Below are 121,896 nucleotides of genomic sequence, written 5' to 3' on the forward strand. Positions count from 1 at the left end.
TTTTTTTGTGACAGAGTCTCGCTCTGTCGCCCAGGCTGGAGTGCAGTGGCATGATCTCGGCTCACTGCAACCTCCGCCTCCCAGGTTCAAGCAATTCCCCTTCCTCAGCTTCTCAAGTAGCTGGAATTACAGGCGTGTGCCACCACGCCCGGCTAATTTTTGTATTTTTAGTAGAGACAAGGTTTCACCATATTGGCCAGGCTGGTCTTGAACTCCTGACCTCAGGTAATCCACCAGCCTTGGCCTCCCAAAGTGCTAGGATTATAGGCATGTGCCACCGCACCCAGCCCAGGATTGACTCTCATTAGCAATGCACTAGAGAATCAGAAGTGGATGCTGGTTTCACATCACAGTAGACCCATGAGCTGCTAAGGGTCTGCTTTTGAGGAAGTCACTATTCCATTTTCTTTTTATAATTTTGGTGCCTATCCCTTAGTTTAATTCCCTTAATATTTGTTGAGCTACCAGCATGCACATCTGTCCCAAGCACACTGCCACCATAGCACATAGCACTGTGTGTTGCCTTTGCTCTCAAGCTCTGTTATCTTCACTGGCCTGCTCACCTTGAGGGCAAACATGCTTCCTCCTCTTTATCCCGATGCCAGAGCTGTGCCCAGCACATAGTGGGCACCAAGGAAATCTTTGTTTAGATGACTGGGTGAATGATGGAATGAATATTTCTCAAACTTGTGTGTTCCAGCTTATTAATAGGCTCTTAATGGGTTATAAAATTAATTTTAGCAGAGGTAAAATTTTACAGGAGGTACCAACCATCGTTTTTATCTTAATGAAATAGAATAGAATTGAGTTTAAATGATCAGAGTGGTTACACATAGTAAAGGTAAATATTGTTTCTTAAATCATTGGGGGATGTGTGTGTGTGTGGTGATGTATTATGGTTAGACTATGTTTGTTTGTTTTTTAAGTTTGAAAGCCACTGCTGTAGCAGACCCAAAGATAAGTACAATAGCTTACAACTAACAGTTCTGTTTTGCACATTGTAGAATCCCTCGTGAACAGCACACAGCAGATCTCAATAAATATTTGTGAAATACATCAGTTCATGAGAGTGGGATGAAGTCATTTGTTGGAGGAATATGAAAGAAGAACTGGGCCTTGATGGATGAATGGAATTTCAACAGGTAGAGAGATGGAAGAGTTCCTTCCAGACCAAAGAAGAATCACATCAGCAAAGATGTGCAAGTTAGGAATGAGTGGAAAGTAGGATGGGCACAAAGCAGAATGGGTGAGAAGACAAAAGTGAGGACATTTTGAGGGGGGAGTGAAAGCCACCATGAAGTCTTTTTATACCATCAGTGAAGCAAATGTGTGCTGAGTTGTGTCTCCTCTAGCAGCAGTGGCCAACACCGGCTGCCCACGCTGGCAGGCTCTGAAGCCCTGTACGTGGATCCAAGTCTTGGCTCTGCCACTTACCAGATGAGTGACCTTAGGCAAGTTCCTTAATCTCTGTGTACTTCATTGTTTGTAAAATGGAAATAGTGTTACCATCTATCTGCATTAGGATTAGACTCCACTGCTAGTAACTGTGGGAGACCAAAATTTGAAGGATTGTTGAGCTGAAGACAGTTAAGAAGCCAGCCGGGCACGGATGGATCTTTGTGTGGATCTTTGCAAGGTCTTCCTAATGGCCTCTCTGTCCCTGCTAGTCTCTTTCTCCTCTAGTCTGGCCTCCACTGCCTCCATGCAAGCACTCTGATATAACTGCTTGCTCTGCTTAACATTCATCAGTGGCTCCCCACACCCACGCCCTTAGCAAGGCTGCTCACTGAAGGTCTGGCCCAGCCTGCCTTTCCAGCCCATCTTGCATTGCACCATTGCTTGCACTCTGCACAGCAGTCTACCTGGGCTCTCCAGTACACCCGTGCATTTACACTTTCAGGATGCTTTGCCTGGTGGGCCCTTTCCACCCAAGCCTCCAGTACCAAGTCTTTAATTTAGTTTCTTCCTCTGCAAAACTTCCTTGTTGTCTGCTTCACCACTCAGAGAGTCCCCTCTGTCAGTAAATTATAGACTTTTTAAAGAGTCAGGATCTCACTCTGTCACCCAGGTTGGAGTGCAGTGGTGTGATCACAGCTCACTTCAGCCTCTTACTCCTGAGCTCAAGTGATCCTCCTGCCCCAGCCTCCTGAGTCACTGGGATTTTAGGTGTGAGCCACTGCACAAGGCACAGACATTTTAATAGCTCTGAAACCAGGGGGCACCTTCACTTGGCAGTGTCTTAAAACTGCTCTTCACCTCTGCTGAAGTCAAGTACTTCCCAAGAGGACTGATGTGTGCTTTCCCCATCACCTGGGGCAGTACCAACCTGAGTCTCTGTGGCAGGCAGCTTCTAAGATGACCCTCACCTATCCCTCCCTCTTGCTATTTGTGCCCTTCTGTAATCCCCTCCCCTTGAGTGTGGGCTGGACCTGGTGACCTGTTTCCGATGCACAGAATACAGCAAAAGTGATGAGATGTTCCTTACAGGATTAGGTTACCAAAGGACTGCCCTTTTTTTTTCTTTTTTTTGAGACGGAGTCCCACTCTGTCGCCAGGCCGGAGTGCAGTGGCACGATTTCAGTTCACTGTAACCTCCGCCTCCCAGGTTCAAGCGATTGTCCTGCCTCAGCCTCCTGAGTAGCTGGGATTACAGGCACACGCCACTATGGCCGGCTAATTTTTGTATTTTTAGTAGAAATGAGGTTTCACCATGTTGGCCAGGATGGTCTCGATCTCCTGACCTTGTGATCTGCCCGCCTCAGCCTCCCAAAGTGCTGGGATTACAGGCATGAGCCATCATGCCCAGCCTTTTTTTTTTTTTTAATTGAGACGGAGTCTTGCTCTGTCAACCAGGCTAGGGTACAGTGGCATGATCTCAGCTCACTGCAACCTCTGCCTCCTGGATTCAAGTGATTCTCCTGCCTCAGCCTCCTGAGTAGCTGGGATTACAGGTGCCTGCCACCAGGCCAAGGTGATTTTTATATTTTTAGTAGAGATGGGGTTTCACCATGTTGGCCAGGCTGGTCTCAAATTCCTGACCTCAGGTAGTCCGCCCACCTCAGCATCCCAAAGTGCTGGGATTACAGTCGTGAGCAACAGTGCCCGGCCAAAACTCCCCATCTTCTTGCTGGTGAGTTGCCTACCTCTCTCTCTCCCTCTTTCCCTCTTCCTCTTTCTCTTTTCCTGAGCCTCATTTGGAAGAAACAAGCAAGTTTATGCATGAGTAAAGTTTTGCAAGTTTATCACAGGGTACATTCTAGCCAGTGGCATGCAAAATGGAAAGGTGCACATACTTTCAATTTTGACAGAAACTGCCCAGTTATCCTCCAGAAAGATTTATCAACTTACACAGTTGACCCCTATACAACATGGGGGGTTTAGGGGCACTGACTCCCCTACACAGTCAGAAATTTGTGTATAATTTTTGGCTTCCCCAAAACTTAACTATTACTAGCCCACTGTTGGCTGGAAGCCTTATCTAGAAGAGTTGATTAACATATATTTTGTATATTATGTATATTAAATTTACCATATATATATATATATATATATATATATTTTTTTTTTTTTTTGAGACAGAGTCTTGCTGTGTCGCCCAGGCTGGAGTGCAGTGTCACGATCTCAGCTCACTGCAAGCTCTGCCACCTGGGTTCACGCCATTCTCCTGCCTCAGCCTCCCGAGTAGCTGGGACTACAGGCGCCTGCCACTACACCCGGCTAATTTTTTGTATTTTTTAGTAGAGACGGGGTTTCACCATGTTAGCCAGGATGGTCTCGATCTCCTGACCTCGTGATCCACCCGCCTCAGCCTCTGAAAGTGCTGGGATTACAGATGTGAGCCACCGTGCCCGGCCTTAAATTTGCCATATTCTTACAATAAAGTAAGCTAGAGAAAAGAAAGTATTATTAAGAAAATCATAAGGAAGGCCAGGCATGGTGGCTCATACCTGTAATCCCAGCACTTTGGGAGGCCAAAGCAGGCGGATCACCTGAGGTCAGGAATTCAAGACCACCCTGGCCAACATGATGAAACCCCACTTCTACAAAAATACAAAAATTAGCCGGGCATGATAGCGGGTACCTGTAATCCCAGCTACTTGGGAGGCTGAGGCAGGAGAATCGCTTTAACCTGGGAGGCAGAGGTTGTAGTAAGTCGAGATCATGCCACTGCACTCCAGCCTGGGCGACAGAATGAGACTCTGTCTCAAAAAAAAAAGAAAAAAAAATCATAAGGAAGAGATAATATATTTACTGTTCATTAAGTGGAAGTGGATCACCATAAAGTTCTTCATCCTGATAGTCTTCATGCTGAGTAGGCTAAGGAGGAGGAAGAGGAGGGCTTGGTCTTACTGTCTCAGGGGTGGCAGAGGCAGAAGAGGTGGAGGAGGTAGAAGGGGAGGCAGGAGAGGCAGGCACACACTCAGTAACTTTTACTGAAAAAAATCTGCATATAAGTGGGCCCATGTTGTTCAAGGGTCAGTTAACTTTTGTCTAATGAGAATTCTTTTCCTCCTCCTCTTTAACCCTTCACCAGTATCAGCCATCTTTCAAACATTTGACAGTTTGATAGATTAAAAAATCAATATAATTTTTTTATAAATAAGATATTTATTGTTTTACTTTAGATTACTTTTATGAAGTCAGGTGAGCATCTAAAATTTTTTTGGCCATTTATTTTTCTGCCTATACATATCTCTGCCAATTTAAAACTAGGTGATTCATATTTTCTTATTCCTATGGATGAAATAATTTCTTATGTATCTGAATGTTCTTAATCATTTCTTTATAACGAAATCAACCTTTGGTAATAAATTAAAAAAAAAAAAAAACGTTTCCCAGCATAACAATCACCAAAGTCAATAATGCTGGAGCCGAGGATACTTGACCCTGTGTTTGGTGGAATCAAACGGGATTGAGCAACAAGTAAGTTGAGCATAATGGAAGCCAGATTTCTCATTATTAGAGAAGGGGGTTACAAATATGGAGTGAGTAAAGCTAGAATATGCCCTATTGGATTGGAATTGGAGGTGCTGGTATGAGCTCATTGTCATGTATAAGGATAGATAGCTACAGAAATGGATACTGTGGTCCACAACTTTTTTGAAACTTTCCCCTTCAAAAGGTATCATTTCCTTGCCCTTGAACATGGACCAGACTTAGTGACTTGCTTCTCACCAACCAGAACATGATGGAAGGGATGTATCTATATACATGTTCTTCTATACATATATATTTAATATATATATTAAATTGGGACACTGGTAAATTTTGAATGTGGACTGTAGATTAGATAGTGGTAATAGTGAATCGATCTTAACTGATGGTTGACCTGCAGTTATCTGGGAGAATGTTGCAGAATTTCAGAAATACGTGTTGAGGCAAATGATACATAATGTTTGCATCTTACTCTTAAATGCTGTAAAAATGTGAATATGTATATATGGAGAGAGAAAATGGTAAGACCATTGTGGTAAAATGTTAACTGAGGAATCTGAGTAAAGTTCTTTGCACTACTCTTACAGCCCTTCTATAAATCTGAAATTATTTCAGTGTAAAAGTTGTTTTAGGCCGGGCGCGGTGGCTCACGCCTGTAATCCCAGCACTTTGGGAGGCTGAGGCAGGCAGATCACGAGGTCAGGAGATCGAGACCATCCTGGCTAACAGGGTGAAACCCCGTCTCTACTAAAAATGCAAAAATTAGCCAGATGAGGTGGCGGGCGCCTGTAGTCCCAGCTACTCAGGAGGCTGAGGCAGGAGAACGGCGTGAACCTGGGAGGCGAAGCGTGCAGTGAGCTGAGACTGCGCCACTGCACTCCAGCCTGGGTGACAGAGTGAGACTCCTTCTCAAAAAAAAAAGTTGTTTTAAAAAATAGGCCTTCCTAGTTTATTGTTGGGGTTTGGACATATATATATATATATATATATATATATATATTTTTTTTTTTTTTCTGAACAACAAAAAAAAAATCTTTAAGTAGCCCAAGCTTTATCAAGCTTTTCCCTTTTGGCTTTTGGGTGATGTGTCCTGTTTGAGGCAGTCATTTGAAGAAAGTCCCTGGACCAACAGCTAATTAAAGAGGTAAAGTGGCAAGTTTGATCCCACCTTTGCAAGTGAAACACCAACAGGCATTGAGAAAAAACTGCTCAACTTTTCTCTGAAGCCATAGCTTAGGAGATAGACACATGGAGCCCTACAGCTTCACTGTCCGTGGAGCATCTTCAGTTGAATCTGTAGTCAGTACTTCAAATTTAACAGAGCTAAAAACCTGCCTAATCTTTTTTTTTTATTTTTTTTTTTTTGAGACAGAGTCTCGCCCTGTCGCCCAGGCTGGAGTGCAATGGCATGATCTCAGCTCACTGCAACCTCCACCTCCCAGGTTCAAGCAATTCTCCTGCCTCAGCCTCCCGAGTAGCTGGGATTACAGGCACGTGCCACCACGCCTGGCTAAATTTTTTTGTATCTTTAGTCGAGATGGGGTTTCAACATGTTGGCCAGGCTGGTCTCGAACTCCTGACCTCATGATCTGCCCACCTCGGCCTCCCAAAGTGTTAGGATTACAGGCGTGAGCCACCGTGCCCGGCCAACCTTCCTAATCTTTTTGCCCTAACTAGTTACTTCTCTGGACTCTCCTATTCCTGACTGTCTGGCAGGTATCCAAACTCAGGAGCCATCTTTGCGCCCTCCTCTCACTCCTCCCACATCTAACTAGGAAGTGATGTGCCTTAATCTTTCTTCATCTTCTCATTACTTTCTGCCACCTCCTATTCCAGGTCCACATCCTTCAAATCTGAATCATCACTGGAGCCATCTCCACCTACCAACTCCTAGTTGCTAATCCTCAGTAACTTACTCCTGGAGGAAAGCTCTCATGGACTTCTTCCATTATTGCCTAAGATTATGTATATTATAGTGTCACTTAAAAATATGTAGAAACGCAAAGACGGATATCAACTCCCTAACCTAAAAGCTTGCATCCAACTTTAAAACTAAAAGAAATTTACAGGCCGGGCGCGGTGGCTCATGCCTGTAATCCCAGCACTTTGGGAGGCCAAGGCGGACAGATCACGAGGTCAGGAGATCGAGACCATCCTGGCTAACACAGTGAAACCCCGTCTCTACTAAAAATACAAAACATTTGCTGGTCGTGGTGGCGGGTGCCTGTAGTCCCAGCTACTCAGGAGGCTGAGGCAGGAGAATGGTGTGAGCCCGGCAGGCGGAGCTTGCAGTGTGCTGAGATGGCGCCACTGCATCGCAGCCTGGGTGACAGCGAGACTCCGTCCCCCAAAAAAAAAGAAAAGAAATTTACAAATCAAATACAAACAAAAGCACAGAACCAATAAAAGTCAAATGGACGTTTAGTGCCAGATGCTGTTTGTTGACTGTGCTGCTGTTCATGTTACAGTCGTGATCTGGATGGCTTTCTGGAATTCCATGTGCCTATATGGTTATAGGTATTGATGGCCAATTTTCCCATCATTTTCCTCTATTGGAACTTCTACAAAACTGTGGTGAGAGTTGTACTGCAGTGTGAATGTACTTAAAACACTATTGAACTGTACACTTAAAAATGGCTAGGATGAAGCCAGGCATGGTGGCTCACACCTGTAATCCCAGCACTTTGGGAGGCCAAGGTGGGTGGATTTCTTGAGCTCAGGAGTTCGAGACCAGCCTGGGCAACATGGTGAAATCCCGTCTCAAGAAAAAATACAAAAGTTAGCTGGGCATGGTGGCATGTGCCTGTAGTCCCAGTTCCTCTGGTGGCTGAGGTGGGAGAATTGCTTAAGCCCCGGAGGTCATGGCTGCAATGAGCCCTGGTGCACGACTGCACTCCAGCCTGGGCAACAGAGTGAGACCCTGTCTCAAAAAATAAAATAAAATAAATGGTTAAGGTGGCAAGTTTTATGTTATATATCTTTTACCAAAATGAAAAATTTTTTAAATTTAGTATTATCATCAGGTGAAAGATAAAAAATTTAAAGAGACTCTGAATATATCCGCAGGCACCTTCCCCCAACAGTCCACATAGCTTGGATCCATTTCCCACTTTATACCCTTAGCCTGGGATCCTAAGTGAACCTCACTTTGACTTCTCACCACACTTCACTGTTGCCTCTCAACTCTCCTCTACACCCACCTTTAGTGACAGCCAACTCGTGTGAACCAAACCCAATACACATCCTTACCTCTTTGCCTTGACTCATGTTCTTCCCCAGCTGCTTGTCTTATCTATCTAATCCTTCCATTTGTCTAAGTCCCTTTTCCTCCTCACAGTGGGATGGTCCCAGGCCACAGCGACATGCCTCCCAGCAGAGGGTGTCAGTACACCCCATTTGGCAATAGTTCCACATTCTAAAATATTTTATCACTTATACTCCCAGTCATTCCACAGACATTTATGGAACATCCACATGACAATGGGCTAGGCCTCTGAATCAAAGGAATCTGCTTTTTCTCTCTCTCAGAGCCCCTTAGACATGTCAGAAATGTATACTGCAGCTGTGTGGATGACGTCATAGCAGTCTGTACTGTCATATTCCACACATGGACAGCAAGTTTTAAACCACTGAAATCAAGAATAGTATAATCTCAGGACTTGCCTAAAGTAATAGGATGTTTTGTTGTTGGTAGTAGTTTGTGTTTTTGTTTTTTGAGATGGAGTCTCCCTCTGTCACCCAGGCTGGAGTGCAGTAGCGCAATCTCAGCTCACTGCAACGTCTGCCTCCCAGGTTCAAGCAATTCCCCTGCCTCAGCCTCCTGAGTAGCTAGGATTACAGGAGTGCGCCACCACGCCCCACTAATTTTTTTGTGTTTTTAGTAGGGATGGGGTTTCACTATGTTGGCCAGGCTGGGTCTCGAACTCCTGGCCTCAGGTGATCTGCCCACCTCAGCCTCCCAAAGTGCTGGGATTACAGGTGTGAGCCACCACGTCTGGCCTGTTTTTCCCTAGTAGCTGGGACTAAAGGCATGCACCACCATGCCAGGCTTATTTTATTTTTATTTTTTGTCGAGACAGAGTTTCCCTATATTGCCCAGGCTGTTGTAGTTTGTTTTTTGTACCAATTTTTTTTTTGAGATGGGGTCTTGCTCTGTTGCCCAGGCTAGAGTGCAGTGGCACAATCTCGGCTTACTGCAGCCTCTGCCTCCCTGGTTCAAGCAATTCTCCCACCTCAGCCTCCCGAGTAGCTGGGATTACAGAGGCATGCCACCATGCCGGACTAATTTGTATATTTTTAGTAGAGACAGAGTTTCACCACGTTGGCCAGGCTGGTCTTGAACTCCTGACCTCAGGTGATCCACCCACCTCAGCCTTCCAAAGTGCTGGGATTACAGGCGTGAGACACCGCGCCTAGCCTGTACCAATTTTTAAAAAGCAGTGGTCAGTACAAGAAACGTTTCAGGACTGAGTTCAATGGGGATTATGTAGTAGAAGACGACAGTTATGGAAGCTTCCGTGGTGACAGCTGTAGTGTTATTTGGTCATGAATGCCTATGATCAGAGCATGCAGAACATGTATTATTTCAAAAAATCCCCCTTGAATATGATGTACCTAATAGGCATTTGTACAAACAACAATCACTTTATTCACATGCCAGAACAGTGTTTGAGTAGACAGTTTTAAGGGCAATACAATCAATTTCTTGCACTCAGATTTGAATTTTTAAAAAATTATATTCAAGCTCTAAGTATTTTACTTACAGAATTTTGCACGTGGCCCACTCCTTTCTGCACAAAGGTAAAATAATATCTTTATTTGCCTAATTCCCCATTGTTTTGTTGTTTCAACATGATTTTGTACCCTCAGTCATTTCAATGTTAGTCAAACGTTACATTTTCTTTCACTCTTACCCTTTTTTGAGCTTCATTTCCTCTCTTTATGTTCTCGAGTATAGCTTCGAGGTGTAGGGTATTCATTCCCAAGATCCACAACAATTACCTCCCTAGAAAATGTCACTCCTTTTAAAGGTCTTTTTTGGCTTTCAACAACTGAAGGAGTTCTAGTGACAGATATGTGTATTTTCTGCAAACCATCATCCTGCAAGAGAATGGGATAAACAATATAAACAAATAATCAATTTATGACAAGCCCTGCTTTTAAAATTACAGGTTATATGTACACTGTTAACGAGAAACAGAAAAAGCATTTCTAAATGATATAGGAAAGCAGCAATAATCCATCATGATCACATTTTCACATTTTTATGGTTATAAAAGCATACATTGACCTATTCAAATAACATTTGGTGACATGTAATTCTCTCCATGAAGCTGTCAAACCCAAGAGCCACCAGGACCATCATTCTGTCGTCGACCGGGCATGGCCATGGGGTGGGAGGATATGTGAGTTGTTCCTGTCAGGGAGTCCCAGACACAGAGCTCAAGAAGGCCCCAGCTGTGTTGTGTGCTGTTGTAGGACCCTGGAGCTAGCACAGGGGGCTGCGGTCTGGGCCTGAGCTTGGCCACAGTGGAGAGGTAAACAATTCATCTCGTTTTCTCATTGGAAACAGGAGAGGGATGGATCCCTAGATGATCTCTTAACAGCTCTAAGATTCTAGGATTTTGAGAAAAACAAACTGAAGGGGAATTATTAAGAAAAACACAAATGTAAGAATGAAGACTAAGCAAGTTTCTAGACTTGGCATATGTAATGGTTTAGTTAACATGAACTGATAAGCAAACAGAATGGCTTAAATGACTGTGGGCACTGGACTCATTCTACCTACAAACCTAAGTTACATGCAACTCCATCTCCTATTATTATTATTATTATTATTATTATTATTAATTTTTTTTTTTTTGAGACGGAGTCTTGCTCTGTCACCAGGCTGGAGTGCAGTGGCGATCCTGGCTCACTGAAACCTCTGACTCCCGGGTTCAAGCAATTCTCCTGCCTCAGCCTCCCGATTAGCTGGGATTACAGGCGGGTGCCACCACGCCCGGCTAATTTTTGTATTTTTAGTAGAGACGGGGTTTCACCGTCTTGGCCAGGCTGGTCTCGATCTCCTGCCCTCGTGATCCGCCCTCCTTGGCCTCCCAAAGTGCTGGGATTACAGGTGTGAGCCACCTGCCCGGCCCTCCATCCCCTATTATTATACCTAGCTGAGGAATGTACCTGCTTTTCAATCAAACAAATTCTAAACTGCTCTTTGAGAGTAGAAAAACACATCACCTCTTCTTGACTAGTTTCTCCAGCATTCTCAGGCTCTTGCTTCTCATTTATTTGGTTCTCCTCTTCTGCCTCCATGTCCCTTCTGTTTTCTAAGGGTGTGGCCAACACTTCCTTACTCTGTCGCTGCACAAGAATGCCAGGCCTCATCGGCACATTCAAGTTCATGACTTGCATTAAGATCCTAGAAAATTAATCGGTAGAGTTTTAAACATTCATGCATCCTCATCCCCACTATCACATACAAAATGGCCTCTGCCACATCCTGCACCACACTCGCCTTTCGTGGTCCTCTGGATTGCTTGTCGCCACTTTGGCAGCTGCACAGTCTACACCTCCGTTTGCATCTGTACAAGGCACTTTCTTTGTCTCTTTACCTTTCCTGCCTTGGAAACTGAAAACAAACAAGCCACAAATTCAGAAAAGGAAGAATGGCCCTGATTTTAAGGTGTGGTATAGAAACTTCACTTTTAAACAGGATATCAGCATTTCTAAAATGCTGAAATGGAAAAGTAGATAATTATGGTATCATAACTTGTTCTGTTTTAAATTGTTTTACATTATTTCTAGATACATTTGCTAATGTGACTTGAAATCTGATCCCAATTATCAGCATGGATTTATACCATTTATATAAAAAAACCACCAATAAAAGGAGGATGCAAATGAGGCAAATTAGAAGGATGATGAAGAAAGTGATTGCTGTGGTTTCAAAGCTCATAGGTTTAACTAGAAGACTCATCCACTCTCACAATCACAGATTGTCCAAATATTCTTTTCCAGCTCAATTTGAATGTAGTTCTCTTGTTCTTTAAGTTTTCTAGAAACAGAGGAATAAAAAGCTGTTTGTTGTTCGTCTTGTCAGTTCAGCTTCATGAAAGATGCTCTGCTTATTGCGGAGTTGACTCACACTGGCTAATTTCTCTCCATAACTGTGGTGGGGGCTGAGGTGGCCAGAGGGGAGACTGAGCTGGGGCACGTGTGATCACGCAGCTCACCTCCCTCACCCCCAAAACTATCAGGAACCAGAGGAGAGAGGAATCGGAACAGCTGGAGCTGAGCCCAGCTCCCCATTCTTCTCTCATCAGTGACATCATAGAATCATGGAGCCCTTGAGTTAGAAAGACCAGAGAGCCAGTCCAACCCAGTCCATCACCTGGAGGCTGGAGAACCACGAGGCTGTTGCCTGTTCGTCCCCTTCTTCTGAGAGGTCCAGGTTAGAGGCCATTTGAAATTGTCTTGACCATTCTTTGGGCAAGGATTTTCTCCCTACTCTCCAAACACCACCTTTCCTTTCCTAACCTGAGCCCGTTTCTTTTATTGCTTCTTTCACATACCATGAACAATTGGTCTACTTCCTTCTTATGAAATCCCTCTCTATAGCCCCGAGCTCAAGGCTTCACTGTGGAATTCTACCAAACATTTAACAGAGAACTAACACCAATCTTTCTCAAACCTTTCAAAAAATTGAAGAGGGAACACTTACTAGTCATTCTATGGAGCTGGCATTACCCTGATACCAAAGCCACTACAAAAAAAGAAAGCTATAGACCAATATCCTTTATGAATATTGATGCACAAGTCTTCAACAAAGTACTAGGATACCAAATTCAGCAACATATTAAAAGGATTACACACCATGACCAACTGGGACTTATTCCTGGAATGCAAAGATGGTTTAGTACACAAAAATCAACCAATGTAAAACATCACATTAACAGAATGAAGGTTAAAAATAAACATATTATCATCTCAACTGATGCAGAAAAAGCACTAGACAAAATTAACACACTTTCATGCTAAAACCACTCAACAAATGAGAAATAGAAGTAAACTACCTCAACATAATAAAAACCATATGTGAAAATCCTACAACTAACATCATATTCAATGGTGAGAAAATATTTGTAAATCACATAATCTGTTAATGGACTGATATCCAGAATACATAAAGAACTCCTACAACTCAACAACAACAAACCCGATTTTGAAACAGGCAAAGGATTTCAAGACATTTCTCCAAAGAAGATACACAAATGATCAATAAGCACATGAAAAAAATGATCAACATCACTAATCATTAGGGAAGTGTAAATCAAAACCACAATGTGTTACCACCTCATACCCAATATGGGGGTTATTACTTTAGAAAGAAAAAAAAGTATTGGTGAGGATATGGAGAAATTGGAACCCTTGTGCATTGTTGGTGGGAATGTAAAACGGTACAGTCACTGTAGAAAACAGTATAGCAGTTCCTCAGAAAATTAAGTAAAGAATCACTATATGATGCAGTAATTCCATTTCTGGGTGTATACACAAAGAATTGCAAGCAGGGACTCAAACAGGTATTTGTACACCCTTACTCATGGCAGAATTACTCAAAATAGCCAAAAGGTGGAAAAACCCAAAATGTCCATCGAAGGATGGATAGATAAAATGTGGTGGCCGGGCGTGGTGGCTCACGCCTGTAATCCCAGAACTTTGGGAGGCCAAGGTGGGTGGATCACCTGAGGTCAGGAGTTCAAGACCAGCCTGGTCTCTACTAAAAATACAAAAACTAGCTGGGCATGGTGGTGAGCGCCTGTAATCCTAGCTACTTGGGAGGCTGAGGCAGGAAAATCGCTTGAACCTGGGAGGCAGAGGTTGCAGTGAGCCGAGATCATGCCATTGCACTCCAGCCTGGGTGAGAGTGGGACTCCATCTCAAAAAAAAAAAAAAAAAAAAAAAAAAAGTGGTATATACACTCAATGGAATACTATTTAGCTTTAAAAGGAATGAAATTCTGGGCTGGGCGCAGTGGCTCATGCCTATTTAATCCCGGCACTTTGGGAGGCTGAGGCAGGTGGATCTCCTGAGGGGAGTTCTAGACCAGCCTGGCCAACATGGTGAAACCCCATCTCTACTAAAAATACAAAAATTAGCCAGGCGTGGGGGCAGGTGCCTGTAATCCCAGCTACTTGGGGGGACGAGGCAGGAGAATTGCTTGAACCCAGGAGGCGGAGGTCGCAGTGAGCCAAGATTGCACCATAGCACTCTCCAGCCTGGAGAACAAGAGCAGGACTTCGTCTCAAAAAAAAAAAAAAAAAAAAAGGAATGACATTCTGATACATGTTACAACATGGAAGAATTTTGAAGGCATTATGCTAAGTAAAGTAAGCCAGACACAATAGGTCACATGTTGTATGATTCCACTTATATGAGGTACCTGAAATAGTCAAATTCATAGACACAGAAAGCAGAATCATGGTTAGCAGGTGATGCAGGGAGGAAGAAATGGGAAATCAGTGTTTAATGGCTCTAGAGTTTCAATTTAGAATTATGAAAAAGTTCTGGAGGTGGACAGTGGTGATGGTAGCACAATAATGTGAACATACTTAATACCACTGAACTGCACGCTTAAAAATGGTTAAAATGGTAAATTTTATGTTATGTATATTTTATCACAATTTTAAAAATTATTTATGGAACAAAGAAAAGGGAATTTGTCTGTAAAGTGGCCAGGTATACAGCAGGCATTGCAAAACCCAAACCACCAGCACATACAGATTTGATTTCAATCTCCACCCTTTGTTCAATTTGTTTCCCCACTGTGAATGTTCTACCCCTACCTCAGCCCTTTACCTGTCCCACCTCTCAATCCTTTAAGACTTAGTTCTTGGCCGGGTGTGGTGGCTCATGCCTGTAATCCCAGCACTTTGGGAGGCCAAGGTGGGCGCATTTGAGGTCAGGAGTTTGACGAAACCATCATGGCGAAACCCCATCTCAACTAAAAATTCAAAAATTAGCCAGCGTGATGGTGCATACCTGTAATCCCAGCTACTTGAGAGGCTGAGGCAGGAGAATTGCTTGAACTGGGAAGGCAGAAGTTGCAGTGAGCTGAGATTGTGCCACTGCACTCCAGCCTAGGCAACAGAGCAAGACTCAATCTTAAAAAAAAAAAAAAAAAGGCTGGGTGCGGTGGCTCACGCTTGTAATCCCAGCACTTTGGGAGGCCGAGGTGGGAGGATCACGAGGTCAGGAGATTGAGGCCATCCTGGCTAACATGGTGAAACCCCATCTCTACTAAAAATACAAAAAATTAGCCGGGTGTGGTGGCACGTGTCTGTAGTCCCAGCTACTTGGGAGGCTGAGGCAGGAGAATTGCTTGAACCCAGGAGGTGGAGGTTGCGGTGAGCTGAGATTGCACCATGGCACTCCAGCCTGGCGACAGAGTGAGACCCCGTCTCAAAAAAAAAAACACTTGGTTCTTGGATTCTCTTCCATTATGCAATCACCATCCATTGGGCTTCCTTTTGAAATCAGCCCAATTGTTCTATAAAACTAATATGTATAGTTTGTTGAATAAACATAGAAATGGACTCTCCCCAGTCTTAAAACTTGAAACTTGAAACTATCTCATCAGAGTTTCTTCCTCAGGAAACTGACCCTCAGGCAAGGAACTGAAACCCATCAGATCACTACCTCCAGACAATGAGACACCAGACTCCCCATCCTGACTGCTTCCTTACCCCTCCCTACTTCCTGTTTTCCGCCTTCCCCACTGTGTAAATCCCTCAGTCTTAATAGACTGGGGAGACAGATTTGAGCCTTCATCTCCTGTTCACCTCAGCTGCACCACCAGATTAAAGCCTAAGCCTTCTTCCCTGGCAATACTCGTTGTCTCAGTGATTGGCTTTCTGAGCAGCCAGCAGCAAGACCTAGACAGAACCCCTGGTGTTTCAGTGACACTTCCAATCGTGCTTTCTCTGAGTTCTCACTTGATATAGAAAACACCTTGTCACTTACATATATCCCAACCCCTTGCCCTATCCAGCTCCAGTCCCAGGCATGCTGGGAAGTGACAGGGTCTTTCATAGTCTTTGTAATTTCTCACCTCCTACCCCCAAGGTCTTTCACAGTCTTTGTAATTTCTCACCTCCTACCCTACACTGATTTTTATTCCCTCTTGTTAACACAACCTGTTTTCTAACTCTTCACAACAAGAATGCCTGATGGTAACTCTCATGGGTATCTGGACCTTAGCGTGGGCCTAAGGTTAAAGTAAGACAGTCTGGGTAGAATTTCAGGCACTACCCAGAAGATGGGGGAGCAGGGGTTCTCTTTGGAGCAAGGGGGGCTTTTCTTGTGCTCCTGGCATCTGCCATGTTGGGGTCAGATATTGCCTCTTCCATACAGAATAAGCTGTCCTGCCCTACTGCCTACCTCCTGCCTGCAGACTTCTTTGCTATGGTGGCCAGAGGGTTGTGCAGACAGGGTCTGCAGCAACTTGGGCTCCAGATGGTCCAGGGCATATGTGAATCCCCAACCACCTCCCTAAGGCCTTGATCCATGTGATCTGTTGAAATCCTGTGACAAAAACATGATCCAGGAATTATAGGATGAGTGAGGACACTCAAAGGACTCCGTCACAGCTGCCTGAATTTGGAAACTAGGGGCAGCAGACACAGGACTCAGGCCTGGCTGATCAGGATAGTCCACAGTTCAAGGGTCAACATGTGATCTAAATCAGCTTAATTAACCTCAGTGTTAAGAGATTTGCAGGAACTTCCAGCATGGAAGAAAGCAGGGCTGAGAGTATGGAGAGAGACAGATTAAAAAGGGCCCTGCTTGATCTAGCTATGCCTGAAGGCTTGACTTACAGTGTGGACAGGAAGCTGGACTTTCAGCTGTGTGAGTCCATGCCTTTCCTCTTTGGCTTAAGCTGGTTAATTGGGGTTCATGGATGTTGCACCCCAAGATTCCTGACCAACACAGCATTGCAACGAGCATCACACTGCCTCCTTTTCTGAGCCTTGATACAAGAGGCATAGCACCCATCTGCCATTTCCTGATCTGACTTCTTGAGCATTAAATAGGTTCCCTCCAGGCCAGGCACAGTGGCTCACACCTGTTAATCCCAGCACTTTGGGAGGCTGAGGCAGGTGGATCACTTGAGTCCAGGAGTTCGAGACCAGCCTGGCCAACATGGTAAAACCCCATCTCTACTACAAATACAAAAATTAGCCAGGCGTGGTGGCGTGGGCCTGTAAACCCAGCTACTCGGGAGGCTGAGGCAGGAGACTCGCTTGAACCCGTGAGGCGGAGGGGAGGTTGCAGTGAGCCGAGATCGTGCCATGGCACTCCAGCCTGGGCGACAGAGTGAGACTTCATCTCAAATCAATTGATCAATCAATCAATCCATCAATCAAATATTTGAGGGATTTAGTCAACTGGTGCTACTCTGTGATCTATAGACTGGAGTAGTCCCTAAATAGTCATTGGTCTGCAACAAAATAGAGCAATGGAGACTAAATAACTAGAATCTTTTTGTTGTTGTGGTTGTTTTTGAGACAGGGTCTCACTTTGTCACCCAGGCTGTAGTGGCATGATCTTGGTTCATTGCAGCCTCCACCTCCTGGGCTCAAGCAGTCCTCCTGCCTTAGCTCCCCAAGCAGTTAGAATTACAGGTGCACGCCACCATGCCCACTAACTTTTTGTATTTGTAGAGACGAGGTCTCACCATGTTGCCCAAGCTGGTCTCAAACCCCTGAGTTCAAGCGATCTGCCCGCCTTGGCCTCTGAAAGTGCTAGGATTACAGGCATGAGCCACCACGCCCGGCCAATTATTTTCTTATTGTTGGACAACTTACTGCTTTTATTAATAGCATTGATGGACATATTTGTACATATACATGTGAGTACAACTCTGATATTAAAATATTAATGTTTTATTTTCAAAGTTTATTGGCCTCTGGCTCTTTTATCTTTTATTCTGAATCTCATCCATTTTGTTTCATTGTTATTTTTGGCTCCAAATAGCTTATGTTTTGATTTTTGTTTTCTTTTTTAAAAGAGACAGGGTTTTGCCATGTTGCCCAGGGTGGTCTTGAACTCCTGAGCTCAAGTGATCCACCTGCCTCAGCCTCCCAAAGTGCCAGGATTATAGGCATGAGTCACAGAACCCAGCTGATTATTTTAACTTCTATTCATTCCCTTTTCTTCAATATGTTTTTACTTAATTTCTTGAGACTGGGTCTTGCTCTGTTGCCTGGACTAGAGTGCAGTAGTGCAATCATAGCTCACTGCAGCCTTAACCTTCCAGGGTCAAGTGATCCTTCCACCTCAGCCTCCCGAGTAGCTGGAACTACAGGCACATGCCACCATGCCTGCCTAATTTTTAAATTTTTTTGTAGAGACACGGTCTGGTTATGTTGCCCTGGCTGGTCTCAAACTCCTGGGCTCAAGCAATCCTCCCACTTGGCCTCCTAAAGTGCTGGGATTACAAGCGTGAACCACCACGCCCGGCCTTATTTCTAATTCTTGAGATTCTGTCTCCTCTTAACCTTTAAGAAAAAAGCAATGTTCTGCTTTAGGTCTAAAAACTGTTAAAACAAACAAACAAACAAACAAAAAAACAACCTTGATTTCTGGGGCCGGGCACGGTGGCTCACGCCTGTAATCCCAGCATCTTGGGAGGCCGAGCCGCGTGGATGACGAGGTCAGGAGACTAAGACCATCCTGGCTAACATGGTGAAACCCATCTCTACTAAAAATACAAAAAATCAGCCAGGCGTGGTGGCGGGCACCTATACTCCCAGCTACTCGGGAGGCTGAGGCAGGAGAATGGCGTGAATGCAGGAGGCGGAGCTTGCAGTGAGCCGAGATCGCGCTGCTGCACTCCAGCCTGGGGGACAGAGCCAGACTCCATCTCAAAAACAAACAAACAAACAAAAAAAACCTTGATTTATTTATAATCCATCTCATTAGCTTGCAAAAGAGAGATAATATAATAAATCACATTCATTTGAAGAGCCCAACAACTATTCTGGCTTTTTGGGGGGATGTGGAGGTGAGGATTAAAAAAATCAAAAGAGAAAAAAAAATTCATTGGTGATGAGACTGAAATTGTTAAAATAGTAGAAACGTTTCATAAACAATTAATGGGAAATAAAGCATATTTTCGGACTCAATGCAATTTTCTCAAGCCTAGAAATTGGTTTCTCTTGTAGATGTCAAAGTCTTTCTTAATCACAGGAGGCTTTATTTCTCTTTGTTGAATTAAAAGAAACCCCTGAATCACAAATTTGTCATTTGAACAACTTATTTTTATTGGGAACTTGCTTAAATATGATTAGTCAAACACTTTAAACTTTTCTGTTTCTTTTTTCTTTTTTTTTTGAGACAGAGTCTCACCGTGTTGCCCAGGCTGGAGTGCAGTGGTGTGATCTCAGCTCACTGCAACCTCTGCCTCCCAGATTCAAGCGATTCTCCTGCCTCAGCCTCCCAAGTAGCTGGGATTACAGGCATGCACCACCACACCCAGCTAATTTTTGTATTATTATTATTTTTTTAGTAGAGATGGGGTTTCACCACATTGGTCAGACTGGTCTCGAACTCCTCACCTCAAGCGATCCGCCTACCTTGGCCTCCCAAAGTACTGGGATCATAGGCATGAGCCACCTAGCCTGGCCTTTTCTGTTTCTTTTTAAGCACACAGTAAAAATGTTCATGGCCCATGATTGGTAACCTAGGGCTCAAGATGTTTTCCTCTCTGTAAAGATTTTGGTAACTGTTGGGCAAAAGCAGACTTAAAACAATTTTTTAGGATGTTTTTGGATTTACAGGAAAGCTAGAAGACAGTACAGAGGGTTCTCATATACCTCACACCCAGTTTCCCCTATTGTTAATATCTTAAATCAGTGTGATCTATTTGTTATGATTTATGAACCAATACTGATAAATTATTATTAACTAAAGCCCATGGTTGATTCAGATCCTCTTAGTTTTTACCTAATGTCTTTTTTGGGTCCAGGACCCCATTCAGGACACTATATTACAATTAAATCACGTCTCCTTAGGCTCCTCTTGGCTGTGACAATTTCTCAAACTTTGTTTTTGATGACCTTGACAGCTTTGTAAAGCACTGATCAAGTATACTGTAGGATGATCCAATACTGGAATTTGAACTTTTGAATTCTAAATTTTTTTTTTTTTTTTTTTGAGACAGAATTTCGCTCTTGTCGCCCAGGCTGGAGTGCAATGGCATGATCTTGGCTCACTGCAACCTCCACCTCCCAGGTTCAAGCGATTCTCCTGCCTCAGCCTCCCGAGTGGATTACAGGCGCCCGCCACCACGCCCAGCTAATTTTTGTATTATTAGCAGAGACGGGACTTCACCATGTTAGCCAGGATGGTCTTGAACTCCTGACCTCAAGTGATCCACCAACCTCGGCCTCCTAAAGTGCTGGGATTACAGGAGTGAGCCACCGCGCTTAGCCAAATACTAAATTTTATCTGAAGTAAAGGAAGACATATATTTTCTTTCTTTCTTTTTTTGAGACGGAGTGTTGCTCTGTCACCCAGGCTGGAATGTAGTGGCACGATCTCAGCTCACTGCAACCTCTGCCTCCCAGGTTCAAGAGATTCTCCTGCCTCAGCCTCCTGAGTAGCTGGGATTACAGGTGTGCACCACCATACCCAGCTAATTTTTATATTTTTAGTGGAGACAGGGTTTCATCATGTTGGCCTGGCTGCTCTTGAACTCCTGACCTCGGGTGATCTGCCCTCCTCGGCCTCCCAAAGTGCTGAGATTACAGGCATGAGCCACCGCACCCAGTTTATACATTTTAAATTTCACATCTTTAGCCAGGTGCGGTGGTTCACACCTGTAATCCCAGCACTTTGGGAGGCAGAGGCGGGTGAATCATGAGGTCAGGAGATCGAGACCATCCTGGCTAACATGGTGAAACTCAGTCTCTACTAAAAATACAAAAAAAGTTAGCCAGGCGTGGTGGCGGGCGCCTGTAGTCCCAGCTACTCAGGAGGCTGAGGCAGGAGAATGGCATGAACCCGGGAGGAGGAGCTTGCAGTGAGCTGAGATCGCGCCACTGCACTCCAGCCTGGGTGACTGAGCGAGACTCCATCTCAAATAAATAAATAAATAAATTTCACATCTTTATCCTTCTACTATTGATTTACGGAAACATTTTAAATTGTCTTCCTCCTCTCTGTCTTCACTTCTATTTTCCCTTCATTTATAATGATGCTTGGTAATGTTTTTTTTTTTGGAGATGGAGTTTCGCTCTTGTTGCCCAGGCTGGAGTACAATGGCACAATCTTGGCTCACCGCAACCTCTGCCTCCCAGGTTCAAGCAATTCTCCTGCCTCAGCCTCCCGAGTAGCTGGGATTACAGGCATGCACCACCAAGCCCGGCTAATTTTGCATTTTTAGTAGAGATGGAGTTTCTCTGTGTTGAGGCTGGTCTCGAACTCCTGACCTCAGGTAATCCGCCCGCCTTGGCCTCCCACAGTACTGGGATTACAGGCGTGAGCCACCGCACCCAGCCTTTTTTTTATTTTATTTTTATTTTTTTTTTTTTATTTTTTGAGATGGAGTCTCGCTCTGTCGCCCAGGCTGGAGTGCAGTGGCACCATCTCAGCTCACTGCAAGCTCCGCCTCCCGGGCTTGCGCCATTCTCCTGCCTTAGCCTCCTGAGTAGCTGGGACTACAGGCACCCATCACCACGCCTGGCTAATTTTTTGTATTTTTAGTAGAGACGGGGTTTCACCATATTAGCCAGGATGGTCTCGATCTCCTGAACTCGTGATCTGCCCGCCTCAGCCTCCCAAAGTGCTGGGATTACAGGTGTGAGCCACCGCACCCGACATGCTTGGTAATGTTTAGTAAACAGCACAGTCAGGCTACCAGGTAGCTTTAAGGAGAGAGCCCACTTCACAAACCGGTGTTGGCAGGATCCCCATCCTGCATTTCCTAACCCACTCTTTGTTCTACCCCCAGCCTTTAAAGTACGGCCTTCTGAAAACCTGACCCTGGGAGACGTGGGAGCCTCAACTTTGTGCAGACTCCAAATGAGACTCACCATGATGCGCCAGAAATCTCACACCTCTAATCCACAAAAGGGAGAAGGTTCATGGTTTAAATACCATTGTCTCCAAGAGACTGAGATCACTGGATCTGCAGCAAACCAGGGCAGCGTGGCCTTTGCCACAATGTACCTAGACTGCATTTGTGGAGACCAATTTGGTGTTGGACTTTGTGATGGTTTTAATTATTTAATATTCCTCCCTTCCTTTGAGTGTGGACTGGATTTATAGTAGTAAATCTCTTCTAATGACTAAAATGAAGCAAAAGTGAGGGTCTGTGAGTTCCGATAGTGGGTCATAAAATGCATTGTGGCTTCCTCCTTGCATTTTCTCTCAGGTCACCTGCTCTGGGAGAAGCCAGTTGCCATGTTGTGAGGACACTCAAGCAGCCCATGGAATGACTCACATGCTGAAGAACTGAGCCCTCCCTCCTTCCAACAGCCAGGGAGGAACTAGGGCTTCTTGCCAATAACCATGTGAAGAAGCTTGGAAATGGATTGTTCCCCAAATGAGTCTTCAGATTACTGTAGACTAACATCTTGACTGCAACTCTAGAAAGACCCTGAGCCAGGATCACCAAGCTCACAGAAGCTAAGAGTTAATAAATGTTTGAATTAAGCTGCTAAGTTTTGGAGTCACTTATTATGCAGCAATAGGTATCTAGTATAGCCTGTATTTATATATTTTGATTTTCTGTATAATGTTTTGACATCTTTTTTTTTTTTTTTTTTTTCGAGATGGAGTCTTGCTCTGTCACCCAGGCTAGAGTACAGTGGTGCAATCTCAGCTCACTGCAACCTCCATCTCCTGGGTTCAAGTGATTCTCCTGCCTCAGCCTCCCAAGTAGCTGGGATTACAGGCACCTGCCATCACACCCAGCTAATTTTTGTATTTTTAGTAGAGACGGGGTTTAACCATCTTGGCCAGGCTGGCCTTGAACTCCTGACCTTGTAATCCTCCCGCCTCGGCCTCCCACAGTGCTGGGATTACAGGCGTGAGCCACTGCACCCAGGCTGTTTTGACATCTTAAAAACCTTTCTAGCTGAGGCTGCCCCTCCTGGGGCCAGCCAATTCTTAGTGAAAGCAAAGGGTGCAGCCTGTGGCATCCCTTTGATACAAAACTAACCAATCCAGAGCGAAGTCTCCTCCATCTGGCCAGCACACCCCAGGAGACAATATTCCTCTGCCTCCGGCATCCCCAGGCCAAGTAGAGCCCTGAAACTATTCAAAGTAGCCAATCCTGAGATGTTTACCTTGCCCTCCCTTGCCTTTTCCTCATAAACTCCAACAAAAGCGATGACCTATTCTCTCCTCTAGTTCTTGCCCCCTCTACCTCCTGCTCCATGCTGTGGGGCTTTCCTACCGGCCCTATGTGGCGTGCAGGGCCTCCTGTTTCTAGGGCCTGTGAGGACAGTTAGCTTTGTTTTCCTGAGCCTCTCATGTCTCCTCTTGTAGCTACATCTGACTGACTATATGTGGGCATAAAGGAACATGTGGAGGGGGACTGATGTGGATCTTACAGCAAGCCCCAAAGTGTCTCAGTGTTTCTGTCCAGGAGGCCCATTTTCCCTCTCAACATCACAGGATGATCCTCTTACTGCAGGACTCACTGTGGCTCTCACTCCTCTTATTATAAAGATCAAGAAGGTACCTTCAAGGGCTAGGCTTCCCATGAAGGGGAGTTTATATAGTAACGCCAGCTATACTCTTGCTAGAGGTGCTCTTAGTGTTAGGAGCAATCCTGGATAGCCAAGACCTCACTAGAATCTAAAAGAAAATGGAAGGCCAGGTGCACCTCCATCCCAGGAGTCCTAGATCCCTGGGGCACAGAACTTGGATCAGAGGAATGTGGCTGAGTTTTAGTTTACTGACTCTTGGCCTAAGGGAGAACCGAGATCTAACCCCAAAGGACAACTTCACCAACCCTCAGCACCTGGCCCTACAGAGAATATCCAGGACTTGCTATAGTATTCTTCCATCAACCATTCTAGGATCTTTGCAGACCCAGTATTATGCAACACGACCATAACACCTACCTAGTCCAGGGAAAGGCCATGTCCCGCGCAGGGACAAGAAGAACTAGACTAAGCCACTTCCTCTGTTGACTCAAATCTGCCTTCATGAAAACTACCTTTGAGATGCCTCTTTTGGGCTCCCCCATCAAGAAACCCAGTATCATCTAGGTGCGGTGGCTCATGCCTGTAATCCCAGCACTTTGGGAGGCCAAGGTGGGCAGATCGCCTGAGGTCAGGAGTTCGAGACCAGCCTGACCAACATGGAGAACTCCATCTTTACTTAAAAAATACAAAATTAGCCAGGCGTGGTGGCGCATGCCTGTAATCCCAGCTACTTGTGAGGCTGAGGCAGGAGAATCGCTTGAACCTGGGAGGCGGAGGTTGCGGTGAGCCAAGATCGTGCCACTGCGTTCCAGCCTGGGCAACAGAGCGAGACTGTCTCAAAAAAAAAAAAAAAAAAAAAAAGGCACCCAACATCTAGACATGGAACTTGGCCCAGAAAGTCCACAGCGTCCCTATTTTCAGTTGCACACTCTCTACCTTGGACCAGGACAGCCTTGCAAGCGCTGAGATACAGAGAAGGGCCAAAAGTTTTTCTGACTTTAGCTCTGGAATAAACCTTGATGTTGCACTTTTATAAACACCCTGGGCAGCTGTGGAATAGAACTAAGGTCTGCAGGAGACCTTATTACAGCATCCAGGACTATGAAGCTATAACAGGACACATCTATGGCCCTGAAACACCCTTCCTCCTACATATTGGTTAACTCCCACTCTGGAGAAAACCACACTCACTCTCCCAACTCTAATCCCCTGCAAAAAGTTATTCTTATTGAATAGAGATACACAAGCCATGCCTGAAGTCAGAGGGGAGATATTTTTTCGTCTCCATGGTTAGGCTTCATATCTGAAGCAATGCTTGTGAGCTTCAATGCCTTGAAGCTCATCTGCGCTCATGTTTGTACCAGGAGGTTAGACAGATTATGGAGGACTTCTTGTTTGTTTTGACGACCTTATTTCTCTAGAGTAGTTTTAGGTTCATAGCAAAATTTAGCAGAAGATAAAGAGTTTTCCCATAGACCTCCTGCCCTGACACAGGCATAGCCTCCCGATTATCAACATCCCGTCTCTACTGAAAATACAAAAATTAGCAGGGTGTGGTGGTGTGCACCTGTAATCCCAGATACTCAGGAGGCTGAGGCAGGAGAATTGCTTAAACCTGGAAGACGGAGGTTGCAGTGAGCCAAGATTGTGCCATTGCACTCCAGCCTGGGTGGCAGGGCAAGACTCCATCTCAAAAAAAAAAAAGAAAAGACAAGCTAAACACTATTCATATACAAAGGACATGTACTCAGAATATATAAAGAACTCTTGTAAATCAATAAACAATAGAAAATGGGCAAAAGACTTGAACAGGCACTTCACGCAAGAGGATATCCAAATGAGTAATAAACATTAGTGTCAGATTTTAAAATTAGTTAAAAAAAAAAACCATCCTCTATTTCCAAAACAAGTAAAACAATAAAAATAATTTCCTCTCTCTCTCCTCTCTCTCCTCTCCCTCTCTCTCTCTCTCTCCCTCTCTCTCTCTCTCGCCCGGGCTGGAGTACACACTCCCTGCCTCCAGCTCCCGTGATGCTCCTGCCTCAGCCTGCGGGCTGCCTGGGATTCCAGGCACGCGCCACCACCCCCGCCTGCTTTTGTCCTTTGGCTGGAGGCACGGTTTCGCCATGTTGGCCAGGCTGGTCTCCACCTCCTGACCTCGAGTGGTCTGCCCGCCTCGGCCTCCTGAGGTGCTGGGACTGCAGACGGAGTATCGCTCACTCGGTGCTCGGTGTTGCCCAGGCTGGAGTGCAGTGGCATGGTCTTGGCTCGCTGCAGCCTCCGCCTCCGCCTCCCAGCCACCTGCTTTGGCCTCCCAGGGTGCTGGGATTGCAGCCTCTGCCCTGACGGCCGCCGCCCCGTCTGGGAGGTGGGGAGCCTCTCTGCCTGGCCACCCATCATCTGGGATGTGAGGAGCGCCTCTGCCCAGCCGCCCCGTCTGGGAGGTCAGGAGCGCCTCTGCCCAGCCGCCACCCCGTCTAGGAAGTGAGGAGCACCTCTGCCCGGCCGCCCCGTCTGGGAAGTGAGGAGCGCCTCTGCCCGGCTGCCCCGTCTGGGAAGTGAGGAGCGCCTCTGCCCGGCCGCCCCATCTGGGAAGTGAGGAGCGCCTCTGCCCGGCCGCCCCGGGCGCCCCGTCTGGGAAGTGAGGAGCGCCTCTGCCCGGCCGCCCCGTCTGGGAAGTGAGGAGCGCCTCTGCCCGGCAGCCACCCCATCTGGGAAGTGAGGAGTGTCTCTGCCCGACCGCCCCGTCTGGGAAGTGAGGAGTGCCTCTGCCCGGCTGCCCCGTCTGGGATGTGGGGAGCGCCTCTGCCCAGCCGCCCCGTCTGGGAGGTCTACCATGGAGGCCAGATGCAATGTGGGGGCTGGACGTGGTGGCTCACGCCTGTAGTCCCAGCACTTTGGGAGACCGGGGCGGGTTGATCACTTGAGGCTAGGAGTTCGAGACCAGCCTGGCCAACATGGCGAAACATATGAAAAATACAACAGACAAACCAACCAACCCACCCAGCGACAACAAAACAGGTCTACCCTGGAGTCATACTCTAATTTTTTCTATTTTCCTCCCTTTCTGATTCTTTATCCCACTTTCTTTTTCTTCCTCTTCCTTCTCCTTCTTCTTTGTCAAATAGAGGATTGAGTTATTATCATTGATCCATACAAAGTCCCTCTCTCATTTATTTTCTTTAATTCCCACCCCCCATTTCTATTCCCCGTCTTCCCATGTGCAACCTTCCTAATATGTTTGATATGCAAAATAAATAAATAAATAAATAAATAAATAAATAAATAAATAAATAAAATAAAATAAAATAAAATAAAATATCCCTTTCCAGGCCAGGTGCAGTGGCTGATGCCTGTAATCCCAGCACTTTGGGAGGCTGAGGCAGGTAGATCACCTGAGGTCAGGATTTCGAGACCAGCCTGGCCAACATGGTGAAACCCCATCTCTATTAAAAATATAAAAATTTGCTGGGCTTGGTGGCAGGCACCTGTAATCCCAGCTATTCAGGAGGCTGAGGCAGGAGAACTGCTTGAAGCCAGGGGGCGGAGGTTGCAGTAAGCTGAGATGGCACCATTGCACTCCAGCTTGGGCAACAAGAGCAAAATTCCAACTAAAAAAAAAAAAAATTTATATATTTTTATATATTTTATATATATAAAATACATATATTTAAATACATATATATATATATTCCTTTCCAAAGTTCAAAACAAAACAGAAATTATGTTAAAAGGCAACCCACGCTGTAATCCCAGCACTTTGTGGGGCCAAGGCGGGAGCATCACCTGAGGTAAGGAGTTTGAGACCAGCCTGGGCAACATGGCGAAACCCCATCTCTACTAAAAATACAAAAAATTAGCCGGGCGTGGTGGCATGTGCCTGTAGTCCCAGCTACTCGGGAGGGTGAGGCAGGAGAACTGCTTGAACCCAGGAGGCGGAGGTTGCAGTGAGCCAAGATCACACTACTGCACTCCAGCCTGGGCGACAGAGCAAGACTCAGTCTCAAAACAAAAAAAAAAAAACAAAAAGGCAACCCACAGACTGGTAGAAAATATTTGCCACGCAAATAATGTTTAAAGGATCAACGTATAGAATACTTTTTAAACTCCTATAAAAAAGAGAAAGGCAAAATATAAAAAAGGTACTTTTCAAAGGACAAAGCATGAATGGGCAATAAATATAAGAGGCTCACCTCGCTAATAATCACAGAAATGCAAAGTGAAAACAAAATCAGGTGATATTTTATACAAGATTGACAAAAAATGTAGTCTGTCAATTCTAAGAACTGGTGAGGACATGCAGCAAGGGGAAGGTTTTCGATACGCAGATGGAAATGTAAATTGGTAAAACACTTTGGACGAACTCTTGTTATTCCAAGAAAACTCGTGTGTGTAAAAACATGTAAAATAATATTCTTGTCTGGGAACAGAGGCTCACCCCTGTAATCCCAACACTTTGGGAGGCCGACGCTGGCAGATCACTTGAGCCTGGGCAGTGAGTTGTGATCGCGCCATTGAGCAGTCTGGGCAACAGAGGAAACCTTGTCAAAAAAAAAAAAAGGGAAAGGAAAAATCTCCCATAATTTCACCTTTTTTTTCTTTCTCTTTTTTTGAGAGTCTTCCTCTGTCACCCAGGCTGGAGTGCAGTGGTAGGATCTCAGCTCACTGTAACCTCTGTCTCCTGGGCTCAACCGATCCCCCTACCTCAGCCTCCCAGGTAGTTGGGACTATAGGCGCCCGCCACCACTCCCATCTAATCTGGGGTTTTTTTGTTGTTGATGTTCTTTTTGTAGATGCGAGTTTTCACCATATTGCCCAGGTTGGTCTCAAACTCCTGTGCTAAGCAATCGTCCTGTCTCAGTCTTCCAAAGTGGTGGATTAGAGGTGTGAGCCACACACCCAGCCTCCAGTTTTTTTGTTTTTTGTTTTTTTTTTGAGACGAAGTCTTGCTCTGTCGCCAGGCTGGAGTGCAATGGCGCCATCTTGGTTCACTGCAACCTCCGACTCCCTGGTTCAAGCGATTCAATTCTCCTGCCTCAGCCTCCTGAGTAGCTGGGACCACAGGCATGCGCCACCACGCCAGTCTAATTTTTGTTTTTTTAGTAGAGACGGCGTTTCACCACATTGGCCACGACGGTCTCCATCTCTTGACCTCGTGATCTGCCTGTCTCGGCCTCCCAAAATGTTGGGATTACAAGCATGAGCCACCGCACCTGGCCCCTTTTTAAATATCATATGTTTCTAGCTTTTTTAAAAAAAGTTACTGTAGTGTTATTTTTGTTTTTAATGAACAGCATTCAGATAATTCAATATATTACAATGAGGAATACATTGAGAAGTCTCTCACCCTATCTCAGTCCTACCCTCCATCTCATAGGAAACCATGATTATTAGTTTCTTGAGTATATTGCCAGAATTTATGTGGAAATAAGGATCATATACTCTCGTTTATCCTTTTCTACACAAAAAGCATAATTTATACACTGTTTGGCACCTGGGCTTTTTTCACTTAGTAAGATATGCTAGAGATGGTTCCACATTAGTATGTTGGGAACTGATTCCTCACACTCTTTTTCATAGCTGCATAATGCTCCATTGTGTGTATGTACTATAGTTTATAATATCAGTCCTCTGATGGATACTCACATAGTTTACAATATTTTGCTATTACAATCAATAACCTCATACACATATTACTTTATATGTAAGCAAGTGTATTTGGAGGCAAAATTCCCCAAAGTGGGACTGTTGGATCAAAATACAAATATTATTCAGTGTGGTTTTGATAACCACTAAGGATTGCTGCATTCTGCTCCTACTACCACTGTTAACTCGGCACCTGTTTCCCTGACATCCTCCTATATTGAGAATATTACCAAACGTTTCAATGTTTACCAATCATGATGATTTGCATTTTTATTAAAACTGAAGCTGGCCTGTAATCCTAGCACTTGGTGAAACTGAGGTGGGAGGATTACTTGGGCTTGGGAAGTGGAGGCTGTAGTGAGCTGTGATCGTGCCACCTGTCTCAGAAAAAACAAAAACAAAAACAAAAAAGACAGTCCGGGCGTGGTGCCTCACGCCTGTAATCCCAGCACTTCGGGAGGCTGAGGCAGGCCGATAACCTGAGGTCAGGAGTTCGAGACCAGCCTGGCCAACATGGTGAACCCCATCTCTACTAAAAATGTAAAAATTAGCCTGGCGTGGTGGCACCTGCCTGTAATTCCAGCTACTCGGGAGGCTGAGGTGGGAGAATCACTTGAATCCGGGCAGCGGAGGTTGTAGTGAGCCGAGATTGCATTACTGCACTCCAGCTTGGGCAACACAGGACTCCATCTCAAAAAAATAAATAAAAAACACAAAAACATGCAGCTAAACATCTTTTCATATATTTGAAGTCTATTTTTAACTACTATTTTTCTGTGAACTTTGTACCCCAGTCCTTTGCCCATTTGTCTAATGCACTGCTGCCTGTTCTTAGATATTTTAAATGAATATTCAATATATTTATATTTGGAAAAACTTATCCAAGGACAAAAGATGACGCTAAAACCCCTGTTATAAAACGAACATACCAGCCTTTCCCCCACGAGCCTGGAATCCGGCCAGAGCAGGATTTTAAGACTCTCGGACGACGTCAACATGTCCTCGGACCTGACTGCGCAGGCTCCAAACAGCTCGCCCGAACCATAACATCTGTGTGCGCATTCTCGCTTGATTCCTAGCGGAAAGTTTGTATGCGCATGCTCCAAGGAGCCGCGCCCCATCGGCTTCCCTAACTGAAAATCCGCTGCGCTTGCTCATAAACCTGCTCTCCTAGGAGACCTGAAGGCTGCTTCCACTAACCCGGGCTGGCGCTGCTAACCTCACCCAAGGATCCCTGCTGTCGGAAAATGTCCAGAGACACCATCCCTGCTATGAAGAAGCAATGCCAGTACAGCAGCCACAAGGGGTCTTCCTGTGGCCCTCAAACAAAAAAATCACTGCATTACATCAGCAGGTATTCAGCACCTGGCTCCCTCCAAACGGTGTCTAAAGCGAGTTTTAAAAATTAATGTTAGGGGCGGGACGGCGAGGGTGGAAAAAAATAAAAAATTAAATTACATTAATTTTTTTCTCTTTTTTTTAGAGACGGATTCTCGCTCTGTCCCCCAGGCTGGAGTGCAGTGGCGTGATTTCGGCACACTGCACCTCCGCCTCCCGGATTCCAGCAATTCTCCTGCCTCAGCCTCCTGAGTAGATGAGATTACAGGCGCGCGCCACCACACCCGGCTAATTTTTTGTATTTTAGTAGAAACGGGGTTTCACCGTGTTGCCCAGGCTGGTCTCAAACTCCTGAGCTCAGGCAATCCACCTGCCTCGGCCTCCTAAAGTGCTAGAATTACAGCCGTGAGCCACCGCGCCCGGCCAAATTACATTAATATTTTATATTGAGGAGGAAGTTGGTTACAAAGGACTTTCAAAAGTGTCAGGGGTTAATAATCTACATATTTTAAAATATTCCACGCCGGACGCTGTGGCTCACGCCTGTAATCCCAGCACTGTGGGAGGCCGAGACGGGCGGATCGCGAGGTCAGGAGATCGAGACCATCCTGGCTAACACGGTGAAACCCCATCTCTACTAAAAATACAAACAAAATTAGCTGGGCGTGGTGGCGGGCGCCTGTAGTCCCAGCTACTCGGGAGGCTGAGGCAGGAGAATGGCTTGAACCTGGGAGGCGGAGCTTGCAGTGAGCCGAGATCGCGCCACTGCACTCCAGCCCGGGCGACAGAGCGAGACTCCGTCTCTCTCTCTCTATCTCTCTCTATATATTCCATAGACTGCATTGGAGAGAAAGGCGCCGGGACAGAAAAGCCTGAGATAAACCACCTGTCATTCTTGGAGAAAAGGATGCTCCGGCTTTCCCGATTTGGTTGATGAGATGGAAAATCAACCCTTACAGAAAGACATCACCAATTCCGGAAAAGATGCTGCCCCAGTCACGTTTCCGCACTTTGTGAGACGTTGAAATCTCCAGAAGTTGCCCAAGGTTTTCAAGCTGAACACGGGAGAAATGACTCTGGATCTCTGAGGACTGTTTTCCTCAATAAGGAGCTGCAATCTTGACTCCACTACCCTCCCTCCAAAACATCTCGTGTGTCTGGTATCTGGTTATATTGTGGTCTGACAGAGAAGTTTCTTTCGGGGCCAGTGAATTTTTTAAAAAATAAAAGAAAAATAGGTCCTACCAACACATTAATACTTTAATACTTTAAATTTCCCTCTTTATAGTAGGTTGAAATGTCAGTATCTCTTAAGAACAATGGCTGAACCAAATGTTTCCTCAAAACTCACAGTTTTTCCCACCATTTCAGAAGCTGCCTCAGACTAAGCTTTGATTTTTTTTTTTAATCTGGCCCAAATTCCTATCTAAGGGGCCTGAGAAGTCATGCCCTACATACCATAAATTCTCATCATATGAGTTTTATTTAACCCTATATATGGTGACTTGCTTTCCAGTCTGACTCTGGCATGACATGCGACAAAGAAGAAAGTCAAAATATTTTACCCCAAAACATGTTTCTTTGCCATATTTTGAAATGGTCCTGCAAAGCTGTGCTTTGTGGGGGAAAATACGCATCTGTCAAGAATCTCTATTAAAAAAAAAACAAAAACAAAACAAACAAAAAAAAAGAATATTAACACAGCTAGATCTTTTTCTTCCAGGCCCTCCCAATCCTGAAGAGATCGAGAGTCTACCATTGTTTTAAAGGTCTGAATAGGAAACATTTGTCATCTGTCATCTCTAAGGGCAGCCATTATAAGACTTCAAAAGAACCTTTTGAAGTCTTATAATCTTTTAACCTGAACATGTCCTTCCTATTGATCCCAGGTCTTCAGACAATTGTCAACTCAACCATTTGTCAATTAGAAAATATTTAAATTGGCTGAGTGCAGTGTCTCATGCCTCTAATCCCAGCACTTTGGAAGGCGGGGGCGGGCAGATTGCTTGACCTCAGGAGTTCGAGAGACCAGCCTGAGCAACATGGTGAAACCCCATCTCTACTAAAATACAAAAAATTAGCTGGGCGTAGTAGCATGCAGCCGTAGTCCCAGCTACTCAGGAAGCTGAGGAAGGAGAATTGCTTGAACCTGGTGGGCGGAGGTTGCAGTAAGCAGAGATCGCGCCCCTGCACTGCAGCTTGGGCAACAAAGTGAGACTCTCACAAAAAAAAAAAGAAAAAAAGAAAATGTTTCCATTTACCTATAGCCTGGAAGTCCCTGCTTTGAGTTGCGCCATCTTTCTGAACCAAACCAATGTGTTTCTTAAACGTATTTCATTGATGTCTCATGCCTCCCTAAAATGTATAAAACCAAGCTGTGCCCCGACCATCTTGGGCACATGTTCTCAGGACCTCCTGAGGGCTGTGTCACGGGCCATGGTCACTCACATTGGGCTCAGAATAAATCTCTTACAGAGTTGACTTTGTCAACATGCCCATACCTGATGAGATGCTTCATCAAAATTCTAGTGGACTGGCTAGTTCAGAAAATGGACCAGCCAGGTTTGCTTAAATGCACCCCTGCACAACTATCTCACTCCTGCTTGGAGCCGGCTAGATCAGGAGACCTGTCCCTAAACTAATGTACTCCATGTCTTAAGTCTTTCTGTTTTGTTTTTGTTTTTGAGAGAGTCTCAGTCTGTCACCCAGGCTGGAGTGCAGTGGCGTCATCTTGGCTCGCTGCAACCTCCGCCTCCCAGGTTCAAGCAATTCTCCTGTCTCGGCCTCCCAAGTAGCTGGGACAACAGGTGTGTACCACCACGCCCTGCTAATTTTTGTATTTTAATTAGAGATGGGGTCTCACCATGTTGGCCAGGCTGGTCTCAAACTCCTGAGGTCAGGCAATCTCCTCCTCCTTGTCTAACAATGGCACATTGCCCCAGGGTGTAAAAACGGCCAGGGGTGAAAGCAGAGACACAATTCAAAGCATTTGTATTAAGAGAGCAGTAACTCCATGCATTATTTTGCAAGTCACATTTTTTTGTTTTTGTTTGTTTTGAGACAGGGTCTCACTCTGTTGCCCAGCCTGGAGTGCAGTGGTACAATCTCTGCTCATTGCAGCCTTGACCTCCCTGTTTCAAGGGATCCTCCCCCGCCTCAGCCCCCCAAGTAGCTGAGACTACAGACATACAACACCACACCTGGCTAATTTTTGTATTTTTTGTAGAGACGGGATTTTGCCATGTTGCCTAGGCTGGTCTTGAACTCCTGAGTTAAGCTATCTGCCCACCTCGGCTTCCCAAGGTCCTGGGATTGCAGGCATGAGCCACCACACCTGGTTTGAATCTATAATTTCAAAGTTAAAATTTTTTTAAGTCAAAACTATGTAAAAAGTTATGCTTAGAAAAAGTCTAGCTTCCTCAGCTCTATCCCTTCCACCTATTCCTTCCTCTGTCCCCCAGAGATAACCTAGTTCATTATTTTTGGTACATCTCTGTTTCTTTTTTTTTTTCTTTTTTCTTTCTTTTTTTTTTTTAGATACAGTCTCACTCTGTCGCCTGGGTTGGAATGCAATGGAGTAATCTCAGCTCACTGCAACCTCTGCCTCCCAGGTTCAAGCGATTCTCCTGCCTCAACTTCCTGAGTAGCTGGGATTACAGTCACCCACCACTACGCCCAGCTAATTTTTTGTATTGTTAGTAGAGACGGGGTTTCACCATGTTGGCCAGGCTGGTCTCGAACTCCCAACCTCCTGATTCACCCACCTCGGCCTCCCAAAATGCTGGGATTACAGGTGTGAGCCATCATGCCCAGCTACATCTCTGTTTCTTTTTGCAAAAATAAATACATATATTTGTTTTTGGACTAATGTGGACATACTGTTAACTGAAATAGTAAATGTACTGTACTGTTAAAGAGAATCTATTAGATTCTTGTTTGCATTTCTTGAACAAAATTATCTTGCTCTATATACTTCTTTGTTTCCATATCAATTCACAGAAATCGTCATTGTACTTGTTTTTTTTTTTTTTTTTTTTTTGAGACAGGGTCTTGTTCTGTCACCCAGGTTGAGTGGCATGATCTCACCTCACTACAGCCTCAACCTCCTGGGCTCAAGCAGTCCTCCCACCTCAGCCTCCTGAGTAGCTGGGACCATAGGGTGTGCCACCATACCCAGGTAATTTTATTTTTTGTAGAGATGACGTGTCACTATGTTGCCCAGGCTGGACTTGAACTCCTGGGCTCAAGCCATCCTCCCACCTCAGCCTCCCAAAGTGCTGGGATGACAGGAGTGAGCCACTGCGCAAAGCCTGTCCTTGTTTTTTTAATAGCTGTGCAATACTCCAGTGTGCTGATGTCCTGTTATTCAACCCAGTCTCTTGCTGATGGACATTTGAGTTGTTTCCACATTATTGCTATTGTGTATAAATAACTCTACAATGAGTAGTCTTATGCTTGTATTGTTTTATATTTGTCAAGTTGTATCTTCATAGTAAATTCCTAGAAGTGGCATTACTGGGCCAAAAGATATATATATGAGCATTTGGCCGGGCACAGTAGCTCATGCCTGTAATCCCAGCACTTTGGGAGGTCGAGGCGGGTGGATCACGAGGTCAGAAGTTCGAGACCAGCCTGGCCAATGTGGTGAAATCCCGTCTCTACTAAAAATACAAAAATTAGCCGGGTGTGGTGACACGCATCTGTAGTCCCAGCTACTCGGGAGGCTGAGGCATGAGAATGGCGTGAACCCAGGAGGCAGTGCTTGCAGTGAGTGGAGATCACGCCACTGCACTCCAGCCTGAGCTACAGAGCGAGACTCCATCTCAAAAAAAAAAAAAAAAATATATATATATATATATATATATATGTATTTGCTAGACATTGCCAAATTTGCTAGGCTTTTTAATAAATAGCATTCGGACAACTGAATATTTGCTAGAGCATTTGCTAGACATTGCCGAATTCCCCTCCTTGGAGTAGTACCATTTTATACTTTTAGATTTTTGCCAACACAATACATGGGAATTGGTATTTCAGCATATTTTAAATTTGCATTTCTCTCATAATGAACATGTTGAGCAGTTCATTTAAGGGCCATTTATATGTCTTTTTCTGTGGACGGTCTGTTCATATCTTTTGTTCTTTTTCATAATAGGTTTGTATGTTTTTGTCTTTTTCATCCTGATTTTTTTTTTTTTTTTAAGACAGAGTCTCAGTCTGTCACCCAGTCTGGAGTGCAGTGGCGCAATCTTGGCTCACTGCAACCTCCATCTCCCGGGTTCAAGTGATTCTCCTGCCTCAGCCTCCTGAGTAGCTGGGATTACAGGCGTGAGCCTCCACATCCAGCTAATTTTTGTATTCTTTAGTAGAGACAGGGTTTCACCATGTTGGTCATGCTGGTCTTGAACTCCTGACCTTGTGATCCACCCACCTCGGCCTCCCAAAGTGCTGGGATTATAGGCGTGGGCCACCATGCCCAGCCTTTTCATCCTGATTTTTAAAGAACTTGTATATTAGCCTTGCAGTATTTTTTCCCAGTTTGCCATCTCTTCTTTGATTTTTTTTTCGCCATGAAGTTTTCTTTTTTAAGTAGTTAAGGTTATCAATCCTTCCTCTTATTTCTTTCTCCCACTCCTTGCTTATAAAGGAATTCATATTTTCTTCTAGTACTTTTATGATTTCTTTACATATAGCTCTCATTTGGATTTCATCCTTGTATTTGGTGCCAGGTATAATCCAAATCTGTATTTTTCAAAATATTCAGTTGTCCCAATGCTATTTATTAAAAAGCCTGTCTCCTCTAGTGATTTGAGATGCCGCTTTTGCTATATATTAAACTTCTTTATTTTCTTGAGCCTATTTCTAGACTTTCTATTATGTTACAGTGATCTGCCAACATATTCAGTTTTTATTGCAGAGGCTTTATATATAGTATACTCTTGTATCTGGTAGGACTAGTCTGTCTCTCTGAACCAAACTGCATTTTCTTTTAAAAGATTTTCCTAGCTCTTCTTTCGTATTTATTTTTTCATATGAACTTTATAATCAACTGATCTAGTTCGAGAATAAAAGGTATTTGTATTGGGGTTACATTAAATTTGTATATTAGTTGGGGAAAATGAACAACTTTATAATACTGATTTATCCTATCCATGAACAAAGACTAGCGTTCTATATGATCAAGTAAAAAGCAAACATTAATGAAATAGGAAACAAAAATACAACAGATAGAATTGTAGTTTAACAGGAAATGACTCGTCTACACTGGTGATTAGTCTGTAAGTAAAGGCTTCCTTTTTTTTTTGAGACAGAGTCTCGCCCTGTCACCCAGGCTGGAGTGCAGTGGTGAGATCTTGGCTCACTGCAGCCTCCACTTCCCGGGTTCAAGCAGTTCCCTGACTTAGCCTCCTGAGTAGCTAGGATTACAGGCGTCCGCCACCACACCTGGCTAATTTTTGTATTTTTAGTAGAGACAGGGTTTCACCATCTTGGCCAGGCTGGGCTGGAACTCCTGACCTCATGATCCACCCACCTCGGCCTCCCAAAGTCCTGGGATTACAGGCGTGAGCCACTGCACCTGACAGTAAAGGCTTCTTACTGTAGCATTAAGTATCACAGGAGATAGTCAATCCAGTTAAATCTACCTCTGTCTAGGCCCTCTGACTTCTGTCTGACTAATGCACAGTTGTATATATAACAATATGGGGTTCACAATGTCATATATTACTATATTACATAAGTTAGTGAAATGTTAAAGGATTTTCCAGTCCATACAATATTTCTTTAAGTAAAAAAAGGAGAAAGAGTATTTCAGCTTAATGGCTAGCTGAGCTTTGACAAGTATTTTTTTTTTTTTTTTTTTGAGACGGAGTCTCGCGCTGTCACCCAGGTTGGAGCGCAGTGGCGCAATCTCAGCTCACTGCAAGCTCCGCCTCCTGGGTTCATGCCATTCTCCTGCCTCAGCCTCCCAAGTAGCTGGGACTACAGGCACCCGCCACCACGCCCGGCTAATTTTTTGTATTTTTAGTAGAGACGGGGTTTCACTGTGGTCTCGATCTCCTGACCTCGTGATCCACCCGCCTCGGCCTCCCAAAGTGCTGGGATTACAAGCGTGAGCCACCGCGCCCGGCCTCTTTTTCTTTTTTTGAGACGGATCCTTGCACTGTCACCTAGGCTGGAGTGCAGTAGTGCGATCTCGGCTCACTGCAAGCTCCGCCTCCCGGGTTCACGCCATTCTCCTGCCTCAGCCTCCTGAGTAACTGGTAATACAGGCACACACCACCACGACCAGCTGATTTTTTGTATTTTTAGTAGAGATGGGGTTTCAACGTGTTAGCCAGGATGGTCTTGATCTCCTGACCTCATGAACCACCTACCTCGGCCTCCCAAAGTGCTGGGATTGCAGGCATGAGCCACTGCGCCTGGCCTTTTTTTTTTTTTTAGGAGTCCACAAGGATGTTTTGGCTCATAAAGGGCCAAAAGCCATCCTCTCTTCTTTTTATTTATTTATTTATTTATTTTTATTAATTTTTTTTTGCACACAAAACAATAAACATTTTCTAAAACTACATACAAACAAAAAGATGCATATCAAACATATTATGAAGGTTGCACATGGGAAGACAGGGAATAGAAATGGGGGGTGGGAATTAAAGAAAATAAATGAGAGAGGGACTTTGTATGGATCAATGATAATAACTCAATCCTCTATTTGACAAAGAAGAAGGAGAAGGAAGAGGAAGAAAAAGAAAGTGGGATAAAGGATCAGAAAGGGAGGAAAATAGAAAAAATTAGAGTATGACTCCAGGGTAGACCTGTTTTGTTGTCGCTGGGTTGGTTGGTTGGTTTGTCGTATTTTTCGTATGTTTTGCCATGTTGGCCAGGCTGGTCTTGAACTCCTAGCCTCAAGTGATCAACCCGCCTCGGCCTCCCAGAGTACTAGGACTACAGGCGTGAGCCACCCCGTCCAGCCCCCACATTGCTTCTGGCCTCTGTGGTAGACCTCCCAGACGGGGCGGCCGGGCAGAGGTGCTCCCCACATCCCAGATGGGGCGGCCGGGCAGAGGTGCTCCTCACTTCCCAGACGGGGCGGCCGGGCAGAGACGCTCCTCACTTCCCAGACGGGGCGGCCGGGCAGAGACGCTCCTCACTTCCTAGACAGGGTGGCAGCCAGGCAGAGGGGCTCCTCACTTCCCAGACGGGGCGGCCGGGCAGAGGGGCTCCTCACTTCCCAGACGGGGCGGCCGGGCAGAGGCGCTCCTCACATCCCAGACGATGGGCGGCCGGGCAGAGGCGCTCCTCACATCCCGGACGATGGGCGGCCGGGCAGAGGCGCTCTTCACTTCCCAGACGGGGCGGCCACTCAGAGGCGCTCCTCACTTCCCAGACAGGGCAGCCGGGCAGAGGCGCTCCTCACTTCCTAGACGGAGTGGCGGCCGGGCAGAGGCGCTCCTCACTTCTTCCCAGACGGGGCGGCCTGGCAGAGGCGCTCCTCCCTTCATCCCAGACGATGGGCGGCCGGGCAGAGGCGCTCCTCACTTCATCCCAGAGGATGGGCGGCCGGGCAGAGGCGCTCCTCATTTCCCGGGCAGGGCAGGGCGCTTTTTTTTTTTTTTTTGAGACAGAGTTTCACTGTTTTCACCCAGGCTGGAGTGCAATGGCGTGATCCTGGCTCAGTGCAACCTCTGCCTCCCGGTTCAAGTGATTCTCTTGCCTCAGCCTCCCGAGTAGCTGGGATTATAGGCACCTGCCACCACACCCAGCTAATTTTTGTATTTTTAGTAGATGGGGTTTCACCATGTTATCCAGGCTGGTCTTGAACTCCTGACCTCAGGTGATCCACCCACCTTGGCCTCCCAAAGTGCTGGGATTACAGGTGCAAGCCACCATGCCTGGCCTTAACAGGACTTTTTTTAAAAGTTATTTGAAAAACCTTAAAATATATTAGCCTTGGACAAGATTGATTATGGAAAAGAGAAGACAATAGGGAATACTAATTAGAAATTAAAAGGCTCCTTTGTTAGGTGCAGTGACTCATGCCTGTAATCCCTGCACTTTGGGAGGCTGAGGTGGGTGGATTGCTGGAGTTTAGGAATTCGAGACCAGCCTGGGCAACATGGCAAAACCCCATCTCTACAAAAAATGCAAAAATTAGCTGGGTGTGGTAGCACGTGCCTGTGGTCCCAGCTACTGGGGAGGCTAAAGTGGTAGGATTGCTTTTGAGCCTAAGAGGCAGAGGTTGTAGTAAGCCAAGATCACCCCAATGTACTTCAGCCTGGGTGACAGAGTGAGACCCTCTGTCTCAAAAAATAAATACATAAAGAAAATGTTCCTTAATGGGGAAATAGCAGATAGGTGTGGCCCCGTGAGTGAATTCAGGAAACTGAATGTGAGCAAAAGTGATGTATGCCACTACCAGCCTGTCCCACAAAAGTGCCTCAGAAGCAATACCCTGCTCTCTCTCTCTCTCTCTCTGTCCCCTGACTTGAGATAGATAACCATGGCTACCATGGAAGCCATGTTTTGAAGAGAGTGGAACCAGAAAATGAGAAGAACCTTGAATTACCAATTGAGAAAGCTGCCTGCCAATCAGGAACACATATGTGGATTTCATTCAAATGAGAGATAAACTTCTATTGTGTTGGAACCATTTTTTGCAGTTAGCATTACCTTAAACCAGAATTTAGTATGTAATAAATGCAGCATTTCAAACTAGTGGAAGAAAAAATTGTATTCAACAAGTGTGTTTATGGACACTGGAAATTGGATAGCCATCAGAAAGAAAAAAGAACTGGATGCCTATATCACACATTATACCATGTGAAAACTTTCGAGTGGATCAGATATTACATGGGAAAATAAAACCATGCAAGTTTTAGAAGAAAATATGAATTTCTTTATAGCCTTTAAGTGTGAAAGGTCTTTCTAAATGTGACTCAAATGTAAAGTTGTGAAAGACTAGATTGGTAAATTTGAGTAGCTAAAAAATTTTAAAAACCTTTCAGAATGGCCAAAAGACATAATTCACCAAGTAAAAAAAATGCAAATGAAAAATAGGAAATTATTTGTTATTCATATCAGGCAAAAAGCTAGTACCCATACTAAATAAAGAACCCTTAGAAATTGATAGGAAAACACTAAAAATCCAACATAAAAATGGGCAAAAGGGGCCGGGCACAGTGGCTCACGTCTGTAATCCCAGCACTCTGGGAGGCCGAGGCAGGCAGATCACGAGGTCAGGAGATCGAGACCATCCTGGCTAACACAGTGAAACCCCATCTCTACTAAAAATACAAAAAATTAGCCGGGCATGGTGGCGGGTGCCTGTAGTCCCAGCTACTCGGGAGGCTGAGGCAGGAGAATGGCCTGAACCCGGGAGGCAGAGCTTGCAGTGAGCCGAGATCGCACCACTGCACTCCAGCCTGGGTGACAGAGCGAGACTCCATCTCAAAAAAAAAAAAAAAAAAAGGTCAAAAGGGCTAGCTGTGGTGGCTCACACCTGTAATCCCAATACTTTGAGTGGCTGAGGTGAGCTGATCACTTGAACCCAGGAGTTTGAGACCAGCCTGGGCAACATTGCAAAACCTTACAAAAAAATGAAAAATAAAAAAATTAGTAATAATCAGCTGAATGTGGTGGTGTGCACCTGTAGTCCCAACTATTTGGGAGGCTGAGGTGGGAGGATCACCTGAGGCAGGTAAGACCAAGGCTGCAGTGAGCCATGATCACATCACTGCACTCCAGCCTGGGTGACAGAGTACTACTCTGTCAAAAATGAAAGAAAAGGAAAGGGAAAGGGAAAAGAAAAGGAAAGGGAAAGGAAGGGAAAGGAAAGTGAAAGAAAGAGAGGAAAGAAGAAAAGAAAGAAGAAGGAAAAAGAAAGAAAAAGAGAAAGAAAGAAAAAAGACAAAAAGAAACAGAGAAGGAAGGGAGGGAGGAGAGAGGGAAGGAAGGAAGGAAGGAAGGAAGGAAGGAGAGAGAAATAAGGAAGGAAGGAGGGAGAGAAAGAGAAAGAAAAAGGAAGGAAAGAAAGAAGGAAAGAAGGAAAAGGGCTCCATGCAGCATTTACCTAGCTTGCCTTTCCATCTTTTGCCCTGTGAGGACACAGCAAGAAGGCCCTCACCAGACCAAATGCCAGTTACTTGAGCTTAGACTTGCCAGCCTCCAGAGCTGTGAGAAATACATTTCTGTTCTTTATAAGTTACCCACTCTGGGGTATTCTGTTATAGCAGCATAAATGGACTAAGACAATGGGCAAAGGATATAAATGGGTAATTTTCAAAAGAGAAAACGTAAATGACCAACAAACTTAATGAATGTATGTTCAACCTCATTAATAATCAGGACATAAATAAAAATAGACTATTTCATACTCACTGCACTAGAAAAAGTATAGTTTATCAGTGCCTGCAGTCATCATTCACAGACATTCAGATCCTAAAGGTAGGAGTGGGAACTCTTTGAAGTTAGATGTGGTCACAAGACTTGTTAAAACAAGTGTGAGCCAACTAATTGTGAGCAGAATTGATAACGTCACTTGTGTGCAGAAATTGGGAATAGCCAAATTTGAGCCCTTTAGTCAGTTTTTTTCCCTACTTCATTGAAGCAAGTGTCAGGATGGAAGCTCCGTCAGCCTTGGTCCCTGAGTGACTATGATAACAGAACTTCATGAAGAAGAAATAGACTGTTGAATTAAGACACTGAGATTTTTGTGATTGTGTTACTGTAGCATAATTTAGTTATTCTGACTGATATAACCCCAATTGTTGGTGAGGAAACAGAACAAGTGGGACTTTCATATGCTGCTTGTGAGCCCAAGCTGGTACAACTCTGGAGAAAACTTTTTGCAAATGTTTAGTCAAGTTGACAACGTGTATACCCATGTAGGCACAAGAAAAATGAGCGAAAGTTTTTGCTACAACATTAAAGAAAAAACTGAAAATAACCTCAATGTCCATAGACAAGAAATATGTATTAGTAGATTAATAGAATACATTACTATTGAGTAGCTAAAATAAACTTAAGCTACCTGAATCAAAATATATAATTCTCAGAGTCTAAAAAATTGCATGAGGATATGTATAGTATGACGTCATTATATAAAGTATACATAGCATATTATGCTGTAGCTACATAAAATATGTAGTAAAAGTATAAACATGCATGGGCATAATAAGCATCAAATTCAGAGAAATGTTCACTTCTGGGAAAAGAAGAGGAGGATGCAGGATCCTCGGTGATAGGGTATTTGGAATGTTTTATGTCTTATTTCAAAACATCAAATGCTACTATGTAAAAATGCTGAGTGGTGGGTACCTGGATATTTGTTGTATTATCCTCTGTACTTTTCTGTCTACTTGAAATACTGAATAATAATTAAAAAGAAAATACAAGCAAGCAAAAAGAAAAAGAAAAAGCATCTATAAGTCTTCCTCTCCTGCTCCAACTCTGAAATCACCTTAATTAATATATTGATGTAAATCTGTCCAATGTTCTTCCATATCTTTGTGTCTCTGCCTCACCTGGATAGGAAGAAAAAGGGCGGTAGTTCTTCAGATAACTACAGTAAAGATAGTGTGCAGAGTTTAGCAGGCTATGTACTCTATACCTTAATTTACATATTTAGGAGATGTCGTTTTGCCAAGTTAAAAATATTTACTAAAAGGAGAAACATTTCATTATTATTATTATTATTATTTAGACAGGGTCTCGTTCTGTTGCCCAGACTGGAGATGGAGTACAGTGGCATGATTATCACTCACTACAGCCTTGACCTCTTGGGCTTAAGTGAGCCTCCCACCTCAGCCTCGTGAGTAGCTGGGACTACAGGCACGCACCACCATGCCCCGCTAATTTTTTTTTTTGTAGAAATGGAGTCTCACTATGTTTCCTAGGCTTGTCTCACATTCTCAAGCGCTCTTCCTACCTTGGTCTCCCAAAGTGCTGGGATTACAGGTGTGAGCCTCATTATTATTATTGTTGTTGTTGTTGTTGTTTTTGAGATAGTCTCATTCTGTCGCACAGGCTGGAGTGCAGTGGCGCAATCTCGGCTCACTGCAACCTCTGCCTCCCGGGTTCAAGTGATTCTCCTGCCTCAGACTCCTGAGTAGCTGGGATTACAGGCGCGTGCCACCATGCCCAACTAATTTTTGTATTTTTAGTAGAGACAGGGTTTCACCATGTTAGGCTGGTCTTGAACTTCTGACCTCGTGGTCCACCCGCCTCGGCCTCCCAAACTGCTAGGATTACAGGCGTGCGCCACTGCGCTTGGCTGCCATCACTTATATTGATTTGTTTAGATTCTTTTTTCTTGTGTGTGTTTTTTTTTTTTCCAGAAGAGTCTCGCTCTGTTGCCCAGACTGGAGTGCAGTGGTGCGATCTTGGCTCACTGCAACCTCCACCTTACAGGTTCAAGTGATTCTACTGCCATAGTCTCCCGAGTAGCTGGGACTACAGGCATGCGCCACCATGCCCAGCTAATTTTTGTAGTTTTGGTAGAGACGGGGTTTCACCATGTTGGCCAGGCTGGTCTCGAACTCCTGACCTCAGGTGATCTGCCCACCTCGGCCTCCCAAAGTGCTGGGATTACAGGCGTGAGGCAATGAGCCCAACCTTGATTTTTTAGACTCTTTAAACTTTTTTGCTTTCTCAATTTTCAGAACTATAAGAGACTTCTAAATGCTTAGAGAACCTGTGTTATTAATATACAAAAGCATGACTCTGAAAACAGGCAATTCTGGCACTGAAGAGCATCAGATTTAAACTTCATCTTGCAAGTGGTTTTCTTTGTTCTTTTTCTGCTTTCTTTCCCTTTTCATATTTGCTTTCTATAATTCCTTATGTATTTTAGCTATAATTTCTCTTATCAGCTATTTCCCAGTATTCTGTTTCCTTCTACAAATGATATACACGTGGGCTAAGGCAGGCCAAACTTAGCGCTTAATGTGGTTTTCTTGCACTTTTAGTGCCACCTAATGATAGTGCTCTGGTATAAAGAATCTATGCTTTCCTGATTTTTTTATGCTTCTGAACACATTTCTAGCTGTGGCTTACAGTGTTGGTCTTTTAACGATTATCATGTCACACAGCAGTATAGTTTTCAACCTGTCTGCACAACAGAGTCACCTGGTGACCTCTAAAAACTGCTGTCATTAGGCCTAAATCCAGAGCCACTGTCAGAGAGGCATTAACTCTTATTCATTGGACAAAACTAGATGTCATTTAAAAGTACTCAGTTCCATCACTTACTGGGAAGAGTCAGCTTTTTTCCCTTAGTATACAACTACATATATTCATGGTATTATATGACTAATTATGGCTAAGAATGAATACACTTGAGAGATCCCTTCAAGTACTTGTTCGTAATATATACTAATTCTGATAGTTGCCTACATTTCTTTCTCTTACTTTTTTTAAATTTGGGAAAATATATTAAACACATAAAAGTGCTGTGATTAAAACAACCAACAGTTATATCTGTCATTCAAAAATGAACTAAAGTCTGCAACCTCCGCCTTCCCGAGTTCAAGAGATTTTCGTGCTTCAGCTTCCTGAGTAGCTGAGATTACAGGTGTGTGCCACCACACCTAGCTAATTTTTGTATTATTAGTAGAGGTGGAGTTTCACCATGTTGGCCAGGCTGGTCTCGAACTCCTGACCTCAGGTGATCTGCCCACCTTCTCGGCCTCCCAAAGTGCTGGGATTACAGGCGTGAGCCACCGCTCCCAGCCAAAAAAATATTTATTTTTGACTCTCGCTCTGTTGCCAGGCTGGAGTGCAGTGGCGTGTTCTCGGCTCACTGCAACCTCCACCTCCCGGGTTCAAGCAATTCTCCTGCCTCAGCCTCCCAAGTAGCTGGGACTACAGGCACGCGCCACCACACCACCAGCTAATTTTCGTATTTTTAGTAGAGACGGGGGTTTCACCATGTTGGCCAGGATGGTCTCAATCCCCTGACCTCGTGATCCGCCCACCTTGGCCTCCCAAAGTGCTGGGACTACAGGCGTGAGCCACCGTGCCTGGCAACAAAATATTTCTAATAGAGCAGAAGAGCTGGTCACAGAATCAAGACCAATAACAACGAAACAATGAGAACATTCGACTGCTAAAGTGTGCCAATGTTGTGAGCACAATACCACACAGAAAGAAGAGGTCAGCAGCTTCATGAAGGAGGTGAGATTTGAGCAGGGCCTTGAACAGGGAACAATTTCAATAGGCAGCAAACAAAAGGAAACCATCTAGGTGGGGGAATAACGTGAGCCAAGCCAAAAATGGGAATAAGCACAATGAAGTTATTTCTAAAAGTCCTTCATGTGGTCTACTAACAATAGCTAACATTTTTGAGCACTTACTATATGTCAGGCAGTATTCCAAGTCCTTTCATGTATCAAGTTGTTTAACACAGCAGCACTGTCATCAAGAGCACACTGCTCAAAGCACTTTTTCTGTTGCTCTTAGACACGGTGCCGTCTCTGGGTCTCAGTTTGTCTGTAAAAAAGCAGATAATAATACTACCCTATGCATGATGGATATACACACCCAGGCAAACACAAGAAGAGATTAAACAAAATGATGTAGCTGTTAGGATAAATTGGTGAGATTATGGGTTATATTTCTATTACCCAAATGCAATTTAATGCAATATTGGCCTTTTTGAAACAGTTTTCTTGCAACATAATCCACATATCATACAATTCACCCATGTAAATGGTATAATCCAATGGTTTGAAGTATACTCTCAGAGTTATGCAACCATTACCACAATCAGTTTTGAACATTTTTATCACCTCAAAGAGAAACCCTGTAACCTTTAGCTATCATCCCAGGTGCCCGTATCATTCTTCTCTCTCCTTCCCTAAGCAACCGCTAATCTTGTCTGTCTCTATATATTTGACCATTCTGGACATTTTATAAAAATGGAATCATATGTGACTTTTTGTGATTGTCTTCTTTCACATAGCATGTTTTCAAGGTTTATCCACGTTGTAGCACATATCTACTTCATTCCTTTTTAAAATTTTTATTAATTTTTTTTGTAGAGATAGGGTCTCGGTATGTTGCCCAGGCTGGTCTTGAACTCCTGGGCTCAAGCAGTCCTCCTTCCTTGGCCTCCCGAAGTGCTGGGATTACAGGCGTGAGCCACCATGTCCAGCCTTCATTTTTTATTGCAAGTGAAATTCACATAAGAAAATTAACAAAAGTGTACAATTTAATGACATTTAGTGCATTCACAATGTTGTGCAACCACCACCTTCATCAAGCTCCAAAACATTTTCATTACCCCAAACAAAAACCACACATCCATTATGCACACATCCATTATGCAGTCACATTTTCTTCTCTCCAGTCCCAAACAATTTTTTTTTTTTGAGACAGAGTCTTGCTCTGTTGCCCAGGCTGGAGTGCAGTGCAGTAATGTGTTCTCAGCTCACTGCAACCTCCACCTCCTAGGTTCAAGCGATTCTCATGCCTCAGCCTCCCAAGTAACTGGGATTATAGGAATGCACCACCATGCCCAGCTAATGTTTGTACTTTTAGTAGAGACAGGGTTTCATCATGTTGACCAGGCTGGTCTCGAACTCCCGACCTCAAGTGATCCACCCGCCTTGGCCTCCCAAAGTGCTGGGATTACAGGCGTGAGCCACTGCACCTGGCCAGTCCCTAACAATTTATAATTTGCTTCCTGTTGCTATGGATTTACCCATTCTGGGTATTTTATATAAATAGAGTCATGCAGCGTGTGATCTCTTGTGTCTGGTTTCTTTCACTTAGCAAAATATTTACAAGGTTCACCCTTTTTGTGACTGATTAATATTCCGTTGTATAGATATACAACATTTTCTTTCTCCATTTATCAGTCAATAGACACTTGGGTTGTTTCCACATTTTGGCTATTGTGAATAGTTTTGCTATGAACATTTGTGTACAAGTATTTGTTTGAGTACCTGTTTTCAATTCTTTTGTGTATATATCTGAGTCATATGGTAACTCTATATGTTTAACTTTTTGAAGAACTGACAGGTGGCTTTTCAAAGTGGCTGCATTATTTTACATTCCCATCAGCAGTGTAGAGGGTTCCAATTTCTCCACATCCTTGGCAACATTTGTTGTTATGTAGCTTTTTGCTTATAGCCATTCTACTGAGCGTTACAGTGATACCTCACTGTGGTTTTGATTTGCATTTCCCTGATGGCCAATGATGTTGTGCAACTTTTCATGCGCTTACTGACCATTTGTATATCTTCTTTGGAAAAATGTCTATTCAAGTCTTTCACCATTTTAAAAATTGGGTTATTTTTCTTTTAAATGTTGAGCTGTAGGCATTCTTTATGCATTCTGGATACACGTTTCATTATCAGATACATACTTTGTAAACATTTTCTCACATTCTGTAAACTATCTTTTCACTTTCTTGATGTTCTTTGAAGCACGAAAGTTTTTAATTTTGGTGTCCAATTTATTTATTTGCTTGTTGCTTGTGCTTTTATTGTCTTATCTAAGAATCCTTGCCAAATCCAAGGTCATGATGATTTATCCCTATGCTTTCTTATAAGAGTTTTGCAGTTTTGACTCTTACATTTAGGTCTTTGATCCATTTTGGGTCAATTTTTACATATGGTGTGATGTAAGGATCCAACTTGATTATTTTGCATTAGCCTGTCTAGCTATCCCAGTGCCATTTGTAGAAAAGACTATTCTTTTTCATCCTTGATGAAAATCAGTTGACCATAGAAATGTGGGTTTATTTCTGGACTCCCAATTCTGTTCCATTGATCTGTATGTCTATCCTTATGTCAGTACTCCACTGTCTTGACTATTGCAGCTTTGTAGTAAGATTGGAAATGGGAAAGTGTAGATCTTCTAACTTTGTTGTTTTCCAAATTGTTTTGGCTATTCTGAGTCCCTTTAGTTTTCACATAAATTTTAGAATCAGCTTGTTAATTTCTACAGGGAAGAGAGTCTCTCACAAGTCTCTCTGCTAGAGACTGTGGTGAATCTGTAGATTAAGTTAAGGAATATTCCCATCTAAATAACATTAAGTCTTATGATCCATGAACATAGAATGTCTTTCCATTTATTTAGATGTTTAATTTCTTTCAGCAATATTTTATTTGAATATGTTTTCAGAATTTTTTTTCTTTTGTTAAATTTATCCTTAAGCTTTTAATTTTTTGATGTTAAAAGTTGTTTTCTTAATTTCAATTTTAGATTTTTCATTGCTACTATATAGAAATAAGTTGATTTTGTCATATTGATCCTATATCCTGAAGTATTACTGAACTCAATTCTCTGTTCAAATTTTTTTTAGTGATTTCATAGAATTTGCTGCATACAGGATCATGTCATCTCTAAATAGATACAGTTTTACTTCTTTTCCAATTTAGATGCATTTTATGTCATTTTTTGGGCCCGACTGCTCTGGCTAGATCCTCCAGTACAATGCTGAATAGAAATGTTGAGAATGGGCTTGTTTTGTTCCTGATCTTAGTGGGAAAGTATCCATTTCTTCACCATTAAGTGTAATGTTAGCTGTGGGGTTTTTGTAGATGACGTTTATCAAGTTGAGGAAGTTCCTTTCTATGTTGTTAATGTTTTTTTTTTCATGAAAGAATATTGGGCTTGTTGATTGCTTTTTATGCATCTATTGAGATGATTGTGAGAGTTTTTTTTTTTTTTTTTTTTTTTTTTGAGACAGTCTTGCTGTCACCCAGACTGGAGTGCAATGGTGTGATCTCGGCTCACTGCAACCTCCACTTCCCAAGTTCAAGCAATTCTTCTGAATAGCTGGGATTACAAGCATATGCCACCACTCCTAATTTTTGTATTTTTAGTACAGACAGGGTTTCACCATGTTGTTCAGGCTGGTGTCGAACTCCTGACCTCATGATCTGCCCGCCTCAGCCTCCCAAAGTGCTGGGATTACAGGCGTGAGCCACCACGCCCAGCTGATTGTGAAACTTAAAAAAAAATTATATTGATACAGTGTATTACATTAATTTTCAGAGATTAAGTCAACTTTCCATTCCTGGAATAAATCTCCCTTGGTCATAGGGTATAATTATTTTTGTATGTTGCCAGATTGTGCTAGCATATGTTGAAGATTTTTGCATCTATATTCGTAAGACATACTGGTCTGTAGTTTTCTTTTTCTTGTGATACCTTTGTCTAGTGATGTCTGGGCTTTTCTTCGTAGGTAGTGTTGGACAATTAGTTCAATGTCTTTAGTCGTTATAGAGCTATTCATATTTTCTCTCTTTCTGAGTCAGTTTCAGTAGTTTGTGTCCTTCTACTAATTTGCTCATTTAATCTCAGTTATCTAATTTATTGGCACACAATTGTTCACAGTACACCTTTATAAGTTTTGTTTATCTTCTTTATATCCCTTCTTTCTTTTCTGATTTTAGTAATTTGAGTCTTCCTTAGTTTAACTAAAAGATTTACCAATTTAAAAAATCTTTTCAAAACCTAGCTTTCGGTTTTGTTTTTCTCTATTGTGTTTCCCTTCTCTAGTTCATTTGCTTCCATCTTTATTATTTTCTTTTAGTGTGTTTTTAATTGCTATTCTTTTTCCAGTGTCTTAACGTGGAAGGTTAGGTGGTTGATTTGAAATCTTTCTTCTTGGCTTGGTGTGGTGGCTCATGCCTGTAATCCTAGCACTTTTGGAGGCTAAGGCAGGCAGATCACTTGAGGCTAGGAGTTCAAGATCAGCCTGGGCAACATGGCAAAACCTCAACTATACTAAAAATACAAAAATTAGCCGGGCATGGTGGCACATGCCTGTAATCCCAGCTACTTGGGAGGCTGAGGCACGAGAATCGTTTGTGCCCGGGAGGTGGAGGTTGCGGTGAGCTGAGATCACACCACTGCACTCCAGCCTGGGCGACAGAACGAGACTCTGTCTCAAAAAAAAAAAAAACCCAAAAAACTTTCCTTTTATAAAAAATTTTGTGTATATTTAAGGTATACAAGATGATATAACATACACATATACAGTAAAATGGTTACTATAGTGGAACAAATGAACATATATATCCATCATCTTACATAGTCATACATTTTCCTCTCTGTGGGCAGAAACAGCTATAAGCTACTCATTTAGCCAAAATCCTGAATAAAATACTTTATTACTAACTATAGACTTCATGGTGTATATTAGACCTTTAAACCTGTTTATCCTACATTCTTTCTTCCTTTTTATTTAAGCATTTACAGTTACAAATTTCTCTCCAGGCACTGCTTTAGCTACATCCCATATGTTTTGGTATGTTGTCTTTCTTTTCATTTATCTCAAAGTATTTCCTAATCTCCCTTGTGATTTCTTCCTTGGCCCATTAGTTACTTAGTAATACGTTAACTTCCACATATCTGTGGGTTTCTCAAATTTCCTTGTTCTTTCTCTCTCTCTCTCTTTTTTTGAGACAGGGTCTTGCTCTGTTGCCCACACTAGAGTGCAGTGGTTTGAACATGGCTCACTGCAGCCTTGATCTCCTAAGTTCAAGCAATTCTCCCACCTAAGCCTCCCGAATAGCTGGGACCATAGGCATGCGCCACTGTACCCAGCTAATTAAAAATAAATTTTTGCACAGATGGAGGTCACGTCATGTTGCCCACGCTGGTCCCAAACTCCTGGGCTCAAGTGATTCTCCAGACTTGGACTCTCAGTGCTGCAATTACTGATGTGTACCACCACACCCAGCCTCTAATTTCTATTGTGGTTATTGTATATTATTTTTAATTCCTTTGTGGTTAGAGAACATACTTTATATTATTTATTTCCTTTAAAATGTATTGAGGCTTGTATTATGGCTTAGCACATGGTCTATCCAGGAGAATGTTCCACATGCACTGGAGAAAAATGTATATTCTGCTGTTGTTGAGTGGAGTGTCTATAGATGTCTTTTGGTTTCGTTGGTTTATAGTGTTGTTCAAGTCATCTGTTTCCTTGTCAATCTTCTGCCTTATTGGTCTATCCATTATTGAAAGCTCATTCTTGTTGAATTGTGTTATTTCCTCTTTCAGTTCTGTCAGTTTACACTTTATGAATTTTGGTGCTGTTTTTTGGTTCATATATGGTTATAATTGTTATATTTTCCTGATGGAGTGACCTTTTCATTATAAAATGTCCCTCTTTATTTCTAATAATTTTTTGAAGCCTATTTTGTATAACCACTCCTGCTTATGGTTGCTGTTTGCATGTTACATAATTTTTTATCATTTTATTTTTTATTTTTTATTTTATTTTATTTTTTTGAGACGGAGTCTTGCTCTGTCGCCCAGGCTGGAGTTCAGTGGAGCAATCTCGGCTCACTGCAAGCTCCGCCTCCCGGGTTCACGCCATTCTCCTGCCTCAGCCTCTCCGAGTAGCTGGGACTACAGGCGCCCGCCACCACGCCCGGCTAATTTTTTATATTTTTAGTAGAGACGGGGTTTCACCGTGGTCTCAATCTCCTGACCTCGTGATTCGCCCGCCTCGGCCTCCCAAAGTGCTGGGATTACAAGCGTGAGCCACCGTGCCCGGCCTATCATTTTATTTTTAATCCATTTGTATCCTTGAATTTAAAGTCTGTCTCCCATATGCTGCATTTAGTTGGGATTTTGTTTTCTTATCTAGTCTGATGTTCTATGCCTTTTGATGGATAACATACTCACATTTAATATTATTATTTATATAGTTGGATTTACTTTTGCTGGTTTACTTTTTGCTTTCTCCATGCCTCCTATCTTTTCTGTTTCTTTATTCCTCTTTTACTTTCTTTTGCATTAAGTAAATATTTTCTGATGCAACATTAATTTTTAAATGATTTTTTACTATATATTTTTTGAATTATTTCCTCAGTTGTTGCTCCAGGGCTTACCATATATACATCTTAACATCAGAATCTGTTTCACATTTATAACAAATTCCAAAGAGATATAGAAATATTATTCCTATATAGCTCCATTCCCTGTTTCCTCTTGTGGTATTGTTATACATACATATGTTACAAACTCAGTAATACATTGTTATAATTATAACTTTACTTTTATACCTTTTTAAAAAGCTGAGGGAAGAAAATGGAGAAAAAATATATTTATAGCTTTTATTGCATTAGCCTATAAATATATATTTATAGCTTTTATTGCATCAAATTTATTTCTCATTTCTGATTCTCTTCTTTTGTTCCTGTATTACCACTGGGAGTCATTTCCTTAGTCCAGTATAGCTTTGCTCCCATCCACCTCCTTTGTTCTGTTATTGGCAAATATATTACATGTCTTTGGTACAGTCCCAACAATAAAATTATATACATATTCAATTGCTTTTTAAAATTAGTTAAGAAATATGCATGTCGTCTTTACTAATGCTTTTTTGTGTGTATTACTGTCTAGAGTCATTTGTTTCAGCCTCAGTAACTTTCTTTTTTTTTTTGAGATGGAGTTTTGCTGTTGTTGCCCACGTTGGAGTGCAGTGTCATGATCTCGGCTCACTGCAACCTCCGCCTCCCAGGTTCAAGTGATTCTCTTGCCTCAACCTCCCGAGTAGCTGGGATTACAGGTGCTGCCGCCACACCCGGCTAATTTTTGTATTTTTAGTACAGATGGGGTTTCACCACGTTGGCCAGGCTGGTTTCAAACTCCTGACCTCAGGTGATCCACCTGCCTCGGCTTCCCAAAGTGCTGGGATTATAGGTGTGAGCCACCGTGCCCGGCCACCTCAGTAACTTTCTTTTAGTATTTTTTGTAAGGTGGGTCTGCTAGCAATGAATTATCTCAATTTTTGTTTATCTGGGAATCTCTTCATTTTGCCTTCATATTTGAAAGACAATTTTTGCTGAATGTAGGATTCTTGGTTGACAGATTTTTCTTTGAGCACTTTGAATGTTATCCCACTGCCTTCTCCTCCTTCATTTTGGAACAGGATCTCCCTCTGTCTCCCACACTGGAGTGCAGTGGTGTGATTATAGCTCACTGCAGCCTCCAACTCCTGGGCTCAAGTGATCCTCCCACCTAAGCCTCCCAAGTAGCTGGAATTACAGGTGTGTGCCACTATGTCTGGCTATTTAAAAAATTTATTTGTTAAGGCCGGGCATGGTGACTCACGCTTGTAATCTCGGCACTTTGGGAGGCCAAGGCAGGCGGATCACCTGAGGTCAGGAGATCAAGATGAGCCTGACCAACATGGCGAAACCCCGTCTCTACTAAAAATACAAAAAATTAGCTGGGCGTGGTGGCAGGTGCCTGTAATCCCAGCTACTTGGGAGGCTGAGGCAGGAGGATTGCTTGAACCTGGGAGGTGGAAGTTGCAGTGAGCTGAGATCAGGCCACTGCACTCCAGCCTGGGCAAGAAAAGCAAAACTCCATCTCCAAAAAAAAAAAAATTATTTGTAGAGATGAGGGCTCCCTATGTTGGCCAGGCTGGTCTTGAACTCTTAGCCTCAAGCAATCCTCCCTCCTTGGCCTCGCAAAGTGCCAGGATTATAGGCATGAGCCACTGTGCCTGGGCTGTTATCCACTGCCTTCTGTTCTCCACTGCATCTGATGAGAAGTCAGCTGTTGATCTCACTGGGGTTCTCTTGGAAGTAAGGACTTTTTTTTTTTTTTTTTTTGAGATGGAGTCTCGCTGTGTCACCCAGGCTGGGGTGCAGTGATGCGATCTCAGCTCACTGCAACCTCCGCCTCCTGGGTTCAAGCGATTCTCCTGCCTCAACTTCCCAAGTAGCTTGGACTACAGGTGCGTGCCACCACGCCCGGCTAATTTTTTGTATTTTTAGTAGAGACGGGTTTCACCATGTTAGCCAGGATGGTCTCCATCTCCTGACCTCGTGATCCGCCCGCCTCAGCCTCCCAAAGTGCTGGGATTACAGGTGTGAGCCACTGTGCCGGACCATAAGTAAGGATTTTTCTCTTGCTTCTTCAAGCTTTTCTCCTTGTCCTTGCACATTTTTTACTATAATGTGTTTGTGGATTTCTTTGCATTTAACCTCTTAGAGTTTGTTGAGCTTCTTGGATGTGTAAAGTTTTTCATCAGATTTGGAAAGTTTTCAGCCGCTATTTCTTTAAATATTTTTTTCTCTTCCTTTCTCTCTCTCCTCTCCTTTTGGAACTTCCATTAGATGTATGTTAGCGAGCTTAATGATGTCTCATATTTTTCTGAGGCTCTGTTCATTTTTCTTCATTCTTTTTTTCTGTTTATAATGTTATTTTTAGACAAAGAAAAAAGTGGGGAAAAGGTGGGAAAAATATAAGGATGGAAAAGTTACCTAATCACTTTGGTGAGCTTATGAGATGCTCATAATTCCATAGCATTATAAACGCTGGAGTGATTACTTATTATCCAAGTGTTCATGTTTAATATACTGTTGAGATAAAAGGGTGGCCATCAGATCAGCTTATTTAACTTTCTATTCTGCTCAGAACTTGAAGCTACCCAGATTTCAGCAGAATTCACCTGGACTCATGTCTACATCAAACTAATCTAGTGTATCTTTCTATAGGGTGACAGACAAACTGATCTTGAGAACCCATGACAAGGTATTTGTGACAAGGCCTCTATCTGCTGAAACTCCAACAGGTGCAGATTAAAATGATGCCGGGCTGGGGACAGTCCAGATATTGGAGATACCACCCAAAAATATGAACTCCAGAGGAAAGGTTTTTGGTGCCAGCTGCTCCAGTCACTGTTCTAGGCACTGTGGACATAGCAGTAGTCAAGAAGACCAGGTCTCTGCTCTGGCGTTCACATTTTATCATGAGATACAGATTGCAAACCAACAAATAAAGGAAGGAAAGTATCAGAGTAATAATGTCAGTTATGCACAGAAACTATGAGGATGTGATGAGAGTGACTTGGATGAATATTTTATACTAAGCACATAGGAAATACCTCCTGTGAGGAAGTAACATCTAAATTAAAACCTGAATTATAACAGCCTTCTAGACAGCAGGAATGGCTAATGTCAAGGAACAGAAAGGTGGGAATGACTTACTACATTCCAACGTAGTAAATAAGATGGAAAATGAAGTCTGAGAGGCAGCCAGGGGGTAGGCCATGTAGGACTAGTGTAGGTTGGAATTTTTTTTTTTTTTGAGACAGTGGCACGATCTTAGGTCATGGCAACCTCCACCTCCCAGGTTGAAGCGATTCTCCTGCCGCAGCCTCCCAAGTAGCTAGGATTGCAAGCACCCGCCACCATGTCCAGCTAATTCTTCTATTTTTTAGTAGAGATGGGGTTTTGCCATGTTGGTCAGGCTGGTCTCAAACTCCTGACCTCGTGATCTGCCCATCTTGGCCTCCCAAAGTGCTGGGATTACAGGCGTGAGCCACTGCGTCCGGCCTGAAGGTTGGATTTTATTCTAGGTTTGATGGGATGCTATTAGTGTTAAGCAGGGCAGTGATGTGATCTGAGTCACACTGAAAAATCACGAACGTCACTTTGTGCACAAGTTATACAGAAGTTTGAAATGGAAGCTGGGGAATTACTTATGAGGCATTTGTAGTACTTCATGCAAAATATGTTAATAACTGGGGGTGGTGATAGTGGAGATAGAGAGAAGCAAATGGATGTGGAGTACATATGGGACTTGCTGATAAATTGAATGTCAGGTGTGAAGAAAAGAGATGAATAAGGAATACTTTCCAGATATTTGCCTTGTGTACTTCAGTAGGCAATAATGCCATTTACTGAATTGCAAAAGAATGGGTTTCAATAAGCAGAGAGTTTGGGGGCTGGAATGGGAAGGGATATCACAAGTTCTGTTTTGATTATGTTAAGTTGGAGATACCTACTGGTACTCCAAGTACAAATGTTAAGCAGACAGTTGAGTAAACAAGCCTGGAACTACCGAAAGTGCACTCGAGTCGCCTGCTTTCAGTCTGAAGAAGCTGCCAGTGAGGCAGGAGGCCTCTAAGAGAAAATTTTCAGGCAACCCAAGGGAAAACTATTTCAAAGTGTTGGAATGTATTGATAGACCCAGATTCCAACCCCAGTATGTAGTTTACTATGCCTCGCTGAATGTTCTCTTCCACCTGTAAAATGGGGATAATGCCCAATTTGGTGGGGGCGGGGTGGGGCGTGTTGTGAGGCTAAAGGAGATAAGGAATATATCAGAAGGATGATCTTTGGCATAACCAAAGCATTCAACAAATAGCAACTACTAGGACCATCACCTTCAGTTTGGTAAGAATTGGCTGTGTTCATAAACAAATAGTAAGAACCAAACTGGCTATATTTTCTCAAGGAAAGATACATCTTAGAAAGAGAGCTGCTGTTAGACTTTGCTGTGGCCTTCACTTACTGTCCTTCAGTTGAAGCCTCTTTGAAAACAGCATAGCTCCCTACCACATAGTTCCCTACCACGTATCAGGAAACAGTATTCTTTACCTAGCTCTTTCTACAAATGCCACTTACTTTGCCTAAATAAGATAAGACATTTGATATGATTTTCTTTTAAGTTTCAAATGATGCCATAGAAACCACGAAAGTATTAGGTGCCTCCTTTCTTGCACCAAATACATATATGGACACACATACACAGTCTTAACAACTCAAGTTACAGGAAAAGGGATATGAAACTCTTAAAAGAATTTAGGCTACCTTCCACATATTAACATAACAATGCAACAATAATAGCAAACATTTATGGAGGGCTTACTATAGGCCAGAAAGTACTGTGCTAGTTGTTTTAGATCTATTAACTCATTTAATTGCCCCCAAATCTTATAAGGGTGGAATAATATTATTCTTGTACCGTCTTCCCCAATAGATCAGCTTTAAATAGGAGAAAGACAGTTAGCCTATTAGAATTAAACTGGCTAGCTATCCCAGTCCTGGGAGGTGTGACATAGTTGCTCAGTGAATAGCTGAAGGTTGGCTGCAGAATTAATTCCAGGAATTAAAGACAAAATACATTTTTTTGTTTGTTTTTATATTATAATGTGCCTTTAGTAGACAAGCTTGACAGAGCTTCAGCCTCAGCTTCCAAAGCAATAAGCACATCTCACTGTACCTGGCTGAGTATTGTGAAGAAGGAAAGTAACAAATAAATGCAATTGTGTACCATCAGCATTGTTATCAGATCATCTTTTCTGAAATATTTTATCCCTTAAATGTTTGGTAAATCTTTACCAGCATAACCTCATTTAAAATAATCTTTTTTTTTTTTTTTTTTTGACAGGGTCTTGTTCTGCTGCACAGGCTGGAGTGCAGTGGCACAATCATGGCTCACTGAAGCCTTGCACTCCCAGGCTCAAGCAATTCTTCCACCTCAGCCTCCCTAATAGCTGGGACCACAGGTGCGTGCCACCATGCCAGGTTAATTTTTTTAATTTTTATTTTTGTAGAGACGAGGTCTCACTATGTTGCCGAGGCTGATCTTGAACTCCTGGGCTCAAGCAATCCTCCTGCCTTGGCCTCCAAAAGTGCAGGGATTGCAGACGTAAGCCACTGTGCCTGGCCTAAAATAATCTTTTTTTTTTTTTTTTTTTTTTTTTTCTGTAGAGACGGAGTCTCGCTCTGTCGCCCAGGCTGGAGTGCAGTGGCGCAATCTAGGCTCACTGCAAGCTCTGCCTCCCGGGTTCACGCCATTCTCCTGCCTCAACCTCTCCGAGTAGCTGGGACTACAGGCACCCGCCACCACGCCTGGCTAATTTTTTTTTTTTGTATTTTTAGTAGAGATGGGGTTTCACCGTGGTCTCGATCTCCTGACCTCGTGATCCGCCCACCTTGGCCTCCCAAAGTGCTGGGATTACAAGCGTGAGCCACCGCGCCTGGCCCTAAAATAATCTTAAAACTCAAAAATTTCACCTTGTAGCAGAGATAATTTTCCATGAAAACCTGTGGAATCTAGAGCTACTCTAGACTTTTTTTCTGAGAAGATGGAATAATTCAGATAAAGAGACTTTCCAGACAACTTTTGTCATTAACATTTATTTCAATTAAAGAAATGTGAATCCAGGATTAATGTAAGGTGAAATATTAAAGTATCTGGCAAAAGAAATGCTATTAAGAGTTTAAGTAAAATGTTTGCGGTACTGGTGCTATGTATAACAGACAAACATTAACAAAATAAAAAACATTCTTTTTTTGTTTTAAATTGAGATGGAGTCTTGCTCTGTCGCCCAGGCTAGGAGCGCAGTGGCATGATCTCAGCTCACTGCAACCTCTGCCGCCCGGGTTCAAACAATTCTTGTGCCTCAGCCTCCCGAGTAGCTAGGACTACAGGTGTGCGCCACCATGCCTGGCTAATCTTTTTGTATTTTTAGTAGAGATGGGGTTTCACCATGTTGGCCAGGCTGGTCTCAAACTCCTGACCTCAGGTGATCCGCCTGCCTTGGCCTCCCAAAGTGCTGGGATTACTGGCATGAGCCACTGCACCTGGCCAAAAGCATTCTGAAGAGAATCAAATTCTGATAAACTCTGGTTTGTAAAAATCAATTCAGTGGTACAGTCCTCCCAGGGGAGAAGCAGTTTGCCTTTTTACCATCAGTTAAAAATCAAAAGAGCATATATATTTTTTCCTTACCTAGTCGTGACTATTACAGCACTGTTTACATGTACAAACTCAAATCCTTTAATCAGAAAACACAGTAAACTACAAAAAAAAACTCTGGTATTTAACAGAGTACTTACATATAATATGTACTACAAGACATTTTCTTTAGAAAATAAAAGTCTATTTCCACAGTATCAAACAATTGAAACAAATATAAACTGGAACAAAATTTCTAAACAGCAGTTCAAAAACCTTGGCAAAGCCAAGGTTATCAAATAACATCTAGCTTCATTTATCAACTAAAAGACTCACTAAAAAGAATGATTTCTGTACGTGTAAACTGAGTGTAACACTTCAATATTTCAATGGAAATTGCTCTTTTGTTACACATTATTAAAGTCTGTTCTCTGAATAATTTGAAGAAATGTCAATTATAAGGCAAATTAAGACTTAAAAAAATAGAAACAGTGCATCTTAAAGTTTTTCAGAGACCTACATATAATTTACAAACACATAATTTATTATATGATTACAGTTTGGAACAAATTTTCCCTGAGCACTCTTTCTGCCTGGTTAGAAAAATTTAAACATGATTTATAAAATAGAATTTCATTTGGATTTTTCTTGAATATATGCAAATTTTCACCTGTCTAATGTATTTGGAAAAATTTAGACCAAACTAGCAAGTATAACTGTTTTAAGGAGTTATTTGAATGGTTATAGAAATATGGTTGGGTTTTAGAGCCCTGCAAACTGTACAGTGGGTGTCTCATATAACAGAAATGATTTACTATCCTAAAACTATCAATGGTTATTTTACCAAATTCAGAATGCCACTAGTTTCACAGAGGACAGAGGTAATAATCAGTAATTCCAGCTCAGATGATCAATAGATAAGCATTAAAAACTGAAAGAAAAAAAAAGTTGGATTAACATTGTACTTTCCACGATATAATGCTGAAAAAAATTAACCCTTCTGCCCAACACAGTACTGAAATACCTTACCCTGAAACTTCATTTAATGCAGTCTTGAGACCTGTCACTCCTTAATATTCATGAAGACTTAAAATTAGCATCATTGGGAATTTCATCACACAACCTGCAGTTCTCAACGCTATCTCAAGATTTACAGCTCCAAAGACATACTACAATCAGTGCACATGCATGGTAACACTACCAGTTGTGTTCTCCTAACTTTTAAGGTCTTAAAAAAACTTGGCTACCTGACAATTTAGGCCTCTTCTTTTTCAAATAAATAAAGGAAAACACTGGGAGTCTCAACTATGCAAATTTGTAAATAATTGCTTTCTACATAGCCTAGAATCATATTAGAAGAAAATCAGATTTAAAAAGTTTCATATTTACAATTAGATTTTCATAAAACCAAACTATGTATTTCTTTTAGCATTATGATTTATGTGGATTAAAATAATTATAAAACAGCTGGAAGTCATTGTTCTGAAGATCTTCAAGAAGTGAGCAATTTCAGATGTCCAGGAGAGTGCCTTCTCTCTTTTTACTTATATTTTAAGGTGCTTTATGCAGGACGCCCTTGACCAAAACGACTTTTAGACCTAGATTTTTTAAATAGAAAAGGAGGTCAGAGTTGCTTCTAAAACAATAGGAAGTTGGTGCTCCTTCAGATTATGTTGGCTTGGCAACATCAAGGTTTAATAAATCTTCTTGCAGCTCCGTAATCCATTTTCTAAAACTCTTAAAAGGAGATGTATTTTTGGAATTCAGATTTGTTACTTCTCAGAGATAATATGTTATGTACATTGTATATAATGAATCTGGAGCAGTGCCCCATAATCAAATATAAGTGGGATGAATAAAAAATATAAATGGTATCACAGCAGCTCAGTGCAAGTTTGAATTGCTACAAATGTATGAAAACACTTTTAGCTTTTTGAACTTTCTAGATTTCAGAATTATAGATAAGGAATTAGAATCTGTAATATTAATGTTCAAATCTCAGTAACTGTTAATCTCTAACAGAAAACTTGTGATGTAAAATGACACAAGACCCACCAGTTGGAGTAAGAGAAATAAGATATAAAGCAAGGAATGGTAAAGATTACAGTGATTTATATAAAGTATTAATATATGATCACAAACAGTACAAAAATTCTGCTACTTCCAGTAGCACTGTAGCTTACATTTTTATCAGGAGTTGGCTCAGAATGAAGCTAGTCCAACAAGCAGAAAACTTAAAAAAATCCACAAAGCTATATTTTCATTAGATTTTATCTTTTAAGTTAAAATCTGTTTCTAATTAGTGCCTTGATAATATAATCATTGAAACAAAACATAAAACCAAACTCAAATGATATGTTTCTACTGTTCATATGATTTATCTTAAAAAAAAATTCACTTCAAAGCCATTGACACTCTGGTTTAGTTTATGCTGATTTACCTTGTGTTTTTCTCTGAGCTGCTTTGGCGTGCACTAACTGGCACTGAGGCCTTGATTTGTGCTTCCAGCCTGGAATAAATACCTCCCGCAAACTGCAGAATAAAGAAGCAATACTGTTATCGTCACAGAATCAATAGAAGCTCTGCTTTATTAAAATGGGATTACTTTTTAATTTAGAAGTAATTTTATTTTGATTTTTTAAATCCAGTCTTTTTGAGGTTTAATTTACATAAAGAAAAATGTACCATTTTAGTGTACAGGTGTGGGTTTTGACAAATGCATACAGTTTTATAACTACTGTCACAATGAAGACACAGAAAATAGTCTTATCACCCCCAAGAAAATTCCCTTGTTCCCCTGTCAAGTGGATCTACCTACCACTACCAATTTCTGGCAACTATTTGTCTGTTTTCTATCCCTGTAGTTTTGCATTTCCCAGAACATTATATAAGTAGAATCATATAACATGCAGCCATTTGAATCTAGCTTCTTTCACGTATAGGAGATCCAGCCATATTGATGCATACATCAGAAGTTTGTTCCTTTTTTTTGGAGACAGCCTCTCAGTCTGTCAGCCAGGCTGGAGTGCAGTGGTGCGATCAAGGCTTACTGCAGCCCTGACCTCCTTGGTGATCCTCCTACCTCAGCCTCCAGAGGAGCTGAGACCACAGGTGTGCACCACCATGCCCAACTAATTTCTTATTTTTTGTAGAAACAGAATCTCCCATGTTGCCCAGGCTGGTCTTGAATTCCTGGGCTCAATGTTCTTTTTGAGATGGAGTCTCGCTCTGTGTTGCCCAGGCTAGAGTGCAGTGGCACAATCTTGGCTCATTGCAACCTCCACCTCCCGGGTTCAAGCGATTCTCCTGCCTCAGCCTCCTGAGTAGATGGGATTATAGGCCTGCGCCACCATGCCCAGCTAATTTTTGTATTTTTAGTAGAGATGGGGTTCCACCATGTTGGCCAGATGGTCTTGATCTCTTGACTTTGTGATCCGCCCACCTTGGCCTCCCAAAGTGCTGGGATTACAGGTGTGAGCCACTGCACCCGGTCCAATGTTCTTTTTATATGCAGTTTGTTTTCTCATTTACCAGGTAAAGGACATCATTTATACTATTTCTAGTTTTTAGCAATTATGAATAAAGCTATTATAAAAATGTGTGAATTGATCTGTATGGTGAGGGAATGTCTATAAGAAATTGCCAAACTATTTTCCAAAGTGACCATCCTCATCAGTACTTGGTATGGGATTTTTCCTTTGGAGAGAGGGTCTCATTCTGTTGCCCAGGCACGAGTGTAGTGGTGTGCTCTTGGCTCATTCCAACTTCTGCCTCCCAGGCTCAAGTGATCGTCCTACTTCAGTCTCGCAAGTAGCTGGGACTACAGGCATCCACCACCATACCCGGCTAATTTTTGTTATTTTTTTGTAGAGATAGGGTTTCATCATGTTGCCCAGGCTGGTCTCAAACTCCTGGGTTCAAGTGATCCTTCCACCTTGGCCTCCCAAAGTGCTGGGATTACAGGTGTGAGCCACTGTATCTGGCCTCATTTAGGTTTTAATTTACATCTCCCTAAGGACTAATGATGTTGTATCTTAGCACATCTAATAATATATGCTTATCTGGCATGGAAATCCTTTTTTTCATGGTGTCTGTTTACTCTTCTGCTCATTTATTTTTATTAGGTTTTTAAATTTTATTACTGAGTTTTGAGAGTTCTTTATAGATTCTGGATACACATTCCTTATCAGGTGTTTTACACGTATTTTCTCATAGTTTATGGCTTGTCTTTTCATTGTCTAAATAGTGTCTTTTGAAAAGCAGAAATTTTAAATGCTGATGAAGTCCAATTTTTCATTTATGGATCATGCTTTTGGTGTTGTATAGGCTAAGAAACATTTTCCTAAGGTAACAAATATTTTCTCCTATGTTTCCTTTTAGAAGTTTTATAGGGAAGTAAATTTTTAAATAAAAGAATTAGGGCAAGAATATGGTACTTACATAATACCAATACTAATGATAATACATAATGTCATGACTAAAATTTAATTCTAGCAAGAATATAGGTGTTTCTTGTCACCATTTTCAGCAAGATGACATCTTATTTTAGAGATGATATCTAAGCACTCACTACATGCAGAGTTGATGAAAACTGGTACTTTCAGACAGTCGCCCTCTGGATAGTTAGCATTTGGTCAACAATGCACAGTTAACCTACCCTTGGTGTGATGACACACTTTCAGCAATGATGTACTTTATTATATGTGTTATAGATGACGTATGGACCATGGATAATAAGACATGGTGGAAAACTTTTACGTGAATAAACAGGCTAACTGGTACAGAATATAAAAAAATACCTAAATGTGGCCGGGCATTGTGGCTCACGCCTGTAATCCCACCTACTTGGGAGGCTGAGGCAGGAGAATCACTTGAACCTGGGAGGTGGAGGTTGCAGTGAGCCAAGATGGTGCCATTACAAGTCTCAGTGAGCGAGACTCCATCTCAAAAAAAAAAAAAACAACAAAAACCCCCCACATATATTTGGCCAGGTGTGGTGGCTCATGCCTGTAATCCCAGCACTTTGGGAGGCCAAAGTGGGTGGATCACCTGAGGTCAGGAGTTCGAGACCAGCCTGACCAACATGGCGAAACCCCATCTCTACTAAATACAAAAAAATCAGCTGGGCATAGTGGTGCATGCCTGTAACCTAGCTATTTGGGAGGCTGAGGCAAGAGAATTGCTTGAACTCACGAGGCGAAGGTTGCAGTGAGCCGAGATTGCACCACTGCATTCCAGCCTGGGCAACAAGAGCGAAACTCCATCTCAGAGAAAAAAACAAAGACATAAATTACTCTTTTAAAATTCTGCCTAAAACATCTTTATAATCCTAAGCTGAAAATACAAGTAGGAAGGCATATTTTACAGAAGTACAATACACTAGTACACAATTCTTACTTCTTTTGCTTCCTTTGACTTGACTCGGTCCAGATCTCCCAGTCTCATTTTTATTAGGTGCCCTGTAATTTCAGACATTCGCCGTTGATCTGAAGGGAAGAAAACAGTAAACTTTACTTTTCATAAGGATGATATATAACTTTTTATTTCTCAAAAAAGACTGTAATCGCCTAGGGTTTATGAAAATATCTTTTGATACTATTTTACAGACACATACATCTATATATCTGTGAAGAATTTAAGTTAGCCAAGTGGCAAATGACGCATCTGAGGATAATTGTGCTGCTTTTTAGATTACCATAAAACAGCCTAAAACATATTCAGTCACCTTTACAGTGAAAATAATGGGCAAAGGTCAATGTGAGTGATCTCAAAACCACGGATGCATAAAATAATACATTATTCAGTGGGGTTGTCTAGTAATGAAACTCTGGTTGTTGCCTAAGGGAATTTGCAAATTTGGGGCCTTACTTTAGCTAGACTCTCTAGAGCTATTCAGCATACTGTATAAAATGAAAGACACACCAATCATTGCTATTTACATCCAATTTGTACATTACCCAAACAATAAAATTTACCGTCTTCTCTTTGTGCATCCTGGTTGAATCTCAAGGATCTTGTGGCATCCCACTTATTCTTTTGCATACTCACACTATTGAAAAAATTGAACAAAAATCAGCATTGATGCTTCTTTAAGAGTGGATATCTGATTGGATTAAGGAGCAATACTCACACGAAAGGAGACACATCTCTAGAAGCTGACTAAAAAAAAGTAGACAACATTAAGGCCCAATTAGAACATATTTACTGATTAGTGCTATAGTTAGTAATAAAAAGAGTTCACTCTTACTGAGTGTGAAGACACTGTACCAAGAGCATTACAAGTGCTATTTCATTTAAACCTTGCACCAACCACAGGAGACAGGCACTGTTAATATCTTCATAACAAAACAGGTTCAGAGAAGTTAAACTTCTCCAAAGAGATACAGACCTAGAATTTGAATCCAGCTTCATTGGTTAACCTTGGAATCCCAGCTTATGCAATTTTTTTTTTTTTTGAAGACAGGGTCTCACTCTGTTGCCCAGGCTGGAGTGCAGTGGCATGATTATAGCTCACTGCAGCCTCGACTTCCTGGTCTCAAGTGATCCTCCCACCTCAGCCTCCTGAGTAGCTGGGACTACAGGTGTGCACCACCATGCCTGGCTAATTTTTGTATTTTTTTTTTAGTAGAAATGGGGTTTTGCCATGTTGCCCAGGCTGGTCTCAAACTCTTGGGCTCAAGCAATCCACCCACTTTGACCTCCCAAAGTGCTGGGATTACAGGCATAAGTGATCATGCCCAGCCAGCTGATACAATGTTTTATAGAATTAACCCACTCATATGCCTGTGCTACTTAACACAAAGATGAATGTCCAATGTGTCCAATGTAACTCTGTGGATCTTAACCCAGACTCAACCTATCACACATTTTTGAAATTCACAGTTTTTCTTTTAGCCAATGGTGGTTATTACTATTCTCTCATTCCCACCGGGCTTTTTTACCCCTTCCTTCAAAGGTATGGAGAAATAAGAATTATTTTTAAATGTCATAAAATATAATTTATTTTTAATTTAAAAGTCTATTTTTAATTTTTTGAATAAGTAATATTGGTTTAAAATTCAAAAGGTATAATAGCACATATAATGAAAAGACTCTCACTTCTGTCCCTTACACGTCCAGTTCCCTTCCTGAGAGGCAACCAATTTTATCAAGTTCTTATGTAGCCTTCCAGAAACATTTTATGTATATACAAGGAAGTTCATTTATATATTTCCCCCATCTACTTTACACAAATGGTAGCATACTATACCACTATACATTTCCGCACCTTTCTTTTCTCATTTGTCAATATATCTTAGAGATCTTTAATCTCAGTCTATACAAAACTTCTTCATTTTTACATTGCTAGCATTCCATGTGTCTTCACTATTCTTAACTTTTTATTTTTTTCTGGCTATACTCATTTGCTTATTTTTCCATATAAACTTTAAAATAACAACAGATAATTCAGAGTTACCTTCTCCAATGCCTTTTCTTTCCTCTGGGCACAGGGTGAAGATATCTGCTTTTTTGGTTGTCTAGTGAACTTCTTTGGCTTCTCCTTTTTCCCTGATAATGAGAAGTCAATGTTATAAGCTTAGGCCCCATATACTTTTCCAGTCCACTTGTTACTTCTAAATAATAAGACCATTAAGAAAAACATTGTTTTAAGAAAACTAACAAATTAACCTCTGGGTAAAAAGCAAATATACTATGAAGCAAAGCTGAAACTGCTTTACAGGGGTTCATTTTCTTTTTCTTTTTTTTTTGAGACAGAGTCTTGCTCTGTCACCCATGCTGGAGTGCAGTGGCATGATCTTGGCTCACTGCAATCTCTGCTTCATGGGTTTAAGTGATTCTCGTGCCTCGGCCTCCCAAGCAGCTGTAAGAAAGAAGTATTGAAATCTCTAGCTACAAGTGGTAATCTGTGTATTTTTCCTTACAGATTTGTCTGTTTTTGCTTTGTATATTTTAGGGCTTTATAATTAGGCACATTTACATTTATACTAAAAGTACAAAAATTAGCCAAGTATGGTGTGCGTGCCTGTAATCCCAGCTACTCGGGAGACTGAGGCACAAGAATCACTTGAACCCAGGAGGGTAGAGGTTGCAGTGAGCCGAGATTGTGCCATTTCAGCCTAGTGATAGAGTGAGACTCTGTCTCAAAAAAAAAAAAAAAAAAAAAAAAGAATGTACTATGAGTGACTTTATGCCAATAAATCTGACAAATTAGATAAAATTCCTTGAAAGACAGAAATTATCAAAACAAATTGAAGAGGCAATAGAAAACTTGAATAGCATCTATTAACTAATGAAAGTGAGTTCATAATTTAAAGCCTTCCTATAACAAAAGTCCAGGCCCATATGGCTTCACTGCTGAATTTTATTATTCTTTTAAAGGAGAAACAATACAAATCCTACACAAACTCTTTCAGAAAAGAGGGGTGATGTCACTCATTTTCTAATGTCATCATGACTCTGATATCAAAACTTGAAAACTACATAACAAGAAAACTACAAATATCTCTCATGAACAGAAACAAAAAATCCTTAACAAAATATTAGCAAGTAAGCCCAGGCATGGTGGCTCACACCTGTAATCCTATCACTTTGGGAGGCCGAGGTAGGAGGATTGCTTGTGGCTAGGAGTTCAAGAACATCCTGGGCAATATAAGGAGACCTTGTCTCTACAAAAAATCTTAAAGATTAGCTGGGCATGGTGGTGCACACCTGTGATCCTAGCTACTCAGAAGGCTTGGGTGGGAGAACTACTTGAGCCTTGGGAGGTCGAGGCTGCAGTGAGCTGTGATCACAACACTGCATTCAAGCCTGGGCAACAGAGAGAGCCCCTGTCTCAAAAATATATGTATGTGTATATACATATATATGTATATATACATAGATACACACATATATATATATATATGCAAGTCCAACGCAGTGAGATGTGGGAGTTCAGTCAGGATGGTGGGAAAAACTGTAAAATAAACCTTCTTAGAAGGCCAGAAGGTTTTTGCAAAAGCCTCAGGATAGGTTATGGCTGAAGGCAGCCTAATCCTCTTTGAGCTATAGCAAGGGTAATTAACATAGGAATGTAGAGGAGTCTATCTAAATAGCTTGTTTACTCATGTGGTCCTAAGACTAACCTTTGACAATCTGTGGGTGCATGATTGCTCTCTACTAGGTGGGTCGGCAATGGTAATTACATTCTAGTGGTGTTTACTTGAGACTTTTGTAGTTTAATGTGTGCTGAATAAATGCTGGGAAGGCCAGCAAGTCTGGGTCACGGTTGCAATTCTTTACAGCACTCTCCTGGGAGTCTGTAAGCGGCCCAGACTCTCAGCCAGACAGACAAGCATAATATCTGTGTCAGTGTATGTTATTCATCCGTCATTGCGTCAGGATCTGCGGGACAGACCCCTGCAGTGATATATAAAAAGTGTAATAAATGACCAAGTGGAGTTTACACCAGAATACTGGTGTAACATGTGAAAAATCAATCAACGTACCTAATTGATACAATAAAGGAGAACATCTATATGGTCTTCTCAATAGATGGAGAAAAAGCATTTGATAAAATGCAACACCTATTCACTCTAAAAACTCAGCAAAATAGAAACAGAAAGGAACTTTCTCAACTGAGAAAGGACATTTATGGGAAGCCGACAACTGACATTACATACTTAATGGTTAAAGACTGGATGTTTTCCCCATCAGACAAGGTAAGGATGTCTGTCTGTTTTCACCACTTCTATTCAATATCAGGTCCTAACCAGCACAAAAGGCAAGACATATAAATAAAAGGTATACAGATTGGAATGAAATCTAATAAATGAACAGCAAATAACATCAATATACAAACATCAATTGTATTTTGACCATCATTAGTATTACCATCAATGAGCAACCGGAAAAACAATTCAATTTATAATAGCATAAAATACGGAGGAATAAATTTAACAAAAGATGTTCAACATCTGTACACTGAAACTACAAAACATTGTTGAGAGACATTAAAGAAGTCCTAAATAAATGGAGAGATATTCCATGTTCATGGATGGGAAGAACTGCCATTGGAAAAAAAAGGAATTCACCCCAAATTGATATACAGGTTCAACACAATCCCAACAAAAATCCCAAAAAGATATTTGTAGGAATATCCACACAGACTCTAAAATTTGTAGAAAATGCAAAGTACCTTGAAAGGCCAAAATAATTTAAAATTAAAGAACAATTTTGGAGGACTCACACCACCAGGTTTCAAGACTCACTAAAATCTACAAAAATTAACAGTGTCCTTTCCGTCTCAGGTCGCCGCTGCGAGAGGAGCCGCCGCCATGTCTGTGCATCTGCAATGGATGGTCGTGCGGAACTGCTCCAGTTTCCTGATCAAGAGGAATAAACAGACCTACAGCACTGAGCCCAATAACTTGAAGGCCCGCAATTCCTTCTGCTACAACGGACTGATTCACCACAAGACTGTGGGCGTGGAGCCAGCAACCGACGGCAAAGGTGTCGTGGTGGTCATTAAGCAGAGATCCGGCCAGTGGAAGCCTGCCACCTCCTATGTGTGGACCACCATCAACAACAATGCTCGCGCCACGCTCAGCAGCATCAGACACATGATCCGCAAGAACAAGTACTGCCCCAACCTGCACATGGCAGCCATCCGCAGGGCCAGCGCCATCCTGCGCAGCCAGAAGCCTGTGATGGTGAAGAGGAAGCGGACCCGCTCCACCAAGAGCTCCTGAGCCCCCTGTCCCCAAAGCAATAAAGAGTCAGCTGGCTTTCTCGAAAAAAAAAAAAAAAAAATTAACTGTGGTATCGATATGCTGATGTAAAGAAAGACATAAGAATCAATGGAAGAAAACAGAGTTTGGAAATGGGGCCACATGTAAATGGTCAACCGATTTTTAACATGCCAAAGTAATCCAATATGTTAGAAAAGAATAGTCTTTTCAATAAACGGTGCTGGAACAACTGGCTATGCCTATGGAAAAAAAGGAAGCTTGACCCTTAACTCATACAATAAACAAAAATTAACCTGAATGGGATCATAATCTTAAATAAAAAGCTAAAATCATACAACTCCTAGAAGAAAACACAGCAGAAAATCTTTGACTTTGAGGTAGGCAAATACTTCTTAGCTATTAAATAATGGAACATAAAAAGGAAAAACTAAAAAATTAGAATTCACAAAATTTAAAACTTTAGCTCTTCAAAAGACATCATTAAGAAAATTAGGCCTGGTGTGGTGGCTCACGCCTGTAATCCCAGCACTTGGGAGGCCGAGGCAGGCGGATCACCTGAGGTCAGGAGTTTGAGACCAGCTCGGCCAACATGGCAAAACCCCATCTCTACTAAAAATCCAAAAAGTAGCCCAGTGTGGTGGTGCACACCTGTAATCCCAGCTACTCGGAAGGCTGAGGCAGAAGAATTGCTGGAACCCAGGAGGCACAGGTTGCAGTGAGAGATCGCACCTCTACACTCCAGCCCGGATGACAGAACAAGACTCTATCTCAAAAAAAAAAAAAAAAAGAAAATCAAAAGGCAAGGCATAGACTAGGGGAAATATTGAGAAACATATGACTGACAAAAAAGACTTAGATCTAAAGTATATATAAAGAAATCTTACAATTCAATAATAAAGCAAATGATCCAATAAAAATGGGCCAAAGATTTAAACAAACACTTCATAAAAAAGATATATAAATGGTCAATAAAAACATGAAAAGTTGCTTAACACTATCTATCCACTACAATGGCTAAAATTAAAAAGACCAATAATACCAAGTATTGATGTGAATGTGCAGCAATTGGAACTCACATACACTGCTGGTGGGAATGCACAGTGGTGGGAATGCTCCACTGCTCGTGGAGATGCAAAACGGTCACTTTGCAAAAACAATTTGGCAGTTTCTTATAAAGTGAAACACACACTTACCATATGATCTAGTAATTTTACTCCTAAGTATCTACTCAAGAGAAATGAAAACACATGTCCACACAGACTTGTATGCAAATGTTCACAGCAGCATTATTCACAACAGCCAACAAGAGGAAACAATCCATATGTCCATGAAATTGGGAATGGATAGACAAAGTATGGTATAGCCATACAATGGAATACTACTCTGCAATAAAAAGGAATAAACTACTGACACATGCAATAATATGGATGAATCTCAAAAACCTCATACTAAGTGAAAGAAGCCAGGGACAAAAAATTACTCATGATTCCATTCATATGAAACCTTAAGAAAGGTAAATTGTTTTGACAAAACAGATTCATGGTTGCCTGAGGGCAGAACCGGAGAAAGGGAACTGAGTACAAAGGGGGATGGAGGAACTTTTTGAAATGATGTTCTAGATTTTGATTTTGGTGGTGGTTACACATCTGTGTGCCAAAACTCATCTACAGGTACACTTAAAGTGGGTGAATTTTGTAACATATAACTTATACCTCAATCAAACTGTTGAAAAGAAACATTGTAGAACTTTCTCCTTTACTAATTAAAATGGACACAAAATTGCTAAAGAACCAGCTTTTTCATTGGAGGATTCAAGATGTTAAGAAAAATTATGTAAAACTTGGAGAGAAGATAAAGGGAAGGCAGCATGTTTTTTTTTTTTTTTTTGAGACGGAGTCTTGCTCTGTCGCCCAGGCTGGAGTGCAGTGGCATGATCTCGGCTCACTGCAAGCTCCGCCTCCCAGGTTCACACCATTCTCCTGCTTCAGCCTCCTGAGTAGCTGGGACTACAGGTGCCCGCCACCATGCCCGGCTAATTTTTTGTATTTTTAGTAGAGAAGGGGTTTCACCGTGTTAGCCAGGATGGTCTCGATCTTCTGACCTCGTGATCCGCCCGCCTCGGCCTCCCAGAGTGCTGGGATTACAGGCGTGAGCCACTGCGCCTGGCCGCAGCATGTTTTTTCAATGTCATGTTGGAGGGGTGTTCAACATGCCTACTCAAGAATCATTTAATTCTCTAAGAGAATGTCCCATGTCTGACTACCATCTACTGATGGCATCTGAAAGTTACATGTTAACTTTCAGGTTTTTGTGTCTAATAAAAATGCAAATTATTTCTAAAAAGATAACCTAAGAGTTACGGGTTCACTAAGTTGTATGACACTGATCAATTTTGTATCTAACTTACAATCTTCTTTTAACTTTTTTTTTTTAGATGGAGTTTCATTCTGGTTGCCCAGGCTGGAGTGCAATGGGATGGTCTTGGCCCACTGCAACCTCCCCTTCCTGGGTTCAAGTGATTCTCCTGCCTCAGCCTCCTGAGTAGCTGTGATTACATGCACCCGCCACCATGCCCAACTAATTTTTGTATTTTTTTTTTTTTTTGAGACAGAGTCTTGCTGTGTCGCCCAGGCTGGAGTGCAATGGCATGACCTTGGCTCACTGAAACCTCCGCCTTGCGGGTTCAAGCAATTCTCCCACCTCAGCCTCCCAAATAGCTGGATTACAGGAACCCATCATTATGCCTGGCCTAATTTTTGTATTTTTAGTAGCGACAGGGTTTCACCATGTGGGCCAGGCTGCTCTTGAACTCCTGACCTCAGGTGATCTGCCCACCTCGGCTTCTCAAAGTGCTGGGATTACAGGTATGAGCCACTGTGCCCAGACCAACATTCTTTTTTCAAAAGTAGTATAATGGAATACCACTCTGCAATAAAAGGGAATAAACAATATGAATGAATCTCAAAAACCTTATACTAAGTGAAAGAAGCCAGAGACAAAAGATTACTCATGATTCTATTCATATGAAACCCTAAAAGAGGTAAATTATTGTGACAAAACAGATTCATAATTGCCTATAAATACTTGAGTCTTCAAAGGCTCTTTGAACCAATTTTCCTTGCTGTTTCTAGGAACTAATGAGTTGAGAAATTTTGACACAAGTTAATTTTATAGTTGTACAATAATCATGCTTTCGGCCGGGCACAGTGGCTCACGCCTGTAATCCCAGCACTTTGGGAGGCCGAGGCAGGTGGATCATCTGAGGTCAGGAGTTCAAGACCAGCCTGACCAACATTGTGAAACCCCGTTTCTATTAAAAATACAAAACAATTAGCTGGGTATGGTGGTGCACACCTGTAGTCCGAGCTACTCAGGAGACTGAGGCAGGAGAATTGCTTGAACCCAGGAAGCAGAGGTTGCAGTGAGCCAAGATTGCGCCACTGTGACAGAGTGAGACTCTGTCTCAAAAAAAAAAAAAAAATGCTTTCCCCTAAAAAAAACATACATTTATGAATGTTATTTAATGGTTCATTTGAGTATCACTCCAAATCATCTCAGGTACACATCTCAGATCATATTTCATCTGAAATGAGTCACACATTTAGTTGCACCTGAAGTGAAAACCTGGAGAGTTCTTTCTCAGTGTACTGCCCTCTCTTTATAGCTTTGAGTATTCCGTGTTCATGCCTGGGTTAGGAAATCTTGATGGTGTCTCCTTTCAATTTTTTTTTTCTATGTTGCAACCTACTCTATATATAAAACCAATTCCCCATCCCTTGCATTAAAGGCTTCAGAATTTAACCCCTTCATAAACAGTGAGATTTGATTTTAACTTATAAACCAATACTTTGTTTCTTGGATACTTCTTCTTCATCTCCAACTTCATCTTCAGTGACCTCAGAACCAGTGGTATATTCTTCTTCTTCTGAAAACAGTGACTGTTGTTTCTAAGTTAAAAAAAAATCTATTATAAATGTAATATTATGATTTTTTATTGAATTCTTTCAAACACATTTACCTAAATTTCTTTTGAATGAATGAGTCAATCAAGAGCTGATAAAATAACCTCTGGCTAGCACAATATCCAGGAATTTTTACTTCGGAGCAGGCTTATATTACTTCATATTTTTTAATTCCTTCACAGAACCTAGAACAGTAGTAGGCACATAAGTACTCAGTATTTGTTGAATTGTACCTCTATCACTCAACTAAATGTATATTCCTTGATACTAAGATTAAGTTACAATATAGTAACCACCAATAATAAAGTAGTCTTATAAACAAGGACATATGCACATTCTCTGGGTGAATGTGATCCTGGATTATTTAACCATATCTGCATTACTTTCCTGTATCTCTGTGCCCTACTGTCTGTTATCACTAATCCAAATTCCTATTCCATTCTTATGAATATTGATGGCAGACAGCATAGTACTGGCAAACGGGTAAAAAAAAAGTCAACCAATCACTCAAACAATCAAATAACTGGAACTTAACAGGTTTGTTGCTTTGTTCAATGTCCTAAATATGATATAAGAGTGACTTAAAAAATCATTTAACTAGATCTATGGATTATGCAGCCAGATATGGAATATGAGTCTGTCTTAAATAATTTAATGGCATTTTTACTTAAGTGCAAAATAGGAGAATCTGAAAAGGAAGATGTATATTTAACTAAAATTTGTAAAATAAGATACTGATAAGATTCTATTAAACTATAATTTAGGAAGAAAGAGATCCATGAATGCTAACTATAATTGCTCACTTACCAGTTGTAGAGTCCAGTTTTTCAATGACAAGAACTATAAGACAGGAATAAGAGATTAATAAATCTGCATTTACCCAGATTACAGCTCCTTATTTTGACATGGATATTGTAGAAGAGTTGAAAAAAAGTTACAAATATAGTTCCCTTCCAGGCTGAAACATAATTTAAAACTCAGGCTGAAAGTGATATGTTACAGTCTTTAATATCCTCTGCTAGAGGAGGATGTGGATGTTTTCTAAAAGAAAGACACTTTCCCAGCATTATTTCCAAAGGACAAGTAAGTAATCACATAGAAGTAAATTACTAAAATAATTTTAGTTATTCTTAGAACTATTTCAATCACTTTTTAATGTTTATATTTTAATATAAATTAAGGAAGCAGACTACATATGGACATTCAATAAATCTAGTTTGTTGTTTGACATATAATTAATAAATAAATGTTAATGTGTGAATTTTTTTTTTTTTTGAGACAATAGTCTCACTCTGTCGCTCAGGCTGGAGTGCAGTGATACCATCTCCACTCACCGCAACCTCCGCCTTCTGGGTTTAAGCGATTCTCCTGCTTCAGCCTCCCGAGTAGCTGGGATTACAGGCGCACGCCACTGCGCCCAGCTAAATTTTGTGTTTTTAGTAAAGACAGCGTTTCACCATCTTGACCAGGCTGGTCTTGAACTCCTGATTTCAGCCTCCCAAAGCGCGGGGATTACAAGCATGAACCACCATGCCCGGCATGACTGAATATTTGTATAGCTGTCTGAAGTTTATAAAGCACTTCACAGGGAATATTTCACTTTCTCAAGTAAAAGCTATCTTAACCAACACAAAGACAGAACATTCATAGGCAAATATATTCCCTGGTCCTTAGTAACAAAGGCAAAGGAATAAAAAGGAGTCAAAGGAATCAAGTTTTCTGGTCACTTTAAAAATATTTCAGTTTTGAAACTTTTGTGTGTTTGTTTTTTGAGACAGGGTCTCACTCTGTCACCCAGACTCTAGGCTGGAACTTTTGAAGAATCTAAATATATTCCTAATTACAATAAAAGAATAATTTTATGCCAAAAAAAAGTTTACAGAAGGAGAAGGAAACAAAATATCCATTCATGCTATCTTCATTCCTCAAATCATAATTTGTCCATAATAAAAACCTTAAAGACCATGTTATGTTTTCGGTTTTTCTTTTTTTTTTGAGAGAGTCTCCCTCTGTCACCCAGGGTGGAGTGCAGTAGTGTGATCTCGGCTCACTGCAACCTCTGCCTCCTGGGCTTAAGCAATCTTCCCACTTCAGCCTCCCAGCAAAACTTGGACTACAGGCACAAGGCATCACACTTGGCTAAGTTTTAAACCTTTTTTGTAGCGATGAGGTCGCACTATATTGCCCAGGCTGGTCTCAAACTCCTGGGCTCAAGCCATCTTCCTGCGTCAACCTCCCAAAGTGCTGGGATTACAGGTGTGAGTCATCGTGGCTGGCCCCATGTTGTTTTTTCCCCAAATTTAAATGTATTCATTATTAACTCTTTGAGGGCAAGAAATGTGTCCTATTACCCTTAGAGTCCTATTACTAGGCATAATACCTTCTTATGATTAGGTAGTCAGTTCAATTTCAACTTAAACTGATCAGGTTCCTGTCAAAGATTAAATGTCATTAATTATTTATGTAAATAAAGAATAAGAGAAAAAAACTACTCACAGCATTGAGCTCCCCAGTTTTGGGACCCCATGGTGTATTTGGCTCCAGTAAAACATCACATTCTATACCCTTTTCATCACAGGGGCCAACCCCAACATCACTTGAAAGAAAAAGACATTTTTATGGAGAAGAGTTTACTTTCTTAAAAATTTAAATATGAATATCTTTTTATTACAAATATTTCATAAATTGCTTTTTAGAAATACAGTTCCTGAGTATAAGGATATCACTTCAACGACATTTCCTTTTCTTTTTGAGATGGAGTCTCGCTCTGTCACCCAGGCTGGAGGGCAATGGCATGATCTTGGCTCACTGCAACCTCTGCCTCCTGGGTACAAGCGATTCTCCTGCCTCAGCCTCCCGAGTAGCTGGGATTATGGGCAGCCGCCATCATGCCTGGCTAATTTTTGTATTTTTGTAGAAATGGGGTTTCACCATGTTGGCCAGGCTGGTCCTGAACTCTTGACCTCAGGTGATCCGCCTGCCTTGGCTCCCAAAATGCTGGGATTACAGGTGTGAGCCACCGCACCCGGCCAACAATGACATTTCTTTTTCTTTTTCTTTTTTTTTTTTTTTTTTGAGACAGAGTCTCGCTCTGTTGCCCAGGCTGGAGTGCAGTGGCGGGATCTCGGCTCACTGTAAGCTCCGCCTCCCGGGTTCAGGCCATTCTCCTGCCTCAGCCTCTCCGAGTAGCTGGGACTACAGGCGCCCGCCACCACGCCCGGCTAATTTTTTGTATTTTTAGTAGAGACGGGGTTTCACCGTGGTCTCGATCTCCTGACCTCATGATCTGCCCGCCTCGGCCTCCCAAAGTGCTGGGATTACAAGCGTGAGCCACCACGCCCGGCCAACAATGACATTTCTTAATTTGTCTAGTGATTCCTCTAGCAAAAGACACCCCATTCAGCAAGTACCATTGTACTTGAAGCATCATACCTGTGAGGTGGTGGAATGGGCTGCTATAATTGGTACTGCTTTAAGAACAGCCTTGGCTGGGCGCAGTGGGTCACGCCTCTAATCCCAGCACTTTGCGAGGCCGAGGCGGGTGGATCATGAGGTCAGGAGATTGAGACCATCTTGGCCAACATGGTGAAACCGTCTCTACTAAAATATAAAAAATTAGCCAGGCATAGTGGCACATGCCTGTAATCCTAGCTACTTGGAAGGCTGAGGCAGGGCAATTGCTTGAACCCGGGAGGCGGAAGTTGCAGTGAGCTGAGATCACACCACTGCACTCCAGCCTGGTGACAGAGCGAGACTCCATCTCAAATAAAAAAAAAAAAAAAAAAAAGAGGGGGCCAGGCACAGTGGCTCACGTCTGTAATCCCAGCACTTTGGGAGGCCGAGGTGTGTGGCTCACGAGGTCAAGAGTTAGAGACCAACCTAGCCAACATGGTGAAACCCTGTCTCTACTAAAAATACAAAAATTAGCTGAGTGTGGTGGCGGGTGGCTGTAATCCCAGCTACTTGGGAGGCTGAGGCAGGAGAATGGCGTGAACCTGGGAGGCGGAGCTTGCAGTGAGCCGAGATCGTGCCACCACACTCCAGCCTGGGCAACAAGAGCGAAACTCCAACTGAAATGCTTTTTGTTTGTTTGTTTGTTTTGAGACGGAGTCTCCCTCTGTCGCCCAAGCTGGAATGCAGTGGCACAATCTCAGCTCACTGTAGCCTCTGCCTCCCGGGTTCAAGCAATTCTCCTGCCTCAGCCTCTCAAATAGCTAGGATTACAGGTGCCCACCACCATGCCTGGGTAGTAGAGATGGGGTTTCACTATGTCGGCTAGGCTGGTCTCAAACTCCTGACGTCAAGTGATCGGCCTGCCTTGGCGTCTCAAAGTGCTGGGATTAAAGGTGTGAGCCACCACACCTTGCTAAGAACAGCCTCTTTTAAATTGTCCTCCAGCCTCTAACCTTACAACCTGCTGCCACTGCAAAATGATGAAAGTGACTTCAGAAATTACTGAATTCGAGGAGTTCAAGGAGAGATGAACTCAACCATCAACATTTTTTTCTAGTTGGATCAATCATGCATTGATTGATACAATCAATTGGTTGATCAATGATCATGGGGTTTCACCATGTTGGCCAGACTGGTCTCAAACTCCTGACCTCAAGTGATCTGCCTGCCTTGGCCTCCCAAAGTGCTGGGATTAAAGGCATGAGCCACTGTGCCTGGCTAAGAACAGCCTCTTTTAAAGAGTCCTCCAGCCTCTAACCTTACAACCTGCTGCCATTGCAAAATGAGGAACGTGACTTCAGAAATTACTGAATTCGAGGAGTTCATACTCATGGAGAGATGAACTCAACCATCAGCATTTTTTTCTAGTTGTATCAATCATGCATTAATTGACACAATCAATTGGTTGAGAGGGCCTCAAGCAACTTGGGAACCCTCACTCGTCACCACCACAAATTGGATTTAAGGTCTTAACCTTTGTAATCACCAAGGGCTCTTTTCCTTTTTTTTTGCTCTGTCACCCAGGATGGAGTGCAGTGGCACAATCTCGGCTCACTGCCAGCTCTGCCTCCCGGGTTCACGCCATTCTCCTGCCTCAGCCTCCCAAGTAGCTGGGACTCCAGGTGCCCACCACCACGCCCCGCCAATTTTTTGTATTTTTAGTAGAGACGGGGTTTCACCGTGTTAGCCAGGATGCTCTCGATCTCCTGACCTCGTGATCTGCCCGCCTTGGCCTCCCAAAGTGCTGCGATTACAGGCGTGAGCCACCACACCTGGCCACCTCCAGTATTTTTAAGTGTTCTGTCTATCAAATGAATATCTGTCTGCTCTTATTGTAACTAACATATAATTTCAGTTAAGTTTTCTGAAATAATGAAAACTACTTGAGGACTGACGTTACTGATTTGGGGATAAGGGATTCTGAAATGGGAACCGCTGAATAAAGCTATAATACAGTGTTGGGTTTTTCCACCCCTCACCTAACTGTATCTTTTGAAAAAGGCACAACAATGACATCTCTGTACTTGTGCAAATCGTCCAACATTCTAGCAGTGGGACAGGACGGCAAATCTCCGCCTTCACCTTGATCACGAAGTGTAACCATGTGGTCCCTCACTTTACAGCCCTGTCACATAAGAGACAATAAATTAGAGGTTAGTTTGTTACAGAACACTCCTTTAAAGATCACTATTTTTCTTTTCTTTGCCGAGTCATATTGTCATATACATATTTTACAACTTTTTCTCAAGAAAAACATTCCTCATACAGAAAAGAGATTCAATCGTAACTGTATGGCTTAACAAATACCCAAGAATACCCATATAATCACAATCCACATTAAGAATTAGAACATTGCCAGCACTCCAGGAGTCCCCACAGGCCCAATTCTGATCATAATGGTTTCCCTCCTCCCAACAGGTAACCTCTACCCTCCTTGCTTTTCTTTATCCCTCTGCCACTTAAGGATGCATTCCTAAACACTATAGTTTAGTTTTGTCTCACTTGTTTTGTTTGACATTATGTTTCTACTGGGTGAGGTGGCTCAAGTCTATAATCCCAGCACTTTGGGAGGCCGAGGTGTGTGGATTGCTTGAGCCCAGGAGATTGAGAACAGCCTGGGCAACACGGCAAAACCCTGTCTCTAAAAGAGTAGAAAAAAATTAGCTGGGTGTGGTGGTGCATGCCTCCAGTCCCAGCTACCTCAGGAAGCTGAGGTGGGAGGATCACTTCAGCTCAGGGAGGTCGAGATTGCCTTTAGTCATGATCAGGCCACTGCATTCCAGCTTGGGCGATAGAGTGAAACCCTGCCTCAAAAAAAAAAAAAAAAAAAAAAAGAAAAATTAGGTTTTTATGATTCAACGATATTATTTCATGTAATAATAACATTTGCTTTAATGTATAGTGTTTCACTGCATGAACAGACACCATTTATTTACTCTTCTACCACTGATAGATGGGTTGTTTCTAGTTTGGGGCTACTAAAAATAATATTGCTATGAACATTCTTTTATCTGTTTCCCGGTACACAAGTGCTCATGTGTACCAAATTATATTACCATCAGCAGTATATGAGGATTCCTGTTACTCCACATCCTTGCTAACACTTGGTCAGACATTTAAATTTTAGTCATTCTGGCTGGGTGTGGTGGCTCATGCCTGTAATCACAGCACTTTGGGAGGCTGAGGCAAGCAGATCACTTGAGGCTAAGAGTTCGAGACCAGCCTGGCCAACATGGTGAAACCCCGTCTCTGATAAAAATACAAAAATTTAGCCAGGCATGGTGGCACACACCTGTAATCCAGCTACTCAGGAGGCTGAGGCATGAGAACTGCTTGAGCCCAGGAGGCAGAGGTTGCAGTGAGCCAACATGGTGCGGCTACACTCCGGCCTGGGCAACAGAGCAAGAGCAAGACTCCACCTCAAAAAAAAAAAAAAAAAAAAATTTAGTCATTCTGGTAAATGTGTGTTGGTATTCATTCTGGCTTTAATTTGTATTTCTCCAGTTACAAATGAGGCTGTCCTTTTCATGTTTACAGGACAACTGTTTTTTTGTCTGAAGTGCCTGTTGTCTTTCTCCAATTTTTTTTCTTTTTTTTGAGACACAGTCTTGCTCTGTTGCTAGGCTGGAGTGCAGTGGTACGATTGCGGGTCACTGCAATCTCTGCCTCCCAGGTTCAAGCAATTCTCCTGCCTCAGCCTCCCAAGTAGCTGGGACTAAAAGTGCACACCACCACGCCCAGCTAATTTTTGTATTTTTAGTAGAGCCGGGGTTTCACCATGTTGGTCAGGGTGGTCTCAATCTCTTGACCTCGTGATCTGACCACCTCGGCCTCCCAAAGTGCTGGGATTACTGAGCCACCATGCCCAGTTGGGATATGAGCAACATATATATCGACAAAAGATTCATTATATATATATATTTTGGTTTTTTTGAGATGGAGTCTTGCTCTGTCGCCCAGGCTGGAGTGCAATGGTCTTGGCTCACTGCAACCTCTGCCTCCTGGATTCAAGCGATTCTCCTGCCTCGGCCTCCCGAGTAGCTGGGATTACAGGTGCCCACCACCATGCCCAGCTAATTTTTGTAGAGACAGTGTTTTCGCCATGTTGGCCAGGCTGGTCTTGAACTCCTGACCTCAGGTGATCCGCCCATCTCAGTCTCCCAAAGTGCTGGGATTACAGGCGTGAGCCACTGTGCCTGGCCTATTAATATATATAATTTTTTTTTCTTCAGATGGAGTCTCGCTCTGTTGCCCAGGCTGGAGTGCAGTGATCTTGCTCACTGTAAGCTCCACCTCCCAGGTTCACACCATTCTCCTGCCTCAGCCTCCCGAGTAGCTGGAACTATAGGTGCCCGCCACGAAGCCCAGCTAATTTTTTATACTTTTAGTAGAGAAGGCGTTTCACCGTGTCAGCCAGGATGGTTTCAATCCCCTGACCTCGTGATCCGCCCGCCTCGGCCTCCCAAAGTGCTGGGATTACAGGCGTGAGCCACAGCGCCCAGCCAATATATTCTTTTAAAGATGCCTACAAAGAAATATATTTTGCTTGAAACAGTGTGGAAATGTGATAGCTAAAATGGCAACAAACTAACCACAAATGTAAATTTGTGGTTACAAATTAATGTAGAAATTAATGTGGTTAGAAATTAATGTGGTTAGAATTTAATGTGGTTAGAAAGAACTGTAAAGACTGAAAAATCATGTTACTGAAAAAAACATAATAGCAATGATGAATTAACGAAATATCTTGGGTCTGGCAAAGCTAATCTAATTTTGCTTAACGTCTCATGCCCAATTTAAGTATCTTTGTATGTAAAATGTATAACTAAAACTTTAAGTATGAATGTTATGTAAGTAATCTATTACCTCACCAATAAAACTTCTAAGTAATCAAAGTTGGTGACTGATTGCAAATATAAGAAAACTAATGCAGTTAAAATTCCATGACCCATCATTTGGTAACATTCACGCCAATATCCCAAATTCCTTGCCCCTAAATTTCATCATCCCCATCTGGCAAAATCCTAACTCTAGATAAACTCAACTACCCATTTTCTCCCTGCCTGTACTCATGTAGACAAGGGTTACTAGAGAGAGTGATATAAACAGGCATGTTGAATTATATTGTGAACTTATGACTGCCAATCTCCAGTGAGCTCTCAAACTTCCCGGCAGTATACATTTTCTCTAGAAAATTCACTCTCCTGTTTTTCAAAATACTATTTCAAACCTTCCATACTTCCCTCAAACCTTGGAACCTTCCATCTTCCCCCTTATTCTTAGTGGATGGCTTAATCTACTTTTTAGAGAACAGAAAAAGCATTGGATTGGAATTAAGTTATCATCTAAATGACAAAAACACAATTTTACTAATATCTAAAACCATTCTACCCTTCTCTCCTGTTATAATAGAGGAGCTGTCTTCCCTCTTGTCAAAATTAATACCACTAAATACGCTTAAGATCCCACCCTACCCTGTCTTCTCACCTTATACCATCAACCTCTCCTTCTCAAGTGGATCCTTCCCACTGACTTTTAAAACGTTCTCTGGTATCAAAACAGAAACAAGGCCAGGCACGGTGGCTCATGCCTGTATTCCAGCAGTTTGGGAGACCCAGATGGGCAGGTCATTTGAGGTCAGGAGTTCGAGACCAGCCTGGCCAATATGGTGAGACTCCATCTCTACTAAAAATACAAAAATTAGCCAGGCATGGTGGCACGTGCCTGTAATCCCAGCTACTTGGGAGGCTGAGGTGGAGAATCGCTTGAGCCCGGGAGGCAGAGGTTGCAGTGAGCTGAGATTGTGCCATTGCATTCCACCCTGGGCAACAGCGAGACTCTTTCTCAAACAAACAAACAAAAAGCAACCCCCAAAACACTAAACAAATATTCATAACCTAAATTACTAATCTATCTCCTCTCTTTCTGAAATTTCCCAAAAGAGATGTCATTTATACTGTTCCCATTTGTTAATCTCTCACTCACTTCTCAGCCCATACAAACCTGGCTTCTGGATCTAGCACTCCACCAAAACAGCTCTTCACACCTATGAATTCCCTGTCACTAAGGCCAAAGGACACAGTTCTTCCATTATTTTATTTGACCTCTTAGCAGTATTAGGCACCACAGTCCACTCTTTAATATTACTCCCACAACTTTCATGGCAACATTCTCAATTTTCCTCCCATTATTCTGGCTGCCCCTGACCATTCTCCTTTGCAGGCTCATGCTGCTTCATCCAGCCATAGCTGTAGTTTCCCTCTGCTCTTCATACGCTCACCTATACCTGCTGGCTTTAACTATCATCTATTGCAAGAAAACTTATGAGTTATTATCTCCAGCCTAGCCACTTCTCTGAGCTCCCAAACTCATATATCCAACGGCCTCTGCCTGGTTATCTCAGAAAGCATCTCAAACTCAAAATGTCCAAAACAGAACTCACGAGTCTCCCTCGAAACCTGATTTCTGTCTGCTGCTTCCTCTTCAGTGAATGGCACCACCAGCTATCCAGTAGCACCAACAAGAAACTGAGTCATCCTTCCCCCTCTCCCTCTGTAATACAATCTGTCAGGTAATTTGTTTTATCTCTTAAATATTAAATTCATCCACTTCTCTTCATCTTCACTGCTCTGGTCCAAGCTAAGATCATCTCTTTCTATGATAAGTTCCTTTTGTAGGTGATTCCACTGACTACCCGTCAAGTGTGCATTTTCCACACTGCCACTGATATTTTCAAAATGGAGATAAAAGAAAAACTTGAACATGGCTTATGAGGTCCTGCTCCTGCATGGATTGACACCTACCTACCTCTCCAGCCTTGTCTTGAACTATGCATGTTTTCTACACAGCCTCAGGCTCTTTCAGTCTCTTTTACTCACTATGTTCCTTCTGACCTTGCTGTTCTGACTACAATGCTCTTTCCTTTCCTCTTCACCTTATATACTCCTACGAATCCTTCAGATCTCAACCTAATGCCAACTCCTTTGAGGATTTCCTTGACATCTATGGCTGAATCATACCAGCCTATTATAGACATTTATGGCCCTGTATATGTCTTCAAACATTTCTTTGGGTGCTTTTTTCCCTTTTGTTATTACTGCCTCAGCTGTAAGTTCCATAAAGGCACAAATGATCCAATTTTACATGCTATCCTCTGCCTTGCATAGTGTATGGCACATCTTTGGTGCTTTATAAATATTTTTTGTATGGATGATGATAAAGAGCTTTAGGTTCCTTCATTCACACATGACATTTAATTATATAACATTTTCAAAAGTGTTTGTGATCAGAGAATCTAAGCTACAGCAATACTCACATTGCACCAATATATATGTGCAAGGATATTCACTGCAACACAGTAATACCATCAGTCTAGAAACAACCTACATGTTCATTAATAGGAGAATGGTTAAATTGTGATATATACATAGCTTGGAATATTACACAGCAGTTAAATAAAATGGCACAGAAAGATACCCTAGTTATGTTGTTGAGTAAAAAAGGCAAATTACAGAATATTATTAGTATGATCTTGTTTCCAATATAAAAAACCATATATAAGGCTGGGTGTGGCAGCTCACACCTGTAATCCCGGCACTCTGGGAGGCCAAAGCAGGCAGATCGCTTCAGCTCATGAGTTCGAGACCAGCCTGGGCAACTTGGTGAAACCCTGTCTCTAACAAAAATACAAAAAATTACTGGGTATGATGGCGTGTGCCTGTAGTCCCAGCTACTCAGCAGGCTGAGGTGGGAGGATTGTTTGAGCCTGGGAGGCAGAGGCTGGAGTGAGCCGAGACGGCACCACTGCACTCCACCCTGGGCGACAGAGCGAGACCCCATCTCAACAAAAAAAAAAACACAAAAACCTCCAAAAAACAAAAAAAAATATATAATTTGTGCCTGAAAGGTACAAAAGAAGGTCTAAAAGGAAACCATTAACAGTGATTATCTCTAAGAAGAGATGGAAAATGGGGGAGTGTTATACAGAGGAACTGCTTCTTACTATATTTATGTATTGTTTGAAATCTTTTATACATCAATGTATTACTCTTATACTTTAAAAACTGTAGCTACAAAGGGCAATATTCAAAATTCACCTTTGTAAGCTGAGTAGGATCAAATCGAAGAACCTTTTGGTTACAGCAGGGATAAATTCCAGTGCCAACAGTATTCAACGAACTTGCTGCAGTAGGATAAACCACTGTTTCTGAGTGGTATTGACAATGTGAAAATTCAATACAGAGAAAGGCCTGATAAAGAAATAGATAAAATCAACTACTGTTTCCACAACAAAATTATAAATTTCAAAAATACTTAAGACCAAATATTATATGTTCCATTTATATGAAATATGCAGAAAAAGCCAATCTATATAGACACAAAGTAGATTAGTGGTTGCCAGGGGTGGAAGGTTATAATGTGGAATAGCAGCAAACGGGCATGAGGGATCTTTTTGAGGTGATGGAAATGTGCTAAAATTGGATGATGGTGATGACTGTACAACTCTAAATTTACAAAAAAAAAAGTGAATTGCAGACTTAAAAAGAGTAAATTCTGAACACAACCTAACTTAATAAAAATAAAAAAATAAAATGAGTAAATTTTATGGCGTGTAATTCTACTTGAATAAAGCTATTAGACAGCAAAAAATGAAATCACCTTAAGCAAAATTCAGATGAATTAAACTGATCTTGATATACATTCAATTTTACAACTGGCCAATCACCTCAAATGTTTTCCAAAGAAAAATAAAATTTTGCTTCATTTGGTTATTCCTTGATGCTTTTTTTTTTGAGATGGAATCTCACTCTGTTGCCCAGGCTGGAGTGAAGTGGTGCCATCTTGCCTCACTGCTACCTCCGCCTCCCAGATTCAAGCGATTCTCCTGCCTCAGCTTCCCAAATAGCTGGGATTACAGGCACGCACAACCACACCCGGCTAGTTTTTCTATTTTAAGTAGAGACAGGGTTTCGCCATGTTGGTCAGACTGGTCTTGAACTTCTGACCTCAGGTGATCAGCCTGCCTCGGCCTCCCAAAGTGCTGGGATTACAGGTGTGAGCCACCACGCCTGGCCCCTTGATACATTTTTAAGGTAAATATTTAGCATCAGTATTAATAAAAATTATGACATAACTTTGAATCACTGGCTTTGAAAACTTTGACAAAAGCTTATCAAGGTTTAATCATCAAATTAAACATCAGGTTTCAATTGTTTATAAGTTGGTAAAATAGGACCAGGTGCGATGGTACACACCTGTCACTCTAGCTACTAGGGAGGCTGAGGCAGAAGGACTGCTTAAACCTAGGAATTCGAGGCCAGCCTGGGCAATGTAGCAAGATCCCATCTCAGGAAAAAAGAAAAAGAAAAAAAGAACACGGTGCAAGCGCTGTCTAAGGAGTTTCAGTGGACACAGGTGCTGCTTGCGATGGGAAAGACCACTGGGCTAGGCAGCTGGGGCCTGGCGGGTAGACAGAGGTTGTGCCACCAGTTCTGAGAAAAGGTTGGTTGGGAGTTGTTTGGAGTCCCAGGAGTTGGTTTGGAAAAGGGAAACTGAGGCTCTGAGTGGTAAAATTATTGGATTCAGAGATACTATGGGGCTCTGAAGGTTGGATTGTTAGCCTTGTGGGCTAGGGAGAGCATCCTTGAGTAGGTGATATCTTACTCAGATCTAGAGGGGACAAGACTTTTGGGGCTGTGCAGGGGGCATCATTGGTGGGTGATGATAATGTTGGGCTTTGAAGGCAGGAGATCTTGAGAAGGTAAAACCATTTTATCTGGAAAGGAAGGAAGTGGGTGTTGGGCTTTTGTGTCATGGTTGCGGGAGCCATTGGGAGGGCAATTCCATTAGCCAGTGGGAGGTAGAAAGTTTGTAAGAAATACCATGCCAGGGGACCGGAGAAAGACCCCAGATGTCATTGTTTCTGGGTGGAGATCCTGTGTGAGCGGTGGTGGTGTATCCTAAGAGGGGGCAGTACCACTGGATGATTAAGGGTGGTCCCACAAGGCCTGGGGTGAAGAAAGACCTGAATGGGTAATACCATTAATAGCTGTTGGGGAAAGGACCAGAAAAGGTGAAAAAGTGATACCTTGGACTGGATGGAGGGGAGATCGCTGGGCTTTTGGGAGGTACCCTGACTGGTACTCTGATCACTTGTTTCTTTTTGCAGGGGACTCTGAGGTGGGATTAAAAGCTATAGCACTGCACCAGGAGTGGGCCCTTGTTGAGAGTTCCTCACTGGGGGAGACTTTAAGAAGGGGAAACCCTGAATAGGGTCCTGTCAGGGGAGGTGAGGGACTCTGAGTGAGAACAGGTTAAAAACAAAAACAAGTTAGTAAAATAATACAAATAAAAACACAACACTAACAATCTAAGCACTGATCTTTTTTTCTATTTATATTATGATGTACTGAAGTTGCTATTTGATAAGCAATGATCTTTAACATAAATACATTAAAGAATAATCTATAATTCAGAATTTTTAGTTGCCTATAATTCAAAATTTTTGGTTGTTAGTTTCAATTATGATGTTCACATAATGGTTTTTAATTTTAAAAATTTGAGAACCTATAAAAACTATAAGGTGCACATTCTCATATACAATATTCTGCATACAAACTATTCTATGAGTTTATGAGTTCTATAATAAATATTCAATATCATCAATCAATATTCAATTTGCTGTAAAGGAGAGGAAAATAATCTCTCTCAGTCTCTGCATTCTGACATGTTGAACAAGTCAGATTTTAGAAGCCTGATATCCTTGATTATAAGTGACACTCTGACTGTGAGGAGGACCTTTACATACCTATTAGATTAACAAAAAACCCAAACCTGACTATATCAATTGCTACTGAGATGGGGGGCAACTAGAAGTCTCATATGTAGCTGGTAGAAATGCAAAATGGTTCTGGGACTTTGGAAAAATATTAGGCACGGCAGGTGTTAAACTACCACACAAACCAGCAGTCCTACTCCTAGGTAGTAAGAAAGAAGAGAGGCCGGGCACAGTGGCTCAGGCCTATAATCCCAGCACTTTGGGAGGCCGAGGCAGGCGGATCACCTGAGGTCAGGAGTTCGAGACCAGCCTGGCTAACCTGGTGAAACCCCATTTCTACTAAAAATACAAAAAATTAGCCGGGTGTTGTGGTGTACGCCAGTAATCCCAGCTACTCGGGAGGCTGAGACAGGAGAATCGCTTGAACCTGTTGAACCTGGGAGGTGGAGGTTGCAGTGAGCCAAGATGGCGCCAGTGCACTCCAGCTTGGGCAACAAGAGTGAAACTCCATCTCAAAAAAAAAAAAAAGAAGAGAAATAAATACATCCAAGAGAAATAAAAACCTATGTTCACAGGAAAACCTGTATTGTTTTTAGCAGCTTTCTTCATAATGGCCCCACACTAGAACACTACAAACATCCTCCAACTGGTGAATGTCTGAACATACTGTGATATAGTCATACAACAGACTACTACTTAGCCATAAAAAAGAACAAACTAATTTATGAAACAACATGGATAGATTTTACATTCATTTTTCGAAGTGAAGGAAGCTAGATTCAAAAAGTTAAATGCTATATGATCCTATTTATACGACATTCTGGAAAAGGCAAAACTATATATAGAGAAAACAGACCAGTGGTTACCAGAGCCTAGGGTGGGGGAATGAATTGACTAAAGAGGGGCACAAAGAAATTTCTTTTAGGGTGATGGAAGTGTTACATGCTTTAATTGTGGAGGTAGTTATACAATTGTACGCACTGTCGAAGCTCACAAAAAGGATGCATTTTACTGTATCTAATACTTCAACAAACCTTTTTAAAATTGTGGGAACACAGAACCCATTGAGTGAGACCTTAAACAGTTTAAAATCCCAATCTGAAGATTTTGACAAGCTGTTCTTCCTTCTCTCTATTGAAAATCATTACGCAAGTGACAGAGGAAAACTACTGGGGAGAGGAAAACTTTAGGGATTCAAAAGAAATTGTATGTCGAAAACTCTGCATTTATACATAAGATTAATTAGGAATGACTGTGACTTAGAAAAACCTATTTATTCCACAAAAGGGTTTATTATAGGTTCCTACAAATAGCAAGTTTTCTTATGCTTTTATTATAAACATTAATTAAAAAACAAAAACTTTTTGGGAACAAAATTGTTATAACAACAAAGGCACATATCAATAGCATCCTATCTGTAAAGGTGCTTCTGAATTTCTATAGAAATGTACAGAACAACAGAAAAAATAGTTTGGCTGGAAGCAAGTGAAGGCAATAAAGATTTTTTAATAATTGTTTTCATTGAAAAACTGGATTTGATCACTTAAAACCAGTGACTTTTTTTTTTTTTTTTTTGAGACGGAGTTTCCCTCCTTGCCCAGACTGGAGTACAATGGCGCAATCTCAGCTCACTGCAACCTCTGCCTCCCAGGTTCAAGTGATTCTCCCACTTCAGCCCCGAGTAGCTGGGATTATAGGCATGCGCCACCACGCCTGGCTAATTTTGTATTTTTTAGTAGAGATGGGGTTCCTCTGTGTTGGTCAGGCTGGTCTCGAATTCCTGACCTCAGGTGATCCACCTGCCTCAACCTCCCAAAGTGCTGGGATTACAGGCGTGAGCCACTGCACCCGGCCAAAACCTGTTACTTGTCTAAAAATTCAACAAGTCTTTGATTGTTTCAGGAATGGAAATAAAAAAAGAGAAAGAAGAAAAAATGTCAAGAGAAATGAAGCCAGATGCAAAAAATGTTTAACAGCACCATTGCTTTTGCCACTAGTTTTGTTTTATTTTATTTTTGAGATGGAGTCTTGCTCTGTCACCCAGGCTGGAGTGCAGTGGCACGATCTCAGTGCACTGCAACCTCTGCCTCCCGGGTTCAAGTGATTCTCCTGCCTCAGCCTCCCAAATAGCTGGGATTACAGGCGTGTGCCACCACGCCCGGGTAATTTTTCGTATTTTTACTAGAGATGGGGTTTCACTGTGTTAGATAGGATGGTCTTCATGTCCTGACCTCATCATCTGCCCACCTCGGCCTCCCAAAGTGCTGGGATTAGAGGCATGAGCCACCGTACCGGGCCTAGTTTTATTTTTTTAAGAGATGGAGTCTCACTATGTTGCCCAGGCTGGTATTGAACTCCTGGGCTAAAACGATCTGCCTGCCTCAGCCTCTAAATGTGCTGGGATTACAGGCACGAGCCACCATGCCCAGCTGCCACTAGTTTCTTTAAAAAGATGTTGGATATTGTCCAAACACGTTTAAACATATTAATTAAACAGCAGATATCAAAATAATCTTGCTCTCAATATTTGCAGAGCAGGATATTAAAAAAAAAATCTTACCTGATAACATCTTGAACAAGTCAGCCAATTGATTGTTCCCCACAATCGCCAGTATACATCTCTCCAAGATTTTAATTCTTCGAAAAGACTATTCAAATATTCATGAACATCCCATGTCTTATCTCTGGGGAAAGAGCCTCAATTTTACAAGCAAGTGATATAAACAATTTATTTTATTTATTTATTTAATTATTATCTTTTTTGAGATGGAGTTTCACTCTTGTTGCCCAGGCTGGAGTGCAATGGCATGATCTTGGCTCACTGTAACCACCACCTCCAGGATGCAAGCAATTCTCCTGCCTTGGCTTCCCAAGTAGCTGGGATTATAGGCGTGTGCCACCACACCCGGCTAATTTTGTGTTTTTAGTAGAGACAGGGTTTGTATATTTGGTGGACAACAGGAAAAGATATGAATGATTTGAATACCAAATTATTCTGCAAAGCTAGATAAAGGATTACAAATTAAATATAGTTTGAACAGGCCAACAGTTGGGAATCAGGCAAATGTTAAATGGAAGCTTTATTCTAATTGCATATGTTATACGACAAGTTGTTATTAGTTACTGGTGATTCTAAACATTAGAATCATTAATGTATTAGGACTTTATGTCACTAATAACATTTCATTAATGTATTAGTATTTTACACTATTTTCAAATATCTTTTAGTAATTGAGCAATACAGAATATACAATCAGGTCTTGGTAATATAGTTTAGATTAAATAATATAAAGTTAAAAAATAGCAAAGGATCAAAACCATATTTGCTATGGTCATATGCAACTCAAGTTTGTTTTTTTTTTGTTTTTGTTTCGTTTTTGAGACAGGGTCATACTCTGTTACCCAGCCTGGAGTGCAGTGGTGCAATCATCATAGCTTATTGCAATGTCAAACTCCTTGGTTCAGGTGATCCTCTCACTTCAGCCTCCTGAGTACCTGGGATTACAGGTATGTGTCATCACACCTGGCTAATTTTTTTTTTTTTTTAGACGGAGTTTCACTCTTTTGCCCAGGCTGGAGTGAAGTGGCACAATCTTGGCTCACTGCAACCTCTGCCCTGCCGGGTTCAAGCAATTCTCCTGCCTCAGCCTCCTGAGTAGCTGGAATTACAGGTGCATGCCACTATGCCTGGCTAATTTTTGTATTTTTAGTAGAGACGGGCTTTTACCACATTGGCCAGGCTTTTCCCGAACTCTTGACCTCAGGTGATCCATCCACCTCAGCCTCCCAAAGTGCTAGGATTATAGGCATGAGCCATCGTGCCAAACCTACACTTGGCTAATATAAAACAATTTTTGTAGAGAAAGGGGCCTCACTATGTTGCCCAGGCTGGTCTTAAACTCCTGCCCTTAAGCAGTCCTCCTGACTCAGCCTCCCAAACTGCTGGGATTATAGGCCTGATTCTTTTAAGCCTTTATTTCAATCTTTTCTAATTTTGCTGGTTTTGTGCTTAAATCAAAAATAAAATGTCATGATGTTATTACAAATTACACAGGCACATTTGTCTTAAAAGTAATTTTAGGCCAGAGAGGCTTACTCGGGAGGCTGAGTCTGAGGCAGAAGAATTGCTTGAACCCAGGAGGTGGAGGTTGCAGTGATCCAAGATTATGCCATTGCACTTCAGCCTGGGTGACACAGTGAGACTCCAACCCAAAAAAAAAAAAAAAGTAATTTTAAAACAATTTTTTTAAATGTATACATCTGCCAGGAATGATGGCTCACACCTGTAATCCTAGCGCTTTGAGAGGCTGAAGTGGGAGGATCGCTTGAGGCCTGAGGCCAGGAGTTGAAGACCAGCCTTGGCAACACAGTGAAACCCTGTGCCTACACACACACACACACACACACACACACACACACTCTGAAACCCTGTGCCCACACACACATACACAATTGCCAGGTTGCCAGGTGTGGTGGTGCACACCCAATGGTCCTAGCTCAGGAGGCTGATGTGGGAGGATTGCTTGAAAGTCCAGGAGTTCAAGGCTGCAGCGAGCTATGATCGCACCACTGCATTCCATCACTGCATTCCAGCCTCAGCAACAGAGAGAGACTGTGAGCTATGATTGCACCACTGCATTCCAGTCTGAGCAACAAAGACTGTCTCTAAAATAAAAAAAAAAAGGTATACATCAATTGCTGACATGTAGGAAAATACTTTGAATAAAACAACAAAAATGGATGTTGAAGTTAGTATCAATTACTTTTTTCACATACTACTAATAGGTATATATATATAAAATATATATGAAATTTAACATTCATAGGGTTTCTTTCATAACAGTGTGTGCTATAAATTTGTAATATAGAAAAAAGAACAACAAAAAGAAAATTAAAATCATCTGTAATACTATCACTGAAAGGTAACACCACAATTAATGTTTTAGTGAACATCCTATTTTTTTAACCACTAACAACTTTTATGTATGTATATACTTTTTTATAACTTTGTTTTGCTCTGTTGTCCAGACTTCAGTTCAGTGGCATGCTCCTAGCTCATTGCAACCTCATACTCCTGGGATCAAACGATCCTCCTGCCTCAGACTCCTAGCTAGGATTGCCATGCTCAGCTAATTTTTAATTTTTTTGTAGAGATGGGGTCTGGCTATGTTGCCCAGACTGGTCTCAAACTCCTGGTCTCAAGTAATCCTCTCACCTCAGCCTCCCAAAATGCTGAGAATACAGGCAAGAAGATCTCTTGAGCCCAGGAGTTCAAGGCTACAGTGAGCTATGATCACACCACTGCATTTCAGCCTGAATGATACTGGATGAAGGACGTCAAAGAATACACATTTTGAGATGTCTGCCTCCTGAGACATTATACCAAGTTACAACATCCACCCTCAACTCAGAATAAGAACTTGTTTTGAACATAAAGAGAAATATGTATTATGTATTTATTTATTTTATTTTTTTGAGACAGAGTTTCACTCTTGTTGTCCAGGCTGGAGTGCAATGGTGTGATCTCGGCTCACTGCAACCTCCGCCTAACGGGTTCAAGTGATTCTCCTGCCTTGGCCTCCCAAGTAGCTGGGTTACAGGTGTGCACCACCATGCCGGGCTCATTTTTATTTTATTTATTTATTTTAGACGGAGTCTTGCTCTGTCGCCAGGCTGGAGTGCAGTGGCACTATCTCGGCTCACTGGAACCTCTGCCTCCTGGGTTCAAGCGAGTCCCCTGCTTCAGCCTTCCAAGTAGCTGAGACTACAGGCGTTCGCCACCATACCCGACTAGTTTTTTGTAGTAGAGACGGGGTCTCACCATGTTGGTCAGGCTGGTCTCAAACTCCTGACCTCAGGTGATCCACCTGCCTTGGCCTCCCAAAGTGCTGGGATTACAGGTGTGAGCCACCGTGCCCGGCCTACATATTAATGAAATATTGACAAAGTATGAAGAACAAATAGATGACAGAAAATCCAGCGCTAAAGACAATTTTCCTCACCAAAATTTACCTGAAAGTAAATTTGGTTCTCTTGTAAAATTCAATATAATATTTGTACAGGTAACTAAAATCTGTTAGTGAAAAGAGCATTTTAAAGGCACTAACCAGAATACCTTTGAAGATTAATATACAATAATTTTTATCATTTTAATGTTTAAAACATTATGACATTTACCCAGTAAATAAAATGTACCAACAACTACCTTGTTTAGAAAGTATTTTTCTAAATGAAAGTTGGATCACGTGCAGAAAAGATGTTATCCCATTCCTTATAAAAGCAGTTATATTTTTATAAATATGCTAGAAATTCACATTTAAAAAAAATCTGGGCTGGGCTCAGTGGCTCACACCTGTTAATCCCAGCACTTTCGGAGGCCGAAGTGGGCAAATCATGAGGTCAGGAGTTCGAGACCAGCCTGGCCAACACAGTGAAACTCCATCTCTACTAAAAATACAAAAACTAGCTGGGTGTGGTGGCACATGCCTGTAGTCCCAGCTACTCGGGAGGCCGAGGCAGGAGAATCGCTTGAACCTGGGAGGTGGAGGTTGCAGTTAGCCAAGACCATACCATTGCACACCAGCCTGGGTGACAGAGTAAGACTCCGTCTCCAAAACAACAACAACAACAACAACTCTCTCTCTCTCTCTATATATATATATATACACAAAAATATATATATGTATTTTATCTTCACGACACCTTATGTGAATATAGACAATATTTCCATGTCGATCCACATTGATTTTTCCAGGAATGCAAGGAATTCTTCTTTCTGTTTCTTTTGTTAAAAGTTTCTTACACAAACAGCATCTATAAACAAAGAAGATACAAAAAACATCCAGGAAGAAGAATGTAAATGTAGTAAATTAAAGAATATAGCTGCATTATAAAGCACACCAAAGAAAAAAACATGTTAGCATACCTATACAACGTTGCTGCATTACTCCGAGAATCTGGATTCAGGTACTCAGGATCAAACAGTCTTTCAATCTTCTTACAAAAAAGTTTGCTATTAACAACAAATGACCAAAATATTAATTTTCTACATTACAGTGATGAAAATAAACAAACCAATCTGTGCATTTGTAAAATAAGATTAATAAATCCTTAGTGGCTCTCTTGGGAGTTTGTAATACATTTTTAGTGTTCTAAGTAAATAAACTTAACAGTTCATTATTATCTAAGTAAATAAAATTAAGCAGCTCTGATGAGAACTGCTTGATCAATCATCTATTTTCCCATAAAAAATAAGATTGATAAATAGCTATCTTTTAGTCATTTTTAAATTTTATTTTTTATTTTTACTTCTTTTTTTGAGACAGAGTCCCACTCTGTCGCCCAGGCTGGAGTTCAACAGCGCGATCTCTGCTCACTGCAACCTCTGCCTTCCGGGTTCAAGCAATTATCCTGCCTGAGCACCCCGAGTAGCTGGGACTACAGGCGTGCACCACCATGCCCAGCAAATTTTTTGTATTTTTAGTAGAGATGGGGTTTCACCATGTTGGCCAGGATGGTCTCGATCTCTTGACCTCATGATCCGCCCGCCTCAGCCTCCCAAAGTACTGGGATTACAGGCGTGAGCCACTGCGCCCGGCCTTATTTTATTTTTTTAGAGACACGGTCTTGCTCCATCACCCAGGCTGGAGTGCAGTGGCACCTCAGACTCCTGGGCCTCAAACTCCTGGGCTCAGGCGATCTCCCACATCAGCCTCCCAAGTAGCTAGGACTACTGTGTGCCACCACATTCAGCTAATTAAAAAAAAAAAAAAAATCTGTAGAGATTGGGGCTGGCTATGTTGCCCAGGCTGGCCTCAGACTCCTGGCATTCAAGTAATCCTCCTGCTTTGGCCTCCTGAAGTGCTGAGATTACAGGCTTCAGTCACCTTGCCTGGCCTTTTTTAGTCCTTTGTTACTGGAATATGCAACATTAAAGATTTTGAGAATTTAACAACCGAGGTCTACCAATAACTAGGTATGTGATCTTTAGCAACTTACTTAACCTCTTTGAACCTTGTTTTCTCAACTATGAAGTGTGGTTAGTATGTCTAATCTCATAAAGTTTTATGAGGGTTAAGTGATGTTTTTAAAGAGTACTAGATATAATGTTAAGCATTCAATAAACGTTAATTATTATGCATAATATAACTGAACTTGAGTCTTCTAAGTATGTCTTTAATTCTAAATGTATATCCTACCTGTCTCCATCTTTCCTTGTGTAATGTCTTCTACTATTAAAAGCCAAATCTGGATTTAGAATTCCATTCCTGTTTTCAGTTATTTAGCTCTTGGATAATTCCTCTCTGTCTTGTTCCCCTGAAGGATTAAATTCTTGAATAATCCCCTGCATTATTAATTTATTCCTAATGGATCATTCTGATCAGCATATAAACATAATCTTGTATCTCCCTTCCTAAAAAACAAAAAATCCTCTCTTGAGCCTACCTATCCCTAATAGCTACTGCTAATTTTTTCAGCAATTATTCAAAGTAAAACATCTGGAAAAAAGTTTTCTAAATCCACTTGGTCACATTTCTGTCCCCATCTTACTCTATGTGATAGCAGCATTCCACACATTTGGTTACTTAAGCATTATCTTTCTTTGGAAACCTTTTTTCCTTCTGCCTTTCTTTCTACTTCACTGGCTCCTCCTTCTCAGGCTCTTGACTGGCTACTTCTCTGTTGAATCTCTAAATATTGGGTAGCCTTTATCAATACTATCTTGCTAACAATTAAAAAATGAAATACAGTAGCATTTACAATAGCACCAACAATTTATTAAAGAAATTTATTTATTTATTTTAGGAATAAATTTAATTTAAAAAAGAGGTTGGGTATGGTGGCTCACACCTGTAATTCCAAGACTTTGGGAGATCAAGGTGGGAGGATGCTTGAGCCCAGGAGTTTGAGGCTGCAGTAAGCCATGACTGTACCACTACACTCCAGCTTGGGTGAGTGAGCAAGACCCTGTCTCAAAAAATAAAATAAAAAGGAAAAATATCTCTACATTGAAAACTACAAGACACTGGTGAAATAAATTAAGGAGGATTCAAATTAATGGAAGGTTATACCATATTCATGGACTGAAAGACACACTATTATTAAAAGGTTAAATCTTCCTAAATTGATCTACAGATTACATGAATCCCAAATTCTAGCAGGTTTATGTGTTTGTGAGAAAGAGAAAATGAGTAAGCTGACTATCAAATTTATATAGAAATGCCAAGAACTTAACAGACAACACTACAATCTTGAAGACAGGCAAAACTTGAGAATTTAAATTACCAGATACCAAAAATTATTATAAAGCTATCAAAATTAAGACAGTGTGTTGGCTGGGTGTGGTGGCTCACGTCTGTAATCTCAGCACGTTGGGAGGCCGAGGTGGGCGGATCACCTGAGGTCAGGAGTTCAAGACCAGCCTGGCCAGCATGGTGAAACCCCGTCTCTACTAAAAATACAAAAATCGGCTAGGTGTGGTGGTGGGTGCCTACAATCCCAGCTACTTGGGAGGCTGAGGCAGGAGAATTGCTTGAACCCGGGAGGCGGAGGTTGCAGAGAGCCGAGATCTCATGATTGCACTCCAGCCTGGGTGACAAGAGTGAAACTCTGTCTCAAAAAAAAAAAAAAAAAAAAAAGACAGTGTGACAGTGTGCTACTGATACAAGGATAGACAAAGAAATCAACAGAACAAAAAGGACAATTCAGAAACAGACCTCACATATAGTAAATGTACCACTGCAATTCAGTGGGGGAAAGGATGGTCTTTTCAACGTATGGTATTGTGTCAACTAGATATCTATTTGGGGGAAAAAAAAATGAACCTTGACCCCTACCTCATACCACACAAAAAAATTAATTCAAGATGAATAACAGAAAAACATAGGACAATGTCTTCACCACTTTTAGGGAGGCAAAGATTTATTGAACAGGACATAAAAAAAAAGTATGGTCTCAACCAGCTCCATGGTTTCAAATCTCATCTACTCTTAAATTTCTATTTTAAGTCCTGACCTTTGACCTAAACTCCAGACTAATATATCCAGGTATCTACTTGCCATCCCACTTGAATGTCCAAGAAGCATGTTAAATAATCTCCAAAAGAACTAAATCCATCTCTTCATTTCCCTTACCCCATTCCTTCCCCTCCCAATCTTTCCTTTCTCCATTAATAGCACTACTATCCACTTAGTTACTGAAACTGAAAACCTAATAATTATCCTGGAATCCTCTCTCTTTTCCCACATCATTACATTCATAAATCTGTCAAATCCAACAACTGAGTCCATCTACTTCTTTCCAGCTCTGCTGTTTCTACCCTAGTGCAAACCCTTTCATTTCTCAACAGACTACTACACCAGCCTCTTAACAGGTCTCCTTGCTTCTTAAATCCCTAATGTCTATTCTCCACATAGCAACCAAAAATGGTCTCTTAAAAACAAATCAGATCACGTCACTTCCCTGCTTCCATTCACACCTAAAGTATATCCTCCTTGCTATGACCTAAACAACCCCTAAACGATATAACCACTGCTGACCTCATTTCATACCACTTTTCCCTTTATCTAAGGTCTGTTTTAATAATTTTTATTTGTTTAGAAATGGGTCTATGTTGCCCAGGCTGGAGTGCAGTGGCTATTCACAGGGATAATAGTAGTGCCCTACAGCTTTCAACACCTGGCCTCAAGCAATCATCCCACCTCAGCCTCTTGAGTAATATCTTCATAATTTTTAACATAATTCACTATCACTATATGTTCATATGGCCATTATACAAAGTAACTACTAATTTTTATCTTGAGCCATTGGCTCTGGATACATTTCACTTCACTTTACTTACTTCATTTAAAACAAAATAGAAATATATTTCAAAATATATTCTAAAAATAGAGTATTTTGGCCAGGCATGGTGGCTCACACCTGTAATCCCAGCACTTTGGGAGGCCGAGGCGGGTGGATTGCTTGAGCCCAGGAGTTCAAGACCAGGCTGGGCAACGTGGCAAACTCAATCTCTACAAAAAATACAAAAATAAGCTGCGCATGGTGGCGTGTGCCTGTGGTTCCAGCTACTTGGAAGGCTGAGGTGGAAGGATTGCTTGAGCCTGAAGGTGAAGGTTGTGGCTGGTATCTTGCTACTGCACTCCAGCCTGGGCAACAGAGCGAGACCGTATCAAAATAATAATAATAAGCTAACTATAAATGAAAAGAGAGAGTAAAAATTAATTTCAAAAACTGGGCAACAAAGTGAGACCCTGTCTCTACAAAAAGGTTGTTTTTTTTTTTTTAATTTAGCTGGGCATGGTGGTGCATTCCTGTAGTCCCAGCTACTTGGGAGGCTGAGGTGGGAGGATCACTTGAGCTCAGGAAGTCGTTGAGGCTGCAGTGAGCCAAGATTGCACCACTGCACTTCAGCCTGAACAACAGAGTGAGAACCTTTCTCAAAGAAAAAAGAAAAAAAAAAGAATATTTCACTCACATGAAATAGAAATATATTTCTTTTAACAGGAGTATTAGGTTTAAAATTAAATTTTTGAAATTACCTTTTACACTTATCTTTTTTGTCCTTTAAATCATCAACTTCATTGTGTGTGAACAGATCAGCTATACGTGTGAGAAGATTTGCATTAATACAGTTCATGTTGCATGGGGTAGCTACTATGGCATTCATATTTTTGTGGCAATACTGAATACACTGTTCAACCTAAAAAATCATAGAAAATAAATGCTGAATTAGGAGTTATACCTAATGTTAAATGACGAGTTAATGGGTGCAGCACACCAACATGGTACATGTATACATATGTAACTAACCTGCACATTGTGCGCATGTACCCTAAAACTTAAAGTATAATAAAAATAAAAATAAAAATAAAAAATAAATAAATAAAAAAAGAAAATAAATGCTGAAAATAGTAGCATGAAGGACAGTGTCATAGCAATACCTTTCAAAGATAAAATTCATTAAAAGTCTAATCCATATATTGCTAGGCACTAACTGGGTTTTGCCTATTTGACTTAATCTATACTGTTCCAAAGGCAATCCAGCAGGTCAAATTTGTAACAACATATATACATACCTAAAAAATTATTTTCAACCTTCTTTAGAATATTTCAAATAATAATAATGCATCTTCTAAAATTGTGGCAGGTATAAATCTTAGTCTATAAACTCAAGAGTACAGAATATGTAAACTTCTTTTTTTTCTGAGATGGAGTCTTGCTCTGTCACCCAGGCTGGAGTGCTGTGGCACGATCTCAGCTCACTGCAACCTCCGCCTCCTGGGTTTGAGCGATTCTTCTGCCTCAGCATCCCTAGTAGCTGGACTTACAGGTGCCCGCCACCACGCCTGGCTAATTTTTGTATTTTTAGCAGATACAGGGTTTCACCATGTTGGCTAGGCTGGTCTTGAACTCCTGACCTCGTGATCTGCCTGCCTTGGCCTCCCAAGTGCTAGGATTACAGGACTGAGCCACCGCACCCGGTCTGTAACTTCTTATAATTAAACTTAGTTAGAACTTTAAGCTTCCTTTTCCCTGGGTGGCAGAAACAAAATTTCAGTCAATTCAGAATTTTCTCAGTTGTGTTGGGTTTGCTCTCTTCCTTCCATCCTCTCTCTACAACCTGAGGTATGTTTATTTACTTTAAAAGTAAAGAGAGGATAATCATGTATTCTTCCAAATATTTATGCTTATGGCATAAAAATTATCCTTTAGGGCTTAGATTTCAAAATTCAAAGGTTTCAAAAATTTCAAAACTCAAAAACTCGTTTAGTCTCTGCTTTTTTTCTGTAACCCTTCCCTGAAGCAACTGATATCAGCTGGGCTAAATGGGGAAGAGCTAAGGAGTAGAAAGAATACAGGGAGTTGGCCAGGCATGGTGGCTCACACCTATAATCCTAGCACTTTGGGTGGCCGAGGCAGGAGGATCACTTGAGCCCAGGAGTTTGAGACCAGCCTGGGTAACATAGCAACACCACCCCACCCCATCTCCATTTAATTTTAAAAATAAAAGAATATAGGGGACTAGTACAAACCCCAAAGAGTCAAATAAACAACTTTACATTTGCTAACATAAAAAAGGAGTATTCTGGCTGGGTGCGGTGGCTCACACCTGTAATTCCAGCACTTTGGGAGGCCAAGGCAGGTGGATTGCTTGAGATTAGGAGTTCGAGACCAGCCTAGGCAACAAAGCAAAACCCCGTCTCTATAAAAAATAGAAAAATTAGCTGGACGTAGTGGCATGCGCCTGTAGTCCCAGCTACTCAGGAGGCTGAGGTGGGAGGATTGCTTGAGCTGGAGAAGCAGAGGTTGCAGTGAGCTGAGATCATGCCACTGCACTCCAGCCTGGGTGACAGAGCAAGACTCTGTCTCAAAAAAAAGAAATTATATTCTTGAATTAACAATTTTTTAAATTGTTTTTTCAATTAACAATAATTTTAATAAAGTGTCTCAGAATTTTCTAGATACTTGAAGGAAAAGAAAGCATAAGTGAACAGAAGCACTTTGATTTTTTTTAAGTCAATACTTACTAGTGAATCCATTTTTAAAAACTCCGAAGAAATAAGAATTGAAATGACATTTCCTGGCTCTAAAAAAAAAAAAGAAATTAGATTATCCTTTTGATGGGTACCCCAATCTCTTCTGAACAGGCCCCTTCTCACCTTAAAAGAGAACATTACTGGAATAAGAATAATTTAATACAACCTTATTATAGCTTATGGGTTAGATACACAAAATAAAGAAAATTCAAGTTAAAACTTAGGGTATGGAGAAAATGCACAATAAATTTACCCTGGCACTAGATTCACATAAAGTAAAAAGACTCCAGCTAAAGATATCACATATGCAATCTTCTCCTTGATTAAATCAGGGAAAAAGATAATTGAGACTATAATTCATTGCATATACAAGTAATAGAAAATTTTTTAAATGATTAATGAGAGCACTTGTTATTAGAAAACCTACTTTAAAAAGAGTTCAATGCTTGTTATGAACAAATATTTAATTTTAAAAGATTCTGAAAGATAAAAAATTTACTACTGCAGAGTCCTAAACTTACTTGCTAAAGGCATAATGAGTGAGCTTTCAGGCATACAGAGAGAAAGGGGGATGCCGCCTGACGCTGTAGTTTAGCAAAACTGTCATCTCCCATGAGGTATGTTTAAGGAAAGAAAACTGCGTTTTGCATCATTACAGTACTAACACAATTCTAAATAAACGACTAAGCAGACAATGGTTAAAATAAGTAATCCCAATCTGTCTCTAAATAACAACTCTAGATTCAAGGCTCTTTTTTTTTGAGATGGAGTCTCACTCTGTTGCCAGGCTGGAGTGCAGTGGGGCAATCTCTGCTCACCGCAACCTCCGCCTCCCGGGTTCATGACAGTTTCCTGCATTAGCCTTCCGAGTAGCTAGGACTACAGGCGTTCACCACCACACGCAGCTAATTTTTGTATTTTTAGTAGAGACAGGGTTTCACCATGTTGACCAGGATGGTCTCCATCTCTTGACCTCGTGATCCGCCCGCCTTGGCCTCCCAAAGTGCTGGGATTACAGGTGTGAGCCACCATGCCCGGTCAAGGCTCTTAAACACAAATGGTGAAGGGAGGAAAAAGCTGGTGAAAAAGCTCCTCAGGAAATGGTAATGTACCCCATTCCAGTTAGGAACCAGTGGCAGGTTATTAGAAATTTAATTAAGCATTTTGGTAGTTTTCCTGGTTAGAATAAAGACTTTTTTTTTTGTAAATGTTTACATTTATAAACACTGATTTAAGGTCAAAGATAACAGAATGACTAGCTTTGCTGCATTTCTTTCTTTCTTTTTTTTTTTTTTGAGACAAAGTTTCACTCCTTCGCCCAGACTGGAGTGTAGTGGCGTGATCTTGGCTCACTGCAACCTCCGCTTCCGGTTTCAAGCGATTCTCCTACCTCAGACTCCCGAGTAGCTGGGACTACAGGCACCTGCCACCACGTCCGGCTTATTTTTGTACTTTTAGTAGAGATGGAGTTTCAACATGTTGGCCAGGCTAGTCTTGCCTCCTGACCTCAGGTGATTCGTCCACCTCGGCCTCCCAATGTGCTAGGATTACAGGTGTGAGCCAGAGCGCCGGGCTTTTTTTTTTTTTTTTTTTTAATTGAGACAGAATCTCGCTCTGTTGCCAGGCTGGAGTGCAGTGCCGCAATCTCTGCTCACTGCAACCTCTGCCTCCCGGGTTCAAGAGATTCTCCTGCCTCAGCCTCCTGAGTAACTGGGACTACAGGCACACATCACCATACTAGGCTAATTTTTTTTGAATTTTTAATAGGGACAGGGTTTCACCATGTTGGCCAGGCTTGCTGCATTTCTTTTATCTTTACTACACACATAAATATGGTGAATCAAATAATTTTTTTTCTCTCTCTACATGTTTTGATTTTTATTTCACACATACATATTATAGTTGGTTAGTCTGGAATCTCTGGATTCTGGCTGAAATTTTTGATTTAGCAATCTTGTAATTTTTATTTAAGGACCACTAGAAACCTCTCCTATTAATCTGATCACTAAAGAATACAATAAAGGCTGGGCGCGGTGGCTCACGCTTGTAATTCCAGCACTTTGGGAGGCCGAGGCAGGCAGATCACAAGGTCAGGAGATCGAGACCACGATGAAACCCTGTCTCTACTAAAAATACACAAAATTAGCCGGGCGTGGTGGCGGGCGCCTGTAGTCCCAGCTACTCGGAGAGGCTGAGGCAGGAGAATGGCGTGAACCCGGGAGACGGAGCTTGCAGTCAGCTGAGATTGCGCCACTGCACTCCAGCCTGGGCGACAGAGTGAGACTCCGTATCAAAAAAAAAAAAAAAAAAAAAAGAATACAATAAATTATTACGTTTTTTCAAAAACTTTTACACTGTCAGCATAGATTTTCCAATAAGAGTTCTATTTTAATACTACTGTAGATAGCAATTCTAGTGCATAGAAAGACTATTAAACCACAAATGTGATCATACAAGTATATGCCCATTGAAATATTACTCAGTAATTATTCTTATTACAGTAATTCTACTAGTAATACTAGTAGTATGCTACCATTTAGAACACTGGCTCTTGAACTTTTGATCTAAGGACCCCTTTACAATCTTAAAAACTGAGAATCCTAAAGGGTTTTTCTTTATGTGGGTTGTATCTGCCAGTATTTATCACATTAGAAATTAAAATAGAGGAAATAAAAAAATATGAATTCATTTACAAAGAACAAAAAACCTATTACATGTTAACATATTTTTATTAAAATAACTATGTTTTCTTTTCTTTTTTTTTTTAGAAACGGTCTCACTCTGTCACCCAGGCTGGAATGCGGTGGTGCAATTTAGGCTCACTGCAGCCTCTGCCTCATGGGCTCAAGCAATTCTCATGCCTCACCCTCCCAAGTAGCTGGGATTACAGGTGCGTGCCACGACGCCCGGCTAATTTTTGTATTTTCAGTAGAGACGGGGTTTTGCCATGTTGGCCAGGCTGGTCTCCAACTCCTGGCCTCAAGTGATCCACCCACCTCAGCCTCTCAAAGTGCTGGGACTACCAGTGTGAGCCACCATGCCCTGCCTAAAATAACTACCCTTTCTAAAATGAAAAATATTAGGCTGGGCGCTGTGGCTCACGCCTGTTATCTCAGCACTTCAGGAGGCTGAGGCGGGCAGATCACCTGAGGTCAGGAGTTCGAGACCAGCCTGACAAACAAGGCAAAACCTTGTCTCTACTAAAAATACAAAAATTAGCAGGGCGTGGTGGCATGCGCCTGTAATCCCAGCTACTCGGGAGGCTGAGGCAGGAGAATCGCTTGAACCCGGGAGGCGGGGGTTGCTGTGAGCTGAGATCGCGCCATTGCACTCCAGCCTGGGTGACAAGAGTGGACTCTGTCTCAAAAAAAAAAAAAAAAATAGAGTGAAGAGCAGCACTGTTTAATATTTTTTGCAAATCTCTTCAATGTCTGACTTAACAGAAGACAACTGGATTCTCATATCTGTTTCTGCATTCAATTTGTGGGTAGCCTACACCAAACTTGACAAATGGTAGTTTCTTAAAGGTTAATTGCAATGTATCTGAACTGTATCAGCGAACTTTTCTGACTCTGTTAACAACAAAATTCTCTATCTTGCACTTTGCATGAATCTTTCACCCATGCATGACTTTTTGAAAATAAAATGCATTGGTCATTTGCAAAATGTTGGCTCAATGAGTTATACAGATATTCCAAATGTTGAAATACTTCATTGTACAATATATTTAAAAATCACATTCATTAATATGACCACCAATCTCATCAGAAAAGTCAAGTATTGAGAAGCCTTCTGTCAAGCACATGGAAGCAGGTAAGTTTTCCAAAACTGTAATTCTCACTCGAAACCTTGAATTTTGTCACTGACAGCAGGTGACAAATGCTTTCAGCTTTCTTTAACTGAGCAGCTCATTTTCAAGAAAATGTCTGCCAAACACCTAAGTCTGAATTACCATTATTTCTCTGTCAGTTGTTCTCTCAAGTAAAAATGGTTTTCAATTTTTAAAAGAGCAGCTAATTTACCTCAGGACTGAAAACAATCCCACAAGTGCTTTTCCTCAAGAGAATCATGTGTTGCTGTGCAGTAGGAGTGGACTTTCCATTTCATCACAGTAAAGATATGTATACTCAATGGTCAAGATTTAATAAAATTAGTAATTTTTACTGCCTTACCAAGGACATTCTTAAGTGAAACTGGATTTCTTTCTTTTCTTTTTTTTTTCTTATTAACTATGTAACTATGTACTGCTAGTACAGTTTGGTGCCCCTGCCTTGACCTTGTCTAAAGCTTCAACAATTTTACCCACTATTGCTTTTGTACCATCTGAGCAACACAGTGAGAAAGTCAAGTGACATCTTGGTATTATTATGCAAACTGTTTTGACTTTGTAGACCCTCTAAAAGGGTCCCTAGTATCCCACTGGTCCATATAGCGTATGTTGGGAACTGCTGATCTAGAGATCTGTTCATTTGCCATAAATTTACTATAATTTACTAAAAAAGATGAGGTTATCAGTTTCCTAAAAGGCTGTTACTAATATGAGCATAAACACTGGTGTCCAAACATTTTCCATATTTCACTTTTGGCCTGAAGAAACTACCAGGTGACACACAAATTTCACTACAAAATAAGCAACAGATTGTTTTTTACCTAAAGTGGGCATCTCACAATCTTTATTCTCCTTAGTGTTCCTTTTAACATATTTTATCAACCAGTTGAAAATGTGAACGTCACAATGAACTGAAATGTCCACCTCTTCCCAGCGCTGGGCATCCATAGATAAATATTCAGCAAAGTACTTCATTTCTGATATCAAAAGATCTCGCGGGCAAGTAAAATCTTCTTTCAAGTTTTTTGCTTCATCACACACATGGATCACCATGTTTGGCCTTCATAAAAAATGTTACACAAAAATGAAATTATTAGAGTTTTAGAAAAGGAGCCAAGAATACTGACATTTAATGAAGGGAAGAGAACAAGATGTTTTTGAAAATTCTGACCACAAATCAGTTTTATAGGGTCTTGACATTTTTCAAGTGTCTTGCTAGCCTGATCATATCTTAGATTATGACTAATTTTAGCAAATTACTGATGTAATAAAACAAAATATTGTTACTACAGGACTAATAATTTACACAGTTTGAAATTTTTCTTTTCTTTTTTTTTTTTTTTTGAGACAGAGTCTCACTCTGTCGCCCAGGCTGGACTGCAGTGGCGCGATCTCGCCTCCCGGGTTCATGCCATTCCCCTGCCTTAGCCTCCCGAGTAGCTGGGACTACAGGCACTCACCATGGCGCCCAGCTAATTTTTTTTTTTTTTTTTTGTATTTTTAGTAGAGATGGGGTTTCACCGTGTTAGCCAGGATGGTCTCGATCTTCTGACCTCATGATCCGCCTGCCTTGGCCTCCCAAAGTGCTGGGATTACAGGCATGAGACGCCGTGCCCAGCCTTGAAATTTATTTTTCAAGTTATACATTAAAAATAAAGTTTATGGCCACACGTGGTGGTTCACACCTGTAATCTCAGCACTTTGGGAGGCCGAGGTGGGTGGATCACAAGGTCAGGAGATCGAGACCATCCTGGCTAACATGGTGAAACCCCGTCTCTACTAAAAACACAAAAAATTAGCTGGGCGTGGTGGCACGCACCTGCAGTCCCAGATACCTGGGAGGCTGAGGCAGGAGAATGGTGTGAACTCCGGAGGCAGAGGTTGCAGTGAGCCGAGATGGCTCCACTGCACTCTAGACTGGACGACAGAGCGAGACTCTGTCTCTAAATAAACAAATAAATAAATAAAGTTTATAAAAATAATACCATTTCACAAAGAAAAATTAAGCAACACACTCTAATTCCTGTGAGGAACATAAAACAGCACTTTTACATGGTTATGGGTGTGGGAGAGAGATTATCATTAAATACTAAAATTTTCAGATTTTTTTTAAAAAGGAAAAATAGCTATAATTCTTCACTAAAGAATCAAATGAAAAACTAGCATGGCTTTGTTATTTTTAACAGCAAAAAAGTTTGCTTCTAGGCATTCACATACATAAAATATATCAAATATAAATTAATAAATGTAGTTAAAAAATTCCTAAGACTACAATGTACTTATTTCCATATTTAAACATAATTTAAGCAGAAGTTTAAATGACACATCAGAGAGTCTGCTTCAAAAATTATAATCTCCTTGAATTTACTTTCTTTGAAAATTACGTCGGCTGGGGGCTGACGCCTGCAATCCCAGCACTTTGGGAGGCCAAGGCAGAAGGACTGCTTGAGCCCAGGAGTTTCAGACCAGCCTGGGTAACCTGGTGAAACCCTATCTCTACAGAAAAATTTTAAAAATTAGCCAGCATGGTGGTGCATGCCCGTGGTCCCAGCTACTCAGGAGGCTCAAGTGGGAGGATCACCTGAGCCCAGGGAGGTCAAGCTCCAGTGAGTCGTGGTAACATCACTGCACACCATCCTGGGCAACAGAGTGAGACTCTGTCTCTAAAACAACAACAAAAAATTGTATCACCTCAAAAAGAAACATCAGTGTGATCTACATCTGTCTTCATGTTATTACAAAAGGAAGAGAATAGAGAGAGACACACTGTCCTACAACATGAATTTAATTGAATTGTGTGTTTAATTCACATATTTCTGATACAAAAAAAGTACATTATTGAAGGGCCAGGCACGGTGGCTCACAACTATAACCCCAGCACCTTGGGAGTCTGCAGTGGGAGGACTGCTTGAGCCCAGGAGTTCAGGACCAGACTGGGCAACACAGTGAGACCACGTCTCTAAAATAAAAAAAAGAATTAAATAAAATTGGGCTACCAGAAAAAGGATTACAATCAATGCTCTACCGAAGTCAAAAGAATTTAAACAAATTTTCACAAAATTGCTCTTCCAAAGAACTTATGGTCAAATATAAACAGGTAATAACTGATGTAATGAAACATAAAGTTTCCATAGTTTTTTAGACTACAGTATAAAAGATTATTTCAGTAAAAAATTTTTGGCAAATTTTTGTGTCACACAAACCAACCAATCAGTTAAAAATCTGTGTGAATACGGCCAGGCACAGTGGATCACACCTGTAATCCCAGCACTTTGGGAGGCTGAGGCAGGCGGATCACTTGAGGCCAGGGGTTCAACACCAGGCTGGCCACCATGGCGAAAGTCCATCTCTACTAAAAATACAAAAATGGGCACAGTGGCACACACATGTAGTCCCAGTTACGCAGGTGGCTGAGGCATGAGAATTGCCTGAGCCTAGGAGGCAGAAGTTGCAGAGAGCCGAGATGGAGCCATTGCCCTCCAGCTTGGGTGACAGAGTGAGACTTTGTCTCAAAAGAAAACCTCCAAGACTGTGTCAATAAACTAAAAATAACAACTACACACTTTAAAAGGGTGAATTTTTAAAATTGTGGTTAAATATACATAAAGTAAAATTTACCACTTTAACCACTTTTAAGTTCAGTGGCATTAAGTATATTCACACTGTTGTGCAATCAGCACAATCATCAACCTCCAGAGCTTTTTCAAAGGGTTCATTTTATGATATATGAATTATATATAAAGCAAGCAGTTCTTGAAAATCTATAAAAAGTAAGATTTTCATAAAAATCCATGAAAAGTAAGTATACAAAGTAACTTTCAGAAATAAAAATATTCTGTGTCTTGATTTGGGTGATGGTTATATGGTATATCCATTTTTCAAAACTCATCAAAGTGAACACTTAACAATATTCAGTTTATTGTAAAAATAGGCAAAACAATACAAAACTATCAAAACTTGCAATACACTGAAAGACATTTTAATTTTAAAATTTTCTATAATGAGTAATTATGTTCAAATAGTCCTAAAATACCCATCCAATTTCTTTTTTATTTTTTTATTGAGACAGAGTCTCGCTGTCGCCCAGGCTGGAGTGCAGTGGCGCGATCTCGGCTCACTGCAGGCTCCGCCCCCCAGGGTTCACGCCATTCTCCTGCCTCAGCCTCCTGAGTAGCTGGGACTACAGGCGCCCACCATCTCGCCTGGCTAATTTTTTGTACTTTTAGTAGAGACGGGGTTTCACTGTGTTAGCCAGGATGGTCTCGATCTCCTGACCTCGTGATCCGCCCGCCTCGGCCTCCCAAAGTGCTGGGATTACAGGCGTGAGCCACCGTGCCCGGCCCATCCAATTTCTTTAGTAAAGTTGGAGAATTAATGGCATAGAGTTTTTTTCCTTGGGTATTAAAATTTACTTTTAAAAGTTTTGTGTTAAGAGATATTACTTCTAATATTTATAAATATAAAAATAAAAATCTTTAAATAGAAAACTGTATCCAATTTATAAATAATAACATGAATAAGTAATGTTTAGGTCAGTTCAACACATGAACTAAGCTGATTCCAGTAGTTTCAGCAATTACGCAATATGAAATTCCTACCTTATGGTAACCACCAATCATATATTTTATGAAGTTGATATTAATATTAAATCTTATCTAGCAAACAACCAGCCGCCTACCCTTCAGATTCTTCAGTCATTTCTCCACCATTATGAGTAGTACAATTTTCACTTTCTGAAGAACAATTCCTTGTGGAAGCTATACTATGTCTTCCTTAAGTACAGAAACAAACACATACAAAAAAAAAAAAAAGGTGGGGTTAGTGTTTCTAGCTGAGAATGGGTTTTTATTTATTGAATGGTAATACTGTAAATGCATGGTTTCCAAGGCTAAAAGATGGTACTTATCAGAGTGGCATTTTCCTTTAGTATTTCTAAAGATCTATGGAAGAAACAGTACAAAAAATGAATCACAAATCGCTAATGTTAGAATAAGGATTTCAAAAAATACTAATGTGGTGTGTACAAACAGGGATCAAATGTTCAAATGCCAACAGCATAGTTTTCTCTTTCTGAAGCAAATTTTTACATCAATACTCTACCGCTGCTGAGATTAAAATAACTCGCTACACTCAGAGGATTTCTAAAACCAGTTATTATTTCCAATGTAATTGCAGAAAACATCTTTTACCCCACTACTGTGTCAGTTGAAGCTCTTGTTGACTATAATAGAGTGGCTGTAGGCTCAGCACAGTAGCATGTACGTGTAGTTCCAGCTGCTCAGGAGGCTGTGGCAGGAGGATTGCTTGAGCTCAGGAGTTCAAGACCAGCCTGAGCAACACAGTGCAACCTCCATCTCCAAAAACAAAAAGAGTAGCTGTAAAAAAAAAAAAAAAAAAGTAACATGAGAGACAAGCAAGAGTCTCTCAGGAAAAAGGAATATTAAGTAAAGGGCACAGGGCAAATCCCTCTAAAATAAAGTAAAAGAATATTCATAGTTAAAAAAAAATACATGAAATTAACTGGGCCAGTAGATTAGAGTAGAACATTTTGATACAGTAAAGTGGGTTTTTTGGTGATTGTATTTGACCTATATTTTAACATTTAAAAATTTATTTTTTTAAATGTTTAAATTGTTTTACAGACAGTGGCTTGCTCAGACACCTAGGCTGAAGTGCAGTGGCTTGATCAAAGCTAACTGTAACCTTGACCTCCTGGGCGTAAGCAAGCCTCTTACCTCAGCCTTCCAAGTAGCTAGGATCACAGGTGTGCACCATCACACACAGGTATTTTTTATTTTTTTGTACAGACAGGGTCTTGCTATGTTGCCCAGGTTGGTCTTGAACTCCTGGCCTCAAGTGATCCTTCCACCTTGGCCTCCTAAAGTACTGGGATTACAGGTGTGAGCCACTGCATCTGTCCCTAAAACTTTTAAAAAAAATAGCAAAGATAAACATAATTTAAAAAATTGAGGCCAGGTGCAGTAGCTCACGTCTGTAATCCCAGCACTTTGGGAGGCTGAGGCAGACGGATGGCCTGAGCTCAGGAGTTCCAGACCAGCCTGGGCAACACAGCAAAACCTTGTCTCTACAAAAAATACAAAAATTAGCCAAGCATGGTGGTGCACGTCTCTAGTCCCAGCTACTCAGGAGGCTGAGGCAGGAGGATCTCTTGAGCCTGGGAGATGGAGGTTGCAGTGAGCTGAGATGGTGCCACTGTACTCCAGCCTGGGCAACAGAACAAGACCTTGTCTCAAAAAGAAAAAACAACAAAATTCAGGAAGATACAAATATGAATACATTTCTCTATTAATGTTTATATTAGCCTTTAAACAAAGAAAGAAAATTTGACTGGAATATATAATATTCTGCAGAATTATCATAAGGACAAGTACTACATTTTAGTTTAAAACCTTACCTGTTTTGGAAACTGCATCATGTCCAACTGGAGTCTCCTGAAATTCTCCATGTATGTCAAGAAGTGAAGATTTGATATATGTGGCTAAAGTCTCAACAGGACTCTCTCCAGCAGCCATTAGGGAATTATACTGGTTGTCAACAGGTGAGCTTCCACTGCTCTTCAATTCATCAAACCTTTTTGCACACTGTCATAATATAAAATGAAAGAAATAGAGGTTTGGGAATTTTTTTTTTTTTTTTTTTTGAGATGGAGTCTCACATTGTCACCCAGGCTGGAGTGCAGTGGTGTGATCTTGGCACACTGCAACCTCCGCCTCCCAGGTTCAAGTGATTCTCCTGCCTCAGCCTCCTGAGTAGCTGGGATTGCAGGTGCCTGCTACCACGCCCGACAAACTTTTTGGATTTTTACTAAACGGGGTTTCACTATGTTGGTCAGGCTGGTCTTGAACTCCTGACCTCGTGATCTGCCTGCCTCGGCTTCCCAAAGTGCTGGGATTACAGGCGTGAGCCACTGTGCCCAGTGGTTTGGGAATTTTTTAAATAAAAAATTGAGAAGATATTTTCTTGCCTTCTATTTGAAGATATTTTTCAACAATTACTTTTTGTAAGCGAATAGTAACCTGTAGAGTAACATCTAGAATATGTGTACACATTTCACTATGCAAAAGCCTCTAACTTCTATTTTTATATTTTAAAATTCAGGGTAGAGTTTTAATGTGCTTTAACTCAAAGGCATATATATTTATGCTCTTGTAAAACAAGGAAGAACAGGCTGGGTATGGTGGATCATGCCTGTAATCTCAGCACTTTGGGAGGCAGTGGCAGAAAGATCGCTTGAGGCCAGGAGTTCAAGACCAGTCTCACCATAGTGAGACTCTGAGAGAGACTGTGAGATGCTGAGGTGGGAAGATCACTTAAGCTTCGAAGGTTAAGGCTGCAGTGAGCCATGATGGCACCACTGTACTCCAGCCTGGGATGACAGAGTGAGAGATCCTGCCTCAAAAAAACAAAAACAACAACAAATATATATAAAAAATATATATATATTATATATATTATCTATATTTATATATAATATAAAATATATAATACACATAAAATTTATGTAATTTGCATCTAGTCAAATTATATAGATGTCTATTCAGTGTTAATACATGCATTTGAATATGTAAAACTCAAATATTTTTCTCTCTCTCGGTGTTTCTTTAAATTGATGACCTTTTCTGAACATTTTCAGGAGATATTCTGGGGGGACTGTTATTTACCTCTTTCGGTGTTAATCCAGGCACGAGCCTTGCTATAGTTTCCCAGTTGATAGTCTGAGGGATTCCAATTAATGGATAAAGGATCATGTCCAATACCATTTGGTTATTATTGTTCAGGAAATTGTTGTTTTCTGAATATCCACGACTCATCTTTTGGAACTAGGGATAGGGAAGACAAAAAGCTTCACTTAAATCTGAAATCCAAATGTTTTCAGAACATTACAGATCAGTTATAATTCATTCCTAAGAATTATCTGCTACCATGTAAAGGAAAAATAAAACTGACCTAAAATAAACATAGTACAGCCTAAATCTCTTCACAAAAAAGGATTTGAATATTATGCATTGATAAATGGATGTATAAAAAGATGAAGAGATGAATAAATATATGATAAAAAGCATAAAATATTTTTTATCTTTTTTTCTTTAGAGACAGTCCCCAATTTTACAAGATGAGGTTCAGAGATGTTAAGTAATTTTTACAAGATCACAGAGCTAAGAAGAGGCAGAGCAAGGATTCAAACCCAAGTAAAAATGATTCTCAAATCCATGCTCTTTCCATTCCACACAAGAGGTATAGTACGGGCTAAGACAGCAGATTGGAAATAATGGTTTAGGGTCAGTAGGGACAGAGACTAATATATTTTGAAGTTAGTAATTATTCAATTAAGTAATTTTGAAAGCTTCTGTTTGTGAGGTGTGGGGAGAGGCTTACGATATCAAATAGAAAAAGAAACTATGCATTCAAACATAAAACATTTGAGGAACTCTTTTACATCAATGTGTACAAGATACTTCTTACTTTATTCAAACATTTACTGAGCCATCACTATGTGCCAGGCACTGCATCTAAAGTTGAAACATTAATTTACAGATGAAAATAATGACAAAAGTTTTGACTAGTTATATCTATGATTCAGCTGACACTGGATTCTGGGTTGGGAATACAATCTCCAAATATAAACTGTTCCTATGGACAAAAATGATCTATTTTAGGACAAGAGTACAAAGCAGAGATTCACTGACAGATCAGTACAATGGAAAAGGCAGCATACACAGGAGTCCGAGGCTCCGATTTGAGTTTTGGCTCCACCACCTGCTAGCCAAGGCAAGTTATCGAACCTTGCTGAAATGCAGCAACAAAAGTATGTGATGGTAATACCTCTGACTGACAGCGTGGAAAGAAATAAAGGGATTATTTTGTGAAAGCACTGTGAAGATGATAAAAGTCTCTCACAAATGAGATGCTGCATAAATAATAGTATTTAGATTGTGCTGAGGGTCATGTGAAATATTTAAAACACAGCACAGGGGTTGCGAATGTGGTACACTCTCAATAAATGTTAATTTAATTAGTACTATGTCATTGTTTACATAAGACACTGGTAGAGGACATCAGCTGGTAGACAACATAAAGTTACCCTACATGTATTTGAATGAACATTAAAAGGAAATAAAAACAGAAAAACATTAGCACACTAAAATCACAGCTTCCTACCAACAAAAGATGTACCTTGTTGAAGGCCAGAATAATGGAGTGGTTAAGTGTGCAGACTCTGGAGTCAGACTGCCCAAGTTTGCATCCCAGTTCTACTACTTATGGCATTATCTGGTTCAGATTAGTTAATCCCTGTGCCTCAATTTCCTCATCTGTAAAACAAAGATAATAATAGTAGCTAGCTTACATACTTCTGAGGATATATGGAAAGTGCTACCTGGCAAAGAGGACTACATAATGTGTGTAGCAGCACTACCACTCCAGAGATCCTCAGATTAAACAGATTCAAAAAGATTAATGTGACAGATAAAAGGAGAGACAATAACATTCCAATGAAGTATGCCACCAACAAAATGAGTAGAAAGAGTCAGCTACAGATTCTTACCCAGCTTTACCACTTCTAGCAGTGCAACCTATGGCTCCAATGGTCTCAGCTATACTGTAAGGAAAATAATACCTAACCTTTGGAGTTACTGTGAGGATTAAATAATATTATGTATAAAGCACCCGCACACTGTCTGGCATACAAAAGGTGCTCATAAAATAAATAATTTATTACTATTATTTTTCTCCTCTCTACCTTGGCCATTATTGGCACAAAAATTTCCAAGAATTAGTTTAATAACTGTAAAGCACTGCCTTGTGCCCAGTTGAAAACAAATTTTACAGAACTTCATTGTTTTTTAAAGAGTTGGTCATCTCAAAGTCAGATGAAAAAGTGAGTGAATCTGAAAAGTAATGCCCTTTTGCATGTCCCAGGCTGAGTTTGATGAAAACATGGGGAAAGAAGGCTTGAAAAAAGTCTTGGAAGAACCTTGGAAGGGCCCTGAGAAATTTCTGTTTATTTCTCTCTTTAACTCGCTGGATTATGATTTCTTTGATGGGCCTGGCCTTCTATCTTTGATTCCCCAAAAGTGTGACCAGCAAGGCAGATACTGCCAAAATGTTTACTGAATTAATGACAAGGTCACAAAACCTTAAGAGACATTTAATGCATCCTTTGGAACTCACTCCAAACTGCAGGTCCACAACTCATTTAAACATTTAAATATAGATGGGGATGTGCAAAGATGGATGGGGATCATGTCCTGCTGGATTAATCAATTTAGTTTTGAATCCTTGAAAGACTTGGTTTCTCTCTAGAGAACAAAGCACCTATCTCTACTTGTTTGCCTAGTACTTGCATCACTTTTCATACCACACAATTTGGGAGGCATGTTAGAGCACATAGTGCGTTGTTGTTCTTGTTGTTGTTCAGACGGAGTGGCGCTCCCTCTCTCATCAGGCCAGAGTGCAGTGGCGCGATCTCGGCTCACTGCAACCTCTGCCTCCCAGGTTCAAGCGATTCTTCTGCCTCAGCCTCCCGAGCAGCTGGGACTACAGGCACGCACCACCACGCCCAGCTAATACTTCCCCCCGCCTCCCCGACCCCCTTCTCTTGGTTTGTGTATTTTTAGTACAGACAGGGTTTCACCATGTTAGCCAGGATAGTCTCGATCTCCTGACCTCGTGATCTGCCAGTCTCAGCCTCCCAAAGTGGTGGGATTACAGGCGTGAGCCACCGCACCCGGCCAGGGCGTTTTATTATAATTTGTTTGGGCCTTGGTAGAAAACAATCTAAAATGGAATTCACGGCAAGGATCTTCCCTGAGAGCTCATTTCTCTTCACTTCCAAAAAGATTCATTTAAAATTTCAAAAATATTACCTACGTCAAACACTTAAAAGCTTATATTTCAAATGTGATACTAATTTATGCTATACATGTTTAAGAGTACTTTAAATCATCCAAATGTGAAAAAAAGTTTTTCTGTTGACCTTCTCTTTATACAACTGTACTGGGCAAGGGAAGACTCCCCAGCATTAATTCTGGTTAAATGAATATCCAAGAAATCAGTCTGAATTTAAGTATAAAAGGCATAGCATTGATGGATAATCCTTAATAAAACATAAATTATCTCGAAATGGCTGTCATAGTGCACCTCATTCTGGAAAGCATAAATTTATCAAAAACGGTGACAATAAAGCTCCAAGTTCAAATTACTATGAAACCCACTCCCATTCATAAAATATCAAAATCTTGACAATATTTAAGGTAAAATACGTTATTTACCAAAAATAAAAATCCAATATGTTTAACAGACTTCATTTTTTAAGAACGTACTTCCCCTCGCCTCCCCGACACCCTTCTCTTGGTTTGTGTATTTAATACATATGTATTAATAAGACTAGTCTAAGTCACTTCCACACTGGATAGAGGTCTACAACAGCAATCTGATATTTTTTTTTCTTATTTCAAATAGAAAAAAAAGCTCTTGGAGGCAGAGACGTTTTTCCTTAGGCAGTGGAAAGATGGGAAGAGAGGGGGCCCCGTGGGGCAGGCAGGCAGGCAGGTCAAAGGCCTCTGGCCTAACAGAGGGCGGCGGTAACACCGAGTCATCCTGGACCGCGAAGAAGCCTTGTACCCAGGCTTCCTGACTTCGGCACTCACAGGAAATCGGAGGCAGCTGGAGGAGAAAGTAAAATCACATCCCAGACCCGGGATGAGGTCAAAGCCCGTCAAACCTTGGGCCCGCAGGCTCACTACGCGGCGCGTCCTCGGGGCACCCCCAGACCTTCGCGCCCCGCTCCCGCCCGTGGAGGCACAGAAACTCCAGGGGCGCAGAGCGGACAAAGGCGCCGGGCCGCGGGGCGAGGCGGAGCAGAGGCCCAGGGCGCGGCCGGGCCGGTCTGCAGAGACATGGACCGGGCGGGTGACGGGACGCGGGCCAGCTGGCTGCTCGAGGCGCGGCCGCCCGAGGGCTGTGCACTGGGGCGTTCGGGGGCGTTTGGGCGAGTGGGACCCCGCCCGGCCGCCGAGGGTGGGAAGCCGCGGCTGGAGCCGGCTGGCCTGTGGGCGGTACCGCCCCATGCCGCACTTCCCGCCCCGCGGTGGGCACCCGAGCCCCCTCGGCGTCTCGCTCACCTCCACAGGGCCGCGGCTGCCCTCGCAGCGCCTCTGTTACCTGCAGTGGCCACCACCGCCCGCGCCCTGAAGCTACTGCTACCGAGCCCGCAACCCCGTCCGCTGCGCCTCACACCCCACCCCCGCCCGCTTGCAGGCGGCTACGGAGACTAGCGCCGAGACGTGGGGGAGCCGCCGAGCCGACGCCGCCCGGCCAATCGCGGGCCAGCGCCGCAGCGGCGGAGCCAATGAGCGCCGAGCCCCTGCCGGGCGGGAGGGAGCCGGACCGGCGGCGGCGGCTGACTGTCGCCTTGCCTTGCCTGCTCCTTCTCCTTCCTCGTCTGGCATACACTCCCAGGCTTGTCGCAGTGCAGCGTCCCCACCCTCCCAGCGTCTTGTCTCTTAGCAACCAGATCCTAGGAGCCTGATCTTAGGTGACCAACCCTGACTCCAGAAGAAAGGGGGATATGTAGGAGATAAAAGAACCGTGATTAAAGAATGGATGAAATTGTTCTTGGTGCAGATCATTTGGTACACCGCTTAGGTAGAACGGGAAGATCTCATGATGAGGGACACCGAAAGTATCTTTTAGACCAAGGTCTTTAGGTAAGGACCTGAAGTGTCTTTACCAGGAGGTAGCTCTTTAAAAATTTAATAGCTCTGGATTACAAATTCGGTTTTCATACATTAATAGGGTGTGTGTGTGTGTGTGTGTGTGTGTGTTATTGTGAGGAATACTACTATTGGGCATCTAGTAAAATGCAAACGGCTCAATATTGTAGGGTAACTGCTACATGTCAACATTTCTATCTAATTTCCACTTGGTCTATTCTGAGAACCAAAATTAAATGTTAGGATTAGAAAGAATAGAAAAAGTAAAGCCTTACCCAAATGAATAATTACTATGAGATCTGATGATTAAGTAGAGATTAAGTGGTTCACCGTTCAGAATGTCAGGAGTTTTTACCAATTGTATCATCCTGTGACTTTCTGCAGATCTTTTACGATTTTTGTTCCACAAAGACATTAAAGTGGCTGGGTGCGGTGGCTCACACCTGTAATCCCATAATCCCAGCATTTAGGGAGACCAAGACGAGAGGATTGCTTGAGCACAGCCTGAACAACAAAGTGAGACCCTGTCTCTATATATAAAAAAAAAAAAAATAGTTGTTTTTTTTTTTTTAATTAGCTGGGCGTGGTGGCCCCAATGAGCTATGTTTGCACCACTGCACTCCAAGCTGGGCAACAGAGTGAGACCCTGTCAAAAAATAAAAATAAAAATAAAGTTAGGCAAGTGTTGCATCATAAGATGTTAGGTTAGGTAAATTCTTTTTTTATTTTTTTGAGACGGAATCTCGCTCTGTTGCCCAGGCTGGAGTGCAGTGGCACCATCTGGGCTCACTGCAACCTCCACCTCCCTTCAAGCGATTCTTCTACCACAGCCTCCTAAGTAGCTGGGATTACAGGCACGTGCCACCATGTCCAGCTAATTTTTTGTATTTTTAGTAGAGATGGGGTTTCACCATGTTGGTCTTGAACTCCTGACCTCAGGTGATCTGCCTGCCTCGGCCTCCCAAAGTGCTGGGATTACAGGCGTGAGCCACCACACCCAGCCAGGTAAATTTTTTTTTTTTTTCGGGACGGACTTTTGGTCTTGTCACCCAGGCTGGAGTGCAATGGCGTGATCTTGGCTCACTGCAACCTCCGCCTCCCTGGTTCAAGCGATTCTCCTGCCTCAGCCTCCCGAGTAGCTGGGATTACAGGTGTACGCCACCACGCCCAGCTAATTTTTGTATTTTTAGTAGAAATGGGTTTTCACCATGTTAGCCAGGCTGGTCTTGAACTCTTGACCTCAGGTGATCTGCCCACCTCGGCCTCCCAAAGTGCTGGGATTACAGGTGTGAGCCACCATATCCAGCCCCAGCCAGGTAAATTCTTAAAGAGAAACTGCTTGCCCTCTACTTCCCCTCTTTCTTCTTTCATATAGGCTGGTACTTAGTTGTGATGGTGGTACTTTACAACCATGAAAACAAGAATAATGCATAAGGGGCTGGGCATAGTTAGCTCATGCTGTAATCCCAGAATTTTGGGAGGCTGAGGCAGGAGGATCACTTGAGGTTAGGAGTTCGAGACCAGCCTGGTGAAACCTCATGTCTACTAAAAATACAAATATTAGCCAGGTGTGGTGGCGGGCGCCTGTAATACCAGCTACTCCGAGGCTGATGGCGGAAAATCACTTGAACCCAAGAGGCAGAGTTGCAGTGAACCGAGATGGTGCCACTGCACTCCAGCCTGGGCCACAGAGAGAGACTCCATCTCATAAACGACAAAGAATAACACATAAGGGACTGTAGAGCACAATATAGAAGGAATCTGGGCCCTGAATTACCTTCTGAAGCAGAGTACTCTGGTCTGTTACATGAGAGAAAAATGTTTATCTTAACTACTGTATTTTTTAGTCTCTTTGTTACAGTGGCTTAGTGTGTTCCCTAGAAGAGAAAGTTGGTCCCTGAAAGTGGTGTGCTACCTACCATAACAAAGATCTAAGATATATATGGCATTGGTTAGCAGGTGGAAACATATTGCAGGCCAGAAGGCTAGTGACTGTTCCCAAATGTATTGGGGAAAAATGTCACCCATATTAACTCGGAAGACAGATCAAGCCCATATATAGCTCCGAGGAAAGCATCTAGAAAAGGCCAGAATGTGAGTTTGTGTTGGCTACCTTGCTTTTAGCAAGGTTCAACAAAAAGACACTAAGTCAGTTAACCAGTTTGCTAGCCTGGACAACGTGGTGAAACCCTGTCGCTACAGAAAATACAAAAATTAACCAGGTGTGGTGGCATGTGCCTGTAGTCCCGGTTACTCGGGAGGCTGAAGCAGGAGAATCATTAGAGCCTGGGAGGTTGGGGCTGCAGTGAGCTGCAATTACGCCACTGCAATCTAGCCTGAGTGACAGAGCAAGACCCTGTTTCAACAAACAAATGCTAGTTTGTAAACAGAGATTGAAGATAATAAAACTGTACTGGACCCACTCCATAACATCTGCTCTACTCCTGTTGTTGATCCACTTACTAGTAAGCATCTCAGGATCAATTTGGATACTTACTGTCTCAAGCTTTCTCATTATTCCCTTTTCTAGGAAAACACACATTTAAGAAATGATAGCTAGAAAGGATCCTTGAGAGGCCAACTTCTTCAATTTTTTCCAATTTAAGTCTCAAATACAGAGAAAGTTTAAGTGACTTGTCCAAGGCCAAATGGCCAACTCATTAGGTTCAATGACTTTTGGCCAAGGAAAAAATCTTTCTTACCCATTGTACAGATGTTCCTCCTTGAGGCCCTTTATGCAGAATGGGCAATTTCATCTAAGGCTTTCTTTTTTTTTTTTTTTTTTTTGAGACGGAGTCTCGCTCTGTCACCCAGGCTGGAGTGCAGTGGCGCGATCTCCGCTCACTGCAAGCTCTGCCTCCCGGGTTCACGCTATTCTCCTGCCTCAGCCTCTCCGAGTAGCTGGGACTACAGGCGCCCGCCACCACACCCGGCTAAATTTTTCTGTATTTTTAGTAGAGACGAGGTTTCACCGTGGTCTTGATCTCCTGACCTCATGATCCGCCCGCCTCGGCCTCCCAAAGTGCTGGGATTACAAGCGTGAGCCACCGCGCCCGGCCCTAAGGCTTTCATCCAATTCCCCCTTTTCACCAAGTCTAACCATTTTGTGTTCGGAAGTTCATCTATTCCTCTATTAGTTTCAGTACAGTCTAAGTTGTTTTAATAAAAAGACCCAAAACACAGTGGCTTAAACACAATGAAAGTTTATTTCTCAAATTACAGAGGTGAGTGGTCCACGGCCGACACAGCTGCTTTGTCAAACTTGACAGACAACTTGTCTCTCAGTGTCTGAAATGGCTGCAGAATTCTCACTCCTACCTCAACAGAAGGAGAGGCAGGGCAAGGGAAATGCATGCTCCAGTAGTTTTTAAAAATCTATTTTTAAAATTGACAAAAATTGTATATATTTATGGCGTACAACATACTGTTCAAAATATGTATAGTGAAATGGCTAAATCAAGCTGATTAACATATGCATTACCTCACATACTTGTGAAAACACTTAAAATCTCTCTTAGCAATTTTCAAGTACACATTGTTGTTTGTTTTTGGAGTCAGGGTCTCACTCTGCAGCCAGGCTGGAGTGCAGTGGTGTGACCAGGGGTCACTGCAGCCTTGAACTCCTGGGCTCAAGTGATCCTCCTGCCTCAGCCTTCCTAATAGCTGGGACTACAGGCACTGCATTCTTATTAACTATAGCCTCCATGTTCTACAATAGATGTGTTGAACTTTATTCCAAAATATTGTATGCTGTGACCAATAACTCCCAATTCCCCCCACCCCCATCTCCTGGTA

General features: G+C 41.8%; 3 protein-coding genes and 2 long non-coding RNA genes across 16 annotated transcripts; 3 read left to right on the forward strand and 2 right to left on the reverse strand.

Moving 5' to 3' along the window:
* Nucleotides 1-9,651: 9,651 nt before the first annotated feature.
* CUNH2orf74 (chromosome unknown C2orf74 homolog) lies at nt 9,652-30,341 on the reverse strand. 5 transcript variants are annotated; one of them, XM_058429116.1, is made up of 5 exons: nt 30,224-30,341; nt 14,971-15,017; nt 11,447-11,560; nt 11,170-11,350; nt 9,652-10,035 (listed from the first exon to the last, which is right to left on the reverse strand). In XM_058429116.1, exons 1-5 carry the CDS (start codon nt 30,290-30,292, stop codon nt 9,862-9,864), a joined length of 585 nt encoding a protein of 194 aa, XP_058285099.1. In that variant the 5' UTR covers nt 30,293-30,341; the 3' UTR covers nt 9,652-9,861. The 5 variants fall into 5 exon arrangements, with proteins under 5 accessions (XP_058285099.1, XP_058285101.1, XP_058285100.1 ...); XM_058429118.1 differs by lacking the exons at nt 14,971-15,017; nt 30,224-30,341 and adding exons at nt 11,919-11,986; nt 12,077-12,220; XM_058429117.1 differs by lacking the exons at nt 14,971-15,017; nt 30,224-30,341 and adding exons at nt 11,793-11,986; nt 12,077-12,216.
* On the forward strand, nt 12,255-22,647 carry LOC131381400 (uncharacterized). Of its 2 annotated transcripts, XR_009210144.1 has the most exons (3): nt 12,255-12,382; nt 21,944-22,072; nt 22,367-22,647. It is a non-coding gene; the product is annotated as an uncharacterized LOC131381400 (long non-coding RNA). The 2 variants fall into 2 exon arrangements; XR_009210143.1 differs by having other exon boundaries at nt 21,944-22,647.
* Nucleotides 30,342-30,460: 119 nt separating the features above from the next.
* Nucleotides 30,461-31,880, forward strand: LOC131381401 (uncharacterized). The gene is made up of 2 exons (XR_009210145.1): nt 30,461-30,648; nt 31,469-31,880. It is a non-coding gene; the product is annotated as an uncharacterized LOC131381401 (long non-coding RNA).
* A 10,850-nt stretch (nt 31,881-42,730) lies between these two features.
* Nucleotides 42,731-117,661, reverse strand: SANBR (SANT and BTB domain regulator of CSR). Of its 7 annotated transcripts, XR_009210023.1 has the most exons (23): nt 117,511-117,645; nt 114,563-114,699; nt 113,050-113,208; nt 111,783-111,969; nt 110,046-110,139; nt 106,189-106,427; nt 101,530-101,588; nt 99,541-99,701; nt 94,926-95,012; nt 94,703-94,813; nt 90,561-90,684; nt 85,320-85,472; nt 79,203-79,348; nt 76,267-76,366; nt 74,578-74,610; nt 73,656-73,755; nt 66,535-66,626; nt 65,209-65,237; nt 65,054-65,127; nt 64,476-64,564; nt 61,519-61,610; nt 45,983-46,118; nt 42,731-43,153 (listed from the first exon to the last, which is right to left on the reverse strand). XR_009210023.1 is itself a non-coding variant. In XM_032177179.2 (22 exons), the coding sequence occupies exons 3-22, from the start codon at nt 113,197-113,199 to the stop codon at nt 60,640-60,642; spliced, it is 2,157 nt and encodes a 718-aa protein (XP_032033070.1). In that variant the 5' UTR covers nt 113,200-113,208; nt 114,563-114,699; nt 117,511-117,661; the 3' UTR covers nt 58,522-60,639. The 7 variants fall into 7 exon arrangements, 4 of the variants coding, with proteins under 4 accessions (XP_032033070.1, XP_032033073.1, XP_032033071.1 ...); XM_032177179.2 differs by lacking the exons at nt 42,731-43,153; nt 45,983-46,118 and adding an exon at nt 58,522-60,676 and having other exon boundaries at nt 117,511-117,661; XM_032177182.2 differs by lacking the exons at nt 42,731-43,153; nt 45,983-46,118; nt 85,320-85,472 and adding an exon at nt 58,522-60,676 and having other exon boundaries at nt 117,511-117,661.
* Nucleotides 69,350-69,855, forward strand: LOC116483288 (large ribosomal subunit protein eL28-like). Its single transcript, XM_032753638.2, has one exon. The coding sequence runs from the start codon at nt 69,395-69,397 to the stop codon at nt 69,806-69,808; it is 414 nt and encodes a 137-aa protein (XP_032609529.1). The 5' UTR covers nt 69,350-69,394; the 3' UTR covers nt 69,809-69,855.
* Nucleotides 117,662-121,896: the final 4,235 nt, after the last annotated feature.

This window comes from Hylobates moloch, unplaced genomic scaffold, assembly GCF_009828535.3.
Source record: "Hylobates moloch isolate HMO894 unplaced genomic scaffold, HMol_V3 SCAFFOLD_15, whole genome shotgun sequence".
NCBI lineage: Eukaryota > Metazoa > Chordata > Mammalia > Primates > Hylobatidae > Hylobates > Hylobates moloch.

What these genes read in the sequence shown, in the direction of transcription:
- CUNH2orf74 (XM_058429116.1), bottom strand. Translation starts at nt 30,292, where the DNA reads ATGTTGACGTCGTCCGAGAGTCTTAAAATCCTGCTCTGGCCGGATTCC. An exon ending in GGCTCGTGGGGGAAAGGCTG is followed by an intron (nt 15,018 to 30,223) that starts GTATGTTCGTTT and finishes CTGCCTTCCCAG; the next exon opens with TTCAAGCAATTCTCCTGCCT. An exon ending in AATCCAGAGGACCACGAAAG is followed by an intron (nt 11,351 to 11,446) that starts GCGAGTGTGGTG and finishes TTAATTTTCTAG; the next exon opens with GATCTTAATGCAAGTCATGA.
- LOC116483288 (XM_032753638.2), top strand. Translation starts at nt 69,395, where the DNA reads ATGTCTGTGCATCTGCAATGGATGGTCGTGCGGAACTGCTCCAGTTTC.
- SANBR (XM_032177179.2), bottom strand. Translation starts at nt 113,199, where the DNA reads ATGAGTCGTGGATATTCAGAAAACAACAATTTCCTGAACAATAATAAC. An exon ending in TTTTCAAAAGATACAGTTAG is followed by an intron (nt 76,367 to 79,202) that starts GTGAGGGGTGGA and finishes TTTTCTTTCAAG; the next exon opens with TGATGTTGGGGTTGGCCCCT. An exon ending in AAAACTGGACTCTACAACTG is followed by an intron (nt 73,756 to 74,577) that starts GTAAGTGAGCAA and finishes TTTTTAACTTAG; the next exon opens with AAACAACAGTCACTGTTTTC.